The 112,818-nt window shown below is 41.1% G+C and overlaps 1 protein-coding gene across 1 annotated transcript; it reads right to left on the bottom strand.

Moving 5' to 3' along the window:
- Nucleotides 1-5,768: 5,768 nt before the first annotated feature.
- Nucleotides 5,769-76,828, bottom strand: LOC135254812 (mineralocorticoid receptor-like). The gene is made up of 9 exons (XM_064335334.1): nt 76,373-76,828; nt 72,540-74,321; nt 37,257-37,393; nt 24,867-24,983; nt 21,482-21,799; nt 19,559-19,703; nt 15,953-16,083; nt 7,877-8,034; nt 5,769-6,969 (listed from the first exon to the last, which is right to left on the bottom strand). The coding sequence occupies exons 2-9, from the start codon at nt 74,300-74,302 to the stop codon at nt 6,814-6,816; spliced, it is 2,925 nt and encodes a 974-aa protein (XP_064191404.1). The 5' UTR covers nt 74,303-74,321; nt 76,373-76,828; the 3' UTR covers nt 5,769-6,813.
- Nucleotides 76,829-112,818: the final 35,990 nt, after the last annotated feature.

The raw sequence follows: 112,818 nt of genomic DNA, 5'->3' as shown, positions 1-112,818 counted from the left end.
GGCGCACCTCTGATGCACTGACTGTACTTACAGTACTGACTGTACTGTACATACAGTTAATGTACACATTGACTGTGCACATTGACTGTACGTACTGACAACACTTTGACTGTACATACTGCATGCACAGACAGTTCGCACTATATGCATGGCCTGTCCACACTGGCTGTATGCCCTGACTATACACACTGAATGCATGCAACAACTGTACACACTGACTGTACACGTTGACTACACACTATGCACCAACTGTACATACTGACTGTACAAACTTACTACACACTGACTGTATGCAGCAACTGTATATACTAACTGTACGCTCTGACTGTTCACACTGGCCACACACTGACTGTATGCACTAACTGTACACACTGACTGGTTTCACCATCTATGCATACTGACTGTATGCAATAACTACACACTGACTGCATGCATTAATTGTACATACTGATTGTACACACTGACTACACACTGACTGTATGCAGCAACTGTATATACTAACTGTATGCTCTGACTGTTCACACTGGCCACACACTGACTGTATGCACTAACTGTACACACTGACTGTATGCAATAACTACACACTGACTGCATGCATTAATTGTGCATACTGATTGTACACACTGACTACACACTTGACTGCATGCATCAACTGTACACACTGACAGTGCACCTCTGCAGCACTGAGGCTGCGCTTCATCCAAGCTCAAATCTGCTGCTTGGCACCAAACGGGGGTTTGGTTCTCCGCCTGTGTATTTGTGTGCGAGTGTGCACGTATCTGTGTGTTTGCGTGCTCTGCGCAGATGATTAACCTGTGTGTGTGTTGTGTTGTGTGTGTTTGTGCGCACACATTTTTATGGGTCAAATGTGTGTCTGTGTGCTTGCATGCCTGCGTGTGTGTGTTTTTGTGAGAGAGAGAGAGAGAGAGAGAGACTGTACAGCAGTTGGCTCCTCTGTAAATGATTGGTTATCCCTCAGTGTGATGAACTGTCACTCCTACCAACTGCCAAGAGCTGCGTACACTTCCAGTGTAGTGTTACACATGGTGTTGAAGCCTCTATGAAGGAAATAAGAAATACTGAATAAGAAAATCAAGCTCTATGAGGAAAATAAAGGTGGTACTGTTGTTGCATTTACAGTACAGTACAGAAGAAATACCCAAATGGCCAAATGCAAAACACACTCACGCATGACCAGAAAATTGGAACAAACAGAGGGGGAAAAATGTCTCAAAATTGAAAAATCATTTGCTTCGCGAGTTGTTTTCGCTGCTGTGGAGACCTAGTTTTGTCAGAAAAGACGTATTTCCTTTTGTCAAACTGATCCAAAGCGCTCATTTTTTGAAAGCGAATAAGCCCTCCATTAGGCTGTAAGTCACAATTTTATCAGGCTCGAATGGCGACCCTTTTCTTTGAATCTGTTGTGTAACTACCTACTGTAATTTCATGTATGATTTCAATATTTTTTTCTGTTTGTTGATGATGGCGTCTTGCCCTGCCCTCTGTTTATGTCCTCTAATAGTTATTCCACCTTGTCACATGCCTCTCATTCCATAGAGACTGGCAGTCTACACGGCAGTTTTCACGCTGACCAAGGCACAAAGGTTCTTTTTACCCTTTTTTGATAGTCATGGCAACCTAATAAAGGCTGTTAAACATTCCAAAAAAGGAGTCCTCTTGGACTCTGTTACTTTCTGACATTTTGACAAAACCTGCTCCCGTCGAGCACCCTTTTCCTGAGCCCTGAAGCAAAGGAGTAACCCCGTGCTTCCGTCTCCAGCTTCCTCTTCAGGGAAGACGGGGAGCGAGGACGGAAGCGTTTTAGCGCGCCGCGGGGCGAGGACAGGTGAGCCAGGCCGGAGGGACGTGAGCAGCAGTGGCGGGGTCGGGCTGATCCCGCGGAGTCTCTTCTCGGGGGCCCCGCGGCGCAGCCTGAGCTCACTGGAGCCTTGCGCGAGATTAGGAGCGAGGCTTGGAAGAGGGCCGCAGATTTGAGAAAAGAGCAAAAAGCAGAGAGAGAGAGAGAGAGAGCGGTCTGTTCTCCCGTCTGGCATTCTGGAAAATTCTGTGCGCGGTGACTAAAGCTGAGGGTGAACGTCTTTTGGGGGGGGGGGGGGGGTTGTTCAGTGTAGAAATCGTGCCTTCTCTCTCTGTCTCTCTATCTCTCTGTATCTCTCTCTCTCTCCCTCTCTCTCCCTCTACCTCCCCCACTCGCTCTCTCTCTCCCCCCCTCCCTCCTTCCCTCTTTCTTTCCCTCTCCTGGCATCATGGTGCTGTTATTTATGTCTTTGCTTCTACTCACCGCCCCAGTCCTGGTTCTGTTGAGCCTGGAAAGTCCCCTTTGGGCCAAAGCCTCAGTCAGTCTCACTGACCCCCTGTCTCACTCTGCTGTCGGGGCACCACACCACCGAAACAAATCCCAGTGTTGCACTTCCTCACACACTAGATAATCCTGTCCCCCACAAATCTGATCTTCCTGTGCATTCTGTTTCATTCCATAACCTTCAATATATGCAAATATTCAACAAGGTATTTTTTTCTTTTAGAATACAGCTCTTCAGATTTTCCAGCAAATCAAAACAGCATAATTTCATATCATAATTTCAATCAGAGGCAGAAACTCTCTTAAAAACTTTCTTAAGGAAGCTTACAGGGAAGCTTAAGTCATACCTGCAGTCTACTGTGTCTCTACACTCATGTTACGTGGCAGTGTGAAAATTAATCATTTGCTTTTAAAATATAATCATTAAAACATTGGCCTGAGAGTGACCAAGCAGATATTTAATCGATGTCTTTAGATTGTGATACATCAGTGGTACAGCTGTCTATGAAGAATGTTAGTACACCCTGGCTTGTTATGACACATGAATATTCACCTATTTGAATACTTTTGCCCCATAACTGGCTATTAAAATGAACATATAAATATAGGAATGTGTGTTTTCAATTTAACACAGGATACTGTTCAATGAAAGCAGAATGAATTCACCCTGAAGCCCAAAATCACTCCTGTCATGGTCACATGTGTAATACGGTCGTCTGTCCGTCTGTCTCGGTCCGTCAGGCGAGGGAACAGGCGGTCGTGTTTTTCGGGTGTTGTATTTTCTGGGAGCGGGGATGTGTTATTTAGCGGTGGCATATTTAAACGAACACAAAATGTCCGCCGAGCTCTTGGTTCAGAAAGGCTTTGTGCAGAATGCGAGCAGGAGCCTCTGCCTGCCAGCTGCCTTGGCGTCAGAATCCCGCCGAATTGTCTCGGGGTTGGCGGTGCCGGGTAAGGAAGGAAAGTGCATTCGCTACATGATTTATTAGAATCCCCCCGATATTTCTGCAAACACTGTTAGGGCAATATCTGCTTCAAGATATACAGTAAGTTTTGCAGGAATTGTTAAGTTTTTTTTTTTAACTCAGGATGCTCTTGCACTGTAGAGATCAGCAGACACACACCATATTGTTCAAAGCACTGGAATAAAACAACTTTAAAAATGAAGAGGAAGAGTTCAGGCGTGTTAAGGAAACGTGCTCAGGTACTCTGGATTCAGAAACTGGGTAAAATTGCATCAGCTTCAATTTTTTTTCCTTTTACCAAACAGAAGATCACAACATCTCTCTTTCACCCACACGGTAAGCAGTTCGTAATACTTTCATCACACGGAGACAATGCGAGTTGCTTTTATTTTATTCTTATTCTCATGAAGTACTGAGAAATTCAGCTGGAGTTAATAATCATTGAAGTTACCATATTTATTTTATTATACAGAATCCAAGAACTGGTCGGAAAAGGGAGAGGATCAGCTGAATCTCAGCGGAATGCTGTCTTTGTGAAACAAAGTGGCATATTCTTCAGGACAGTCCTGGTGACGCACTGCAGAGAGGATGAACCGATGTCAGGGCAGAACAGGGGGAAGGGGGAAAAAAATGCATTATTTAAGAGTCTACATTCCAATTAAGAAGGGTTGAGTGATGTTCCACGGACAGCCCATGGAGGCTGAACTGACAGGAAGATGAGCTCTTCTGCTTTTTACATTCCCGTAGACTCCTCACAGAGTATTTAAGACTGGCCCATGGCGCCCTTCGCCAAAGCGGCTGCACGGTCACATCTGGTCCTCCGCAGTTCTCGAATTTGATCTTTGATTCGGATCTCTCTGCTTGCAGGCTGGATAACGTCTCGCTGCAGTTCAGTCGAGCTTAGATTCTTTAAAGATCCGTTTGGAATGAGCGTGGAAATCGCTTTCATTGCGGCGAAGGCATCGCGCCTGCCGCAGATGTGTTAACACACCGCGCCGGTGCCTTCTGGGAAAACCGAAAAGCCATTCTGGCAATCTGGAAATGTTGAGACAATCACATTGAAATGAAATTCAGAGTGTACAAAATAATACAAAAAGCCATTCGGCAACATTAACACAAATAAAAGTTACACTAACATTCAGGTAGTTTGGTGTCAGTCTCGATAGTTTGTACATTCATTCTCATTACCCAAACATGCCTGATGGCTTCTGCCACTTCCTGGCTTCACCTTCACAAATTCACCAACTAGCCGGAACATTGGTATTGGTGGGAGACAACGCAAACTGAAGTTATTTTAACAACACAGGTAAAGAGGAAACTCTTATATTACTCAACGTAATGACTCACTGTGGTATTTACAAGATACTGGAAAATGGCAAAACATATCAGTTAAAAAGGCACATGTCCCCTTCACTACACTGTAAACATCTCTTTCTGTGTGCATGCATAAACATTTCACTTTACAAAAAAGATAATTTTTTTTATTTTTATTCAAAGTACTTAAATATTTTTTTCCAGCAAAATAGAATTCTTTCAAAAATACTTTCCCAGTCTCGCTATGAACCACTAACATGTATTCTCATTTATATATATATATATAAAAAGGAAAATGAACAATAAAACCATCTTTACAGCTTATTTCATGTCCTTCACAATTTATACACACGGCAATATACAAAATAACAAGAAACTGAATCCATGAGATGTTAGGGACATGCTAATTTGTATACTGTCATCATTGGGTTTGCTCTCTCACTCGGACCTGGGCCCACAATATAAAGTGGCATAACCCCCCCCATTCCACACACACACCCAATACACACACTCGCATCATTTCTATACATAAACATCACATTAAAGCAATACTAATGTCTCAATAATCACATTTAATTTTCTGTGCAAATCTACTGGTTGGCAGTGGGACCAGTCTAATCCCGTTTTAAAGAAAAGGAAATGTCCTGTAAAAAGAGCTTTCTAAATAAAGCTCTGTATCGACACCCTCCCCCCTCCTCCAACTTCTGAATGAATCAAGATGGCCAAACAGTCTGGGGCTTTCCCATTGATCAGTGGCAGAGCTCCTCTATGACTCTATGGTCAGTGGAGTCAGGAAACATCATAATTATTGTTACTATTTTTTTCTGAATGGGTATAATCATTGGGTGGACACACTGTAACAGTAGTATTCAACCAAATGGACAAAAAACTGTAAAGGAATATTGTTTTGCAACAAAAAATTAATGTAAGATTCTGTTTTACAATATCTTTAAAAGTATTGTTTTAAAAGAGGCCATTTATCTGCATATATCTACAGATGTTAATTCATTAATGTAATGCAACATTACACGTGGAACAAATAATTTTAGGTTCTGCAGGTACTGATAATTTCAGCAAATGCTGAAAACGCAATATATGCACATTTGCTTGTCATATCTGCTTAGCTTTAAGAAACCCAGACTTCTTATAAAATGTTGTCAGAACAGGTTGTTTTTTGTTTTTGTTTTTTTGTTACAAATTTAAGCACTTTTATAAATGTTGCTTTCATTTTCGCTGGAACCTCGGTCTGCGTTTCTGTTTCACAAAGAGCTGATTTTGAATAAATGAGCGGTCGACTCCGCGACTCCAAACAGCTGAAACAAAGAGCTGTAGTAAGTACGCACATGGCATCACAAGAGATGAATCATAGCGCAATGAGACGTCCCATTGTAAGAAATGGACCAGGTTTGAATTTTGTAGTTCAGACAGAGCCGGCGTTTTGCATCTGTTGCTGCTTCTGTTGTCCTAGCTCGTGGTTATGGATGTTTGCGGCGTAGTGCGTTTGCAGCACGCACATTTGTGCATCTCTCGCTGTGAATGTTCTAATTAGAAGACACAGAAACTTTGCTCCCACCTCCCCCGTCCTCTGCTGCTGTCAGAATGTTCCGCTTCTTTTAAAATGATTTGCCTCGTATGGGTACATATTCCTAGGTTTTGCATATCGGTAAAAGCTCGCTTGTTGCACTTCGCTCGTAAATTAAGTGTGTGTGTGTGTGTGTGTGTGTTCCGTAATACTCTTGTAGCCCTTGGGAAATGCTCAGATGTTATTGTTGTTAGCTTTTCATCCTGTATTCTCTTGTTAAAGTGCCACAGACTGCTTCCTATTAAATCATTTCTGAACCACGGACTTTTGAGACTAATGTACTGCAAGAGCCAGCTTCACAATAGCACTTCATACTACAAGGCAGTTTCCAGGGTGACTTAATAGATGAATGTGTGTGTGTGTTTGTGTGTGTGTGTGTGTGTGCGCGCGCATTCATGTGTACGTTCGTGGGTGTGTGTGTGTGTTGTGATTGTTTGCGATTCATAGACCAAACAAACGTATGGCTTTTTATCCACTGAAACGTTTCCATGGTCTTTGGAGTCAGGGGCGCTCTCCTCCCAAATGCTTTTCCCAGTTGGCCGCCGGGGCGCGAGGGAGCCTTTTCCCAAGGCGTGGCCGGTCACCTGGTGTGTCACGTCAGGGTCCTCCTGCTGTGCCGCTCCGCCCCGTCACTGTTTGTGAAAGTAGAGCGTGTGGGTGAGACCCGACTCCACCTTTGGGATTTGATCGCTGATGATCTCCACCAGCATCTCAGGGAACTCCACCTTCAGGGCCTGGGACTCACGGAAGGTGTAGAAGCAGAAATCCAGAAGGTTCCCCACCAGCTGTAAACAAAAGGCACTGCCTTACAGGTCTGACTAAAGCAGCCGAAATGTAATAGCTTCAAGCTCTCTGGCCCTGCCCACTGTTCTGGCCCTGCCCACATCTATGGGGTACTTAAATATTTAAATTAGTGCATGTACTTGCATGCCTTGGACTCAGAGTGGTGTTACAGTACAAGTTCCCTTAATGTGTCCCACCCATACCTCCACCATTGATCCCAACATCTAACCACCATCCCATTTGCTATAAAGATCAAAATCATTTGACTGGCCCAAACAAGTCAGTGATTGCCAGATTGCCAGATGTAACTTCAACCATTCTATGGTTCATGAAACCTCACTGTCCCATCACTAGCTGTATTGTGATGCAAACTGATTATATTGCTTATTCTGAGCCAGAATATATATTATTTATCACTGCACAAAAAATACAACGGTCTAACTAATCATTAAAATAATACAATAAGGAGCTGAGACATCTATGTCATTACTCAGCCTTAAACACTTAAATTTTTTTATTTTTTATTTTTTATTTTTTTGCTTGTGAGAATACTGTAGTAAACGTTTCTGATTTTGGGTCAGGGACCCAGATAATGACTAGATCTGAAAGATCAAATTAAATTTAATTGAATAATTAATCCAAACAATTATGAGTAAAGTCTACTGAAATAATTACAGAGTAGAGGACAAAAACAAGCATTGTAGCTCGCCAGCAGTGAAATTTCATATGGACGGTTTCCTCAAACTAACTTTAAGCCAGAGTTTCCTGATAACTGATATCAGGAAATGCTGGCAGAAGTATTCTGGTTTTTCAAAATATCAATGACAAACTGGGTCTCAGACTGACTCCCAGCTGATGGCTGTCCCCCGTTGACCCTGAGAAAGCTCTCGATGAGGGGGCGTGCCTTACATCGTGCATGGCGTCCATCAGTTTGGTCAGCTGGAAGAACCGGTGCCAGGTCTGGCCCGAGGTGCTCGTGGCCTTCGCCACCGACCGCCGCAGCTCCTTGATGTAGTTCACCCTCATCTCCTCGAACGCCGCCTGGTTCTTCAAACCCTCCTTGGGAACTGCGAAGTCAGGAGCAATATTTCAGCGAGGGACGCCTAAATGGAGCGATCGGCCAGGTAGAGATACACATCTACTCATTAACGCGGCAATAACCGTAAAAACCACACCAAGGTGCGCTGGCACTTTTGCATTTGCATTTACATTCAGGCATTTAGCAGACTCCATTATCCAGAGCAACTTACACCACTGACTTTTTACATTTTTTTATTGCATACCATCTATTTATACTGAAACAATTCCCATTAATTGCCTTGTTCAAGGTGCCCCCTTCTGGGAATCAAACTCTGAATTAAAAACCCAGTTCCCGGTTATACTGCACTCCCACATTTGTCTGGCAACAGTTTGTGTGATTACATCATATATGTGCCTGGAAAAATAGCAGAAAAGGCTGAATGTGTAATCCATATTTTTTCACACAGAGAGTAGTCACTGTATGGAATAGCTTGCCAGGTCATATAGTAGAGGCCGAATCTCTGGGGGTTCTCAAAACCAAGCTTGATATGGTGATAGATACTGTACTATCTAGTTTGTAGGTAACTGACCACTACTGTACACTTTAGTAGCAAGCATGTTCTCTTTATTATGTTATGCTATGTTGTGAAAGTGGTGACTGTGCAAGATCTAAATGAAAGTTGAAGTCCAAGTATGATTTCACATAATTTAAATAAAATCATACAGAATATAACAGTTAGCCAAACTAGACAGATACAGTATATTTAGGCTTGTGACCTACAATTAGTTAAAAAGGTGCTATATGTCAGCTTTCTTCTTATTCCATATTAATACCTATTTGGAGAGAACCATGACTACATTCTACTCATGCTGAGTGGCGCAGATATCCTCCGTTTGAAAATTGTCCTTAGCAGTCATGGATGAACAGTGATATTTTGTTTACAAATCTAAACTCCTTCTACATGTCAAGATGCCACAAGATTGCGCTGCATAATTCATCTCCCTGTCTTTTTAGGATTCGAAAGAACTGCCACCTTCACCACGTAATGTTTTCTTTTTTACAAAACTTTTGTTATCTGGCCAAACACTCATGGGCAGCGGAGATGAGATCTGGTCAGCTGTGCGCTGGGACCTTCGGGACGAGGATCGAAATCAAACGCGTTGAGAAAAGTCGGTGTGGGAAACTCTATGGTCCCTGGCCACATTTAGTTTTTCAGGACAGATAGGGAGAGCTTCCAGAAAAGAACATGGTGTCACGGGCTTTATGGAGAGAGCGTTAAAGCTGAATTCAATTAAGGAGGACGACACCGCGCTCCTCGGGAGGGCCCCTGGAACTCAGGCACCAGGCGCAGTGAAACGGCGGTACGAGACGTCCTGAGGAGAGACCTCAATGCCCCCCCTCCCCCCCCCCCCACCGGGCCCTCTGAGGAGAACGACAGGCATGGACCTCAGCCAAAGTCTGAAATGACGTCCAGCGGCTGAATCATTTGCGAAGAAGCGTGCCCCTGTCTTTATCGGTTTCACCTCCGTAAATTAAGCATGACATCTTTTAGCATTTCGAGCTTAAATGTGTAATGTATGTCTTGATTAATGGCATCGTTGCAAGCTTTTGAGATTTTGTGGGTTGTGAGGATGTGTGTGTGTGGTGGGTGGGGGGTGGGGGGGTTCTGTGGGGGTAATTATAATTATAATAATTATAAAAGATATTCATGTTTACCGCAGAGAAATACAATGTCCACCATGCTATCATCAATGTTCTTCAAATGACAGTATGTATTTAGTACAGAGATGCAGTGACTTTAGTCTCTCACTAGTAAATGGGATGGAGTCAGATCTGCCAGCTGCCTGTTTATCACATCAGTTACAGCTGCTTTTACTCACGGCACCATGCAGTAGTTAAGGGTGGCAGCTGGCCACATCATAAATCTAATTAAACAAGAAATCACAAGCAATAATTGTAACGTGATGGAAACAGTTTTCAACATTCAAATTCAGTTCTTGTCTTTAAAAAAATATAGCTTCTCGTTTAACATTTGTAACTCGGTCATGTGCAAAAAAAGGTAATGGTGAGGTTATTACTGCAGCATTTTGTAAATTAAATATACCATGTGATTTGACCAGAGAATAATTTTCTGAGTAGAGTGGTAGGCTAAAAACTATACACTGGGCTTTCTGATGTTCCAGATTGTGAGGGAGCAGAGCTTTACACACCTGGAATCTAAATGCAAAATCAGGAGGAGTATGACATCACACACAGACCCTAAGGCTCTCATCAGTGCTGCATGCTGAACCATTGAAAAGCAACAGAGGGCTCCTGCAAGGTTATGGTCCCATAACGTCTAAATTGAAACAGTGTTATTCCACCTGTGTCAAGTACACCTGAAGACAGTGAACACCACTGTGCGGACTCCTATATAGTGAAAAGGGTACTGGTGTACAGACTCAGCCTGGCCAACGAGCTGAGTGTAGTACGGTAGAGTAGAGCCAAGTAGCCTGGAGTAATGTACAGCATACTGTACTATGGTTTAAGAGAACAAAACAGATTACTGTAAAGTAGTATAATAAACTGAGTGGAGTATAGTGGAAAAAAGTAAAGTGGAGTGGATCAGAGTACTGTGAAGAAAATTAGAGTAAAGTGGAGAAGAGTGAAGTGGATTGGAAAGGAGAGTAGTAGAGTGGAGTATAGAAATGTGGTCAATTCACACTAAATTAATATAACACCACAGAACTCATTAATTACATACAGGCAGCGGCAGTTGAACTGAAAAACTAATTTAAATTGATCATTGTCTCAACCTGTTGTCCTTGATTAACAAGCGTGCCAACAACCTGGCCAATTTGGCAAGTAACACACAATTTCTTCATATCATGTTTGGGAGGTTAAATGATAAAATCTATTTTAATCACTAAGTACACTTAACGAAAAAGATGACTCTGTTAACTACCGCATTAGCTTTCAGCATAACCAGCTATAACAAAACATATGCTTCAAGATTGTTTAAACTCTGCACATTGCAGATCCATGAATATTCACTGAGCGCGAGTGCAAAGAAGGAAGAGCTGTACTGTACATGTATCCACAGATGATGTTGATAAAATGTGTAAATTTTGCAATTTAATTAAAATAATTTTCTTATTTGCTAAATGCTTAATTCTTACTTGCTAAATGCTTAATTGAGGAGAGCTGGCTAAATTTGATGGTAGAGTACTTTATGAATTTATCATATTGATAATTAAGAAAATTGACTTAAAAAAGGTTGAGAATAATAATCACTTCAGCAGAAAGTTTTCCTCCTCACCAATTTTCAGCTCACCAACTGCCACTGCCTTCAAGTAATGAATAATAAATCAAAAGTTACACTCCACCTATACCAAATCTCAGGCGTGTATTTGTGTCCTGATTTTCATTTATTTATTTATTTGTAATTGAATTTGTTACAGAGCAGACTGAGTCAGACGTGATGTGACGTGTCTTTGCTCCATGATGAACCCTGACATTTCTGTTGTTAGGCTCCACCCCCCACTGACCTACATAGCACTTATTAGACACAGACTGGCACCGTGGAAAGTGGCACCACTATGCCCGGGTAATTGGAGTCATGGGAATGCGTTTCCCTGCAGGTAGCTGAGCGACAGGGGCAGCGTGACGTAGCGGTGCCCAGAAGGACGGCGGTTTGAATCTCTGGTGAGCCACTGGACCCTGTAGAAAGGCACCTGAACTTTTCACCGAATATCCAGCCAAATAAAATAGATAATGCGCATTGTAAAGAGTGTATTTCTAATCACTTACATTGGGGTATATGGTATAACAATAATCAAGACAGTAATAAAAGATATATTTAACCACGTGATTGTCTCTATGTTAACACACATTATACTGTCAATCAGCATGCGCATGTTAAAACTCCTGGTATATGAGTAACTGCCAAGACAAATTCCAGACAGATTCAACTGATGTGGTGATCAGGTTTTTGACTGATGGACTGGCTGGTTTAAATGACAATGACTCTGTCTTTCCTAATTTGTCATATTTCCTGTTTCTATGAAGTGTATTTGTGACAATGTATCTGTAAAAAATGCTATACAAACAAAACTGAATTTGACTTAATTGACCTGACAATGTAGTGTAGTTATTCATGTAAGCATGTTTACCAAGCTACTTGATAAGAAGTCTACACTATCGGATTTGGTTTGCATAATTGTCCTTAAGGCTGGCTTGGTAACTAACCACTCCTTCTTTCAAATGTAATAATATTTAACATGTTTGGTTAATCCAAGATTAGTTGTTCATGTAGCTGAATCATTTTTCAGGACAAAAGCAGAATCACATATAAAATGAGAGAGGCTGGAAGTTGCATACATCAAGATCATTAATTGTTCCTTTCAGCAAAGATGCTCTTCTCATGCCGGAAGGGATAACACAGTTTCTGATTCATATCTTCCCTCACCAAGAACCCTTGCATGACAGCACTTTGCGGCTTGACCCTTCCCATGCCAGTATGTATCTGTTAGCAAACCTGCATTACACCGATGCAGCACGAAGCAGAGCTGACCTTTCCTGACCTCAGCCCCCCCCCCGCACGCCAGAGTGAGCACTCGGCTGCCTCCCAAAGAAATCTCGCCGCCTAATCTCCAGTGCAAGACAGCCAGGCACTCTGTTTAAAAGTGGAGACACTGACACTGCAGGCATTTAATCTGCCCATGAGTGAGAGTGGGCTAATGCAAGGGACTGCCAGTGTCTAAGATCAACAGGACAAGGCTCTTGTGGCAGGAAAAGGATTGCAAGGTCAACACCTCTAAATGAGACCCATTAACACTGCACTGCAAAGTAGTGAAAATAAAATGATAAAAATCATTCAAAAAGTGCCAACCACTCATTTGTTATTCTTGAACATGCACAGTAATACTTCAGGGCAAATTTGCCCTTACTGAAATGGAAAGTGCTGCAAATATATTGCCCTGTGATATTGCAACACTTCACAGTAAATTAACGAATATACTGGACAAACAATTGCCATTTTCAGATATTGAAATAGTTATTTCAAAATAACTACCAGATATACAAATAGTATCATTATTCATTTCTTTAACGGTGCCTGTGTGTGTAGGTGTGAGAGTGGGTGTGTGTATGTGTGTGTGCGTGTACATGTTTGTGTGGATATGCGTGTTTATGTGCGTATGCGTGTGTGTGTGTGTGCGTGTATGTGGGTGTGTGATTGCGTGTGCATGTGCATGTTTATGTGCGTATGCATGTGTGTGTGTGTGTTTGCGTGTGTACATGCATTTGGTTTATTGGAGACCTCCTGGGAATGTGAGGTAGAGCGATGATGGGGACGCCATTCTGCACGTTTTTAAAGATGAGATTCAAATGCTAGGTCCTGAGTCACTAGTGGTAATTATGGCTCATAGCACTCATCAAAAGAGGGGGGTGTTAAAAGGAGCAGAGTCCTGGTCAAACTCCCAATCTGGCCACCTAATCATCCCCTTTAAGTTCATCACCTTTACTGGCTAATAAGTTCCTTGTTTTCCCTCTGTAAATCATCAGGGTAAATGAAATATGACCCGCATGGTTAATGGATAATAAATAAGCTAATACAATGTGTGAAGACAACACACTGAGCTGGAGATGAAAGTGTATTATACAGATTTTCTTACTTCATATAAGGGAAACTAAATTACCTAAAAATAAGGAGAATGTTTGAGGTGAAGAAAAGATATATCCGTACATACAGATAATGAACAGAGAAAAGAGCAGGGGTTTGGCTGCCTTCCCCTTACATTACATCAGGACTGTGGGGTATCGAGAGCAAAGTGCAGGCTCTCACTCTCTGAGCTCCTAAACTCAGGCATTTATAGCTGCGCAGCTCCTTGCTTTGGAGCAGGAGAATGAGACCTCAACAGGTCAATACTTCCAACACAGGCAAGGTCACTCCATAAAGGAGCCAGCTAGGGCAACCTGAAACATTAGCCAAGGTCGCACAGGAATGACAAAAATAGCTTTTGTGCACACACTGACTCGCGCTCACACACACACACACACACACACACACACACACATGCACAGAACACACACAAAGATAAACACAACCATTTTTAATGCAGTTGTTCATCATTCATTCATGTTAACAACTACATTAGTTAATGCCAGTTAATTAATGTGACCTTACGGTAAAGTGTTACCAAAGACTTTCCTTTTACAATTACGCACAAATGTTTAAGTAAAATCCCACTATCCCTTTTGCACAATGGAATCCTGAGCATGCCCAAGGGTGAGGGATGAGGTCACGTATAAAAAGCCCCAAGGCAGAGTTTCTCAGTCAGCAGGGTGTCATCCACTGTATTACTGACTGCTCTGGTCCATTGAGTGCCTGTACCTTTCCCGCATCAGCTACATTAACTGCGCAGTAACCCAGCGCAAACGCAGTGCAGCTCAGTTTGGTGGTTACGACCAGGCATTCCAAATGCGGCGGAAAGAAAAATGGGCGAATAAAGCTTTGTCAAAAAGAAACAATAATTGGCGTCGTGCTGTTCAAGGCCTATCACCTTGCGATTATGAGCACAGCAGTGCAAATTGGCGCCCGCTTGAAGTGTTTTCAAGCGAGTAATTCTGAAATAGAGCTTGTAGTAAAAAGAAAGTGAAACATTTGTCTCAAACTGTGTACATTACTACTTACAGTAGCTGCTCGAAATGGTAATATACATTTCACCAAAGTTTAAACAGGTAACCTTCAAAATATGGAAAATGATTGTGTTCAGAATCATTGTGAGCATTAGCAGTGCATCACGTACATAGGTTGGGATTAAAACTACATTGGACCTCTGACTAACAATTAAAAACAAGCGAGAAAGCAATTATTATTCCACAGTTTGGCATGTTCAACAATCATTAAGACTAAATGAAGCCAAAGTATATGCAAGGAAACAAAATGTAAGACTTGCTTTTAAACGTAGTTAAGGACCAATGTTGATTGAATACAGACCATACACACATACATACATAGGCATGCACACACAATCCCACACATACTTGGAGCATGCTGGGAAAGAGAAACCATGGCCTGATGGCTTTGATAAATATCTCTATAAATCACAGAAGGGATCCAAACAGATTGAGGCACAGGCCACCTCTCCCTTCTCTAAAAATCTCCCACTAAGGCCCATCTCAGAATCCTCTTCCTCTCTTCATTCGGCTTATTTCCTGCGCTACACCAGGTAACAGGCTCTTATGGCTGTTTGCCATCTTACACAAAAAAGTAATCATTCAGAGCTCGCTGATGCTCATTGGTCCAGTCACTCCAATCATCCAATCATTGCATAATCAAAAAACAGGAACACCATTTAGAACAGGATATGTTTTAGGACCTTTCTCACAGTGACATAAAACAGTTCTCAGTACGGTATATAGCACCATGTTCACAACAGTATATTTGTCTCCCTCTTTCCTGTCAAGGCAGTTCCTCAACGTAAGAACAAACTGCTTAAGCCTTTTCATTATTTTTGTTTCCTTCTCTGGGTCATTTGATCCTGTACAGCTGGTGACCATCGAGTGTCTTTATTTTCACAAGCACAAGTATCCACCCCACCACACGAAAACCAGTTATTATTTTCTGAGGGAGGTGTTACCTGCATCCAGGATCACTTCTTCCTCATTGCACATATTAGTGGCAAGGTGTGTCTTGGTCACAAGGATTTGAGAGATATGTTCTCATTCTTGAGTGTGCATGTGTGTGTGTGTGCACTTGAGTGTTTATATACTGCATGTGTATAAGCCTATACAGTACATGTCTGCCTGAATGTGTGTGCGTGTGTGTGTGTGTGTGCATGTGTGTGTCTATCCATGTGTGTGTGTGCATGTGTGCGTGTGTGTGCGTCTATGTGTGTGTGTGTGTGTGTGTGTGTGTGCCTGTGTGTGTGTGCGCGCGCGTGTGTGTGTGTGTGTGTCCACGATACACAGCGTTCACTCACTTGTGCTGAGGAGCAGCAGCACCTTCATGGACAGGAACTCCTCGTAGGTCAGCTGCAGGCGCACAAACTCCTGGCTCACCTGCCTCATGCCCACGCACAGCTCATACATGGCCGACTGCTTCATCCGCTGCCTGCAGGGGCGAGAGAGAGCGGTTAACTCCTTCCCTCAGCAGATTCTGCGTCGTACCTCAAAACTCAAACATCTTAAAGGCAAAGACATAACAGGACAGCAGCGGAGGAGAGTCAGTGGGAAGCTGTGTGTCATATACTGTATATGAAAACCTGTTGAACAGATGCTATGCGGGCAGGGGACTGTTGGATTTGGCCCCGTAGCTTGGGAATCCCCCTCAATAGCAACCACAGATAAATCAAACGCAAGCCTGCTCGGAAAGGCTCAAGCTTACATCTTATGCCACAAACCACATCAGAGCGGATGCTGCAGTGGAAGAGAATCTGACAGTCCACAAGCTTTGTGTCTCACTCTCAGACACACAGTACGCAGACTGTCTCACACTCAGACAGACAGTACGCAGACTGTCTCACACTCAGACAGACAGTATACACACAGTCTCACTCTCAGACACACAGTACACACACAGTCTCACTCTCAGACACACAGTACGCAGACTGTCTCACACTCAGACAGACAGTATACACACAGTCTCACTCTCAGACACACAGTACACAGGCTGTCTCACTCTCAGACACACAGTACACAGACTGTCTCACACTCAGACAGACAGTATACACACAGTCTCACTCTCAGACACAGTGCACAGACTGTCTTACAATCAGGCAGACAGTACACACACAGTCTCACTCTCAGACACACAGTACACAGGCTGTCTCACTCTCAGACACACAGTACGCAGACTGTCTCACACTCAGACAGACAGTACACACACAGTCTCACTCTCAGACACACATTACACAGGCTGTCTCACTCTCAGACACACAGTGCGCAGACTGTCTCACACTCAGACAGACAGTATACACACAGTCTCACTCTCAGACACACAGTACACAGGCTGTCTCACTCTCAGACACACAGTGCGCAGACTGTCTCACTCTCAGACACACAGTACACACACAGTCTCACTCTCAGACACACAGTGCGCAGACTGTCTTACAATCAGGCAGACAGTACACACACAGTCTCACTCTCAGACACACAGTGCACAGACTGTCTCACACTCAGACAGACAGTATACACACAGTCTCACTCTCAGACACACAGTGCGCAGACTGTCTCACAATCAGGCAGACAGTACACACACAGTCTCACTCTCAGACACACAGTACACAGGCTGTCTCACTCTCAGACACACAGTGCGCAGACTGTCTCACAATCAGGCAGACAGTACACACACAGACTCACACTCAGACACACAGTGCGCAGACTGGCTCACTCTCAGACACACAGTGCACACACAGTCTCACTCTCAGACACACAGTGCACACACAGTCTCACTCTCAGACACACAGTGCACACACAGTCTCACTCTCAGACACACAGTGCACACACAGTCTCACTCTCAGACACACAGTGCACACACAGTCTCACTCTCAGACACACGGTGCACAGACTGGCTCACTCTCAGACAGACAGAACACACACAGTCTCACTCTCAGACACACAGTGCACAGACTGGCTCACTCTCAGACAGACAGAACACACACAATCTCACTCTCAGACAGACAGAACACAGACTCACTCTGACGTGCATGCTGTATAGTGCCGCTGATTTACAGTTTCCTCCTGCTCTCTCCTTCTTCTCTTTACAAAGATTTTCCCTTTTCTATTTTAGAAAAAGTGTAAAGCATACTGGTTCTCTTAATTAAAAAAGGTTGGGTGTACCCAAGTCAAAAGACGCACCTGGTCTAATGTATAGTCGTTGAGCACTATGATGGGATATTTGATATTTGATGGGATAAGTGGGGCAGAAAAATCCATCTTTCTGCATCAGTTGCTAGCACCGCATGAGAGGCACAGTTGCAATTTGGATGGAGCTGCATTTTTAGGACAACTGTCATAACTGGAAAAGCACACAGATCAGCCACAAAAATTTGAGCAGCTCACAAACAAGAAACAAAAAAAAAAAAAACATTTAATGACACGATGACCTTAATTACTTAAGGAATTACTGAGAGGCGTGACACCAACCACACAAACAATAAACAAGGATTAAAAACTAAATTTAAAAAGGAGTGTTCAAGTTGTCATTGTCATCTACATTTCCCAGGAGCTACCCATAACCACCAGCATGAAACTTAATTGTTATTCTTTCCTTGTTGTTTTATACAATGCATACTTTACATACAGTGACTCTCTGCCCACTTGTGAGAGCTCAGTGATGACTCTGTGATTGAACATAAGAGCCTGGACCATAAGGATATATGATTAAGCAATGCTAATGAAGCAATGTATCATCAATGGGCGTAGTGGTGGAGCCAACAGGATATAACGGGGCCCCTGGACCCTGGGTTCTAGAGAGTCTTGGGGGCCCCTAGAGGTTGTGTGTGTGTGTGTGTGTGTGTGTGTGTGTGTGCGCATGCACGCAGGAGTCCCTTCTCATATTTTTTTCCCTGCACAAATAATTACAAGGTCCATTCCTGCATAGACAGACGAGAAAAAAGCTATAGCTGGCAGTATGCAATTAACCAAATACAATTACCGAAGCATGAATACTTGATAATTGATAGTACGATTATATACAATTGCATAGAATATTATGCAGTCAATTTAACTCTTGAATACATAGCTATGTTACCAAAATGATATACCAAATGATGAAAATGTCTAAACAGACTTTACATATGATCATCTTAAGCACAAATGAAGGTTTTTATATGAACATATGAGCAGCTTATTAAGAGTTTTCGAAATTGATACCATTCCCTATTCCCAAAATAATAGGGTAATAATAGGGTAAATCTAAATTCCAATGTAAAAACTCACTTTGGGACACTGCCTTGACTCATAATCACCAGACATACATTGCATAAGGCTCCCTTGACCTCACTTAATTAAAAACACGTATTGCATCTGTTGTGTTGCAGTACAGTTAAGTGACCTGCAGGGGCCAGTCTCTTCTTGTTCCCGTCACTTCCTCACGTGCTCAGCACAGACGTACAGTATGGCACGTGTTGGAAAGTGCTTACGCATAACACCGCACAGTGTTGTTGCACACCTCCCCAATGCTCTTCCTCTCCAAATACATTACAGCAGATCACTTGCCATTTCCTCCTCTTTCTGCTTTGATTGCACACACACACGCACATGCACACACGATTGAGGAACAATGCAAATGAGTGTGAGCACTTCCTTCCTTGGAAGAGGGTTCATTCAGGAACAATGAGCCTATTCTGATGATATGATCTTCCTTGTTGAGAAAACAACAATACTGTAAGCTTTACAGTATTCTCACTCAGTCAAAATTCTCCCATCAAAACAGACTGACACAGTGTCATTAACATTACTTTAAACTCAACAAAATTTAACGAATAAATATTGACCTATACCACTCTTCCTGCCCAACTGAGAGGAAATTATGTTTTCCACAAGAGGAAAAATAATCTAAAAAAAGGGTGTGGGTGGGCACTTACTCGTTGAAAACGAGGTCCGGGGCGAAGTAGAGCATCTGTCCATTGGTGTGTTTGTAGGATCTCCAGCTGAGGGCGAAGGATGACAGACACATCCAGGAGTACTGGATCAGGGTGATCTGATCCTCGATGGGTAGACCCCTGAAACCTGGAGGAGGATGGGAAGACGTGAAGGGGGGCGGTGAGAGACGAGCCGAGACTGAGAGGGGGATGGAGACGGTAAGGCGGGAAAGCGTTTGGTGGCATAGCAACATATACACACACGCACACGCACGTGCGCGCGCACACACCAAAACGTGCACACACACACGTACTGGACATCCACACAAACATACACTCACAAAAGTAAACACTCACACAAACACATACACACGCACAAACACACACACACACATGCAAACACACACGCACACATTATTTACACTGGCACATGGCCAGAGGCATTCTAATCTGAGTTTACCCTTTAAAGTTCAAACCGCAGCAGTAAGTCAAAAGGCCATGATTACATCACAGGCTCATCTACTACTCCTGCTCTATCCTTCTGCTTGACTATATCTTAGATACTGTTTCACGTCATACAGTGTTTCATGTGCAGTACATTTGGTCAGGGCAGGGAGGGCTGAGGTGTTTGTGGTAATTTAACAATGTATTTATGCCATTACACCATGGTCAACACAGCATCGATGTGTCATTGCCTTAGTTTAATACTGTACAGCCATGAGAACATTTATTTTGCCCCCTGTCAAAAAACCCTTGCTTTTTGGATAAGACAGATTTTAATAAACACAAGAAGATGGATGAAAACTTACAAAATACCAGAGAAACCATTAAAAATGCTGGAAAGTGAAAGTGACAGGTATTTCCAGGCCTGAATTAAAGCTACAGAGCTATATTAAAGGTACTTCCCCCCAATGTGGGTGAAAAAACTTTTTACACAATCAGCAGTTGAGGCTAAAGAAATTCTTTCAAAATTCATCTGTGTTTAATTTTCTTATCTTTGCTCAGAGCAGACTTGAAATGAATGCAGGCTGATGACATGGTGCTTTTCAAAGTCAGAAACATGTATTCTGGCCCACTGTTTGTCTAATAGCCTATTTATACACCTGAACCAGGCCTGCAACCACTAGAGAAGTATTGAACATAAAAACGTTGGTGAGCTGTCGTAGCATGCAACACATTCTTAACATTATTCTCCACACTTATTATGAGTTCTGAAATCGGGTGTTAACTAGTGATATTACTGTAGTTAAAAGTTAGGTTGAACCCCAACTTGATGGGGGAAAAAAGCAATGAAATTAGCTAAATTCATTTCTTTGATAGCCACCTCATTGCTAGCCACAGTAAATCCATCTGACATGCAGGATCACAGAGTAAAACACTGGCATTCACATGTTGTTACCATGGCAGCTGACATTAGGCCACTTAATATTTTTGATTGCATAGTGTAATTTGTTATGCCTATATTTTCCAATAACTTTCAATATTCATAAATAGATGTTAATATATTTACTAATGGTTTCATTTTTTAATGTGACACAAGTGCTTCTGAATGAATTAACCATTAAGTATGGTTACGCCTTGATATATAATATACATTAAATAGAATTTTATGGTATTTCATGAAGACCTTGGCTAAGGTTTTCAGACAGTACGGCTGTGTCAGAGAGATATTTCATGTGTAGTATGTACATGTGTAGCATGCAGCAGTTCAAGGATGTCAATGAAACATGTGACATCCACTACAGAACATGATGTAATCCCTGGAGAAGCGATACGCATATGACTCATTCCATTGGCTGTGGACCTTGGTCTTCAGCTCAACGGGCCACTCATATCTCTTGCTTTGAGGAGTGGCTGGCTCAAAACACAGCAGACCGACGCCATTACACATACACACGCCACAGCTACACGAATTGACCCGCTGACCTGGAAGTACTTTGGCCCACTTGACCGCCCGGATCATCTGCTTCCCGGCGAGCTGGTTGAGGCTGGAGAGGAGGTGGTCGGTGGTGTCGGGCTGGGTGTTGTCGTAGCCGGCGTACACCACCTCGGGCTCGATGAGCTCCAGGATGCTGCAGATGGACGGGGACAGGTAAGGCGTGACGCCGCCCATGCCGGCCACCAGGGCGCCGCCGGCACTCAGCTCCTTGTCCGACGCCAGGCACATCTGGCCGTCCTTGGCGCTCTGCAGAGAACCGTCATCGCTCAGGACTTTCAGCTTCCCCAGCTTCTTTGATTTCCGAGCTGCAAAGCGGAAGGACACAGATCAGCCAGTCAGCTGAGACCCAACTACCGTATAGCCCATTAAAAATGAAAAGAGGCAAATCTCATTTCAGGACAACTCTACCTCTCAAGAGCCAAAATGGTGATGATAGTGTGTCCAGCCTTTCATCTCATGAAATCAAAATACATTAAGGGGGGGGGGGGGGGAACTCACCACAACCACCACCAATGTAGTAATGGCAATAGAGGTAGAGACCCTTAGGGTGTTGAAGTCCAGGTTTGTTACAGTGCTGGATAATCTCTAGGCTTTAGGTTAATGGTGATGGGGTGTATTGTTTGTTCTGCTCATTATGTACTCTTATGTGTAGAACCCAGGGGGTTGATGCCAGGCTGCCATTTTCACCACAACGCTCAACATTCATTAGTTAAGGTGGAGAGGGAGGGATTATCAAGCTTATCAAGCCAATTATAATGGAGGGTGATCAGATGGGCAGGCTGAAAAAGCCAAGTTGGAAATATAGCCAGGAAACCAAAAAATGGTGCCTCTTACACAACAATGAACCATCACTACATTAAGATCTTGGTTTTCTATTTGATGCAGACGGACGATTATCCCCGACTGGCCTACCAGCATCCAGCAGTAACTTAGCTTTCCCAGTTCACCTCAAACCCTAATCCTAAACCTTCTTAATTTCAACTATCAGACAGGAGGAGCGCATTGGGTGGTATGGCTGCTGCCAAGACAGGCTGAAAATATTTCGTAATTTTACCTTTTTTTACCTTGGATCTAAATTGGAGTAATCTCGTGTAGGTGAGAATCAGTGCTAAAATTAAGTAGTCTAAAAACCATAATGTCAAAACTGATTAAAGTGGATTTCTATTGGGATGGCATGTATGCCATCCCGCCAAGTTATGGCTTGGTGGGGTGGCATACCTATACAGCATCAAGGGCCCAGTCCCACAATCAGTAATTCTTCCCATTGGACATTAAGCTGCATCAACCAATAACAACATCTCATCAAAATAACAAGATCAAAGTAGCAGGACACTCAGATATGCAATGACGGCGAAAGGACATTATTAAAACTTTGTGGTTTCCACCTTGGTTTTTTGTGGAAGCTAGCTTTCTTGCTAACTAATAATTTTAGTTAATTCATTTAAACAATGTCTTCTTCCACAAGGAAATTTCTGTTATTTGACACTTCTGTTATTTGATGTGACATGTAAACTTGGAATGACCACATTCTTTTCAGATGGAGAAGAAATCACCGGGCCAAGTTACATTAAATAATTTAGGAAATATTGGGTAGCATTGCTTTGGTATAGAGCTTGTTTAATTTGTACAAACCAAGATAGCCAATATTGTTTGTTACAACATGGCCTGAATTTAATAGCAATACTTTAAAAGGCAGGCCTAGATTTTGAAAGTTTTAATTAAAGACTTACAGATGGTGCTTTACGTGCGTGAGAAACTAGGCTTTTTTGTACAATGAAAATGTGTTTATGTTGAGATTCCACTTACCTCTCCTTTGAACTGTAAGATTACTTTTTTCAAAAATGTAAATAATGTGCTTATTGAAAATCCTCACAGTATGCTAAATACAGAAAAAAACAGATGTGGAATAAATTCCATTGCCAAATTGGTTTCCTTGGAGACAAATATGCTTAACGTTTCAGTCTTCACAGATTTGTAAAGTGTACGTCTATAGCAATCTACAGTTAAGCCACACATCTCCTTTGAGATTTGAAAAAAATGTTTTTTAAAACATATTTTTAAATATAAAGAGAATGACAAGAAATAACAATAAATTCAATAACTTAAACCTTAAAAATGATATCAACCAATGTTGATCAGACTCAGCGGTGGACTGCAAAATGCTGAGGTAATGGCAGGGTTAGTAACTAACTCCAATAACTGCTCACAAATAAAATTTTTGATTCTTATTGGTGTCTCAACTCGCTACTTGATACCAAGGGCTAGTTACCACTCAGTGTAAACACTGTCTGAAGAGCTCTGTTTTTAGAGGCATAATTGTTTTCCACCCACTGTATGCGAATGCGTTGTTTACTCCAGGGATCAATTTTATTAAATACCCTTGACGATACCCTTCAAATGGAAAAACCAGCGGCAATGAACCAACGTCTTTTTTATCTGCCTGACATCCATTGTTCAGCTGAGCTGAACCGGACGTCAACAGAAACTGGTAGAGCCCGGCAGAAATCGACTGGCACAGACTGAGGAAACTGTAACCTTGGGCACGGCGCACCCTCTGAGTTCCAGCCGCCAGCACTCAGGAGCTGATCAGGTATTCCGCGCAGGTGCGTCTGTCAGCGGGGCTCTCGCGGTCAACCTTCCCAGAGTCCCTCAGCAGAGATTCGACACAAAGCCCGCACTGCCGAGACCGGGATGCAAAGGCACACGCCTACGTGAGGCTTCACCTCTGCCTACTGTACCGTCTCAGGACAGCAAGCTTGCATCCATTACGCAGAAAATGTTGCTTTCATTGCCATCGCTGTTAGCCTCGGTTTTACTGTAACTTTTGTGTTCCACATCTTTGTTTTTGTGTGAATGGTTTCAATTGTACACTGTATTAAAAAAAAAAAATACTTGGGGAGAGGCAATGCCAAAAATAAGGCCAATAGAGTCAAATCCCATTTTGTCAGAGCTGTATGCAATTTTCTTTCTGTGTCTCATTTAGCTGATTTTCCAACAGTGAAAATAGCAGAACTGTGTATCACAACAGAAAGCATCCATTCCATATTCATTCTACAACTGGAGATCATTTTGATTTGGTTTTCACCAGAGGTAGACCTGATAGATCCAAGAACACATTTAAGCTATAGTGCACTGCAGGAGGACCAAAGGACACGCTGGCTTTTGCTTTCACCTTAAAATCAACAAACAAGAAACCAGACCCAAGAAACCAGGTGAAGCAAGCTGACTGTGCGACAGCCACTCTAATGGATCAATTAAGTGCTGAGTAACAACAAATATCTGCACACCCTGCGGCTCTCCAGGGCTAAGGTTGAGGGTATTTACTATTTTTGCCCCCCCTCAGGCAGGCAGTACGTGCGCCCGCTCCCGTACCTCCGAGATTCATCCCGGCCTGGAGACACTTGCGGACTCGACAAGCCGGACAGTTCTTCCTCCGGATTTTGTCAATGATGCAGTCGTTCCTCCCGGCACAAAGGTAGTTGTGCTGACCTGCAAGGAAACAGAAGGACATTCAGCTTTAAAGGAAACAAAGACGGTGGCATGACCCAATGTCCGCAGCGTAACAAAGCTGGAGAGCTGTCAGAATATGGAGGACACTGTACTGTATGAATGCCTATTAGCAACAGGCAACAGGCAATAGCAACTATCGGGGGTAGTGCACAATATTATCAATGGTGCATTTTTTTGAAGGAGTGCGTGGCCTCATGTATGCAGTAAGTGTAATATGAGCACTGGTTTGGCCATTTAAACTGTTCCATCATCTTCTGTTGGTAATTGCAGGCAATGACATCCCCACAGTTTTCATAAACAGAGATTCCATTGTGGTTTAGTATCTGCTGTACTTGCTCCCTTTAAGAAGAAAAGTCCTCCCTTTTCTTAAAGTGGGAGTCTCACCCTCGCTTGCTAAAGATCTCCAGTGGAGAGTGAGAGTGACACCTTAAGCATTAGGTAAAATAAAAAATAAAAGAGTAGTCATTTATTCATGTTTAAGCAGTCTGTGCATAGTGCCTTTAAGAAATCCCGACTCCTTCACTGAGTATCTTATAGTGCTACTAAAATGAGTCCCATGAACAACCTATAGAGGGCCTCCTGCTTTATCATTCACAAGTATAGGAAGCTCAGTGTTTTACTGCAGCAATGTATTGGCTCCACAATGAAAACAATTCTGACAGCACAGTAAAATGCTCTGTGTTAAATCAATTCTGATGTACTACATTTTCCTATGATTGGGTACATGTCATTCCTACTGGACTCGTATAAGCTCTGTTAGAGTTGAATTAACACTAAACATTTTATTGTGTAGCAGGATGTGTTGCTGTTCACTATCTTGACATGCTACTCAAAAGCTATCTATCCATGTAATTTATTTGAAATTTCGTATTTATTTTGAAACAGTCCCCACCACATCCATTTTCAGCTTCCTAGCAAAGAAACAGGAAACACAGCAACAGATTTATTTAATCCTTTTTTTTCTCTTTCAAGCATTGCCATGCACACAATATTCGACTATTTTATTACGTTGTTCTGCTTTCATCAAATTGATACAAACAACCTTAGATGCTCTTTAAAGCACATTTTGATTATTATTGAGCACAGCAATATATTTTAACCCACAATTGTAATACGAGACCTTCTCAACAACCTTAATGCTATGTTACGTAGTCATGACCCAAAAACAGAAGCTTAGGCTACCTGTTTATGCAGAATTGTCCTGTTTACAGTTTAGTTTAATGCGTTTTTTTTTTGTTGTGATTCTCAAGCCTGCCAATTTTACTGAATTTAATAAGTTCACCCATCAGTGGCAGACTCCTTTTTATGTAATTGTATTGTTTTTTCTAATATGATGCTGTCCCCTTAAGTGACTGCATTGTCTTTATTCTCTCCTCATTCGATCATTTTGAGGATAACTGCAGCTTTGACTGCGGCCCGGTTCATTTTGATTACAACAAAGAAGTTGCGCATCAGTTTTGACAAACGTTGTTTTTATTCACAAGTTGATTTAATGTCACCCGCGCAGGCACAATATTACAATATAATTATTAGCTTTCTCAAGCACAGTGTAGATTTATATGTAGATGATAAAGTCTTATCTTCAAAACCCTCATTATTTCAGATTTTTTTGTCCATCGTCCGTTTTTTCAGACCCTTATGAGCAGGCTCGTTTTGTTGTGTTCAGTGAGCATTAGTCGTCTCTCCTCTCAGATTGCATGTTATGATATAATAAATGATTATTCTTATTGTGCCCTTCAGAAACGGTTTTCAAATGGACGGGGGAAAAAAAGGCAGATGGATTAATTAACTTAATTAACAACAGAAGGCAAAAACAAAATTCCACTTGGGGACATCATTCTGACCCAAAAAAAGCTGCAAAACACGAGAGATTGCTGGTTTTTTTCCCATTTTTTAATAACGTGTGAATAGGAGTGTTAGACCCAATTATGAAAAAAAGAATCAGCTGCAGATGGGTGATGCATAATAAAAACAGCAAGCTTGACAGCGGAAAAAAGCAAGTGAAAGGAGACTGGAGAACAATAGGTTTCAAGGCTACTGTTTAATCCCCACCCCTCCACTCCACACACCTCCATTTCTTGGCCAAAGGCCATCACCAATTGGATGATTGATAGATGGTTTTGGCCTTGTGGCATTGCCAACGTGATAACCTGAGAATCCTTAAAGCAGCACCTGCACAAAAATGTTCACGGTATGGGCTTTTATTTCAGGCCTGCTATGTGTTCGCTTGCACAGCTCCGTAGGACAGAGAACCGCACGCCCACGCTCTCTCCGAGCCAAGACCGACCCCAGGACAGCGAGCCGAACGCCTACACCCTCTCGAAACTGGGAGTCCAGGGCTTCCTCAAACATTCTCTCTCTCTCTCTCTCTCTCTCTCTCTCTCGCTCGTTTGCTCTCTCTCTCTCTCTCTCTCTCTCACACTCTCTCTCTCTCACTCTCACTTTCTCTCACTCCCTTTCAGCTCTCTTCCTCTCTCCCTTGCTCTCTCTCTCTCTCTCTCTCTGTGCGTCTGTGTCTCACTAATGTCTCTCTCTCGCTCTGGGTCCCGCAGACCGCACATTTTTCACACGAGTCTCCCGCAGAACGGCGGCGAGCGAGAGCTCGGGCGTCGATGCTTCTCTCTCGGCGGTTCCCGAGCGCGGGAAACACGAGAGGGCCCGGCGGGCAGGACGGGCCGCACGCCGCGTCCGTCTGTCTGACGGGAGGCCGGGCCAGAGCCAAAGGGCCAGCAGGAGGAGCAGTCAGAGCTCAGACGCTATTTCGGTCTGAATCACATGGCTGTTACATAAGGCCATTTTTCCTGCTCTAAAAAACATTCAACTGTAACACAGGAAACAGGGTGCAGCACCGAGCGCAGAGCAGACCGAAGTCAACAGAGACGAAACCCACAGCAGAGCGCTCCCCCTCCTCCTCCTCGATCTGGTTAATCATTGTCAGAAACAACTGTACACTCACCCACCATCAAACTTCCAGCACAGTGACCAGGGTTTTCCCCAATGTTTCCAGAAAGCGATAAGAGCTCCCTTTTCCAGGGATTAATCATGAACCTTTCATATGGATTGAGAAACTGTGGAGATTTGTTTCTGGAATTAGTGTTTACCCCCCCCACGCCTCCAACTCCTGCTCTGTAAACAATTCTGTAGCAACACTGAAGGCCTTTTAAACTCGATTATGTAATGGTATTAAAATCATAATGGGGCCAACTAATATTTCAGTGTGTTTAGAAACTTACATATATTTTGATACTTCAGAATTACAATTCAGTAACAAATTGCTAAATATCATTCAGTGCAATCCAAGAGAAGAGTTCCTGAATGGACTGGCGACTCCTTTTAGCCAATGACATCACTCTCTGGAAACTGAGCACAGTCGGTTCTGGGGAACGTGAAGGATCTTGGATGTAGAGCTGATGAGACTTGTGAATTTTTGGTGTTCAGAATTCAGAGTGGGAGTGTCACGCCACCATGTCCAATGATTCAGTAAAATATGGCCTCATTCTGCACAGACTCCTGCAGCCTTTGCAGAATCATCAGTTCTCTCCTCTCTGACTAGTTACAACACCCCCCCCCCCCCCCCCATCCCCCATAGTGAGATCTGGGAGGCTGTGTTGGTCCTCTAAACAATGCAAATGAGCTACTGTCACTATTTTATAACACAGGAGGTAGAATTCACACGATTTTCTCCTGCCCACTAACTTTTTCAGAAGGAAGACCAGTTTGGAAATGAGGCACTGCATTATGGTACGGTTCTGTAATTAATTTGTCGCTCGTATTTCTGTGTCCTTGTTGTTAGAGCTGGATATAAAAATGAGCAGTGAGAATTGGGGAAACCAGACTGGGGTAAAACAGCCGAAGAAAGAGAAACCTTGGCTTCGCATTAAAGGAAACTGTGCTGTTTACAGATTCATGGGTTTTTATCGTTTTTTTATTTATGTTTTTTTCCTCCGAGGTTGTAAACACCTCACCCTAAATGCCTCTCTTCCTACCAGCTGCATCCGCGGATCCACTGATGTTCGCATACAGTTTTATGTAATCAACCATCAGACCAGGAACATAAATCACTTCAGCCGGTCCACTGTTTTCTGTGTATCAGGGTAAAATGTGGCGCCTCTTCTCCGTGTTAAATTGCTGAGGTGGAGATTTAATGGCTCTCGGCACCAGCTGTATTAATACGAAATAAACTTGTCAGGGGCCAGCTGTGTAGCGCTTGTGCGTTTGTGCGTGCGTGTGTGTGTGTATGATTGTGAGTCTGTGTGTGCGTGTGTGTCTGCGCATGTGAGCATTGCCTTCTGTAGTTACCATGCAGGAGTCAATACTCTTCGTCATTAGTAAATCATGATACAAAAATATATTTTTGTTGTTGAGATACAAAACTAAACCAACAGATCCAAGCCTTATGTAAATTCCTTTTGTTGAACAGTCTTTTTTCTATTGTTGATAGAAAATCCTTCAGCCAGCATACCCTATTTATACTTTATGTGGCTATATTTATCATTTATATTTTGTCTATTATCTAGTACGTAAAATTTTATTCATGGAGATAAATCATAATGCAATGCAACTAAATGCACTGACTCTGGAACAACCTCAGGTAAATCTTCCATTTAGTGGATGCAGGCTTATACTTAAAAGTCAAAGGTTATGTTATTTCACATCTGCGTCTATTAACAGATGAAAAATCAGCCTGTTACCAAAAGGCACTAAGGCAGCACTATAGAAGAGGGTTCAGTTGACCAATCTCTCAATGCCTGACTGCAAATCTCCATGGAGCTATACTTTGTGCACAAATGAGAACATTTGCAGAATTAAAAGTCAAAATAACCTTTCCGCAAATGAACTGTTATTTTAAAATTATCTACATGTATCAATGTACAGTCATTTCTGATTTCCTGTTGATGTTTTTAGCTTTAGAGAAGAATGAAAGCTCTATCCATATAACATTCTAACAATCTAATTTGCACTTACATCAAACGACTCCAAAAAAAACAACAGTTGCCAATTCTCATGAAGGTACAATGTCAGACACCTTTCACTGACACACAACAGCACGTAATTCCTGCTGAAAAATTCCTTCTCTCATTTCTGCTTATGCACAAAGGTACATCCTCTTAGTGTTCTCTCATTTTTCAGTGATGTCAAAGAGCACTTACCTAGGTGGCGCTACAGAGATCACTGGTAATTCAGAATTGGGCCTTTGGCATGAGTGACACAAGTCATTTCAGGCGAGGGAGACATAAGGATGCTGTTAACCTAGTGGTCGGTTTCACAACCACCATCCAGATGACTTATTTCAGTACCGACAACCAGGAGCCGCACAGCGAGGCTTCAGGCCTTTAGGCTGCTTTGTGGTAAGATCCCTTGAGCTCTGGGAGAGTGCACTTAAGTGAAATGGAGGCCACAGGGTTTTGGCCTAATGATATGGCCATAGAGTGGGGATGAATGGTTAAACTGGGAGAGGCAAGTTTCTGTGGCCACTTGTGTTGCTTATGAGCAGAGTTTCCATGCTCTTTGGATGTTGGACACAGGTGGCAGTTCATATGTGAACAGCTATACTATCTTCTTTCCTCATTCCACAAGACCACAGAGGCTACAATGCAATATAACATACAGTAACAATACTAAATAAATAATAATAATAATAATAATAATAATAATAACTAATAACCTATTTATATAGCACATTTCATGCAAGTTATTTGTAGCCCAAAGTGCTTCAGAAAACAGATGCAAAGTTGATAAAAAACATTAAAGCTACCAGTTTTTTACACAGTCTTGACTATATTCATTTATATTCCCAAAGGTTGTAGATTGACAAGAGAAAAGTGGCTGAAACATCTTAGGAGTGATAGCTTCTTTACGTATGTGATGTTCTGTTCTAGCACTCTTGATCGAGTTGGCTATTATTTTTATCTTTGCTTCACCGTATGTATGGATTGTAAGTAAAAAAGAAAGTCCTTCTGGATAAATGTGTCTGCTAAATGCTATGCAACATAAGGTAAATGTTAGCTCAATTGCATCGCCTGGCGAATGCTGAACAGTGGGCACTGATTCATCCCGCTGCTACATCGAGTTAGTAGTGATCAAACTCGATTTAGAAATGGCCTGCCCTGCGGGGTGAAGTGGCCACCCTGCTTCGGTCGAACCTAAAACAACTGGACAAGCTCCAAACAAACAGCAAGCTCCAAACTTCAGTTTTCATAGACTAAAAATGCTAATTCCAATTTATTCTCAGACTAACACGCATATACAGTATGGTTCATATGTCTTCCCTATGAGAAATGCTGTAGTTTAAAAATTCCAACATTAATTTCAGAAAGATAATTGAATATCACAAGTACTGAGTACTGATAACATAATGACTAGTTTAACTAGTTAAACACATTTTTGGATAGTCGTCACTCTTCTTAGAAATTGGTTGTTCATATTATTGATTTGAGTGACAAATCACTGGTTTTTTTCTCATTTCCTGGACAAGGTAACAGCACAACAGTGCAACTGTTATCAAAAGCACTGTGGTCTGTAATGTTATGCAACTCTGTGTAATGTTAGGCAATTCTGAAAAAAGGGTGTGAAGGACGCTTCCACAAAAGGGAACACGTGTCCTTCGCAAAGGTTTTACGGAAATGGATGATGTCATGGACCATGATGTCTTCAATAAGACTTTGCACACCCAGCATACGCTTGATTAAACTTGTTTGAGTCCCAAGAAGAGGGCATGGCCAATTCGATCACATGACCTGAGGGGCAAGGTAAATTAAGTGAGGATAAAACCAATGAGGTCTTTGCATTTCACTGAAATGGAGGAATTATGCATGTAGGATGACCAATATAAAATATATTCTAAAACAATGTATTTAATAAGTAATAATGCCTTTTGACAAGTTATGTTCTCAGTGTTGAAAAACCACAGAGCACTATTCAGTATAAGTTATTACATTTAATCATTTCTCTAAAATGAATGTTTCTATTTTTTAAACTACAGCAGGCTATTTCTCATATGGATGACATAATAAAGCATATTGCCCTGTCCAATGCTGCACAAGCTTTTCATGTTTTTGAGCTGCATTAGATATTTTATTAGGATGGGACCCTCCATTTTAAAGCAAATTAATTCATTGCTAACACCCATTGGCTGGACAAGCCAGGGTTTACACGAGGTGCACCAATTGTTCAACATGCGTCAGGTGATGCAGCACTAAATATTCTTACTTTACACTACACTGCATTGCATTTTAGTACATTTTATAGAATTCAGCAAATGCTCTTTTCCAGAGTGACTTACATGGCTTACATTGCTTGGCATACAAGCCATTTTTACAGCTGGATATTTACATAAGCGGATAAATCAAAAGTCTTAATTAACTTGCTCAAAAGTACAACAGTAGTGCGTTGTCTTGCTATCAAACCTATCACTTATATCTGTAAATTTCACACACTTTTTTTGTAACTGTTAAACTACCTTGTTACCTATTATCTCACCACCTCGCTGTTCTTCTGTTTTCTAGGTCAAATTTAATTTCAGTTTTGTTTAATCAGGGGTCTCTTGAGCTTAATGATTTACAGTACGTTGCATGAGAGATAGGGCAAGGAAACATATACCTGTGACATCAAATTACTATTCCAATGCAACTAACTTGCACAATATATGCTAGCACACATAAAAACAGTCACAGCCATGCAAAAAACAATGCTTTGAACAGGGATACTAGATTCTCCAGCTTCATTCATGTTTGTAACATGTTCCATAATTAAGGAGAATTATAACTGAAACTCTGTTATAATTATAACTTAAACTGTTTTCCATTTCTCTCAACCTGCACCCTGTAACTCATCTACTCGTCTACTTATGAGGTTCTGTGCACTGGACTAGGAGAAGCAGAGGAGGCTAGGGACTCCCTACAAGGGAACAATGAGCCTTGGCCAAGAAGTATAGATAGAAAAGGAAGCTTCACCTACTTTTCAGTACCTACTTTTCAGTAGTGAACTTTGGCGATACAGAGAAATCTAGCATCTGTGGATGAAAGAGCATGTCTGAGCTGCAAAAAGTTCAGCAACATATCTGCTGCCAAGCCATTTAAGGCTTTAAAAACAAGTAAAAGAATTTTAAAATCAATACCACAGCAAGTACAGAGTAATATGAGCTGCCTTCATTGTTTTAGTCAACAGTTTCACAGCAACATTTTGGACTGATTTTAGACACATGCTTTGAAAGGCCAGGAAAAAGTCCACTACCAATAATCTGGTCTACATGAAACAAATGTGCAAATTCATTCATTCACGAATGTGAACAAAACAATCTAACTGCAGCTATAATCTGAAAAACTAAAACAAAACAAACAAACAAAAATCACTTTCAGTCAGTAATGTTTCCAATATGGGACTGAAAGCATTCTGATTCCAAGATTAATCATAGGTTCATCACCACTTGTTTAACATTTAATTCTAAGGATCCTAGGTCACAAATGATATTTTCTTCTTGACACAATAATTAAAATAGTTGGTTTGGGCATCCAAACTTGTATGTTCTTCACATTTTAGGCATTTTTCAGTTTTTCTTATACTGAGAAATTTACAGTACACAGCTTCAATTGTTTAAAACAGGCCTACACTCCAGTTACATGGCTGACATTTACTAAAGGAAATCAGGTTAAGTACATTGCTCAATGGCGGTGTCCCACTTGAACCTACAACCTCGGAACAGCTAGACTGAAATATATAGTTGTGTGTCCTCCATATAGCTATGGAAACAAACACTTTGTTTTTGAATACTGCCAAGGGAGATCATACACAGAGAAAAGAGAACTGAAATTTGATTCCTGTTGGAATACTACTTTCCCTAGGTGATACACAGGGTAAAGTAACGACCTTGGTAGTAACCAAGATAGTACCTAATGCAAGGGCAATGTTAAATCTGGAGAAGTTCAAGGATGTCCAGTAGGGGCACAGATTGAGAAATATCTCCTGAAAATGGTATAGGTCATCCAAGGAGGGCAATGCTACAATAATAGAGGCACTGACCCATAGTAGAGGCAGTTAATCACATTATATGTAGGTTGTGACTTTCTCACAAACAGACCTCTTTCTCCTTCCCTACAATCGGTTACATATACAGTACCCTCATAACCCCTACTCAGAACCCCCAGATAGTCAGTGCAAGTCAGCGGACATGCATGGTTGAATCCAGAAGAACGCAAAGTTAAAGAGTTAAAAGAGTGTGTTTTTTTTTCTTTGTGATTTGTCTGAGTCAGTATATTCCCAGGCCTTCCTGCTTTGGAGGACACAGAAATAGCTCTTTCCCCTGAGAGGACAACGCCAACAGAAATTAAGCAATGGCTGTTTTAATTCCCACCTGTATCCTTGGCTGTGTCCTGCAGTCTCCTCTCATATATCATAGACTGAACTGTTCTCTTTTTCAACCGTAGAGAAAGAGAGTGGGAAGCAGACTGTCAACCAATGCCCCTCTGTGCTGACTCATTGTTTTAAAACCAAAACCTCTCTATCTCTCCCTTTTTCTTTTCACCTTTTTATCCTCTCTCTCTCTCTCTCTCTCTCTCTCTCTCTCTCACACACACACACACACCACGGGTATACTGTACAGCATACAGTGCCATCCAAAATGATTCACGTCCTGGATAAAGATGAGAAAAGAAAACAAAATAAATAAATAATACAAATAATGAGCTCATGCTAAAAAAATTATGTCATTTTACAGTAATACAATTGTTCAGAGAAACATATTTTGTTTAAAATGTAATTTTTAACAAAAAGAGATCTGCACAACTTGGTTGCATCTTGGAGACACAGAGTCTCCAAATCTACCATCAGATGCGATGCCAGTAGGCTTTTTAGAAGGGTTGCCAGAAAAAAAAGCCTCTATTGAATCAACAAAAATAAGCATCTGGAGTTTGCTCAATGGCACAGGAACTTCAATTGGAACCGGGTGTTACGGTCAGAGGAGACCAAAATGAAGCTTTTGGCCACACACACCAGTGGTGGCTTTGGCATCAGAGGAAGGGCACATATGTTGAAAAGGACTTCATACCTACAATGAAAAATGGTGGAGGACAGTTCAGATTTTGGGTTCATTTTCCATCTAATTGGCCCTGGGGCTCTTGCTAAGGTCAATGGAATCATGAACCCCAGCAAGCACCTAGACATTTTGGCCAAGAACCTCATTCCCCCTGCCAGGAAGTTAAAACTTGGCCAAAAATTGATATTTCAGCAATACGTTGATTCCAAGAACACCGCAGAATCAACCAAGAAACGGTTAACTGACCACAAAATTACTGTTTTCCAACAGCTGAACCTGATCAAGATTTTGTCGTTTAAATAGAAGAGGACAGTCGACAAGCACTGACCAAAGGATCTGAATGATCGTGGAGGAGTGGTCAATGAGCCCCCCCTTCCCCTCCCCCACATATATGTTGACAAATCTAAAACATGATAAACGATGACTCAGTAGTGTTATCATTTGTGAAAGGAGGATGCCAAAAGTACTAAAAGCAGGGGCACAAAAAACTGGAAAAAAGACATTTTACTTGATGAGCACAACCTTTTTGCAGAAAGCAATACTCTACCTTGGGATGATTAATTAGATGATTAATATTTTAGCTTAACTTGCATTGTTTGTATTTTTGCTTCTGCGGGATGTCTAATCTACAGTTTGGTAGAAAGACAAAATAAAGGCTTGCTCAATCTCTATTATTTTTTCTCTTTTCAGCAGTGACGAGAGTAGGCCTGCAACACAGCGCCGACCTGCTGGAAGGTTAAAGTATTCATTGGCCACGTACTGGCCAGGGGGTGATTATACGTTTTTACAGTGCAAGATGCGTCAGCTGGACAGGGCACGCAGAACTGATGGTCCTTTCCTGAAATAGTCAGTTCAAGGAGAAAAAAAATAAACACCACAGAAGGCACTGATCTTCCCAAACCAGGGCAAAGGAAAATGTAGATCAGTTTAAAGGAAAAGGAAAGTTTAAAGGAAAGCTTAAAAACTTTGCACTGAAACAACTGCCTCTAACAGTAAATAAGAAAAAGTGGCACCAATCCTTTTCAAATACATCCGGAAGCAGTTTTAGAGTTAAAATTATATTTGAAGTCATAAAATGACAGTATAATATAAAACACAAGTCAGTCCATCTGTTCCTGTTTCTGTGTGAGAATAAATGTATATAGTCCACATTTGAGTCCACTCATTTTGGGATAATGAAAGGTGACAGCTGCTTGCGCCTTTTCTGTCATTGTTTTTATTTCACACAGAAGCTGAAACAACCCTCACATTGCACTCTCTGCATCTCTGATTGAAGGTTATTACCCAATGGCCAACCAAGGTTCTATAATGTATGGACTGAAGACCATACACTATGGAATCTTGTATGGTCTTTAGTCCATACACTACAGAATCATGACAGAAGACTATCCTCTGGACTCAATATTTGTTCTTAAGGTTCAATAATAAATACATGGGCATTTATTTTGGCAAATTAATACTGACTACCAATCTGTGCATGTGAAACATCTGTTTGTAGATCCATTTTAAGTATGTATGTTGGTTGAATCCCATGCTGTGTATTTTGCAGACCAGCACACATGGTTGGTCTGGCCATCCACTTTTAGAGTAGCTTAATTTCCAAATCCAGGTTTTTCCCACCATGTGACAATCATGCCATGCGATTCCACCCACAGGACTGCAATCAAGTATCATCAGTCTGTTTGTTATTCCTGTTCAAGCAAACTTTCATTCACTCCTACTGATAACAGAGGGCATGTCAATACTAGATTTGTGGAACCGCCATTCAAGTGAAAACCATTCAACAAATACACTGTGGAATGATAAGGCTAGTATGTGCTGTCACTCTCTCCAATTTGAACGCGTGTTTCCGGCTATTTGGTGGGTGGATTGGGGAGGGGGAGCTATGTTCTTCACCTCTTCACTTCCCTTGAGGCCAGTGGTTCTGGAAAAATTTAAATCGGCAAAAACTCCTAATCTCTCTCCTAATCTCAGTTTGTGCTTCCACACGAGGCAGCCTCTGCCCTTAGGAGTCTTTTTAAAAAAACATTTTTTGGCGAATTTTACATATGCAACAGGCACCAATGCAACAGACACACCTTGTTTCATCTCTGCTCCCTTTGCTCAGAACCACTGCTTCAGTCTTTGCATAGGTAGATATATTCATACATTTTGGCATGGAGAGAATGACAGGTGTGGAAAAACTGGCAGTGAAAAAAAAACCCCATTAATACTGCACATACCTTCCACTGCTCTTTTGAAGAAGACCTTACAGCTGCCGCAGGTCACGACCCCGTAGTGACAACCCGACGCCTCGTCCCCACAAACCAAGCACACTTTGGCCGACGAGGAGCCGATGGGTGTGTGCCTCAGGGACGCGCTGAAACACAAAAACAGGGACGTGAGTTACACTTTCTAACACGTAAAACACCCAAGGGAGGACAAAACAGCGACTAAAGGAACAGCGTTTCTCTCAGTGTGTCCCAGCAGCTTAGAGTTAAGGAGAGTGGTGCCGCAAGTTTGTTATATTTTGAGTGTCTAACTGTATGGTGGAGCACTACAGTGTGACCGTGCAGCTGCGTGCTGAGGAGAAAACCTGGCTGATTATGCTGTGTTTAGAATAGAAATGTTCTCGAGTGACAGTGGAAAATAGTCAAACACCTTTCATAGAATATCCATGCTTGAATAGAAGTAAACTGATATGCGCAAATGACTGGTAACACAGTGTGAGATGTAGCACAAACTGAGATGCAACACATAACACAATTTTGAGTGATAGCAGAGATAAGAGATATACACAGTTTGAGACCACAACACAGAGAGAGATTGCACACACTGAGATAACAGTATGAGAATGATTGTAGAGTACGAGAGACAACATAGAAAGATTTTACACACTCTGAGACAACACATGGTGAGAGAGATTATAGAGTATGATAGACAGCATAGAGAGAGAGATTTCACTCTGAGATAACACAGTATGAGAGCGATTGTGAAGTGTGAGAGATGGTGTACAGAAAGAGAGATTCCACACTGAGATAACACAGTATGAGAGAGATTGCAAAGTGTGAGAGATGGCATATGGATAGAGATTACACAAGATAACACATGTTGAGAGAGATTGCAGAGTGAGAGGGACAGTGCAGAGAGATGACACTCTGTGAGAGAGATTGTAAGGTGTGAGAGATGGCGTACAGAAAGAGAGATCACACTCTGAGATAACACATAGTGAGAGAGGTTGCAGAGTGTGAGAGACAGTGCAGAAGGATAACACAGTGTGAAATATGTGCACAGTGCGAGAGATGCAGTGCAGTTTGACAGGCAGCTCGGCAGTAAAGATAATGCAGTCTGAGAGATGGATGCAGAGTGAGAGACGCAGAGTGATAGCGATCACAGTGAATCATTGTTACTGCAGTGGTGAGGGAAGTGTGCTGCAATGTGGAGGCTGGTTCCTGTTTTTTTTTCTTTTTCTCTTTTTTTTTTGTCCTTAGCCTTGTACATATGTGACCTTCTGCCCCAGGTTGCAGGTTGCAGCCTTTCCACCGCCCCCCCCCCCCCACCTCACACAACAAAATTCACCCCCTCCCCCCAAACCCCTCACACACAAGTAACATAGAAAAGCATAACAGTGAAGCTCAAGAAGAAGATGATGAAGAAGAAGCAGAAGAAGAAATAGAGCTACAACAATTCATAATATCAACAACAATATCAGAAAAATGAAAATAAAAAATAAAATAAATACATAGAAAAAAAACACAAAAGGAGAAAATCTAAACAAACCCGCTCTCCAGTTTCCTTCCTCACCCTTATCACTCCCAGCATTATTTCAGCGAGGCTGGTTCCTATTGAGTGCTGAGAACCTGAGAGTGGAGTGTACAGGTAATGTGCGCCATGTGTTCATTCACTGCAAACATCTCTGTGAGTGGGTGTGTCCTCTCTGGGGCCCCGCCCACTTCCACCCCACCCCCCGAGCCATTTGGCTCCGCGAAGGCCTCTAGATTATGCATCAGATACACCTTATTCTGTGACCACACCAGGAGCATCCTGTTGGTTTTACTGTGTTTCCATCAATTATTAAATGCAAAAATAAAAAAAAGCTTTCATTGCTTTAACAGCAAGGGAGAGAATGTGAGAGATATCCTTTTGTGTGGCATATCCTCCAGCTGAATCACAAACACTAGAAAATGAGCCTTGTTGCTTTATAGCTTCTGATTCAGCAGAAAGTAGCCAAAACCGACACATTTTCAGTGTGAGTGCGCACAAGTATAACCTTTACAATGCCGCAGGATGACCTCCTCAAAAGATATACCGTGCATACTAAAGTATTACTTTCATTATATGAATAAATAGGAGGAACTCTGAAACTGGGAGCCACATTTTGCATAGACCCAGAGGTGGAAAATCCAGGAAAGCAAAACTCCTCCCCGGTATTTTGTTCCAATCACCTGGATTTGCTAATTAGCACAATTCATCAGCCAGGATGTAGAACTAATCAGTGGAATCAGTTCATGGATGGAAGAAACACATCACTGGACTTTCACTTTCTGACCCCTGGGTTTTCCACCGCTGCACAGAGGGGACCTGCCTAAAAAAACAGCACAAGGCTGGACTGTACAGCAGAGGATCGGTCAGCTCTCACTGAATCCACATCACTTTACCATGGGAGGTAGAGCATTTGGAAGACAAAGTCCTCGGTGCAGACAGCTAGACTAATCTCACATGGTAGGTGTGGCACAGAGCAGCCTCTCTGGAAGCTCCCAGGGACGCGCGGCTTAGACGCACATGTGCCCTCATTTACTGAACTGCCAAGACCTACCGCCTGCCTCTCTTTTCACATTAAAGTTATTATTAACGGCGGGGAACCGGTGTTGTTGCAGTAGGTTTCAGCACGAAGCTTCATTTAAATACAGTATTAAAATCTGCAGGTTATGTAGAATTTCCATAGTTTTTCTTCAGAAAGAAAACTTACTTGCCATCTCTATAATTTGCTTGCGTATTTTTGGTATTCAGCATTAACACTAAAACAGTTTAATCTGCGGATAAACAGTTTTTTTAGGGCTGAAAAGGGAGTTGAAACTGCAACATTTGGCTCATTTCTCTCCCTCTGTTTCCTTCCTTTAGGGTCATTGGAGATACTCAGTTTGTCTCATTAGAGCACAAGCCATCCAGTCAATACCACAGGCTGATGATCTGCTTAGGATTCTGTCTCTAACTCGTCCTAAACAGGCTGTCTCCTCTCGAAGGCACATTCTCACATAATGTGAGCTAACAGCAGTTTGGACGTACCGGCCGGCGGGGCCCCAGATGCAGCCCCGATGGGTCCTCGCAACGCGCACTCCGACTCGGCCTGTCAGGGCCTGTTGTTGGGCAGAGACCTTGGATCAGCGTGTGACCTAATCCATTGCCCTGCCACGTGCTCTTTTTTTCTCTGGAAAGGAGCTGTTGTTTATGCCACCTGGGGTCATATCGATTGTATATTACACCCTGCCTGCGCGCGGTCGCCACTGTTTCAAACGCTCGCTCGAGACAAGGTGACTTTCTGAAGGAGGTCCTTACAAATCCACTTGGCAATAAACTTGAGAGTCATAGTAATGAATGCGGCTGCTCATTTCAATGGGGTGAAAAATATTGTCTTCCATTGTCTCTTTTCCATTACAATTACAAACTTTAATCATTGAGGGCTTGTTACTTGCAGTATAAGGAATAAAATAAAATGCATAAGATAAATAAAATAATGTTTCAGATTTCAGAAAGACATATCGGTCCATTAGAAACAGAGCGAATCAGGGCCTGTTTCACCATTCCATAGTTTGACCTTATCTCTTAAAGGCATAGATCACTTCCTGGAGTTTTAAAAAAAATATGTAATTACAGTTTTATTGTGTTTCCAGTTGTCCAAGGTATCTTGTTTGATCAAAGAAGGATCTTTCAGACACTTACATGAGATTCTGATGACCAGCTAGCTTTACGATAGCTGAAAAAGAGGTACTCAGGGGATGAATGTAGGAAAATGCACTTCAAGTACCTCTAAACAGCTTGAGTCGGTGCATTATGTTTCCAGAGTCTGTACAAATGAGCACATTCATCTCATAGTATTTATTCTCCATTACAGATATAAGTATCAGTTCAGTTTTCATATCTTGCTTGTGGAGTACTTCTGGCCTTCTCAGTTCTGAAGAGGTGCAAGCTTTTCATTCCCAAGGACCCATGTGGTAATGTTGATATTGGAAGCCATGCAACAATTTCCTTGAGCACAGTGGTCTCAGGTTGCATGCACCAGAGGAAATAGCTCCAGCTGAATATAAGATTTAACACCATTTTGGAAGAATAATTGGGTAATTTATGAATGTACAAGAAGGCACCTAATACATGTACAGGGTGGCATGCATACAGTAGGCTAATTGTAGTCTCTAAATTGCCTCTAAATGAGTGTCTCTAAATGAGTGTGTGAGTGAACGGTGTGTGGGCCCGGCGATGGATCGCCAAACTGGCCAGGGTGTATTCCTAACTCTCGCCCACTGCATGCTGGGATACACTCCAGCCCACACTGCTTTTCAGTTACCTGAAGGGGTCTTTTTGGATCAGATTGGACACCACTACTTTACGAGTTAAAGGCAAAGGAAAAAACTGATCCTAGATCAGCATTCCTACTCTGAGATGCTTCGTGACTGTGGGCCCGGTTCTAATAAGAACTGGCTCCTCTTTCATAGTGAAGTCTGACAGCTATGTGGAACCCCTAGTTATTGCATTATAGAGAGGCTCGTATGGCTTTGATAAATGTTGTGACCATTTTAATTCTGCCATTATGAATAAAAGTTAGATTCTTTCCCCTTGGATGCTGTTAAAGACAGCTTGGTCTTAACCCAAAAAGAACCACACTGTACTGTCAGTAGGGCCATGAGTTTTCCCTGAACATGTGACCAGGAAAACATTTAACATGTACGTAGGCCTTGTCCTCATGGCGTCACTATAACCACTCTAATTGGACTAATCAGCAGTAAACAGTCACAGGCACATGACCAATTAGACAATTAAGGACCAATCGATGAACTTGTCACCGCAAGGGTGTAAGCCTCATTGATTCAGAGGACTAAGGAACCACAATGTCCTGGATACAGTGACGTGGAATAACTGACAATGCAAACGGCCACGTGCTGACAAACCGTACGCGTACCGAATCCTTAAACTCGCCCGTGCAGCCAGTAGGCTACCTGTGAAATCAATCCTGGTTCTCCGACCCGCTCCCGGCCTCCTCGCGTTTGCATGCACGCCGGTCTTTCCGAACGGGAGCGCCCGAGGGGGCGCGGAACGGCGCGCGATCGAAGGGGCGTTTCCTCGCGCGCGTCGCTCCGGGCCGGGGCTTCGCTGTTTACGCGCGCTCGCGTCCCGGGGAGTCATGCTGGAACACAGCGGAACAAAATCCGCAGCGCTTCAGAACGCAGCGGAGCAGAGACGAAAGCGAAAAAAAAAGCAGCTCGCAAACGTGTCGGTACAAATTTGAGTTTCAGATTTCCGCACCACTTCTTTAGTCGAGATATTCCAAGTCTATGTGGGGAAACAGAGACTTGGACAGTTACAGACAGGCGAAAAAAAGACTTGTCAGTGGTCACAAACAGAAACAAACGCAGCTCCAATGAGAAGGTGTAGGCTCCCTGAGCTGGTAATTTGAAGGTGTTTAGGATGAAGGGAACTGTGGTTGTAGAATTGGCCCTCACAGTCACCCACTGTGAACCCTTTGGGGTATAGATTTTATCTGATGGAAGTTCTGAACTGTTGTAAACACCACAATTCAAGGCAATTCAATCCTACAGCTTTGTTCTCCACTTGTGTTAAAAAAACAGACATTTCTTTTTGGCTCAAACACTCAAACACATAAAATAACAGAGAAAGGCAAACATTACAACAAATAACAGAAAAATAACAGCCATTAAATGTTCAATGTCACTGTAGTTACGTGTAATTGTTTAGGTACTGCAAACCCTCTGGATACTCACATTCATGTTGGCCTTTAAAAATAAAACTGCAATGGGGGCAAAAAAAAAACAATTTTTCCTTACCTACGGAAACTAACAGGCTGGCTTGACAGCTGCAGTTTGCGTGAATTGCGCTAGGAGGGATGAATTCTATTGGCTGACATCATCCATGGCTGTGATGATCCAGCCTTGGATGATCAAGCAATTCCTTTCAGGTGAGTCATCCTCTGTGACTGCTGGCGTATTAAAAAGCCGAAGGGCCGCGCCGAACACGTGTCTTTACCGCGGGACAGATGTTCAGGCTCAGTGTGGCACATGGCTCATATTTAGCTCTTGGTCTATATTGGATGTTGCAGTGGGAGCATTTTCCACATTGTTCAGATTTTCTGCTTCACAGCTGTCTGAGCCATGCTGCATCAGCGCATACCGTAGTCTGTACAGTGGGGGGAGATGGTGATTCGTGGGTGGAAAAGTTGGAATACGGTGGCCCCGTCCACCCACAGCATCCACAAAAATTAATCGAAATTAAATTTTAAAAACTACGATGAGCCTGAGGTCAGCCTTCCAAAGTTATTTGTTAATAAGACCAAATTTACAGTAGGTTTTAAAGGATCAGGGTAACAGTTATTGAAAGGACAAGCACTGTGGTTACTGAATGTCTAAGACCAGGGTTACAGTTACTGAACATAGAGGACAAGGTTAGTGGTTACTAACAAAGAGCGCCAGGTTTGTGGTAACTAACATAGAGCAGAAGGGTGTTACTGAACAAAGAGGACCATATTTCTGGTTACTGAACAGAGAGGAGTAGGTTTATGGTTGCAGAGAATAGACACGTAGGTTTGAGGTTACTGAACATAGAGGACCAGGTTTGTCATTACTGAACACAGAGGACCAGGTGGGTGGTTACTGAACACAGAGGAGTAGGTGTGTCATTACTGAACACAGAGGACCAGGTGTGTGGTTACTGAACACAGAGGAGCAGATGTGTGGTTACTGAACACAGAAGACCAGGTGTGTGGTTACTGAACACAGAGGACCAGGTGGGTGGTTACTGAACACAGAGGAGTAGGTTTGTCATTACTGAACACAGAGGACCAGGTGTGTGGTTACTGAACACAGAGGACCAGGTTTGTGGTTCCTGAACACTGAGGAGCAGGGTTGCTGTTTTTGGCCCGGCTCAGTTCCCAGCCTCATTAAGTCAATCTGGTTCACAGCGGTGAACAAACATTGAGATGATGGGTCTGTGCCAGGGGTCAGAGGAAGGGTTGCCTGAACTCTGAGGAGATGTGGGAAAGCTCAGGGCGGAAAAGAGACCACAGGCCTCGCCATACGGAGTCAAGCGCTTGCAACACAGTCGGCTCCGCTTAAGCAAAAATAGCTGGCGAGAAAGACAGCGGAGCGGGGGCACGCGGTCCTCCAAGAACGATCGATACCACAGAGCGACCAAAGAGCCGTGTGATTCCGACTACAGAGCGGGGCCTGCGACTGACAGAGATGTGAAACTCGGAATCGGGAGAGAACAGCAGCAACAACAACAACAACAACAAAACAACTCCCACACAAATCGGCAACCAGTTGTCATTCGCCATGAATCTCAGTTTTTATAACAAAACCAATCCTCCTTCACGGTTCTGAAAGTACTCTGTGTTTTGCAAAAACGGCCGGCCGTGCTGCTTGCATGCCAGGGAACGTAGTAAAGCGACCCATGCTACAAGCACCAATGCAGGTGTGGGAAAAGAACAACAACTTTTCTGACCTACAGCATATAACCAAAAGTATCTGGACCCCCCCGACCATGGTCAGGGGCAGTTTTTCATGGTTTGGGCTAGACCCCTTAGTTCCAGTGAAGGAAAATCTTCTATGCTACAACATATAATCACATTCAAGACAATTCTGTGTTTCCCCAACAGTTTGGGGAAGGTCCTTTCCTGTTTCAGCATGACAATGCCCCTGGGCACACAACCAGGTCCATATAGAAATGGTTTTGCCAAGAATGGTGTGGAAGAACTTGTCTGCAGAGAGCCTTGACCTCAACCCCATCCAACACCTTTGGGAAAGTCAACTGCGAACCAGGCCTAATGGCCCAATCAGTGCCAGACCTAAACTAATGCTCTTCTGGCTGAATGAAAGCAAATCCCTGAGGCAATGATCCCACATCTAGTATAAAGCCTTCACAGAGGAGTGGAGGTTGTTAAAGCAGCAAAGGGACCAACTCCATGTTAATGCCCATAATTTTGGACGAAATTTTGGATGTGAGGTGTCCACAGACTTTTGGCTATTTAGTGTATCTGTCAAGACCATGCTGCTAACACTGCCATATATAAACAACATGCATGTGAGTGGGCCAGCTGAGAAAATGATTAAGTTAAATCACCTGAAATCACAGGTGCCTGCAGCACTGCACCAAGCGCTGAGCAGTTTCATTAAATTTTACTGCACCTGTTCAAGTGGGTTGAGCAGTTGATAACAGCAGAGCCAAAATAATAACCATCGCCGGTGCTGGGCGATGCAGGACAACAAGAGACTGAGGTAAACTTCAGTTATAAAGAACAGGCATAACTGGGACGAGGTACAGTTGTCTATAATATATACTAACTGCCAGACATCTAGAAGTTTTCCATTTTAATGCCCTTCAGACCAGGTTATATAGTGGTCATGAGAGTGTAAACATTATCCCGACAGCAACTCATATTCTTGCCACACAAGCCCCCCCCCCCTGGGCTGCACTTGCAGACCACCGTCCTTCAGCTCCAATAATGAAGGTGCCTCTCATTAGGGGTCGTCTAGAAAAGTGCCTGACTAAACAATAAATCACCCGCCTTTCACAGAGATTTAGATTACAGGCACTTCACTACAGGTACCTGCCTGCCCCATGAGGCCACAGATAGGGTTCTCTCAGAAGGATACAGGAAGGACATCCACAGCTTTCATATCATAGCCAGGGAAATATTACAAAGCATAGCATAAAGATCCACTGAAAGCCATAAAGTATCTATACAGTACACAGAGAGCCAATAATAGAATCAGTATCCAGGCCTAATTTATAATCGAGAGTACACACTCAGCTAAATAAATCTGCATGCGCTGTATCTGTGGAATGCAGCAATGCACACCACCTGCAGCACCTACAGTATGAGCTCAGTGTGCCGTGTTCATACTAAAAAAAATTGCTTATGAAGGAATAATGTGTGAAGACGTAAGAGAGCAGCAACACTGGGGACTGTGTGGATAGGTCTGCTGACTCTTCATATATTAATTCCCCTGTCCAGGTAAGGGTTCGATTCCCAGCACTGTCTGAATGAAGTGGGAAGGGGGAAGAACTTTAGGGGGGGAGGCTGTCCCCTCTCCTTTTTAAAAAACAATACTGTGCTACATCTGATTACTTTACGAAACCAAAAACAGTCGCTTTCATTGTGAAATAAATGTATGATTGCAAACTGATGGTTACTTCATTTGATAATGTAGTCTCGTTCTGTAGTCTCTGCTTTGAAACTCTTTAGATGATGCTCTTTGATGGATCCCGTGTTCTGAGTGTAAAAAGCTCCCAGAGAACGTAGAGGGGAAACTAATGTCACAGCACCCATTACTGAACCAGACAAAGCATTACTTCACAGCGGCCAATGAAGTATGCATCACAGTGCCCACCACAGTACCTATTACAGTGCCCATTCTAGTGCCAAACCAATAACCAACTAAAGCACCTACCAGTGCACAATGCACTGCCCAACAGCAATGGAAAAATTTGTGCTACCCACCACAGTACCCGAACACAAAGCAATGCACAGTGCCCACATAAATATGTTATGTTCATAGACCTTTGAGATCAGAGACAGTTATTAATAAACAGAAATAACAATGTTCATCTCCATATCCTGCTGAGATCTGGCAGAAAATAAAAGTTTTAAGTATTAAAATTTTTGTTGACATAGTACATGTATCTTGGATGACAAAAACACAATGCAGTGAAAATATTTTCCAAAATATTGTTTATTTTATTTTTTATTGAATGTCTCTTGTAGTGTGGGTTTCAGCATTAAGAATATTATGGGTCTTCAGATTGAAACCAAATACTCATGTCTCCTATAGGGGACAGAAATAAATTGCCATGTCTTGGGAGGATATCTGCTGTCCAAGGAGTGAAGCATTCTGAGGTGGGATGGTTCTGTATCTGGCGTAGATCTCACCACACTCATCCTGTACTGCTTTCCACAGGAGATACAGATAACTGAGATAAAGAACAAGGTCCCCTGCCAAGGGAACTATTCACACAAGTCACATTCTGTAGTGGGTGTCCATGTGTTTGAACACCACTATAGTTATTACTTTAAAACATTGGTCAGGTCCTGCTGGAACCTTGTGTTGCTTGTTCTGAGAGGAACAGTTCAGAAATATTATGCCAAAGCACTAAAAAAACCTTTGCACTTTTCAAGAATTTGTGTTTCATATAGTAAACACAATTTAGGTTGTTCTGCCAACAGAACAAGGGAACATAGGTGAAAAATAGAGGTAAATTTAGCCCTGATATCAGGAAGCATTTTTTGCATGGAGAACTGTCAATTTGTATAACAGTGTGCCAGGTTATATAACAGAAGCAAAACCGCTTGGGGTGCCTAAGACCAGACTTGACATAGTGCCAGATAATTTCCAGGCAGTAATCAAATTGATGAGCCCACATAGGCTGAATGGCCTGTTCTCTCCATCAAAAATGATTATATTTGTATGTTGTTATAGTAGTTTGCAAAAAACTTTCTCTTGCCAGAAAAATCCCATTTAGAAATGTGTGAAAGCCTGTGTAGCAAATTCAGACTCACCTTTCAGCGAGCTTGCTAAAACCTACCATGAGCACACTGTTTTCTATACATTCAAACCTCAAAGAAATAACAAAAGTATGGTTACGTCACCTTCTGAAGTAGCCTTTCCGGAATCTGGCCCTCGGGAGCAGTTCCATCTGGCCGGCTGACAATATTTGTGTTTGCTGTGTAAAAGACTTACTGGCTGATCATTTACTGAACCTCCACCATGTTTAGTCACCGCCTTCCTGGAACGAGTCAGATCAGGAAACGGAGATACTCTGAGCGAGACCCAGGGCCAGCTGGCTCCTGGACTCGTTTGTTGGGCACGAGGTTATTTCAACTGTTGAGAAACGGTTGGACATTGGATTTATTTCCAGGCAGAGGAAAAGGAGTTTTGTCACACACGCGGCTGAGGTTAAACAAACAGAGGGACGTGGAATACCAGGCACACAGGTTCATCGTAACTTCCTTCCTAATAACGCGAGTTCTGCGATACTGTAACTGCGTGAAAGAATAACTGCTATGGGGAAATCTGGGCAAACAGTTGGCATCATTACCCCAAACCTCAGAGTTAACGGTCTACATGCTAAATGCCTTAATCTGTATCAGCAGCATTTGTCTTTAAAAAAAAAAAAGGCAGACCAGCGTCTGGGCTGTCTAGGTAAATCTGTGTCACTAAAGCACAGGTCTTTTGCTTTTGGTGGCATAGGGTGAACTTGTGAACTTCCCCCCCCCCGAGTGGTTGAAGCCCCTCGTCGAAGGGGGCGGTCCCGCTGGGCAGAGGCAGGCTGGCCTGGATTTGGTGGCGACCTCCAGACCAGGCTTACAGTGGCTGGGGCAAACAGGAATGATAAACCCTTCAAGCGTGAGATTAACTTCAAAGGATCACTCAGAGTCCTCATGACCCATCTCTCTCTCTCTCTCTCTCTCTCTCTCCACATACTCTTTCCTTCACATCCACTGCCTTTATCAGGGTTAGTCAGGGTCTGAGAGATCCCCTTTATTAAAATATCAAAAATATCCGCTAAATCGTGCAATAAATGTCATCTGACATCGCACAGCTTCAGTATCTGTGCTTTAGCCTTCTGACCGGACCCCATCTAGCCTGGGTGTTTACTCTATAGAACAATAAACAATAGGGTTCAGGCCGGGACATTCTCCCTAAGTCCCTCCCCCCCCCCCCCCCAAGGCAGATGGATTTGGCTTTTTCCTGTAAGTACAGTAACCGTTTAAACAGGACGTGAGCGCATACATGCCTGTGCAGTTTAGCTTAGTGCACACATGTACAGTAAGACGCAGACGGAAGTCTGGAGAGAAGCCGCTCAGCTGGGATAATCTATGGTCAGAAAAATGCAAGATCCATGAGCTCCTCAACTTCCGTGTGTCCAACAGTTGCAAAACAAGAAGTTACATGAGGATACGCTAGGCTTCTTTAAATCCCATTTACACAAGCATTCCCAGTGCTGGACAGGACAGTGTACAAACCTGCATACAGATTTTCAAGCAGCAGATATCTACTACTAAGATCAATTGCTTCTTGGCAGAGAGTATTCTTTTTAAACTACCCTGGTTGTTATTATTATTATTATTATTATTATTATTATTATGTGTCAAACATTTCCCAAAATGTAACTGTACCCTGCCAGTTTCAGCTGGAATAGAAACCTGTGATTTAGCAGAGTAAATGTAAATAAAAGACTGCAGGAAAAAAAAGCAAGCAATGGAGAAAGAGAGAGGGGGGTGCATATCAACACCTTATTTTGGAACACTGCCAGCTGTGTTTATCATCGCAAAGACTGAAACCGCAACCATAAGCTAAGGCCCTTGAGAGAAAGCGGCAGCAAGAAGCCAGCAAGAGGATGTGAACAACCCCCCAAAGCCACCGCCTCCTCCATACCCCCCTCCCACACCGGTTAGCTTTCCTCTCAAGGGTTGGTTTAACATACTCCATGCAAAGGATGAAATATCACCCTGCTGCCCATCGAGGGCCAACCGACTGCCACTTAATCTCCCTCAGTACTTCCAAACTGCTACTCAACAGCACGGCAATACACCCGATTTGCGTGCGATGACGCTCGCAAGAGGTAACGTTTCTCTGGACACACAGCTGTGCAGTCAACTTTCTGTTTGGTCTGTTCTTTATTCTTTTCAGATTGTGAACTGAGCACGCTCATCTCTTCTTACAGGAAGTTAATGCGGAAGGTGACCTCAGTGACTTGCCAGTGGTATCTCTGCAGGGTTTGAAGAAAGACAACTCAACAGGCGAATGACAAAAACAGGTGAAAGCAGACTGTTATCTATGCTAAAAAACTTTCCAATATATAGCATATTTACAACCCAGTTTACAGCAGGATACAAATATATTTTGCAATCTTTTAACCTGTCTGTATTCTCTTAGGCAGAAAATTTTCAAAGCATTACTTGTGATTTTAAATTTATAAATGTCTACAAAACAGTAAGGATACAAATATATTTTGCAGGCTTTCAGTTTTATGTATCCTCCCAGGCAAGTAATTTTCAAAGCATTTTTATTTGTGAATTTAAATCAATTGAATGTCTACAAGATAATGAATCAATATGAACAGAATCACTTTCACTCTTTAATGTCTGTTCATGCTACTGTGGTTTTTCTAACTGGCCAATTACAATCTAATAAAAGCTGCCACATCACTCAACAAAACAGGAAAGTCAAAGGATATTCAGATTTCAAGAATGTACTTAATTACAGCAAAAGAACAAAGCTGAAGCACACCTGTTCAACAAATGTTGTTTTACATAAATTAAATCTAATAAAAACTTTATTAATAAAACTTATATATGCCAAACATGGGGCTGAGCATGTCAAATTCCCACCGTATTTTGAAATGGCAAACTGTCTGCTACCATACCCGCATTCATGCGCAAACCCCACTGTCAATTTTTTAAATAATGAAAGTGCATACATTATTTTTTTTAAATGCAATGGGCATAACAGTATGACATCATACAGTATCTAAGTGTATTCATTCAAAATTCCCTTTGTTGTGCCTATTTTCCATTTATTTTGAATATATCTCAAAATAGTGGCCTAAATGTGGTTTATTAGTCATATAAACACAATAAATTGTGTTTATATGACTAATAAAACACAGTCAGACAGACCTACCTATCTCAATGAAAATTAATAGAAGCAACGTCCTTCTGGCCCACTGACCAGGTAATCTATGGTACAAGTCAATGGTATGGCCTTTTGAAGTTGACAAAAATGTATACACTGTCAACTGATTTAAACAAGAATGAATCCACAGCCTCTCGGGAAACTTTTAAAGGTGTTCTTGTGGATTTGAACTGAATTGGGACCGAAATGGCAACTACAGGTTTTGTGCAGTGCAATAGAAGTACTATACCTTACCTATGGGTTTATCCGACCCACCCTGCTGGCAAAATGCTTCCCTCTCTGTATGATGTCATGGCCAATTAGGAATGGATGCATGCCACAGTTGGAATTGGCTAAAACTGTATTTGTTACAAATGTTTCTCTGGGGCACATCTCTAAAATAAACCCCAGAACCACAAATCCCTGATATGTGATCTTTAAATCTGGTCCAGTTTCATCTGTGTGACCTGCATTTGAATGCTTGCGGTCAATTCTGTCAGCAAATGGCTTATAAAAATGTGTGGAATGGGGGAAAAGTAGTAGTAGAAGTCCAGTTCAGGGGATAAATCACTCACTTACTGAACTCAACTCTTAATTTTGATTTTTTACCAGCATTTATCAGCTAACCTCAGTCACTCATGCATGTGCACATACATACACACAAATTCACACTCACACACGCACATGCAGATATACACACATAAAATGCACTTTACGCACACGCACATACCCATACATACACGCACCTATACACATGCATATACACAAACAAATACAAACGCACACATAATCACACACGCATACTCTCATGAACAGAAATACACGCACACGCGCATGTGAAAACATTCACACACACACACACACATACACACACACACACACACACACTCTCATCCATGAATAAATCACACCTTCTGTTCACATAGAGGCCCCGCTGATTCATCTGTGCATCCAGCTCACCATGGTCACTGTGATTCAGTATCAAAACAGAGGTGACCTGACCCAAATGAATAGACTATGCCCATGTACAAATCTCTAGCTCAGCCAATGACCTCCATCTTCTGCAGCTGATCAATCTCTATATCTTGATTTCTGTCATATCACACTTTTGATTAGTCAAAATTGGCAGCTTCTGAGGTTAGGAAGCATTCAGATCAATGTTAGAAAAATGTGAAAGCCCTGCAAATTTCTTTTTCATTCTCCATCTGAAAAATATTTGAATTAAAACTTTTTATGGTAGTGTATTCTAGAAGTGGTCTCATTGTAATTTCTGGCATCTTGATTGTATTTTACAGTGTAAAAATGACAAACTTCTCATACAGTAAGACATACTGTACATGAATGGGAATAAAGATATTGTGTGTTTGTTTGCATATGGACATTGACATGTCATGAATGTATTGTTTCACACTTATTTCAATGGGCAATTTGACCACAACCATACTTGTTTTTTTAGCAGGTATACTTTTAGTCAATGGTCCCAAAATCCAGTCATTCCATGGACTTCCAGTAAAGCTCAGAAATAAAGGTACAGTGGAGGTACTTTCACTGTTCTTCAAGGAATTAATTTCCAAAAATACAGTGAAAGAACAATAATGTTCCCTTTACAACCAAAGAAGGTACAAATTAAGTATATATTTCTGGCTACAGGTTACCATTCCAGTGACAAGTGTTTGCACCTTTGTAGACACTTTCTCATGCCTTTTTTCCATGAGTGTACTGTATGGGTTAGGAAGAAGAGAAATGATTAGAGAAATCTCAATGGGGACTTTTTGTGAAACCACTTTTGTAAAATCTAGGGAAAGGGGTTTTGGATGACTTCATTTTTTTGCCAGTTGTTCCAGCCTCTAGTGAGATTTAAAACACTGTACACTACGATGCTACTGTAAATTGCTAACAAAAGAAAAGGATTTTTCAGTTGTCTGTAAGAATACCCACTTATGGATTCAATTTTATTCTTTTGTGTCTCACACCATTGTTGAAGCTTCATGTAGAGCACTCCATTGCTAATGACCAGCTTTATCACTGGAAATTACAGACATAATTATGAAATACAACAATACTGAAGACACAGTGGGAGGCATCCAAACTCTATGACACAAAGGAGCTATCATCAGCAGTGAACAGGGTAACATAACACCCTCTGCCGCTCCACTTCCATCAGCTGCCCACATACTGTATACTGGAGAGGCCCATTTGAATATTAAAATAACATAAACGGAGCTTCAGCTTACTTGACTAACATTTTGAATTAAACAGAAAATAATTTTTCGCGATACTCGAAGGCTCTCTCTGTTGACGTTCGTTTCCCAAAGTCAGAGTGATTTCTGACTGGCTTATTGGATATCCACCACAGAACTCCCGCCAACACATCTGCCCCAAAGCTATTGGCAGTAGTTGACTTTGGTATGATTCTGATAAGTAAAAACAAAAAGACTCGTGCCTATCATAAAACTGTTGATTTAAGAGCTCTGTGGAATGGAGCAGGGTACAGTTTTCCATGAGGGCGAGTGATCGGGAACGGGGACCTGCTAGGAGCTGGTCAGGAAGCACTATGTGTGAATGCGCCAGCAGTAGTGTCATCGTGGATCTGACACATTAGGAATCCACACTGCGGTAATGACAGCATTAAAGTCAACAGCCTGGACTTACAGGCAAATAAGACTTTGGCGCCGTGCACTGTCTCAGTTGGCTTTATACACTGCTATGGGGAATTGAGCAGTTCACAAGACTGGCTTGAGCGAGAAGAAAGAAATGTGTTGACGCGGCGCTACTTTTACAGTACCCTGTCTTTTCATTCTGCCGTTCCTCTGGTCTCTCTTCTCTCAAGATCTTCTAGACCAGGTCGGATCGTACAATCCCAGCCCCTGCCTATAGGCCCTGAACTGGTCAACAAAAACCTGTACACTGCTACGTTGTGCTGTGCTATGCTAACTATAGTCCAAGCATCCCTCTGACCAAGTCGATGGCGGTTTTGTCCTCTTGCCGTTCTTAAAATCACCCTGAATTCTCAAGTTCGGCACGTAAACAACCATTAACGACTCTATTCAGCTGTCCTCATTCTGACTTCTTCCCAGGCTATCTTCACCTTTTAAAAAATATTGATCTAACAGACCTGCAAAACTGCTTCTGTCCCACTATCAATTCAGAGAATTTCCAACAGAGTATGACCCTAAAAAAGGAACTAACTGTTGACAGCTAAGTGCAACTTCTCCAATTAACAGCTGGTTTCACTTTGGTATTGGAAAACATTTTTGGAGTTAAAACGAGAACATATACAGGTAGAAAGATCTGAGGACTTGATTTATAACAACAATTATTTCCTCATCTGCCTATTTCGTTCTGCTACTCATACCTCATTTATGCCTTCCATTTTCTTTCTTCTTATCTTCTGGAATAGCGCACATGATTTTTCTCTTAATGACTGCTTGTTTTCCAGTACAGTAATTGCGCCTGGGATTTTTTTTAGCTGTTTAAAATGGCTTGCAGATTAAATGTATTTTGGTCCCTCATTTTATTTGAATGTCATTTATTAGTTTCAGTATTTTGATTGCTTGCGATTTTGCAAGCATTGTAAATTACCCCGGACCAAGAGGGGTTTTATCAGAAGTACGCTTTCACATTCACATATCAATTTATCAAAATGAATCATGCTACTTTTTTGTAGTTCAGATGATATATTTTGTTAATTTAAATGACATCTGAACAAGAAACATATTTAGCCACTTCAGTACAATAACTTAAAATATGAAACATGCATATCTACATTAAAGCACATTAAGCAGGAAAAACAGTGTACAGATTATCGTTCTCTTTACATCCTCAGAACATTATGAACATTAATGAAAAGGTTGACCAGAAGGATTCCATAAGCTTTAGAGTTTCCCAATACGTCAGAAGTTCACATTCATTTTCCAAAGCTTTATTTTTCCAGTGAAGATACTGTCAAATGAAAATAAGTCAGAGCACCAGATGGCTAAAAGTTGTGGCCTGTCATTAATCAACTTCACTCCTCAGTTGGCATATCAAGGCTATGATGATATATTCTACAACACTTAGGCTAAATAAAATAAAACATACAAAAAGGAACAGAGCTCTGCTTCTACCGAGATGGTTTCTCCTGGAATACATACGCTTGAATGAAAATTCTGTACCGGCATTTCTGGGCTTTTGATAAAGCCAGGGAGACTGAGCTGTCTGAGGCTTTAATGTTTTGATTAAATTTGCTTCAAGGACAGAAAGAGAAAACCGAAAATAAAAAAGTAATATTTGTTAAATTGGACCAGTGGTTTAACTGCACAGCCAATGAAACTGAAATAGTACCAAGTAACACTTATCTGATGGTAGCCAATCATTGAAATTCAAGGCATACTGAGTGTGGAGCTCAGTATCTTTTCCTGTATAATAACTTATGTAGGTCATGCAAGTAAAAAGGGAATCACAGTTAATCTGTGAGGAAAGTATGCTGATAAGATTTCTCAATCAGTTAAAAAAGCTGGCTCTTTGCAGTGGCACAGCATTGGTTCTACATATTGTAGGTATTGCCTGCCTTTTACCTGTTTTGTATATTAATCATCATTCAACTGGTCTTGAATGCCAGTTAGTATTCATGACCAGTGCCAAAAAAGCATATGCAAATATATAATTAAAAAAATACACTTTTTATACACTTTTGGGTTTAAAAATGCAATGCCATTTTTTGGTCATCACAAAATTAACACTTTTACATGGCTGCCAGTTTATTGTCTCAATATAAGATTAAAAATGAAAGCAAAACTTATTGGCACAAAAAACTGGCATAGTTTCAAAACAATTACAATGCACATTCCCTTCAAATTGAGTAACAAGTAAAAGCAAGTTTTGTGCTCCCTCGATAATTTGGTGTTGTCAAATAAATAAAAAATCACCCTACTGAGCCATGGCTGTACTGTATCTGCAAAAAAAAAAAAAACTTCACTGGTTTAAAAAATGCACATTATCATTTATCATTTTTAACAACCGCTGTGTTTTCATTCAGCTCGTATCTGAGAAGTTACCAGAAATATCCAAAGCTACTTTTATGAAGGGTTTTCCTCTGCATGGCAACAAGCTCAGACAAGAGATGCTCTTTCTTACCAAGCAATTTAATTAACCTTTACTAGGCACCTGTAAACAGCCTCCTCTCACCCCAGAGCAATCCGCTTCCACTTCTTTCACATTATGAGATCAGTTGTGTCAACCCTTAACCTTGATATTGAGCAGACAGGAATATATAGAATCATCCACATCTTATTCAATTAAAGATTAAAGATTTGCTGACTGGAAGCAGTGATCAGGATTAGGTTTGTTCAATGCTCCCCCCCCCCCCCCATGGTAACAGTTCTGACACTTCAGAACACTGCGGTGAACTGGCTGCTTTGGAGACGAGAGGGACATCACTCTTTATGAGGCACGGCACAGCAGGTCATTGGGTTCATGCTGCTATGGAGTGCTCTTTAGTGCAGCCAGAAGGCTAAGCTAAAGAAAGCTCACCGGCAGTAATTGGATTATCGAGTAATCTGAAAACAAACGGACAAAGATGGCAGCTGCAGGCTGCATGCCGACCACTTTTAATAAATTAACAAATAAATTACGGACAAATCAAAGGCCACAGTCATACGTTTTCGAAACTCGTAGGGACGTGTTTGCGGTAATTTGCTTTCCTTGTGCAATCCTTAGAGTGAGTCTTTGCAGGCAGAACCACTGAATACTATTTTTAAGACCATGAATCAGTTTCACTCTGACACGTTTGTACAGCAAGGCTTTACAGTATGTCAGTCTGTTTATCACGTGCTAACTGGATTTTGTCATTAAATGCAAGTTAATGGCTTGATGGATTTACCCTCCATAATCACCAATAGGTTCAATTTACAACAGGCTGCTTAATCAGCATAATCCAGAACTACTGTCATAGGCAATTAATTCAATTTCATTTCCTGTATCTGTAAACTGTCATTCCCCACATTTTAGTCAAGACACAGGTTAAACTCTTATTTTCTAGAGGCTACAGTTCCCCAATCCTAATATATTATAAAGCTATGTTATTATTACAATGTTATTGACAGCAGACAGAGAAGCACACTGAGAGGAGAAAAAGGTCCTGTGGCATTATGATTCACCACTGACCAATTATGAAACTCAAGAGGAGGCTCCGCCCACTGACCCCTGTGAGGTCAGAACAACACCTCTCAGGAAAGGCCAGTTCACACCACTCATTCCTGATTAGTCTGTCATCTTCTCCAACACAGCCTCAACAGAAACAAAGAAAAATACTACTGAAGAGGGCACAGGTGGCATGTTTCATTTCCTGAGAATATGTCTTCCTATCTGTAATCTGTAAAGAAGAACAATCTTTCTTATCATCTGTACCAGTGTGGGGGAGTAGTATGAGTAGTATGAGATTATATGCAGTGTCACATGGTACAGGAGTACAGGATATGACTCACTTCAATAAGACAGACTTTACTGTGCCACTGTTTAAGTTCACAGTTCACATAAGTCCCGGCCTCCTTGCACCACACACACATGCACATTAACATACAAGCACACACACACACACAGATTCATACACACACGCACACACACATTCACAAGCATACACACCAGGACAGATAATTAATTCAGTAGCCACAATGTGCTCTCATACAGTAGCTCATGCATCTTTGCAGATTTGTCTACTTGGTCATGAGCATTGAATGGATTCCCAGCAGGTTACAAGTCACTGAATAATGTTACATAAATGAAACCAAAATGATCATGCATCAGGAAGCTGGGGACAATGTGTAAGACTCTGACTATGATGGAAAGCCAGTCTCTTCATATAGCAGGCATGTACCGTACTGTGGGATAACGGGTAAACAATGCCAAATTTACAGTCCCCCACCCCCTTGGCCGGGGCCAAGTAATTAAGGAGGAGGAGGAAGAGCTCCCCCTATTGAGTCTGGTTCCTCCCAATGTTTCTTCCTATTTCTTCCACCTAGGGACTTTTTCCCTGCCCCTGTTTATCTTAGCCTTGGTTCTGTTGGAGTGTTAGGCTTGGGTACGCGGTGAAATGTTTTTGTAAAATGAGCTTTAAAAATAAAATTGACTCTGTTTGGTTTACAGTTATATTGCTTTACTTTTATTATTTTCGGATGAGCACCATGGTACAGAGGTAACCTCAGAGCACACACTAACCTCACAAACAACGAAGATTCATACTATACACACTTCCATGTGTACTTCAGTCTCATATCGATCCAAAAATAAACATTTGATGTTTTTTTTTTCTTTGTTTCTTATAGCTTTTAAAATTGGGTAAGCATGTTTCCTTGCTGACATTACGAGGACACTGTGTTTCATTTGGTGTTTGTGTAAATACTACCAATACTCAGGCCAAATCACCGATACCCCATCCATCCAGACCAGCACCACATCATTGGTGTGCCCATCTGAACAGAATGATCAAAGAAATTGATCAGCATTTTTCATCAAAAGTGATTGCAGATTTACTTAAATTAGTTTGCCGTTTCTTGTGAGGTCTGCTCTTAAGTGAATGTCAGTGCCACCATTTATTTTGAAGGTAAAAAAACAAAAAAATAACATTCAAAATCAGCTCCAGCTGGAGAGAGTTCAGCGTGTAGCAGCAGAAAGGAAGCCAAACAGTCACAGTTCCGACACCTTTCCCTCTACACTGTGCTCCTGCTAATTTCTGTTGAAACAGGGAAAAGGGTGGGACTCTAGGCAAGCCCGCCCACAAAATGCATGTGGCCAATGACTGCCAGCGCTGGCTCGTGTGATGTTAGAACAAAGAAGAAGGACCCCAGTGAGCAAAATCCAGAATCCAGACATCCAATGGGGTGGAAATCAAGGCTGAGAGACAAATATCGACTAGGTCAGTGGTAACTAACCCTGTTCCTGGAGATCTAACATCCTGTAGGTTTTCATTTCAACCCCAATTTGGCATACCTGGTTTTACTAATTAGCTTAATAAGGTCTCCAGCTGTTAAATGAGGTGTGCTTTGTTGGGATTGGAATGAAAACCTACAGGATGGCACAACAGGGTTGGTTACCACTGGACTAGGTTAACCCCAATATAGCTCAGGATATAGTTTGGATGTAGCCAGGCTGTGTCCTACGTTCACTTTCACTTTTCAACTAAATTTTGCCAGGTTTTCACCTGAATGCTTGAAAGTGTTTCACTGAATTCTCACGACAAAAATGTCCCCTGGAAAGAAAGACAAGTGCAGCCCCAATTTTACCACAGGATTTGCCCTTGCACTCCCTTTCTAATGGAAGGATGCCTTGGGCTTTAGGACACCCATGAAAGGTGCCACAGTGTTGTGCTTTGTTGACCTCGGGCAGGAATATGGGAAACTGAACCTCCTCTGTATATTGTGGGAGGAGCCCTGAAACCTAACAACAGATACTCAGCTCTATATTCATTTAATGGTCTCTCATCAGTTCTATGGGAGCCAAAGCACTCAAATTTGACACTTCTGTAAATTTATTTAAGAGCCACAGGCATATATAACTTGAACTGCAAAACTGTACCAGAAAATCCTGTTTAACAACCTGTTCGCATGCAGTTAAGGAAGGACAGAAAGAATGGGAGGACAGAAATAATGTACTGTAGGAGCTGAAGCCTCCCTTTCTCCCCACCCCAAGTAAGATCGGCTCTTTGTATTGACCACTTTCCAGCTAGTTACGATTCAGGCCTACCATCGGTTCAACTGTCAAATTTTTTTCTTTCTTTCTTTTTTTTTTTTGCTCATTTTGCAAATTGACATGTCAGCAGTGCACCAGCAGGGAGCTCAGGCGAGGCACCCGAGATGGGGATCAACGCAAATGGCTTGGAGAACGCAAAATGGCTGGAGAAGAATCCTGCCGCATGCAGATAGCCGTAGTCAAGTCGGGTCATGCGGTTCATGTGGTTGCCCCGATGAGCAAAATTCTGGTGGGCCAACAGTGGTTCAGTGGGCGCTCGCTCGCTCGCTGGGGTTTTAGCTGTCTGTGTTACCTGGCTCCTGCCACAGCTGCCTTGGTGGTCTGTTTCCTCTAAAGGCGCCTTTAAAGACCTCTGGAAACCAAACTACAGTCATTAGAAAAAAACCTCACTTTTAAGGTGGTTATTTTCTATATGCATGTTTATTTTTCCTGTATCTCTGACAGCTGAATGAAATTTTTTTTCACCCGCGGACAGAACTGTTCTGGGCCAAACCATTCCAGAATTTTGTTGGGTTTGGCTAAAAAGGTTTGATGTTTCAGTTTTGCATTTTCTTGACTAGTTTTCAATGCGTTACATTTCAATGGAAGGGCAGACATAGATAGTATGCTGTCCTAGATCAAGAAAGAGCCCCTCCAAATGTGATTTTATAGAGTAATCAAGCTTTTGCTTCACTACCAAACATGACAGTCAAATGTAATTTGGCTTTATCCTTCATTAGAGTGTGACCAGTATACAGCAACCCATGCTTTCTGTGATAAATGGCCTGGATACAACCAACATCTGTCCTTAGCTTTCATATTTTTAATTACTTGCAAACACATTTTGGGGAGTTTAATTACCATGAAAACTGTGTTTGCACAGGAAAAAGTTGAAGACAATACTGATTGAGTCAAGATCAACATACAGTTAGGGTAGCTATCAAAATCGAGACCTTTTACCGACTTAAAATGCAGTGTATAGACGACTAGGCAATTCATAGACTAATTTCCTACTTGACATAAGAGTCGATACAATGATCCAATGCAGTTTGTAGAGTGCCCTTTTCTAGCTAACACAGAAAGCAAGAACCTGCTGGTCTACCATTGGCACCAGATGTTGGACGGCCAATATTTTAAAAATCAGGCTACTGCAGCCTGCTAGTGGCAGGAGATTCACCAATTATTATGCATATTTATTGCATTAACTACTTCACCCCCGTGAATAGTTTTGTGGTTAAAATGTGTTTGAAATGCCATCTAGGCATTCAGGTGAAAACCCGGCTACATTTGGTTGAAAAGGGAAAGTTTTTTAGTTGACATAGCCAGGCTATATCCAGGTAAAACCTGAGCTATATTCAGGGTAACCTAATCCGTTTACGTCAAAACATCTTTCAACCTAGATTTCCACCCCTCTAGACATCTAGAATCTGGCTTTTGCTCACTGGGACCTTGACTGTGTGCTGGCAGGTAGGTGTAGTGCCAATCAGCAATATGCTCATGACTTACAACTTTGCTGATGGTGGTTCGCTATTGGTCAACTAGTGGGCTACTACTGTTTGTTAGTGGCAGGCAAACTAACCATCCCTTTAAGATGCATATATAAAAATAGCAATGCTACATTGCATTCATTTAACACCATTCAGAATAACACAGTGCTCTACAGTGAAGGGAGGGTAATGTCACCTCAACAACCCACCTGGGTGATGCAAGGCAGCCATCCTGCCAGAACACTGCCAGAAAAAATGCATAATAACATACACATCCAGAAATTAGTATTAAGTCTGAGTCAGAGGAATTTTTTTGCATTTGCTGTACATGTTTTAAAGCACACAAACCATTTGTACAAGTAATTTAGGTTCATTTCCTTGTTCAAGGGTCTAGAGAATTGAAACTGAAACCTCTGTTTCATAAGACCAGTTCCCCCCAACACACACACACCCCCATATCAACATGGCAAGTATGTACGTGTGTACATGCATCCCGTTCCCCCGCCCCCCCAGCTCTGTTCGGGCTGGACTGGACGCAAGGGAAAAGGAAGCTGAAAACAGGTGAACGAAAAACAACAAACAAACGTGTTGTGACAGAACAGCATCCCCTTGAAAGAGCAAAGCCCTCTGGGTAAAGCCATAAAAAGTAGCTGTGTGTGAAGAGCTCAGCGCAGCGCACACAGGGCTACGTGAGTCTGCCTGATGGATCTGGCGCTGCTGCTCTTCCACACGCACGCTGAAGCCGTTTTCTGCGCAGTTTAATTTAAACGTGTTTTGCCAGCACGGAGGAGAAGAGGAACGAAGTTAATGCACCAGGCATCCCGAGAACTGGCTATAGCAAAAAAGCTTCCTACTTCTGAGAGAAACAGCATCTGCATAAACAAAAACAAAAAAAAAAAACTGTTTGGATCAGTTAAGTTCTTGTGAACGAAACACTCACAAATTCCAGGAAAGGTCTAAATAAATAAATATGGGATTCGTATTACCTTCCGTATTGGAAAAAAGTGGAAAAAAACTGAACAAAACGTTGGCTTTGAGATAGCAGCAGTGGCAGACTGGTTCTGCGCCAAAGGTAGAGTCACTATCAATAGATAATACAATTATATTCAATTATTCAAAATAATCCAATAGTCATGAAAGTGAACATGAACTGCCAGGCAGTCTAGCAAAGGGCAAAAATAAAGGCTAGCGCTGGAAGTAGGAGGCTAGCAATGTACTGGCTGTCTCAGTCAGATAACAAATTCTCATTTTGGGGAGGATGGGGATAGCACCACCAGAAATGAACAGATGGTATCAGCGACATCTCTGGCTGTGTACCTGAATGCCCTTATCGACAGCTTGTATAATGTGCATTTTATGGTGGGAATGTGCATTTTATGGTCGAATGACACTTTTCCGTGCATTCTTGCCTCATTTTCTGGCTCGAGTAAAGAATGCAAAGTATTACTCCAGCCATCCATGAAAAATACTAAATTCTCACTCCAGATGTGTGTTCTGTTGACGCCTTAAGCACATATCAAATGAGTATTTAAATTTGGGAGTTTTCCAAACGGTTTTTACATAGATCTGCATCAGATGCATGACACAGTTGTCTCAGTTTTCAAAATGAAATTTTTAAGCCTGATGAATATTGTCATGCATAAAAAAAGATGCCCTAGAAACATGAAATGGCATCGGAGATCTGGAAATGTGTGAAATTTTAGCACAAAACTATTGCGTTTTGAAGGACATCATTATTCTGAAGTGATTCCAGAGAGCTCTACTTCCTAGCCCCGCCCCCTGGGGGAGTGACAGGAAAGGTAACTGGTAAAAAATAAGCTGTCCAGACCGGAGCAGCCTTGGCAGCTGTGGTGGTGACAGGTGCACAGAGGCTAAGGGTGAGAAGCAATCTCAGAGCGGTCCTCCAGCTGAGTACTGAGGGACCCGGAACGTGCCCACAAAACATCCGGAACACGCCGGGCCAAGCCCCCAGACAAGCCTGCGAGTTCCATCAGCAGGGAGACATCGAATCCCCCCTCCCACCACTGGGCTGTAATGTCACATATTCTCACGCAGCTGACATAATTGTTGCTATGCCACCTCAAACACCGTTGTCGCATCTTGTCCGTCTGTGCGCTACACCGATGGCTTAATGCAAGTTGAGCTCGGCACAGCATTGCACCATCCAGCCCTCAATCAGCCTCAGAACGAAATCACTCTAAAGCTTCCCGTCAAACAAGTACAGTCAAAAAGGTCTTTCTCTTATGACCCACTGTACCGCAGACATTTTAACTGGCACAAAAATTATTATTTTTTTATTTTCTGCAGCAATGATTTATATTCCTGTTTTATGGCCTTTGTCCAATCTCTGAGCAGGCCCATGCGATACAGCATGTGTGCTTTTTCTGTGGGCTGCCATGAGGCATCTCCTCTTCTTACTTTCCTCAGCTACAGGGTCATTGTGTTATTCTACTGCATATCCCGAAGGCAACACAAGACCTGTGTGAAACCCCGGTATAGACCGCAACAAGTAAACAGGATTTTCAGCAGCTGTATAACAGTAATCCAGGATCAGTCAATGCACAGAAACTTCCTGTTGCACTTGTTTCCAGTACACTTTGTTTGTAGCAATTTCGGTAAAATACTGTATACCGCATAATTCTATACAATCCACAGTTGGTTCGTAGTGATTTTTTCAGTGGACTTTACTGAATTCCAGTTACCCAGAATCCGATTGGTACACAATTTAAAAGTTGAAACGTAGTTTCATAGTGGCCCTACATACATTTTCACTGACAAATTATATGCCATTTACAATTTCCAATGGCAGCTAAGATCCACACCTTTCCAATATGCACTCCTGCAATGTTTATAGACCTGCATATAAACTATAAACGACTGTAACTCTAGCAAGTACGTAATGGTATGTAACCCACAACAAGCTAAATGTCACAATTCTTTGCATATTCAGAACCTTTCATACATGCAAATATTCACCCACCTGATACAGACTGTTTCATATCAAATACTCCTAGTCTGCCAGATCTAACTGATTCAGGTAGCATCTTGCATGATTTTTTAAAAAAAAGAAATAATCTGTAAATACAATAAAACCAGTCTCACAATAAACACTACAGAATCAATATTTGTGCACAAAGACGCAAAATAAACTTGAACTATCCTTTGTTCAGTCATGATCGCCGCAAAAAAATATGTTAATTCCGTATTCCCATAATAACAACAAAAACAACAACAACAATAGCTAAATGAAGTAGGCTGTAACTTTGAAAACCGAGTTGCTCTGGTTTACTAGAAAAGAATTCCGAAGTGGCAGCAGATCTTTTTCTCAGGATCAAACATAGCAATCTGTTGAAATTCAGTATGTACAAATATACTGCATAGCTTGTATTGTAAACCCAGGGGGTATTTCACAAAGCAGGATTACTGAGTTAGCCACATAACTGCAACGAGTAAAACCTGGAACAGCTCTTTTTACTACAGTCCATGTTCCAGAATGGGGAGGGTACCGGGTTTTACTCAGTGCAGTTATCCAGCTAACTCAGCAATCCTGCTTTGTGATACAGGCCCCAGCAGAAAGGAGTCAGTGGCATGTATGCACAGTCGATGGCATGTAAATGCCCTGCCAAACTTCCACGCTGTGTGGCAAATAGTGAGCCAAAATGGACTGAATCACCAGTTTTGTTACTGCCAAATGCCTCGGTCCGTTTGTTTTATGAATAAACCATACGATGTGGGAAATACTTCAAATGATAAATAACAGGTACAAACTATTTTTTTGGAACAATGCTGAAGAAATGTGTTACTGTGCTTCGGGTAATTCTTTGGAGGAAATCGAAATCCCATTTGTAACACCAGTTTAAAAAAAAAACCCTGCAGGATATCTAACACATATGGCATAGTTTAAAACGGTTTAATACGGACGGGTAATCGCGGACGTGCTAATGTGGTGTGTTCAGGAGCTCTAAGGGCAGGGTAGGAATGGCCACTCATGTCCAGACAGGTTCCAAGAGCTGCGATAAGGGGGAACACCCCCCAGTGAAGAGAATAGAGAGGAGAGTCGTGGGGACACGCATTGCTTCCTTTGCTCCGTTGAAGTGACCCCACCACACATGGAGCACAGAAATACCAGGTCCGGCCCCAGATATAGGCTTAAGGGAAAATTAAGGAGTGTGGTTTTTTTTTTCAGAAGGAAGGAGGAAACTTTAGCACTTGGGCATGCCCACAACTTTTTCAAGCGGCGTTTCAGGAAGGAGTTCAAATGAGGACAGGCTTCTTCTTTTTAGCCGTGCATTCATGGGAAGATTTGCAGCACCCTGTCAGAAATGGACATGCATGTGTGGGAGTGATTATGTTTGTGTATACATTAGAGAGAGAGAGAGAGTGTGTGTGTTTGTGTGTGTGTGTGCATGCGTGCGTGCGTGCGTGAGCGAGAGTGTGAGTTGTGTGTGTACGTGCCTGCATGAATACGTGTGCGTGCGACGGAGGAGGAGTGGGAGGAGGTTGACTGGAGGTGAGTGCCAGCGAAACAAAACAAAATTCTGTCTCTAACATACAAAAGATATAAAGTGAAAGGTTTACGGGCCTAAGAATTATTGTTATTACATGCTGTGTACGTTGTACGTACAGGAAGAGGAAAGGCACCCAACAGTCAGAGGTACGGTTACCTGCAACGGTCGGTAACTACCACACACAGCAGCTAATCTCTCAGTTATTTTCATTTTCCCATGGTACATCTGAGATACAGGAAGGCCAGTCCACATTAATCCTTAAACCTAGTCCCAGAAAAAGCACTCTCATATGCCTACATAATAAAAACAATATTCAATATATTATTGTAATAAACATTGTATTAAAAAAATATATAACATACAGTATGCCACATGTCTATTTTTTTAGTCTTTAAAATAAAGATAAAAAATATGTACATGTTTTTAATCTTTATTTTAAACATTATAAAACAGTGTGCCATGTCTCCATTGCCTCATTCATAAGTATTTGTGATCATAAAACCAGAAATTAAATTAAACAAAAGTCTGCACAATTTATCTAGAATTTGAAAAGTGTAAATTTGTCCCACTCAATAACAGAAATAGAGCATTTGTGGATCCACTTCACTCTTAAAAGTGCTCCTCAGACAAGTTATTCCTAAAGGCTTTAGATTTTAATCATTATCAACAGCAATGCAGCATGGGAACTAGTTTGCATATGTTTCCTATAATAAAGCTGATAAGAAAAAGGTTAACAAGGCCTATTAAACTGACTCGACCGAGCACAACTTTCATTAAAGCTGGGAACCTTACTCTGACAAACTGTTTCGTGTGGAAGAATGCGCAAAAGATGTACTGGCAATTCTAATTTACCTGAAGAATGTAATGGAAATTATTTTTTGAGTCCTGACAAGCAGGTTTAACATGCCTTACAGGTGGAGTGTCCAAAGCAAACTCTTAAACCTACTGCACGTGTGAAAGAGATACTATGAGATGTAAATCATATGCAGCGGGAAACCCTGGCTAAAGCTTTCACTCACGCTACACAAGCAAACCAACAGTGTGGGTCTTGAAGCAACTCGGCCAGGCTCAGCGATTGCAGCAGACACTCTCCTACCCTGATCGCACATCAACAGGGGCGGTCACTTCAACCCGACCTGCTTCACACCACCAATCAGCACTTTTGCACCTGGTTCTGTTGACAGATTTGAATAGAATAGGGTGGTACGCAGCATGTCTGACGGTTATTGGATCATACCTGGATGTGAACACAAACAATGTTCGACCATTCACGTTCACTCAATTTCATACCGTACAATCGTTTCTAATTTATATTATAAAAAATTATAATCTGAAATTAAAAGAATTGTCTAAAAAATAATGTATGCTTTTCCACGCCGATTTGTAATGCCCAATCATATTCACCACTCATTCCCACAAAATCTCTGCCATAGAGACAGGCAAGCACAAATAATAATGCATCTACCACATCTGGTCACACTTGCACACTCCGACTGCAAGTCGGACACGAGTTGGAGGAAGACACTTCATTCATCTTAGCAGGGGGACTGTGGGTGTGATTATTCCATCGACACATCATAAACCCCATCATGCCTGCATTACAGCTAACTGTGCAACAAACAACACTGAAATGGTCCAGGTTTGATGCCAGACTTTGGGGCCTGTCCGTGCATTAGAACAGTGCCTTAGCAGGATCAGCCACCCCGCAGCCCAAAATGAAAATAATGCTGATCCGCATTGCAAGTTTTTAAACAAATTCAAGTAGGTCCAGGCCTGAAGCAAACCAAGACTAAACTCAAAACAAAACCTTCGAGAGACCACCAGCATTGCAAATCGCATGCAAACTGAACTTGACCAAACCAAACGGGCGAGCGACTAGCACGGCTCGGCGTGCTCTCGGTGCTTTGCACGCGATGCTACACGACGCACGGGGAGAACGCGTGGCGGTTCGGATTTAATTGGGCATTTGTATCCAGTGGCGTAGGGCTTAATCAAATCAACGCCCTCCATTAATTCAGTATAAGAACATACAATTAAGCGCCTATTAGCGATCCAGCAGGAATATGCGCGTTCGTCCCAGTGCAGAACATTGCGTTGGCAGGGGTCCAGTTACAAGTGTTCTTTCCCGTTGAACTGATCCTCCCCTGTTGTCTTGTCAGCTGTTGAGCCTTAGCTACACAGGGCAGGTAAACACACTTTAGAAGCCCGCGAACCTCTGAATGAGCAAACAGTTTTCACGTTAACACGTTATCCACCCCTTATTGATTCTTTGCATTGGACTGTGATTGGTCCATGCAACATTGGTTCCCCCCCCTCATCTTTATGTTAGGGTACCACTGCTACGGGCAGTTTCCTTTGCACTGGGTGGTTGATTTTGACTTGAATCCAATAGGCCAATATGGCTATCATCATTTGAGAATAATGTCTCTATCGCAGTATGATCAGCAACATTTGCTTAATTCTCATTTTTATCGTTGTGTAACCATCTTGTCTTTTGCATTTCGTCCTTTTTACACTGCTTTTTACAGCACCTTGCTAATCAGCAATGCCTCGCTTCAATTCAAACTTGCAGCCTCCAGGTCAGAAGTCCCTTTTCAAACAGGATTCAATTATAAACATTTACTACAAAGTTTAGTAAAAATGAAACAGTTTGCCATTAACAGTTTCAAAGTAAACAGAGAGAATCAACCAGTTTCAGGGCTCTTTGGTCTTTAATGGATAGCCTAAATAGAATCTGAGAGTGAATACAAAGCATTCCTCCATGACCAACTTTGACTTTGCTCTCCCGTGCAGAATCCCTGAGTAAATAGGGTATTGGATGATTTTACACACACAAGTAATTTAGAACGTAAAAGTAGGTCATTGATAATGTTTCCTCATTTGTTATTGCTTGGCTGAAATGACATTTATCTGCGTCTGCGTGGAACAACAGTAGTTAAAAGTAATTCGTTTCCTCTTCGCATAATGTTTAACCAGTGTACATTTAATAAACAATATACTTTGTCCACATAGTGGAGGAATGTGCCTCCACACATTTTTTAAGTATACATTCAGTCTCAGTAGATTTTTTTTTTTTTTTTTTTTTGCATTTAAATGAGTTTAAAAGCTCTCAAAGCGGAGCCAGCTCACACTGTGTAATCCAGATTCCTCTGCTGTACAGCCTTTTTTAATTAAAAATGTTACCCCCGCCTACAGGCCCACCAAAGACAGACACACATAGCTGGGATTTCACTCTGGGGGTTAGCGGGAGCCAAAGATTTGAGCTTTTACTCTTATGTAATGTATTGTATCAGACGATGGTTTTAGTATAAACGCAGGGCTCGGATATCACAGTGAAAACGTCCACAGCAGCACATTGGCAGAACGATCCTAAGAGAATGGGTTTGACCTCTGCGGTTATGAAGTCCCCTAGTTCTGTGGACACTGCTCAATGTCAAACCCGATGTCAAATCTGTGTGGCGCCCTGCCACTCCACCCACGGCCCTGTCATCCCGTCTGACACTATGATAAGCTGGATCTTATTAAGACAAGGGTGGCTGGGATTCCACAGATATCCCTGGACCATATGGCATTACAGTAGGACTGTAGTGCCATTTCGCTGTCTGGTTAGTGGGTTTTTTCCACTCTGTCGGATACACATTTCCTTTTTTCCTATCTTATCAGACACACATAGCTTGCTGTAAGCCAATTATTGATCTAGACACAGCAAACCCATGCAACCATTATATAAAACAATTGAATCTATCTGTGAAATACCCTCAAGGTAAAGTTTTTATTTATTTATTTTTATTCCAGCAGAGTAGAGACTGAGCAAAAGGGAAATTGATTTCTGTTATCCTGGACGCAGTGCTTTTTTCCTCAGGGTCAAATGAGGTCAATAATACAGAATAGGGTTCAAATGGGAGGGTGACAACTGTTACTAAGCTGTAGGTTGACCTCTGCGCTTAATTTACTCTCAAAAGATCCAGTCGTCTGGTAATTACTGCTTCTGCTTCACCAATAGAAAAGGGCAGATTCTTTTCATGAGTACAAATTCTAGACAGAGATTACCCAGATACACCCTTGACCACACGCATCCATTCAGAAGGAGAAGGGCGTGTCCCAGATGCAGAAGACCAGGGCCAAAAAAGAATGAGCATTTGAAGTAAATGAGCACCTTTAGAAATAATTTCATTTTATATTCATGGTGTATTCTCAATTTAAACTTTTCCTGCAATAATTTCATTGTCTGCAGACAAATTTATTGCCGCAGTGAAAGGACCATCTGTTGGAAGCATCTGCATTTTCTGCTGAAGTTCTGTAAGTGCACCAAAAATCTGTAATAAAACATAGAAGCATGTGACCATACTGAGCTTTCTGATGTCAATCACTTGTTCTCCAACCTGATCTGGCCCATCCCTAAGCTTGATTAAGAGTGATGTGGGGGGAAAAATCCCATTCTTTACAGGCAGGCGGTGTGAAAATCAATCAAACACAAAGAAGTGAAAATCATCAACTAAATGCTTTCACTGTTCCCATAATTGTTCAACTAAATCTACTAATTTGCCAGCAGTGTGGCCCAATTAATTGGCCATGCAGCTAATTGGGCTGCAGTGTGGTGTTGTGTGTTTATAAACAGGAAGCTGCTGGCTTTGAAACACCATTGGAGTAATACTTATGTACTAGTGGCTACAAACAGAAATAGCAACTGATAAAACTTTGGTAAAGGTTTGTTAAATCGGTAAGTGTGTACATGGATAAAGTTTAAAATGTGTGTCTGGTAAATGGATTAAGTGCAAGAGTTTGTGGAGTTTTGTGTACACTAGCATATGAGTATACGGTGAGAGAAAGTGACTTTTGGCCAGAGGTTTGAAAGTTTAACTGGAGGCACAAAATAGTTAACCCAAATTGCTTCAGACAAATGGTTTCTGCCAATCACAGCAAGATCAATTCTTGAAATTAAATGAATGAAGGAGCCTAGTCACAGTGTGGTGAGTGGATGCACTGCCCACAAGCAGCAATCTTGGGTCAGGGTTTAGGATAAGAATTGGCAGGATAATCCTTCATTTTGGAATGAGAGTGGCAGGGGTTGAGTTGGGGGTGGGGGGAGGGAGGGGCAGACATAACCAAAGCCAGCTCAAGCGGGGATCCTCATAGGCCATTGCCAAGCAACACCAAGAGTGGTTTAGGAAGACTGTAGGGCCGTGTCAACCACAAGGTCATTACCACTGTCCTTGGCCCAGTTCATCTTACGCAACTGAACTAACAATGCTATTGTGGCTGACAGTGTGGGTAATTGTGGAGGTTGTAGTGGTGAGTTGGGGGAAAAAAATCATTAACTGGAAAGCACTGAGTCACATTGGGCTAGAACACTGAAATTGGTTATCCTGGAATAGCACTGCGATGCACAACCCAGAAAAAGATCACTGTGTTTACGGATCTTATGTAAGCTTATGTTAGGGAAACAAAATTCATGGTTTTGTTAGGTTTTCTGCATATTTTGGACATATTTTGGACAAAAATTAAAGTTTGCTCAATATACGTATAAGTATTAGACGTATTAGTAATTTCCAGGAGCAGAAAATATATATTTTTTATAACAACTAGGCCATCTAAATGCCCCCTAAAAAAGTCTTGCAGCCTGGTCTCTTTTAAACACATTTTTTTAATGGCATGCTGGCCCATTTACAGAAAATAGCAGCTTAATCCAACCATTTGGCAACAAAAGCATGGAACCTACTATTAATAATTAATATATATTGCTTCAAACCTGACGGACCCCTTCATAAAAGATATTTCCATTACACAAGGTTGTTGTCGGGTGTCTTGATGATAATGGGATAAATTGGGTTTTGAGCATACATGTTCCCTTGATAAGAGATAGACTTTGGCTCCTAGTTACACTACGGTGAATGTCAGTGTTTACAGACGATATCAGGGTCACATGTTTCTGTTGTAATGGCACAATCGTCGTTTCTCAGTGTGTGTTCTCTGCATCCCTGTTCAGGCTTGTCAGGTCTTTGCCCCCCCCCCCCCCCCCCCGCCCCTCACTGGATTTCTCTTCACTGTTTCCGACAATGCAGGCTTAATGATAGAAGCTTATAAGCACCTTGACTATAAGGCATTTTCATTGAACTGTCACGACGCATATCTATAAATGCTCCAGTCCATAACTCTGCAACATGATCTTTAAATAAACAAATGAAACATATTCATGATGGAGGGAGATAACATGAACTGAATGGATTTAAACCAACTTCAGGCAAAATGAATGTAGCCTAAGGTGAAGGCTTGAAAAAATAACATTTAAAAAAATCTAACTTGTGCGGTTTGACACAAAACAAACGGAAATATAACATTTATTTCCGTCAAACTCAAACTCACTCTGTTTCTCGATCAATAATAATAAAGGGCGATGAAAGCCCAGAAGTTGTTATTCGCTTGTCTGTCTCCTGAAAAACACCAATAACAAATTTGGCACTGAATCTGTAATTTTCCTCATAAGAATGGATTTATCACCTTCAGCTTCTAATACACCGCTGACGCATGAGCAACTAATAAATCTAAATGATTACAGTTGTTATTTTTTCAAACCCTACAGCAGATATATGTAGGCATGCACGTTTCTAAAACATTAATTCTACTTTTCAGTGGATTCTTTCTGCTCCCCCGAGATGAGTGGCAGCTTGCGGCACATTAATACTTCCCATAAAGTGCCCTTAAGTCTTCATTTAGGGAAAAATATCTCCAGTATCTCCGCAATATTATTGATGATGATGATGATGCTAATAACAAAAAAGTAACTTACAGGGTCAGTCCTCATAATGTCACCTCACAGTACAACTCACAGTACTCAAAATGTCGCCTCTAGTAGTAAGTCCTCGCAGTGTTGCTTCCACACACAATACATACAATGCCAATGTTCAAATGTAGCACGTGTTTCTTACCTTTCTGTAATGTAGTTCTGACCCGCATAACCTCCTCCTCTGGACGACAGAGGGCCCTGGGACAGGTCCGGGTGAGGCTTCCAGGCCTCCACTTGATGCGTAACGGGAGAAATTAGATTCAACAAGGGGTTCGTCTGGTCCTTCACGTCGTGCCGCGAAAACGACATCATTCCCTGCGCTCCGATCTGGTAATGAAACGAGTGGCCGCTCGAGTTGACGCCGACGATGGCCGACGCCGGCACGCCGCTGTTCTCGTGGTAGTAGCAGCCATCGTTCAGCTCCTGCTTAATCCCCTTCGGCAGCGCGGCGTTGGGAAACACACCGGGGTCATAGTTACCATTCAGGGAAGAGACGGGAGGTCCCAATATCCCAGAGAGGCTGTACTCATCTATGTTATCCCTCAGGGACAAGTAAGTGGTCTCCGTGGCAGGGAAGAGGCTCACAGAGTGCTGTTGCTGGTCGTAGGGAAGATTCAGGCAGGCTCCGCCGTGGTTTGGCTCGCTTTTTATTTGCACGGAGAAGGCCGTGGCAGAGGAGCGTCTCTGCTCAGAGGCCAGACACATGCTCCTGCCCTCGGGGTCGGGTTCGTTCTTGATGTACTTCACCGAGCCCGTCTGGTCCAGGCCCACGCTGTACGTCTCCCCGTCCTCGCTCTCCACCTTGGGGAACTCGAAGCCTTTGAACTCCCGGCCCCTCTCGCCGGGGCTGAGGCTGTCGCTCTGGACCAGGCCGAGGCCCAGGGCGCTGTCGGGGCTGCAGACGGGGAACCCCGACGAGCTCGGGGGGCTGGACACCGCCGCCGCGTTGGCGGCACCGGGGCTGGAGCGCAGCGGCGGGTGCGCGTTGCCGCCGTTGCCGTTAGCGCCGTGAGCGGGGCTCAGCGCCGAAGACCGCAGGTTGGCGCTGCAGGAGGGCGGCGACCTCACGCTGCTCATGCTCCGCGGACTGGAGATGGGCGACCGCAGGACGTTGAGCGGGCTCGCCAGCGGGGAGCCGACGCCGCTGGTGTTCGACGGGCTGCACGTGGTGGGGAGCCGGGGCTGAATTCGGGAGAGGACGGGCCCGGGGAGGGCCTGCTGGATGGGGCTGCCCACAGACGTGCGGGGGGTCCCGAAACAGGAGGGGCTGGCGATGGAGGACACTAGGCTGGTCGGGCTGGAGAGGGAGCTGTGCGAGTTGTGGGGGCTGCAGCAGACGGCCGGTGCCAGAGAGCCAGACCCCTGCGCGACTCCCGAGGAACCATCCACCGGATTCTTCAGGAGATTGGGCACCATGGGACAGGACAGTGGTGGAGGCGTCAATTTGGGACTGCCGGCCGACCCGGGCAGGCCGACCTCCAGGTGCGGCCCGGCGCCGGTGTACAGTTTCTGGGGAGCGCAGTGCCCCTCGTGGGCCCGCTGCTGGCCATAGCCGTAGTCCACATCTCTGACGTCATCCATGTACAGTCCCATGGACTCCGCCACCGTTTTGGAAAGCTCTTTAGAGTCCGGTTCCAACTTGACGGAAGTGCCGGAACGCGGGGGGGCGAGCAGTCGAGCGCGTTTCGCGCAGGGCGGGGGCGCCTCGACCTTGTCTCCATCGTTCTCCTTGAAGCTGTCCGTTACATTGTGCCCGGAGTTGACGTTTAAACCCTCTATTAAAATGTCACAGTTGGTCTGATTCCCGTCCACCCCTGAACAACCGTAATCCCTGTTGGGCGCGTGAGGCCACCTGTGTTCTGTGTCTTTGCCTTCAAAGAAGCTTTGGTATCTCTGTCTTTCCATGACTGGACCATTGATACTCCTGGATGATGGGGGGGGGGGGGGGAAGCAAAGCAAAAGAGCATTTAGAATGTGTTCCTTGAATAATTTATCACTCATTATTGCTGCTGTGACGTCCATACACATCTGAACAAAGCAATGAATTGAAAACGACGTGCATCTGTTTGATTAGCCCTTAAAAGCATCAGAATATGATGTATTTCCTAATGTGCTGATAAATATATTTTGTGCATTGTTCATGAGGAGAGATATACATTTGTGATATATCCAGAATATAGGCTCAAACAAGTTAGGCTAACATACTTTATATGTTAATGTGTTCTAAAAAAATCTGAATTGGTACATTTATTTTCTTAAATTAATTTGCATTCTGTACAATAGTTATGCTCTGAGTGCAATGGGCAAACATACACAAGTCCTCAATTACATATTTGAAACCAATTGTTAAAGGTCTTAATAATATCCAGTGACAATAACTAGGAAGCACAGCCAGGTACTGAGACAGAGCAGAGGTGAGATATGATCTGTCTAACAGGGGGATGGGGCCAGTGGGACAGAAATTTTCACTCATGCCAAGTAACACCACTGAGTGCCACTTTGAAGTTGATTTTGGCAGTGCTATCCAATGCCTTTCCCAATGGATGTGTTTTTGCTATTATAAAAAAACATAACGGCACAAATGCATAAGTTAAGGATTGCATTTCTGGTAATGTGTCTCATTGACTGGTCATTTTATTTGCTTATCTTTAACATTGAAAACTATTTTATATTGTGGAAAATTCAACATAATGTGCTACTAGTTTCATTATATTAGATAACACTTCGTCCCACCCAATTCTCCCCAGGGAAGTATTTATTTATTGATTTATTGATTTATTTATTTATTATAGGTGCTGCTTTAAAATTACATCACGTGGCTCTGTGGAGTTCTCTTCTAAGTTACACCCACCTCTTCTTTCCAGTCATTGGACAAAATGAGAGGCGCTGCGTGAAAACTTCCATCATGCTACCTACCGATTGGTTCGACTGGTTCGACTACTGTCTTTCGCGCATTTATTGGTACTGCAGTCAAAACATTGCTAGTACGTCGCCTAAAATTATAAGATCTATAAGGCTACAGAGAATAAGGGAAAGTAGGGGGAAATGCTTAGATGAAAGCAGTATGCCGATTTCTGTTCTCCGTAGGAAGTACTTCAAAGGAAAATGACATGTTAATTTTAACAACTCAGCAGATTTCGTCAAATATGAATTTGCACCCATACTTTGCAAGGACATGGTCAACACGAAATAGACAAATATACTTTATTATGCGATTTTTTGATGTATCTTTTTATTATTGATCACTGCAAGTGCTAGAAATAGTTTAAACGCAGAATTGCAAGCTTGCGTATATTACCAGCCTACACGGTACTGATATTAGTGACCACACCAGAACCGCGAATTAATGTAGACTAAGTCCTTGTAATAAGTAGGATATAAACAAAATCCTTAAGTTTCTGCAGACTTTTTTACGGTTCCGTTTAAAACTTTCTAATGAGAGGTTGACAGAAACTATTAAATGGGGTGACAGGGGTTAAGGTTGCTTCTCCAACTAAGGTAGGTTACTATTCATAATTTGATAAATATTAACTAACTAGGCTATAAAATATATCGTTATATTAGTCAAGTCAGATTTTATTAGGTAAATAAACCGGGGTTAGAGGAAATACATGTAGGCTTGTTTACACGGTGAAAGTTATTAATAGTTTGAGCATCCTTTTCAAAACTTAATGAAACATTAATTTTTGTTGCTATTCGTATTGAGAAGATTATATAGCACGCTGAACTTTATTAAACTGATGTTATTATTGAAATTATTCAGTAGGCTAGCCTATATGGTTTTATAGACCGTACTATATCAGTTGTGGTTTCATAGGATATCTGAACCGTGCGTTTTACGAGGTCTCGGGAAATTCAAAGTGAATATTTTTACTTTGACTAAATCTTTTGAACTTGAAAAAAAACAAACAAATATTCTATAAAGTGTAACTGATTTTAGTCGACTACATATAACCGAACAGTGTGAGTCCTTACCTGAATTACGACATCCAATTTAGTCAGGTGACAGTGTTGCTGGGCAGCAATAATCCAGAAATGAAAAGAATAGACGATAATAAACAGAAAAAGATTTTTTCCTTACAATATTCCCAGTGTGCTGACAACCATTTACTCCTGCCATACATCCACTAGTTCCAGTTCTGACAGCTTAAAGCGCAAAAGTGTATGGCTGCATTTCTCAGTCGTAATCCTGTACAGCACAGTGGCGTTTTAGTCGATTGACACCGACGACTCAACAGTATGGTCTAGTTTTTTTTTTTGTTGTTGTTTTTTTTTACATTCACTTCATATTACGGCTGATTTCCGATTATGTTGCTTCCCGACAGAAGACTGGTAATAACAGCGAAGCAGTCAGACAGACTTGCAGTGAGACGTCATTCCGTGCACATGGATCCTCCTACTGCAACGAGTGCATTACAAACTCAAGGGATGGGAGGGCGCGGGTTGGGAGGGGGTAGACTCTACGGCTGCTGCACAGAGGTTCGCTACTGCAAACCTTTGGAAGTAGGACAGGGCATTCTAATTAAGCAGGTGTTCCGTTCAAGCTAAATAAACGGAGGAAAGAAGATGGTAAAAAGAATTAAACTTGTAGAGAATGCCATTTTGTTGCAATGTACCATGGCCGATTAGGTTTTGTAGCTGTAAAGATTAAACTGTTAGCTATGTGATAAAATGCACACATAGATCAATGTCAGACCACGTGTGAAGGTATATGCTTGTATTATTTATCACCGTGGAACTGAAAATAATATCTTTCTAATTATCATTCCAGCGACATATTCTGATACTGCAATGCAGTTTGAGTTACCATCAGGTTGAATGTATCTTCCATTTTAATTAATCGTAAGTTTGCTTATGTGGTCTTACTTTTCGGGAGTGCTGACTTGCATTGTAATATGCCCTCTGTGTGATGTGGTATGGTGTGGTAGGCTATAACGCGCGTCTTCACATCAATGCTTATGTCATAGCTTACTAATTATGCCACATTTATAGGGTATATGAAGATTTCTGTTGTTTTAAGCTAATTAATCTGAAAACAGCAATGAAACAGTAGGCTACTCCTGTAAATCTATAGAATTATAAAACATACAAATGAATAAGGACATATAAGTTACGGATGGCAAATTGCACATTTCATTTAAAGACGACGTTGAATGTATAAACAAAATGTCTGGAAATGTCCTACCACAATCCACTACAGTAATTCATAATCATTGCCATGTATTTTTGAAGTTTATAACGAACTCCCAGTCACATACTTGACACAAAAACCGAAGTCGTATTCATGTCGCATCATATTCAGAAACATTGTTCGATATGCCTGCATTTCCGGATCTAGCACGTTTCTCGCATGGTCTTGTTAGAAAAATTTCCGTTTGCATAGCATTGAACATTTGCAATGTCTACAACTGGCAGTCGAGGGACGGTGAAATATCGTCCCACCAGGTGGTGCTATATTGCTGAAACTGCGGTGTACTGTAAGGGCTGAGAGGCTGATTTATGTTGCAGGGTGACACCGTAACGTAATGTCACTACAATTCTTGTTTTCATAAGTCTCAGTAATGTCCTGCTCAGAGATATTACACAGTACTGCGCTGTCTTTGGAAAGAAAATGTGTTTGGTTACAGTCTTTTCTCTAGATACTGCTTGAGAAATAGAAAGCAATTTATGTCCTGAGTGTTTTCTGTGGCCAGTTCCAAATATCATAGAAAATGGTTATTCATTCTGCCTGAATTGTCCTTTACCCTAGACACACACATTTAAGGTTATTTTGCTTTGTTTCCAAAAATGTGGATTTGTACGTTTCAGAGATAAAACCGTTTGGATACAGAAGTAAGTGATTCTCGCGTAAAGGCTGTAGTCAAGGTTAATGAAAGCTTAATTAAAATGAATTTTAAAAAATCTAAATGGGAGTTCACATTTCTGCTGCAATGAAGAATCCATTAAACTTTAACATTAGTCAAAACTCCTTTGATTCCATTGCCTTTTTTTATTAATCATAGATAAAAATAAAAAAACAACTGTCTTCTAATGTGTATGGCATGATATGCATGCAGTGAATAGATACCCTATGTGTCTGTGTGGCTGCTGGGCACAGAGGAAGCCTGCTTCAGAATGTTTTATTTCACTTTATTCAAATGAAATATCTGGCAGTGACAGGCAACAGTAGCTTAAAGGAAAATAGACAGGCAAGACAGCAGGCTGGTTCGCTGCCTGATTTCCATGGGTAAATTTATCCTCCCGTATTACCTATATGCAAAAGACAATGTATAATGAATACTGTACGTGTTCTGTCTGCCTATAGCCATGTGCTTTGAATGTCCTATTTCTCCCTCAGAATGATTTAAATGCAACAATTCAAGAGGGTTAAAGTCCTTGTTAGCCTTGCTGTCTCTCTCTCCGCCCACTCACTGTCTGTTTCGATGCCGCAGCGGCGTGATTCACTCAATGCTGTTTCCTGTTCATTTGTAAGTAATCACACTCTTTAGGTGTAAAACAAATTGTTTTTTTTTCCAATTCCCATTAGGACCCATTCGGTATTGCAGAAGCTGAATATAACTTTAGCATAGAGAAGAGCGGGTGGCTGGGTGGAGGTGGGGGCAGGTAAAAAAGGTCTCCCAGACCTTCAGCCCACCCCCCCCCCCCCACAACCCCCCCAAACGCTGCTTAAAAGAGCATGAAATTCTCTCCTGAGGAGATGGTAACGGCAGCTCTGAGCTTCTGTTAGGCAGTTATCTCTCATATATCTGACAGGCAAAATCCCTGCTCATCCCTTTGAACAGGGCTCTGAGGCCTTTTTAACTGTAATTACTGGGATGGGAATGTGTTATTTTCAACACGGCCCTTAATGTAATGTTAAAATACAATTCTTGAGAACACAGCAGCTTTGTGTTCGTTCTAAGTTATTTCAACGGGCGGATTTTGTTGTGCTTTCCTGAGGGAATTAAATGTATTTGTGAAGGTATCAGAACATTTTCTCAGCCATGAGGCAGGTGCCAGAAGGTTGGCAGGTTTAGTCAAACAGCGGTAGATGCACCTGTTCTCCAGTCGGTGCTAGCTCTGCTGTAGCACAGTGTGGTTTGTAGACTATGAAATGCTCACTGGTTCACAAGCAAGTGCATCAGAAGTGCTAACACGTCAGCAATTGCACTCATTTTATGGGTGCAGTGGTGACTACAGAAGCGCAACTGGCTATTCCAAATTGCAGTGTCCTTATCCAAATGGTGTCCTTATCCAGATATATGATAAATGTACTCTAAGATACATAGACACATTAGTCATTTCAGCACTTTGGACAGCTCTACATGCAGTTGAACAAGAGCATCATATATATATGTGTGTATATAGTATATATATATATATATATATATATATATATATTATATATATATATATATATATATATGATATTGTTGTATATATATATATATATATATGTATATATATAGATAGTTTTGTTTGGCTCTGTCTTATAACACCATGTATGTACACACAGTTTATAATCATCAGAAAAAAATGAGCATTTTTTAAAGGTAAAATCTTTTCCTTTTTATCCAGATAACAAGCACTTCCTGGTAAAATATTATAATTTTCAAGGAATCTTCAATAATTCTGCATAAATAATTGTTGCATAAATTAATGTTAAAAGCAAAATCAAAGTTAAAAATCTTTGGCGATAAAGACTCATCAAAACACTTACAGGTGATCTGAATTAATTATTTAAATCCACTTATATAACCATGCCTTCAATTTCAGGATACTGAAGAAGAAAAACGTTTCCCAATAAAAAATAAGTAAAGGAAAGTTTTTCATTGTGAAATTCCTACTTTTAATGAACAGCTTTTTCTAAACTAGACATCATTATGAACCCAACCCTGAGGTTTCATTTCCACATCACAATCCATACTGTAGGTAAGTTTCAATAATGTAAAACTGCTTTATATATATATTTGATTACTTTACAGTATGGCTTTTCATGTGTATATTGTTTATTTCTCATCCTTGGAACAAAGGAGGTTGCCTGTGCAAAAGATCAGAGGACTGACAGCTCCTTACCCTGCTGCATGTCCTCAGCTTTCCCTGTTTCTCTGTGACTTTGCTTTCTTCGTATGGGTAAAGGCAGAGGCTGCCCCTGTTGATTTCCACCCTTTCTGTCCATGGTTCTACTCTGTCGGTCTAACACACCAGATTGCTAACGACAATGCAGTATGGTCACGCATGTTGCCGCTCATGTGTGATGCAGCACGGTTTTCAAAGAATTTCCCATTTACTTATATGGTGAGAGTCAAAATGGGACTGGACATGACTGTACCAGGAAGTCATCGGTTCTGATTCGGGGCGGTTGGGCTGCTTTTGCATTGTTGAATACCCACCATCTTTATTAATGTACAGTGTGGGAACTGTAGTGTGCTGATCTGTACAGGACAAGATAGACAAAATAACATTAAAGAATGTACATATGGCATTCTCTTGGAGACACAGCAGTGACCGGCTTCTCCTTTCTGGCATTGGCGCGTGTCCATTGGGTCGTTTTTATCTACAGTATGTTACGGCAGTGGGTTCCGCCTCCTCACTCGAAACCGAGCCAATTTCCTGCCCTGACAGCGTGCAGTCGTGACCTCTCCTGCTCCCGGACGCTCGGCCCAGAGATCCTGTAAAACTCTCATTTCCTGCTCGGATCGTGGCCCGCGGAGCTCGGTGGCGGTCTTTACGTATCTTTCCCTTGGCTGCCCACCGGAGATTCTGACCGGAGAGATTCATCCCAAAAGCTTGCCAGAGGGAAGCCGAAAGAAGGACGACCAAGAGTTGACAGTTCAACATCAAAAGTGCCATTCCTAAAAGTGCCATTCCTCCTATTAAACAATGGTGCCCGCATCAGTTCCTAGAGCATGGATTCCTTCCGCATTGGCAAGTAACCTCAAAATAAGGTGCAGAGTAACACATTACGGCTTCATTCAGACAGCAGCCAAAAATGGCCCAAATGATTTATTTTTTCCGATGTGACACAATTTGATGTTTTAAGAGCAGCGTGAACAGCTGAAACCCACACGGAACTCACATATTTTCAGTTCTGATTTGTGCTAGGTTTCTATGTGGAAATAAATTGATGTGTAACCCCGCAGCCTGCATGCAACTCTCCTGTGGATGCTTAAATTGAAATTGTTCCCTGCTCAGGTGCATTTAGTGCACCAGAGTACGCCGAGTGGGTGGGGCATGCCCTCCATCAAAGACAGGATCAACTGGAGGAACACCGACAAAATGATTTATACATCACACGACAGGTTAATGCTCTCGTAATTCTGCATTGGCAGTACTTTTGGGTCGCTTTCAAAAAATGAGTAAGGACAGTCCGTCTAAAAGATCGGACCAAAATCAGGATTCAGCATCAAGGTCTGCAGCCTGAACGTAGCCTGAGATGAATCACGTTGGACATAAAACATCGGCGAATGCATATTCATAAGGGACACGGTGTGTAAAATGTAGCCGGAATATTAATCTGCGCATTATCGCGCTCCCCTTAATTAAAGAATTATGTGACGTTGGGTGAAATGGTATCTAATCGTTTTTCACTGAACCCAGCAGTATATTTTCCAGCACACATGGTGCAGAGGGAAGTGTGAACGCTCAGGAACCTCTCTTAGCTCTACGTTTAGCGACAGCGCCGTGTGTTTACCGTTTCTGCCCTGTTGCGTGGAGCTGTGTTGCATCAGCACCACAGGAAAATATTTTCTTGTTCGTTTGCCACGTCGGAGCAACTTGTCTCGTACGGAAGCAGGAAACCATGCTTCTCAGAACTAACTGCCACCCTGACTGATCCTATGAGCTATATTTGTCTCCAAGACAACACAAAATAAGTAGTTATAATAGATTAAAACAATTCAACAAGCATGAAGTTCAGACTCAGTCAGGGCCAATTCCATCTACTGCAAAATGTTAAGCCACAGGGATAATAATAATAATAATAATAATACATATTATTATTATTATTATTATTATTATTATTATTATTTTAAGTATGGGCTACTTTTTGGGAGAACTTACATGTTTTGTTCTGTCTGCTAAGACTTAAAAATGGTCACATTTGGCTGAATGTTTGCAGCACTGTGTCATATCTCACACTAGCTCAAGTCCTTGAAGTCAAGCAGAGATAATGTTTACACATGTTTCAGTTCATCCATGGCTGACACACTCCCCCTCCCCACACACACACACCCTCCCCCTCCCCCCCGCCCCACATACACACACACACACACACACCCACACCACATGCACACACACACTACTCCCCTCCCCCCCGCCCCACATACACGCACACACACACATGCACAGACACAGACACACACACACATGCACATGCTTGTCCTGAGCTGAACTTGTCCAAGCTGTGGTGCAGAGACTGTCAGACAAATTGGGTCAGTCAGTCTGTGATGTAACAGAGAGGCAGGAGCCTGCTGATTGGCTGAGGCAGTGGGGGCAGGGGGATTAGGGTAAAACCCCATGCAGATTCTGAGAACGTACACTTTTCAGTTGTGTACAAGAGGCACCTCTTCGTTGAAAATGATAACACAATCTGACCTGCTTTAACTGGTTTGCTGACGAACCCTGTGACCGTAGCCATGCGAGTATTCCTCACTGAGGAGCAGTGCGTATGCCACAGTAGAGAATCCCCCCACCCTACCCGACCCCCACTTGCCCTAAGCAAACAGAAGTTTATCTAGAGCAGGGGCTTTAAAGTCAGAGTTGGGACCCAGAACTGGGTCAAGAGCTGCCATTCAAAGGGTCGTGTTAGGATAATCCTGCACTTTGTCAAATCCATTCATCTGTGTAAAGAAAGGCACTCTCCACATGGAGCATTTATAATGAAATTAGTGCTATTACAATCTCGGGCTTCCGACAAACACGATTACATGCGCATCATCATTATACTGCAAAATGTTGCGACATTCTTCCTTTAATATTCCCACAAGCCCAAATTTAGCTCTGGGGTGCAAATCCTGATTAACACTGATCCTGGAATAAAGCATCTTAATATGATTTAATATTTCCAAAACATGAAAGTCTTTAAAATGAACTTATAGCATATATCACTTCTGCTGAATTCTATATTCTGCTGAATTCTGTATTCTGAATCATATGTAAATTTCCAGTGGTTAATATTTGTGTGAGCAGTTTACTGCTTATTGATGTAAGCAATGTATGAGTAATTATGTTACTCATCCACTGTTCACACGAGGAAAAAAACACCCAAAAATGAGAATTGGTGTGTTGATATCCAAAATTGACTCAAGCTCCCATTTTATTGCTATTTCTCGTTGATGACATATTTGACAGGAATTCATTTAGCTGAGTGGTTGGAATCCCAAATCAGAAGACCAGTAAAATATCTTAATTCAAAAATGTTTGATTTAAAGCTTATGAATTCATGATGAATTATGCAATAAGTTGTACATACAAGACAGAAGTACAGACAATATTTTATTTCATGGTATCTACATGCACGTTTAACCATTTTCCAGAAATGGCTGTTTGTGTGTCGAGTCCCCCCCATTTTCAGCAGTGTAAAATTAAAAACCGTTAACAGCAACTGTGTTGCAAAACAGCCAAGTTCTGTTAGTAGAATTACATCTTTACTTCAACCAGAGTGGACTCCCCCCGCGCACAGTTAGCAGTCACGCTGTGCTAGAAGCTCAAGTGCTTTCACACTTATTGAGACTAGGGATCCACTTTCAGCTGCAAAATCAAGCGGACTTGAACATTTATTATTCTGAGGGAATGGTCGGTATTTTTAGTTTCCGTGCATGGGGATTTGACTGGGACCAGCGATAGCCAGAGCAGAGAGGATCTGGACCACTACAGGCAGCCTGTCGACATCAGGCGGGGCCTTTCCTCTGATTGGCTCGTCCTGAGGTGTCTCCTCCCATGTTGTCCCCTCTGCCTTACCCATTGTGGGTTACTGATGGTTCCACACAGACTCTCATTCAGGGGTACTCAAATCTGGCCCTCGGGGTCAATAGTAGTGCTGGTTTTCATTCCTCCCCTCAAATCAAAGACTAATTTAAACCTCATACACCAGGTGAGTGTAATCTCTGGCCAATCAGTGGCGTTGGACAAGGAACTATCAGGCAAATAGAAAACCAGCAGTACTACTGACCTTTATCTCAATTGTTTCTTGTATCTTGGACCTTGTACCTCTTTTTATGTCCTTTTTCTTTGTGTTTCTTTGTCATTTGACTTTGTGCTTTGCAAAGCACCCTGTAACAGTTCGATTGCAAGCTTGCCAGGTTAAGAAAACAAAAAATAAAAGATTTAGTTGTTGACACGCAGAATCGTTCCTGAGCACAGGAATGCATTCCCTGCTTGTAGGCCAAGCTGTGTCGCCACATGGCTTGTGAAGAGGGACGGCTATGATCGTTTGCACGAAAAAGTTGATGTTACACATCGAGCGCTGACGTGAGTGCGATGATTAATTTGACAGGGAACATTCTCAGACATGTCAGTGGTAATTAATAAGGGCCGTTGCATAACGAGCCATACTGCGTGTCAGGGTGGGTGGCATCTTATTGGCCCCTGCTCGGAATCACACCTATGAGTCCAGACCGTCTTTGACCGAGTGAGCGTTTTTAACCCAGCGCTACTTGGGCTAGCGCCTGGCTGCGTCGTTTCGCCGGTTTCGAATCGTAGCGTTTTTGTCAAACGAGCTGCCGAGATTTGATTGAAGCTAAGGCATCACGCTCTTGATTGCAAAGTTAACGTACATTTTCTAACAAGTAAGTTTTGCGCCATTATTTTTTACCGATGTGTAATTGAATGAATTAAATTGTTAGTCTTTCAGCTTGGTTACTTTAACACAAATATTTCCTTTGGCTTCTGTAAAAAGAAAATCATGTGGGTGTCTTCAAAAAATAAAAATAACGCTGGCTTGAATCGGGAAGTTTCACCGAGAAATGAATAGGCTTCTGCTGCATTTGTCCATTTACCCCAGCGATTACCAATGAAGGCCTTCATTTTTTCATAATAAGGTGGGCTGAATGTCTGGCAAAAGGGGTGAAACATTCTTGTTGAATATTTCTCTCTCTGACAGTCACACCAGCTTATATTTTCATTCATTTAGCTGAGTGGTTGAACATGATTAATCTTGCAGATTGCAAGCAATTGTTGTTGTAATAATTGGAAATGGTACATTTGTTGTAATTATACGGAAAACTACTACACTAATGAAATGACACAGTAGTGGATATCTGACTGATAAGAACTTTGTTTACATATGCACACACACGCCCACACGCACGCACAAATGAACACACACACTTCTGTAAATGTTATGACTGCTTAAGCAAAATTTTACAGTAATTATTTCAAAAAGATAAACAAACCGTTCCAGGGAAATAAAAGTAATCCTTGACCCAGACAGTTTAAAACCACCAACCTCATTTTGAGTATGGAGGTCCATGTGCTCTGTGTCCAACTCATAATACAAACATTCAACTACTGTGCTCTAGTGAGCTAAGTCAGAGCTTATTAGGATGTACAGCTGCCATTAGGGGATGGAAGATTCTAGAAACCACAATGGACTGGAGCTGCCAATGTTTGAGCAGTCAGTAGTTTCATTCAGTATATGCACATTGTCATGAACATTAATTAACTGCTCGTTTGAGAGCTTTAGGAAATTCATAGGGTACCATCAGCAGACAGTATTCCACATGACAGCATTGATTTAATTACATCTTTGTTAGGTTCAGCTTTAGCTTTGTCAGTAGAACCCTATAATTTTAAGTTATTAAAACCATACTGTCCATCCAATATATAAACTAAAACAGTATGGTTGAGTCTTAAATGCTGCTGCTTTATTTACCAAATGATCCCAAATGATTCTCGAGGAGCAAAGAACTGCCCCACAGCAGATAATATCTGCCCCTTGCATCCCTTACCACAGAGAACAAGAACACTAACTAACCAAAACATTACGTGGACTGTTACTTTATATTGCTGCACTGCTTGATTGCTCACAAAAATTATTCCACTTTCAATACGATAATATAGTGTAATGTTGTTGTAGTATGCAGTGCTGGGTAGTAACAGATTACGTGAATGAATGAATGAAGTAACTGTAATTTATCCAGGATGCTTTTTAATTTATACATAATCTTATTGCAGGTCCTTTTCTAAATATTTCCTGATCACACACACACACACACACACACACACACACACATACATAGATACGCACATGCATACATGTAATGTAATTTGTAATGAGCACAAGATCACATTTTCCAAGTAATCTGCCCAACAATGACAACATATGATGTCATATGATTAAATTATACAATTATATAATTACATGTAATGCATAACTTTGCATGAATGCTTCTGTAGTACAAACCATACAGAGCTATCAACAATACACTAAGGCATAGCAATATAATAAACAATATTGACAAAGCTTGTTTTACAACAACTTGTTTAACAGTATGTTAAATAAGAGACAGGGATTAAAAATAAAAGACAGCACTTTACACTTCAGTAAACATTGAGGTTATCTGCTTAATGGTGCGGTGAATGACTGCATCACACACAGAGCAGCTGAGGACATAATTCTAGGTCAGAAAACCAAAAATGAGCACAGCTGTGTTTGAAGGAGCCTGTCTTTGGTGCTGTCATGTTTTAGCGACTTAAATATTTGAGGGAGCCTTAAATAAAGCCCTCTCGGAATAAAAATATCTCTTGAAGATGCAAGAGGGATTCATCTACTGCTTAGAACAAAATAAACACACCATGTGCATCGGTGAGAAAAGCAATCAAGACTTTCTAGGTTTAAAAAAGAAATGCTTTTCTGTATCCAATACGTTCCTTTGCACAACTTTCCTTGGCATAAATGTAGAAAAATAACAAAAAGCAACAGCATTTGAAGCAAATGCAGCTATGTTGCCCAGAAAGGTGTTCCCAGGAAATTATTTTTGTATCAGTGGCATGCACATACATGCTCACATAGCTGGCAATGAAATGTGAGTGCTCATACCCTACATACTTACCAGCAAATAAAAAAATATAAAAAATTTTTAATTCATTTTCATTTTATGATGAACAACAGATTGTACACTTACATCTACTTTTTAGATGTAAGTGTACAATAATTCCTCACTGTAATGTGCAAACAGTTTATTTTCATCATATTAACATTATTATACAATTGGCCGGTAGAGATGAGGATTCTGGGGGGTTTCTTATTAAAGCTGTGCACCGGAGAATCTGGTTCAAAGCAACTGGGAACCCCAATGACTGCACGTGTACCAGAGCAGAATGAATGAGAAACATTGTGAAACATCACCCTGACAGCACCTCTGAAAACACCACACACATGCGCGCAGACACACACACACACACACACACACACAACACTCACCACACACACACACACACACACACTCAGACACACACAAACACTCACTCACATTAACACTCACACACACACACACACTCAGACACACACAAACACTCACTCACATTAACACTCACTCACACACACACACACACGCACACACGCACACACACACACTCAGACACACACAAACATTCACTCACATTAACACTCACACACACATGCACGCACACACGCACACACACGCACACACACTCGACACACCAGCTAAATAATAAATTATCTGTTGTTATATAAGAATAATTATGATAATCTGTGACTTACTTAATGTTGCATAACCCGGCATCCAAAACACATTCCCAACTTTTTCATTATTCATACAGTAACTGTGCACTCCATCTGGAACGTGGCAGACGCGCCTGCTTCCCTGCCATTTCTGTGGAGCAAAACTGCCTGTGTGAAATTACAGGAACTATGTTATCTGGCCAAAGTGTAAATCAGTCTGGCAAATGCAGTCATTTTCTTCAGTTTCCCCAGCTGTTGCCCATTACTTTCCCTTTAAAACGTACAGTTTTGCGGTGATAATAAAAATAAAACTTAATTTCATATAGCATTTTTTTTTTGTGTGTCTGTGTGTGTAGACTTCCCACACTGTGGTTAACGATGTCATGGGGATGAGAAGAAAAAAAGCAGGGAAAAAACAGGGTGAAAACAAGCAGTCGCAAAGGAGTAAACACGATAAATGTCAGGCGAATATACAATTTGTGTCTGCAGAGCGTGCAACAATAAACGAAAACAATTGCTACTTTAAAATGTAGAGTTTGAAGTTCACGTTAGATATTAGATAGATTCAGTATTTCAGATCAGGTTGGGTTGATATTCCGCTGTATAAAGCCAACGAGTGAGGCAAAAGGTTCCTATTACCCTCTGGATGAGTCTGAGATGGTGTGTGAGTGTGTGTGTGACTGTGTGTGTGTGCAGATGGAGAGAGGGAGCCTGGGTTTAGCAGATCACAAATGGACAATCGAATATACATGGAAACAGGAGGGTATGAGAATATTTGATGAAAACAGAAAGTGCAACCCACCTGGACTCATTATTTGCTTACTACATTACTACATTATGAATTTTCATTTTTACGTTTTACATGTGTGCTCTATATACAGTATAATACAATTTCTAATAGTAATCTGAAAGGTGCAATAATTTGAATATTTGCCAACATATTGTGACCAGGTTGCAGTGTCATTAATCTTCATAATGCATCTTATTTCTATATAAAGAAATATAGGTTATAGACAGTTTGGCAACAGTGGTTTGTAGACAATGATGGCTTATCAGATGTAATCTGGATTCAGTAAATTGACTTTAAAGATGGGGTTAACACTATCTTTGTTTCGCTCTACTGTCTCTGCTGCAGGGTTCTGAACACGCTGGGGCTTTTTGGTGATTTGCATGCAGATGAGCCAGTCAGCAATAGTCTAGAGCAGGCAGAAGTGTGGAGAACTTTTTGAGTGGCAGCTAGAGACTTTGCAATAACAGAGTTGGCCCTGCTTTTTCGGTCGGTCAGCCAGTAATTAGTCCGCTGGCTCAAAAAGTAAATGACATCAACCTTTGCTTTTACTACCACTTTGATAATTACCATTTACGATTGGTTTGGATTACATTTTATTGCAGCACACCGGTTCAGTTTGTCAGCTGGTGGCACATGACCTGTTTGAGAGGAGTCAAACTTTGGGATGTAGGATATCAGCCATTTCTGGTATGATCTAAATGTCACCATAAATGTATAATTCACCCTGTATAAATATGTCAATTTATATAATTTATTTATGACTTGAGAACAATGGATTGCAGCTGACCTTGGAGGACTGTTAGAAATTACAGTATAAGAACAGCATCAACAATAATAATAGCAAAAAGAAAAAAAATGAATGGTTATATAAACAAAAATTTTAATAATGATGACATTGGTGAATATTGTTATAACAGCTTGGAGGAAGATAAGAGCTGAGCCAAAGGCTCATGAATAAAAAAAACACAGTTGAACAGTACAACACAATATAAAATTGGGCAAAAAAAACAGCCTTCTAAAACTTCCAGTAAAAAATATGACAATCCATAAAGATTCTAATTAACAGCAGATTCACTGAATTCAAGTCTGGCCAGCCAAGAATGTGGACTGCTGTTTCCTCAGAATATTGATGTGCGGCTGATAACAGTGTAAATTGACTTTGTGAATGCCAGTATGGTGGAGTGAGGAGAAAAAGAGAAACATCAAGGTCCGATTGTGCTGCCTTGGCAGACAACATTTGGATTCAATTAAGCAGAGCCCATATTCCAAAAATGCTACTACTACTACTACTACTACTACTAATAATAATAATAATAATAATAATCAATTATTGTTGTTTTTTGTTGTTGTTGTTGTTGTTATTATTATTATTATTATTATTGGCAATATTATCACCCAGGGAGAGAGGTATTCAGTTGGCTGAGATGACCATGTTGCACCGGTCATTCCGGGAAACCTACGTTCAGCTTGTTCAAGCTACACGTGAAGTGGCTTCCTCTGTCATCCTCAAGTGCCTCTGCAGAGAGGCAGCAGTCCTCTCAGAGAGAAGAATGCCACAGACTGCTCCACTCTGCTGCATGAGTCCATTGTCCTCAGGTTTGCTTTGCGCTGATCCTCCAGACAAACAACATCTGAGAACTAAAAAAAAAAGCCAAAAAATCTAACCGGATTCAATGTGGGGGCCCTGCAGCAATGCCAGATTGCAGTGAGAACCACTTCTTAAAACTGGGAAACCCGCCTGCAAAGTAAAACCGTTCTGAAAAGGTCTCATTAACCTTCATCATTACGGTATTCCCTTCAGAGGGACACAGACTGCAGCTCCCGTTACTGGGCAGCTGAGATGCAGTGAAAAGGCCGGGTTGTTAATATTTAACCTGTCTCTGCTGCGTGTCTGTGTTACAAGCCTGCAGTGCCAGACTGCACCTTCTGTTCAACCCAGAGCCTTCGGCCTCTAAACAACTCGAGATTCGCACGGCTGATTTTTAATAAAAGATTTGGGTTTTTCGGGTGAGTTTGATTCAACGCCTGCAAGAAGATATGTTTATCGTAAGAGGGTGCATTGTGTGTGAGATGAGGCACAGATGCAGCATTTGACTTTTATTTTCTATTTTCCTCTGGAATTTTTTGGGTGTGTTTTTCAGTCACTTTTTAAATTCAGTATATAAACAAGGACTGGGTGCAAAAGCAAACAGAAGCATTAATTCATAAAATAAAATAAAATAACTAAATGATTTAACCCAAACATCATTAAAAGTGCATCATTTTCAACTCTCAACTAAACAGAATGTCTGTTAGCAAATATGAAAATATTGGAAATATAGAATAAGCAACCTGTTTTTGAGTGAATAGTATAAAAGCCAGCTTTTATATGAACATTTTTAACCAATACAAAGTTATTAGTTAGATATCTATAAAAGATCCATCTGTAGGGAGAATATTCTGAGATTTGATATAAGCTACTTTTCACTACAAGTGTATTTTACTCAAATATGAAAACTGCTTAACAAAGTGTGTCCAATTACAGGACTATGAGTGCACTTGAGTCTAAAAGTATGATTGGAGAAAGGACTTGTGCAGCAATGAACAGATCAGACTAAAAAATATATTTATTTTTTTTCTTGACAAGAACATGTGATATTGATCTAGTTTAAAGTGAAATGTGTCATCAAAAATAGATGAGTAATAGGCATTCCTCTCTACCCAGGATTCATTGATACATGCACAGATACATCCCCACAAGATTATTTGCAATTTTACATGCAGGCCAAACTAAGAAAAAAAGACACCCATTGCCCTTTAATTGGTCTTATATTTCCTGTTTTGGATTGTGTTTTTGTAATCAATTTGACTATACTGCAAGTAACTTATTAAGTTGTAAAACGTTGTAAATCTTCTTTTAATTGTTAAATGAAATGAATACCACATGCTAAATTGAACCGGAACCTTAGATTTCTATGACAAGGTTGAATTCATTCATATAACCAGCAGTTTTCTATATTTAGCCTCTGTTGGTCTCTGTTGTCATTTGCAATTACCTCAGTATTACTGTGACCAACTTGCAGCAAAAAATATTCTGGTATTCAGAGTAATCCAACAAGCTTGCCCCGGTGAGAATGAAGTACACTGAAGGACTCTTTGCATCATTAAAATTGCATTAATTTATTTGTTACAGCACCTTAGAGGAAAGACTTTGTGATCATGTGACAGCATGGTTAAGGAAGAATAAGGACAAAATCCCAAAACAACAAACACTTTCTGTGAAATGGAAATGAGCCATAAGATCGCTTCCTCTCTTCAATTTGTTTACAGAATGCGGAACAATACGCAAGGGTAATTATCCACAATGTGACCTGAATACGATAAACTCAATTAATGAAGAGATGAATTATTTAATATGAAGAAAAAAGAGGACGGTAAGAAAATAATGTTAAATATAGCACTGAGATCTTTGAAGACAATATCGCAAATATGCTGTATTGAATTGCATTCCATTAATATTAATATTTAAAGAGCGTGTGCAGATGCACACCTCAGCACCAATGTTTATTATATTAACAAATTCATCTTAACAAGCTTGTGCAAAACTGGTAGTCCAGTTTGCAATAATAGTTTCAAGTAATCTAAGAAAAACATACATATTCATTTGGATGTCAGTTTAGCATTTGTTTTATTCAAACAATAAAGCATTGTGATTTACAACACCAGAACAAATTAACATTTTCAAAAATTCAACTAAGTTTAAATATTGTCAGAATTCACAATGGAATAAAAGTGGCGAACATCTTTAAATAACCCAACGTTAAAAAAATGCCAAAGCGAGAGAGCCTACTTTCATTATCTCTCTTCCCGAGGCCCCTCGGTTTTCTAGAGTTTTCTTCGAGCTCTCCATGGTGCGGATGCTCATGCCAGAAAAAACAAATGCCGCTCCAGTAAAAAAAAATGCCTTTGATCCATTAAAAGCTCGCATTTCTCACAGGCTGGCTGAAAAAGCGAAAGAAGAAGGGGCGGAAAAAAACGCTGGAAAAGAACTGTGGTGAGCCATGGCCGGCGTTCTTTGCCGCGGCAACGCAGCTCTTGTTCGCGGCCGTGGTGATCCGTGTCACTATTATCACCATTGTTTGAGTTGGAAAGGCTTATCTTTCTCTGGAGTCAGAGCCAAATAATCATTTCAAAGTAAGAAATATGTTGCAACTGTTCAACGTTCTATGGAAAAAAGAATATTCAACAGGTTCAGACTAGGTATTCAAAGCTGAAATAGTCTAGATGATTGATGACATGTATCAGATAGCTTGTCTTTTCGTGAAGATAAAAATATCATTGTTGTGATAAGCACATCATTATGCAATGACTCCAAATAGGCTACATTTTCCAAGGTTGTTTATTTTTCATTTGAACACACGAAAGTGAAAAAATTAAATAAGTCAAAATGTACTAATGTCCTTTATTTCAATAATCCTTACTGGTACTATGCATGTTTCTGAAATTCACCATAAACTGAAACGGAATTCTTCTCGGGAATCACTTGCCTATGGAGCGCACACATGGTCAAAGCCAGCCTTTAGGAGCCACAGTCTGTACAGTATGTGCACTGCCATCCTCTTAAAGCAGGGGAAGGCATCAAGCATTTCCACTCAAGCTGTTCCCTCCATGTGGTAATAAAGCGATCGCAGAATGGGAAGCCGCAGATAATGGGCACTGTCGTTGCGCCGAAGTGATTCAAAAACGTGGCGCACTCGCAGTGTCTCAGTCTGTAGGAATCTGTGGGCCGACATGACTGACAGGTAGCCCGCAGAGCGGAAAGATTTCCCAGATTAGCAGGAGATTGAATGGGGAAGAAAAATGTGAAAATGTTGGTGTTTGGGCAATATATATATATATATATATACAACCTTATATATACAAAAAAAAAAAAAAAAAAAATATATATATATATATATACATACACTTATATATACAAAAAAATATATATATATATATATATATATATATATATATATACACACACACACACACACACATATATATATTTTTTTTTTTGTGTGTGCAAGAACTGTATGTCACTGGCTGGAAATTACAGCACCCTCCAAAGTAATTCACACCTTTGAAAAGAAGAGCAAAAAAGACGGTAAAATAAATAACACAGGTAATGAGCTGCAGCGGACTCTGTGTATCCACAATTTGCTCTTTGTGCGCCATTTTACCAACATTATGCATCTGATGAAGGCACACTCAAAAGCATGGTGTTCATTCACACTTAGAAAAATGAAGAAATATTTTTATAAGCAGTTATTCCTCATGATATTTGGATGTGCATTTTTAATTCTGGAGGCAGTTATAAGAAACTGTTTTCCTTCTACTGTAGCCTACTAGAAGCTTTGTAGTATTTGCAATGTATTACAATTGTATGAATTGCATTACAGTATGTTTTTAGTCATTATTGTTTATTTTAATTATGTTCACAGAAGGAGCAGGAAACTCTGTTTGGCTTTCATGAGTGTTCACTGAAACTGCGTAACCTAATCACTTATTTCCTGTTAACCTTTATTCTTGTGAGCCGTAGTTTTGACAGCCAAAGGCATTTTCAGGAACCTGAACCCCATGTTTGGCAAGCAACGACTGTGTGTTAAAAAAGACAATGAGAGAAAATTGAAAAGTGACCACAAAAAGTGACCCCCCCCATAACCATATATACTCAGTGTCCTCTGTGGTGTTATTTTTGCAAAGGAAGCCAGCTCTTATTTTTAGGAAATAAAGTAATAAGTTAATTCCCATATTCATGAAGTTCTACACCCTAGTATTTAGTGGGATTTATTTCATGCAGCATTTTGTTTGTCTTTATCAGTTGTTTGAATCATGGTGGATGGCAGAGTATTTCTGAATAGAACAGAGGGACTACTGAGCTGCATGTTTGAGTGACATTTTATGTTTGGCCTGTTCCAGTGAACTCTGCATGCTGAATCGGGTCTGTTCCTTTCTGGCCTTTTTTGGTTCTGAGCTCTTGAACAGTGAAAAGTTGGCATTTACTGCAGTGCTCATACAGTATAGCTAATGAATCATCTCTGAGCATCTCATTCTTTAAAATGGAGAACAGCCTCATGGGGTCAGACAGTCTGGTTTGAACTCAGCTTGTACTTCAATACCCACCGGCACCCTGTAATGTCATACAATGTTTCTGGAGCCAAAGCAATTTCAGTTTCTCATAACCAGGTGTCATTGGTCTCAGTCTTAACTTTTGATAAGTGTAAATTAAAGACATTAAAGCCAATCCTGGCTTGCCACTGTAGAGGTTGTTATAAAGATGTACCCTTCACAGTCTGCTGCCTGTCGATGGTCATCACAGACATCCTGTGAATGATGACTTCATCAGGGAGTTGGCTGAGAAGAGAATAGATGGTTAGGCTGTCAGAGAATCTGATATTTATATCTTAGAGTATCATCAAGGCAAAACTGCATGGGAGAACTTAGCAATTCCCTATTTTTCAGAACAAACTCTAGCCGGTTTTTATCTTACTGTCAGGCAGTTAATGGCCAAAAATTTATCATGCTCTATACTGGGAACTGTAGTGCTACGATTTCTCTCAAATGTTTTGTTACTGCAGACAATCCTATTAAAGTAATTCAATTCTCTAACATGCTGGAAAATACTGAGACAATGGCTTAGAATTCACAATTCAAATGAATCATTAACATAAGATTCAAAATTCTCTTTGTAGTACCCTTTTGCTATGCAATAGGTCAGACAACTGAAGATCACAATAAAACTTGCGTGATGTAATACAAACCTTTAATAAAACTTCCTATCTCAAAACTACTCCATCTGCATATGGAAGTAAGGTAATGTGACCAACCCAATGTATTACAGTATTCAGTATATGTCAAGAAATTAAGGACTGAAGGAATAAAAATTTGTGTTGAACCTTATTTTAATAAGTGTACATACATTTTTCACCTCACAAGAAAATCGAGAGAATAGCAGAGAAAATTAACTGCACAGGGCACTTTAAAAGGTGCTTGTAATAGTTTAAAATTCATTGACATTAACTTTGAGTAGAATGTACTGTAGATGATTTATATGAACTTGCAGAAATGAAATATACTACAATATATAATCAAGATAGTGTCAACACTTCAGAATAAATGAGGCAGTGTAGACATTATTCCCACTTTCAAATATTGCAATATATGTTAAAATATACTGCTGTGTAATATATTTATCTTTTGTTTTTCAAAAAGCCCATATATTTAAGTATTTTTCATCTCTGTATGGAAGGAGTTCCTGACCCCCCACTCCCCAACAGTCCCATTATCTTTCATATTTTTTTCTTTCGACCGTTCCCATTTCTTAGTCTTACAGCATTTTCGATATTTATGCGCAATTGTAATTTTTATAAGATAAATTTGTCAATATCTAGAGAAGCCATAAGATTTATGCTTGACTGCCATATAAGTGCCATTTTCGGTGCCCTGCTTAGCAGACTGTGAAATGAGTTCCTTTAGTTAAAATGTGAATTAAGTAGGTGTGACTAATGCTCTAAGACTTGCATATATTTCTAATGATGAGGTTTTCGGGTTTCCTGATGCAGCGCTTGTTTCTTTCGCATAACACATAACACTGTTACAGGTGCGTTGGGAGCCAGAGACATAGGAGAGAAGCAGACTGCAGTTTTGTATCTTCCTTGAATCCTTCCAGATTGTTCACCTCCACTGGAACGCTCCTCGAATCAGCAGTTACATTCAGGGCAACCTAACATGCAGTCCAAAAAATTGTAACTCATAAATAGTTTATGAGCGCAATACTAAACTGCCACAGAGCTGTAGTTGTAATGCTTTCAAGTCTGTGGAGCTGTGGATTGAAAGGAATACAGGAAGGAATACTGGGGGGGCAGAGAGTATAATGGTTAGGGGCCTGGGCATTGGGCGGCAGTGTAGTATAATGGGTAAGGTGCTGCTCTTGTAACTTGAAGGTCACAACTGTGATACATGGGTTGATTCCTGGGTACCCTTGAGCATAGCTCTTAACCGGCATTGCTTTAGTATTCATCCAGCTGCACAAATGTAAAAAGTTGAGTAAGTCACTCTGGATAAGGGTGTCTGCTAAATTCTTGTGATGTAATACATTCGACTCAAAGGCTGTAGGTTTGTTTCCTAGCTGGGGTTCTGTTATAACCTTGAGCATGGTATCCAACCTGAACTACTTAGAATCCATCCATCCGTCTTCCAAACTGCTTATTCCTGGTCAGGGTCGTGGGCAGGCTGAAGCCTATCCCAGCTTTGGGTGAGAGGCAGGAATACCACCTGGACAGGTTGCCAATCCATCGCAGACTTTAGTAAAACACCCAGCTGTATAAATTGCATGTAAAAATGTAATGTGTGTAAATAATTTTGGATAATAGGGTCTGCTAAAGTCTGAAATATAATGTAATGTAAATGTAGAAAGAAACCAAACATTACTCAGCGATAACTAGGACCAATAAATGTTAACATCCAGCCAAAGCAGCTGTGTCCAGAGCACCAGCCCTGGCAGTAACTTAGAGCTGCATTCAAAGGGCAAGCATTACAGCACAGTACTAACTACTGACAGAACCAGCATAATAAAATACTAACAGCCTGCCTTTGTGGTGTGTGTGTGCGTGTGTGTGTGTGTGCTTGGGTGTGCTTGTGTGTGTGTGTGTGTGTGTGTGCTTGTGCATGTATGTGGCGGCATAGTAGGTGAAATGTAAGGGAAAATATCAGAAAAATAAACAGTCTAGCAGTTCACTTCCCATAAGACTTTGGGGGGCCAGTCACATAACCAGTTGGAGTGAGTCCTATCTTTGAGAGGTTTTAACAATTGTTAAGAATACAATTATTTACAGTTTCGTATCAAAATTAGTCTCATGAACTCTAAAGCTTAGATAATGAAGCCACTGTTTGAAATTTAAAATTGCAGTTGTAACTGAGTAATATAAAAAGTTATGATCACATCATTACCATCTTTTCATTATTCAGTAATCCAAAGAGGTGCTAGGGATTGAGTCGCCCTTCAGGTTAGTTGCATATCAACATTTTGTTCAACAGTTCGTTCTTTCATCCGAAAGTACACACTTGCCTGAGACCAATCGCACCAATTTCTGGTCTTGCTCAGCCTCCTCAGCTGCAAAGTATCTTATCTTGTATAACTTCAATCCTCTTTCAGCCAAGGTGCCTTAATACAAGGATTAAAAAGGATTGCACACCCGCATAATGTCGCATTACACGCGATATCCCATCAGCCATTATAAACGATGTGAAAAGATATAACCTTAATTAATCATAAAGATTGCCATGGTTTGGCTGCTCTTCTGAATTTGATGCATTGGCTCATTCATAACACGTGTATTCATATTGTAAATCTCCTTAATTGTTCCCATTAAAAGTCCAGATGAGGACATGCTGAGACCTGCAATTATGAGAGACTGAAGGTCATCCATAGTGCACCAGAGTAAACACAGGTTCAGTGAGCTGCACTCAACATTCAAAGTACCCCTCCCGGTGTATTTTAAAACCTTAAAAAATATTCTATATTCAAAAATTATGGTTTTCAATAAACTACTGAAAATGGCTCAATAGCATCCTTACAACTTTACCCTCATTGAGAATGCCAGAATCTATGAATATGCAAATTGGCAATGCCTGCTGCTGTGGTCTCGGGATACAGTATATAGTAGGCACACCATCCGGATTTAAAATCAGTTTCTTCACGAAACCCATCTGAGCTATTTGTTCATGTTATCTCACATTTCTATAGAGTTTGGCTCTTAGTGATTTGTCATTGTGATTTACATACATTTACAAAATGTATCCTTCCTTCATGCCTTCCCTCCGTACTTACGCATGAGATATGCATTATATTTTCTGTCTTCCTGTCAATGACTTGTTCTTGAAGCAGTTGAAGGTGGAACTGCAATGTATAAGGAAGTTTAGGGCAATGTAAGACATCACAGCCATTGAAAATTTGAAAAAACAGGTTCAACGTAAAATTAGCTTATAACAGGCCAGAATGGAAATAGCTCTTAGCCATTTTCAACAACTTATTCAGTGTTTTTGTTTACATATAGGACTTCAGTAAATGGTAAAATAATAAACGGACTGCATTTATATAGCGCTTTTATCCAAAGCGCTTTACAATTGATGCCTCTCATTCACCAGAGCAGTTAGGGGTTAGGTGTCTTGCTCAGGGACACTTCGACAAGCCCAGAGCGGGGATCGAACCAGCAACCCTCCGACTGCCAGACAACCACTCTTACCTCCTGAGCTATGTCGCCCCTATGTCGCCTTCAGTGTAGCATACTGGCTCGGGAACCAGGCATGTTCCGTAAAGACAGGTTTTATTTTATTTTAAGAAGGACACTGCCATTGAGCCCATGAGCAAGGTAATTAACCTGAATGCATTCAGCACTGTAGGTGTATAAATGGATACATGTAAAAATGCAAAACAAAATAAAATAAAAGCTGTGTAAGTCGCTCTGCATAAGAGTGTCTGCTACAGTAAATGCCTGCAATGGAATATGCTCTGTACAGGCTATGGCATCAGAAGAGCCTGCAAAGAAACAAAAACATGCTGGGTATTATTGTATTGCCCCTGGCTGTAGCAACAGCTTTAACATGAGGAACAAAGATCTCAAGTTTCATAAACTTCTAAGAAATCTGTTTTTGTTCATATGTGTCTATTTCAGGATGTAACAGCATGCTTTATGCTTTTACGTGAAAGTTGTGTAACAGGGTACAGAGGTGTAGACCAAAGGGCAGACACTAAAAAAGACAAAACAAAACAAAATACAGGAAGCAGGATAAACGATGAAGAGGCTTTTTTTCTTTCTTTTCTTTTTCAAAAGACTGGAACTTGTGAAGCAAAAAAGAGACAAAAGACAAGAGACTCCAAGACTGAAGCAACTTAAGCAACTGAAGCAACTTAAATACACAACCAAACAAGTGATAAGTGAAAACAATAATCACATTATTGATATAAGAACAGGCACAAGATTAGTCCTTTGCTCTCCTCTGGTGGTGAAGAGGAACTGTAGCAAGTTAGCTAAATGTGTCTTTATTGCATTATCGTTCTGTGTTGGCATTAGTTAACTTACTGTACATTCAGTGAACTAATGCCAAATGGTGCAATTTCAGGTTTTTAGAATAAAGGTAGCTAGCTCACTACTTTTTGAACAGGCCCAACATGCAGTTATAGAGGAAGAGGTGTTTGGCCATTTTTTTTAATCAATGGAAAGGGCGGCTTTCATTTAGTGTATTTTGCATCAGTGATAATAACAAAAGTTATCTGTGTGTTAAATGATGAGAAGCATGAAAATGTATACTTGCTTATGTTAATTCTGGGCTCATCCACTGTTTGGTTGACTGATCGGTTATGACTCTTTGAGGCTATATCATATTAGTTTTTATGGGGTTATTTATGTATGTCTATTGAAATGTTATGTGTTTGATAGCACAGAAGCTTTAAATAAGAAAAAATTGTCACATTGCGTATTGCCTTACATCTATTTGGCAAACAAACAACTTACCATGTAGGAACATTCATGCATTTGATCATTCACGGATGTGCAGTGGAGGCTGAGAAGACTGTCGCTGGATAGGGTACAATGGCATGAAAGAAGAACAGCAAGAACTGCTTCTTTGAAAGGGTCTGCTCAATTAGTTATTCTGATAACACTTTGCAATAAGGTTCCATTAACTGAGAAGAGCTAATGCATTCACTAACCTGAACAAAGAATGAACTGATCTATTAGCAAGGCGTCCGTTAACATGAACAAATCATTTATTTGCATTTCATCAAATCACGTACCATTCTCTTCCATGTTAACTCAATGTTATAGGAGTATGATGTGTTCCCTTTTGGTCATCACAAGTAATGTTTCATATACGGAGAGGACCTGCCTAATGCTGTATCTCCTAAAACAAACAGATTGGTCACTAATGTAACACATGCATGAATAAAGCACTATTTACACATAAGAAACCTACTGGCTCAACCTTTAGCTTGTATTCCACCTTTGCTAATGGGTTAGTTAACATTAATAGATTAGTTCATTATTTGTTCAGGTTAATTAATGGAGCCTCACTGTTAAATGCTACCATTATCCTTTCAATTTGTCACCAAGCCAGTCCACTTGTATTGAAATATCAAAATTAACTTCGCTAATGTACAATCACTGGGCAGATCTTTAAACACGTTGCACCAATGCGTTTCAGCTTTCTAGCCATCGTTAGGGTATGTTAAAATGTGTAAAGCCAATATGTATTTAGACTAGCTTACAATTACTAACAATCAATAGGTGTGAGGCAATCTGTGATAATTTGTGTATTGCTATTATTCAATCTGTCATCAAAGTTTATATAATAATGCAAAATATTCCTGAAAGGTTGTAATTTGTCCTAAAATTCAGCTGAAAAGTTTTATATCTTTGATTTATAGCTACCTATCAAAGTAGTAAAAGTGTCACACCAACATCCATAAATCTACTCTCAGTTATATTGATACACAGTCCTGCCAACAAAACAGTTTTCGAGTGATATTTTTGTAGATGACACACTAGAGAAATTCAGTTATTTTATTTTTCATCTCAAAAAATATACACGGGCAAATGTCAAACTTTAGTAGAAAAATCAACAACTGCAATTAATTTTAGCATCTAGGTATTCAAAAATGGTAGACAGTAATGAATGACAAAATTAGCAAATATGTTTTCAGATGTTCTTTTCTTTCTGATCACTGAAGTGAAAGATACAACCGGACTCTTCAGACTGGACAGCACACAGCAGGGTTAATGAAGCCTAAAATTATTCTCCGGAAACTTCCACAAAACTTTCTGCAAAACTTGGACTTTTCTGTGGAAAATATTAGCTTGCTCAAAGCTGAAGCACTGCCTCAGAAGAAAAAAAGCAACTACTTCTGTGTATTCAGTCCCAAAACAAATGAAACAACATGCATGAGACCAGTCGTGTTTGGGAAGTCAGGGAAATGACCTCACCTTGGGCCCTTGGGTTTGGTAATGTGGACCCCCTGGCTGCTCAGGGCCCACTTCCTTATGATGAGTGAAATCAATGAGCAGAGGGAAGTTGTACTTCCTGTCAGAAACCTGAATATGGCCACGAGGCAGAAGACCAGCCTGAAATAAACATGGGCTGTCACTGGGTTTCCTCTCAAAAAAATGGCAGTGGTCTGTCATACTGTTAATGTAACTAACGACAAATTGGGTTCTTATTATGGTTCCATACCCTGAAATTGCACTCACATGGCACAAAATGAAGGCAAATAAAGTCTCAATATTATTACATTACAGGCATTTAGCAGACGCTCTTATCCAGAGCGACTTACACAACTTTTTTTTTTTACATAGCATTTTACATTGTATCCATTTATACAGCTGGATATATATACTGAAGCAATGCAGGTTAAGTACCTTGCTCAAGGGTACAATGACAGTGTCCTTACCCGGGAATCAAACCGGCAACCTTTCGGTTACAAGCCCAGTTCCTTACCCACTGTGCCAAACTCCGCCCTGCGGGGGTTTGCTCACATAGTATACATGTTTGTACTATTCCAAACCGACCAGCAGCTGGAACAATAACATGTCGGTTCACAGCAAAACTCTCAGGGTTAGATAAACTAACAATGGGGATCATACTAAGTCTGTTAGACTTAAAGGTATTCTGTCAGAGTTTATTTTACACGGAACATGTTCTGTGTTCTGGGAAATTAGCGGATAACGGAAGGGGCAGTGAATCCATGGAAGTGTTGTCATGGCAGTTACGGAAGTCACTTTCCTTGTGTAGGACAAGCCACATGCAGGGTGCTCTGTGTGGTGTATGCTTTAGCACAATGGTGTTGCGAAAAATAAGGGCTAGACTAAACATACAGTGTACAATTTTAAAATGCACAACTTTAAGGCATCTTTTTGTTTCCTATTTTTTTATTTTTCACAGATAGAGGTTGCAGCAATGAGCCAAGAACCTCAAATCTGATTTGTATGCTTGGCTCATTGCTGCAACCTCTATCAAGTAAAAAGTCAACCAGCCACAGCTTCGTTTCATGTTTAAGACAAGGTCATGGGAAGTAAAGACCTGCTGTTTGAGGTATGACAGTGTTTGTGATGGGTCATCAGGCTGAAATGGGTGACAGTACTTGAGCCAATGCCTTTTTAGTTTAGACTGAGGACATGGCTGACATATAAAAATGTCCTAAAATGGACATCGTAGGGGTGCACAAGTTACATTTCTGTATATGTATTTCACAGTATGTGGTTTATATTGCATAATTATGATGGGATGTCATTTTCCAGTGGAATGTTGGTGGCAGGTGAAGATGCATGCTGAAGTGTTTACATTCAGCTCCAATGCTGACAGTATCTCACCCAGATAACCTCCAAGTTGTCTCAAATCAAATTGACTCAAATCAAAATAGATTTTGGATAATTCCAGTCCATGTCCCATCTTTAGTGCTTTGACCACAATTTTGAATGGCAAAACACATATGATTACTTTTAAGAAATCAGATGTTTAATAAAACGATAACGGTAAATGGGGCCCACAGATGCATGCACAGGAAAACATTTAAATACACGCACACACACACACTCACGCACATACACACACATACAAACACAAAGTGATGTTCCAGTTGTTTCAATAATTGTTGTTAACTGACTAGAATAGTTAGAAGTTAGAAATGCGTTCAAGTTATTCTTTAAGGTTCTATAAGGTTTTGGTGAGTGCAGGAGTTGGTCACTACACATTTCCACTACAGTTTGGAGTTAAAGCGGACTGTTTCCATGGCACCCTGGAGAAGAGTGTAGGGAGCTGGTTCCTGCTTCCTTAAATAGCACACTGGATTGTGGAAGCAGATAAACGGAAACCTGGCGAATCTCCAGGAGCCTCGGCGACGCCCAGGATGCGAAGACTCTACGGTCGGGGGCGGGGCTTCTGGGATGGAACGAGCCCAAAGCCCTGGGCAGCACATCTCCGATTAGCAGTTCCCACCACACTTTAGCGCTAATTGTTTTCATCTTAGTGCTATCCATTCCCTCCTCGGATTGAGCTAGAGGTCAAGCAGAGGCAGGGATGGTGTGGGTTATTTCAAACTGATAAGCCCTGCTTAGCTGAGTCAAAGAAAGTTTCATGTCCACGTGTGTTATGGTCTCATCGCAACAGTGCATTGGGGAAACCGTGTGTGGAATTTCTTTTAAGTGGCAACCCTGATCTGCTCCTAAATAACATATTTACTGATGTCTGTGAATAATAAATAATGGTGTTAGTAATGTTGTATTAAATATTTATAGCAAAGCTGTGTTATTAAGTTCTACTCATAAGCACACCTTAGATTGTGTCTAGGCCGTAGTGTACTCTGAAAAGTTCAGGTCATTTGTCCTTGAGGATGGCACATATAAATGTGTTTAGAGTGTCTATTATGAAAGTTACAATTGTGATAATCCAGCAAATCCAAACAAAGCAGTTACGCTAGCACAGACACACTTAACATAGTTTGATACAACAGTGTATTGCAAACACCTGTATGAAGCAGTGAAAGATATTATCCCCCTTTAAGAAATTAAATTAAGTTTGATTTTACAGATTGGCTCAGATGTCATAATAATCTTCATAAAAATAACTATGAGATAGAAGTTAGGAGTTTATCAGTGAAAATGTCGAAGACCATTCCCTCTAAAATCAATTTGCCACAGAAAGGCTTCAAATATGGTCAGCACCTAACCAGCAATGGATGATTGATAGTTTAGTATCCCTTTCATTGTTAACACAAAGACAAAACAATGGCAGCTAATGGTACCAAAGACATAATTAATAAATGCTGAGATTCTGGGAAGCTCCTTCTGAAGTTCTGCTATATTTTAAGAACCATCAACAAGAAAGCAAGAGGCACTAATGAAGGAAAACACAGAGAAATGGAGGATCAAGAAATTAGTTTTACTGGGACACAGTGGCCTGTCCAGGCTTTATCCCTTTAATAATGGATGTGAATCATTAATTATAGACCCTGTCAACATATATAACCTGCGATAATAAATTTAATTCCATCCTGGCAAATCAGATTTTCTTCATGGAAAGTTAAAGTCTGAAAGAGTGTCTCTTGATGACTGGGTGATTTATGGTGGAGAGAAAGCCATAATTTCCCTTAAATATGATGTGGTGAATTACTAAGTAAACAAGAATTTTACTGTTTTAAAGACTTAGCCATCCTTTTGAAAGTTATTTACTGCTTTTATTTATTTATTTATTTTTTGAATGGAAAAGCTCCACAAAGTCCAAATGCCTGCTGGCATACATCTCCTTGAAACCAACATAATTGAATAAGCTTGATTTTATATGTTATAGCAATTCCAAATTCCATAAATGTTCAGTAAAAATAAATCATGTTTTCTTCTCCTACAGTCGAGCAGTGGTCAAGCCTATCTCAGCTTAGTCAATTCAATCAGTTGCCTTCACAGTGAAAGATGTTTTAAGTGACCTAAGCCTGATATTTAAAAGAAGGAAAATGCAGGAATGACCCTTTTCTGCTTGAACACAACTATGCATTAATGTTCAAATGTGTTCCTTAAGAACATTGTGTGTTCCACAGGACTTGAAAGTACTCCATCAGAGTTGATTTTCACAGGGCATTTTGCTGTTTGGCGTAAGCAGTGAAACAATAAATGAACAAAATGACACAATGTGATAAATACAATGAAATTTGTCACAAAAGATTTCCTTAATGAAATGTACTTGTCTGTTTTTTATGTCTGATTAAACCTCTGGGAAGATTTAATTTTGTCTTACACTGCTTTGTCTTACCCTGAATAAAGAAGGTAAGAGCAGAGATTCCGACCAAGTCCCTCCTGGGATTTTATGATAGCTGCAGACATCACAGTAATTTACCTCCCAGCAGTGCACGCTGTAACAGTTCTGCTTTGAAGAGGCTCAACTTTGATGTGGAAAATCATGGGAGCCAACACTGGTAATCAATCAAGCACCGGGGCGGAAAGCAAGCAGCGGTCTACAAAAACGACGGTGTTTTATTTAAATGTATTCAAATGTGGCAAATGCTGTAATCCCTGCATTAAGAAGAGTTTTTTTTTTTAATGTTTGGATGATGTAAGTATCGAAGACAGAGATAGTAAGATTTCATGTAGTATTTATTAGGTACTTATTTATTAAAAATCAGAGTCAAAATAAAGTATAACATACAAATATAAATAGAAAGCAATGGTGACAAATCAGGATTCTCTATGGAAGGCTTTGGCACACAGAAATGGATTACATTAAGGATCAAGTGAATGAGTCAGTAATTTTTAAAATAAATCAGTTCTACCTGCTCCTCACTGATAGTCTTAATTTGCTAACCACATTGAAAGCAAAACATTTATTACATTTCAAGCATTTGGTTAAATCTGTGGGGAGGTGTGTCCAACTAAAGCTCAATGTATTCTCGAAATGGAATAAGACCCTGACAGCGCCAATGGCAACTGTAGCCAGCAGCTCCAGGGGGAGCACATAATTATGGCACGATCGACCATGACATCGCCCAGCGAGTGAGTGGGTCTGAGAAGCGCACCCCGCTTCACTGTGCAAGAGCGCCTCCTCTGGTCAGCGGCATCACTGCAGTCTGCCAGCACCAGCTGTGTGAGCAATGTGGCTCTCCGGTGCAATGACTGTGCGGCTCAGCTTTTAGACAGCAGAGTGAAAAGTGGAGACAGCCGGTAAGGGAAATTTTGTAGGATGTCTGTGCCAGTCTGCTTTCTTCCAAATTGATGGTGGACATTGCAGCTGAGAGACAGGCCTGGAAATATGACTGGGCTGTTCTAGAAAGAGGGTGGGGGGGGGGATTGTAGGGTGGTCCAGATTGGTCTGACAGAATGTCTATCAATGTTGCATTGGTGGAGTTACGAGTGCAGTACAAACTGCTCTCTATCATTTATTCAAAATATTTCTCGCATGGATCATTTTGGAGCAATATGGCTTACATTCAGTTGATTGCAAAGCTTTTTTTTAGATGAAATATAGAGATATAAATATTATTCTTCACTTTATCTGGCCAATGTTCTTTGAAAAATAGATATACATTTTGAGTGGAGGAGACTGAATGAAACAGGCAGGAGAGCACAAGTTATGTAAAATATTATCGTGGAATGACTCAAGGTGAACATTCTGACCTGTGCACAGACTTATGAATAGTTTCTAGAGACTATGTGCAGCACAAATAAATGCATTATAAACATGTGTCATGAATGCAATCAGCAGTCTTACTTACTGTTTAAGGCACATGGTTCGCTGTCTGCATGAGGATTGAGCCTACTTCGTATAGACACCCGTCAATCAAATGCATGGAGGGGGTCAGTAAATGCATGTAGCATAATTTTAGGGAACTGGGCGTGCAAAACTGCAAGGTTATGGGTTCAATTTCTTTGACAGCCACTTCTGCTGCACCCTTCTGCCCAACCTTCACTAAAAATGTCCAGCTCCATGAATAGACGGCATGTACGAGAATGTGAGCAGTGCAAGTTGCGGTTGACAAGAGTACATATGTGATGTAATCACATAACTTGTGGTTACTTAGTAAAATGTAAATGAAAACCTGACACGTTCAACTCTATCAGGGTAAATAATGTCCCTATTGGACTGTTACCGGTGAATTACAGGTGAAGTGTGTTCCAAGTAACAAAATGACATAATAATAAATTAAAACCCAGTGTGGAATGTGTGACAGGTACCAGGTACTGAAATTGTCTTAGGAGCCAACACTAATGGATGCTTTCAATCTCAGGTAATTTTTTCATTGCAAAATTTAATTTGAGGTGTTTTCACAATCATGTTAATATTTAGCTAATGAATGCATTAACACAGAATCAGAGTGAGATTTCCCAGATCATTATATCAAGAGCGAATTACAGAAGGTTTAACATCAAGACAACAATAAATGCATCGCATGGGAGCAATAAGGGTAAGAGGAACCTGTGGCAACACTGGACAATGCAGGTCATGCTGTAGGTAGGGAACATTCAACGGAACAGAACACAGTGATCAAGCTTTAATTTGAAAAACAGTGCTAAAATGCAACAGCAATAGTTTTAGCATACACGCTGTTCCTCACAATTATCTTTATGAGCAAAATACCAGCGTGATGTTGTTCATACCTAAAAATAAGCATAAAAGGAATCAGTAAGTACAACAGTAATTTAGACTCTTTAAAACATGCCAAAAAAGCTCAGTTATTGTCATGGTGTTGGTACAGCCTGGTTCATACCCTGAAAGATATAAAGCTGAGGCCAGTGGGTGGGTGGGAGTAATGGCAGTTTTCAGTTCACAATGATGAACACTATAAAAAAATAGTTATGAACAGGAGCTCTTGTTTCTCAGTGTTTTCCATCATTCCATTGTGCTTCCACTCTTCATTTCAGAGATCTGGAAAGACAGAATGGTGACAGAGTGTGTGTCAGTGTACGTGCGTATGCTTGTGTGTGTGTGTGTGTGCCTATATCTGTGTATTAGACCGTGTGCGTGTCTCTGTGTCTGCATCTCTCTAGTCTGTGTCTCTGTGCATGTGTATGTGAATGTGTGTGCCTATGTATGCATGCGTGTGTGTGTGTGTGTGTGTGTGTGTGCATGTGCACGAATGAGTGTGTGTCCACGTATTGTGTGTGTTAGTACCCTAAGCCCTGCAGACAGCAGAGGGACAGTGTCGCCTCCATCATTATAAAACGAGTGATATATAATCTCCTCCCGCTGCACTGCTCCTCATTTTTCACATGGAGAGACATCTCAGAATTAAGGAGAGTGAACTCACAAACATGAATCACCCTATAGCAGTCAAATCCTTAAACTCCAGACTAATTAAATAATCATGCCATTTCACTTACAATCGCTTATAAAGAAGTGTGAATATGTATGTGTGTGTGAGAGAGAGAGAGAGAGAGAGAGAGAAAGAGAGGGTATAGAGAAAGCTCCATAGCTCTATAATGTTTACATGATTTGATTAATATGTCCCAAACATTATGGTATGCTGAAATGGGGGGCTGGGGGGGTGGGTTATGTATAAAAAGTGCTGTACTTTTTTAGGGGAGACTTGCTTTGAGTTTTTCAAAGAAATCCACAGGGGTATTTTTTCTGTGCTTCTTTTTTTTCATCTTTTGTCCTCCAAACATCATTCTTAGAAGTTGGTTGCATTTTCTGCTTTTCTCGACCCAAGTAATTCCAAACACATTCAATGATGTTGAGGTCTGGACTCTGGGGTGGCCATTCCATTGTTCTGAGAACACCAGCAGCTTGATCTTCTTAGCGGCGTTCTTGGGATCATTATCATGCAGTAGAATGAATTTGCTCCCAATCAAATATTGCAAGCCAGACCTTACGCCAAACATCAGTGCCCAACCTCACTAGTGCTCTTTTGGGTGAATGGAAGCGAATCCCTGCAGCCATGTTCCAAAATCTACTGGAAAAAATTCCCAGAAGAGTGGAAGCTGTTACAGCAGCAACATATGGGTGTAATGTTCAGGTATTCACATGTTCAGGGCGACATAGCTCAGGAGGTAAGACCGATTGTCTGGCAGTCGGAGGGTTGCTGGTTCAAACCCCGCCCTAGGCATGTCGAGTGTCTTGAGCAAGACCCTAACCCTAACCAAACTGCTCTGGCGAATGAGAGGCATCAATTGTAAAGCGCTTTGGATAAAAGCGCTATATAAATGCAGTCCATTTACCATATCTTTGGAATTGTAGTACATATACAGTATACTGTACATATATATATATTATAACTATTTGATCATCTAACTGTAAAATCAATTTATTTTAATGGTACACTAAAACTCAAAAGAATATTTGTGCTTTTCTTTTGAAAAGAAAAAGGCAAAGGGCCATTAACGAGAGAAAACGTTCTTATAAATTCTGAGTGAAAGAAGGAACTCTCAGAGCATTGCAGAACTGCCATCATAATATGAACACGGACTGATTTATTCTAACTGTCTACAGATGACAGAACAGAATTGTGGCACCTGGAGCCATTTTTGGAGTTTTGAATGTTACAGTCTGCAACAGTATCTCCAAATGGTCTGTATCCACGGATGGTCTGGAGTTAGTTTTTCAACAGGAAATCCAATAGAGTAGCAGTGGCATCAGTAATGAAGAACAATCCGTTTCACACAAACATGTTCAGAACAATTAAACTTATTTGCATATTACTTGTGAACAAATCATGCCACAAGTTTTCTGTACAATATCTTTTTTTAAATGCCTTATTTTATTTCATCATTTGACAAAAGGCCTATAAAAAGGATATAATTAATCAGAAATGTCATTTTTGAATGAATAGTGTGCAATAGTCTTTCATACACCTATGTGAATACAGTAAGGATAGGCCCACAAAAGGCTATGTGAAAAAACATTCATCTTTAAAACAAAAAGGAACAATTACCATTCTACCATGTACATTGATAGGGTAGCTTACATATATATAATAAACAACGTACAGTGTGTATTGTTTCAGTTTCTTTTTCAAAAAGACACTAGTACTCTATTAACAAGAAATAATACATTGGCAGTTACTATGGTCAGCTGTGTGGAAACAATCCAACATTTTATTTCATGTGTGTGTGTGTGGGGGGGGGTGGGGGGGGTTATTCTACAAGTACATGCAGCTAGTATTTTACTGTAAGAAAACCTCCATTCTGTGATAGGCAGAACATGAAAGAGTGTGGACAGCCTCGCTGAGTACGTGTGCAGTGTTGCAACATTGATCTTATTACAGCTTAATATCCCTTAAAGGGCTGTCGTTGAAGTTTTAACTATGTACTGCCCTGTGATGTACTACAGCAGAGCATACTGTTCAGTGACAACACCAAATTAGGAGGAACTCCATATTAGTAACTTCTGCCATCTAGTGGTGAAAAAAGGGCGCTGTAGTTATCCTGGGAGTCCCTTAATCGATCAAGAGTGAGTGTGAGTGATTCATTGACTGGTTGAAGGATGTTTCTGTTTTCAAAACTCATTAAAACCCATTAACCCCAGCTAAAAATTGCCTGAACTTGAGGTTGGAGGCCATCTTGAAAAGCAGTGATCCCGTATGATTGCGCAAGGACATTTCAGCCATGCCAGCTGCGACATTAGGGCCATCAGGGTATTGCCAGCCTCACCATCTTGCAGCGCAGGCACACAGTCAAACAGGACATCCTGTTTTGGAATCCTGTTTTGAGCACCACCCCTGCTGGGTCTCCTTGATATGTTAGCAGCAGGATTTTACCGCAAACTGGCTGAGAGACTTAATAACAGTAAAGAAAAAACAGTAAAAATGGTGCTGCATGTAGCCAATTTATTGAGAATATCAAAATACTTTATGAGGGGAGCTTCACAGCCACCTCCAGACATTGGCAATGCAAAAGAATGCCTGTCTGAGACAAAACAGCAATATCTCTCCACTAAGCTTGCTATAGTCATTATTAAATAAACATCCCACCATTTTCGAGGACATTAGAGGAAGTATCACTAATTTTTTTAAAAATGGAACTAACTTTTGATTTTGAAATAATTTTCAATTACTTTGAAACCGAACAAGATTTCATGTTGTCATTCATAGTATACAATTCTTCATGCAAAAATCTAGTGAATAAATTGAAAGAAATAAAGTGGAACAAAGTGACAACTGCATTCAATGGATGAGAGAACTGTCCTCATTGGTACTATGAGACTATAGCTGAGGCAGGTGAACTAATGATGCAGTGACACATAGCTGGTCAAGCTAGTTGTCCATTCCATTTTGGTCCCCTAAAATGGAGGAACTATGTATAAAAAGGGCTGTAATTCTCAATATAAAATATAACATAATATAAAAATGCAATGTAGTATGTAATATAAAAAGGTACAGTACTGTGCAAAAGTCTTAGGCACCCTAGATTTTTAAATATAATATATAGTGTATATTTGGTCTTAGATGTTCATTTTTGTTTCTGATAGTGTTCAGTAAAAGAGCAAATTTGAGATTTCTAAACATTAATTTTCCAAAAAATGAAATTTTACAGATACATTTTTGTATTTTGTTAAATAAAGTAATATACTACTTTTCAGATAAAAACTTGATCAAGGGTCTCTGGGATTACCTGGAGAGCCCGAAGCAAGCTGATTTTCTTGTAAAACTGCAGGACAGTGTACCAAAGAGAACTGATGTAGTGAATGCGAAGGGTGGTCACACCATACATTGATTTTATTTAGTTTTTAACTATTTACGGCTCTTTATATATATTTTTTTTTCTATATTTATAACCTTTCATTTCATTATTTTTGAAAGCATCTTAGCTGTACAGCATTTTTTTTTACAGGTGCCTAAGACTTTTGCACAGTACTGTATATATTTATGTTTTTCATGTGTACATGTATGGAAACAATATGTGCATGGTGTATGAAATATATATAATCAACAAAATGCCTGTACATACAACTATTCAATTTACTATATGCCCACCTGTGGCCCATGCCAAACACTGTTTCGCTCTATTGCCTGGCAGCACTGAAAGTGTATGTTGGCACTGGTCTGTCAGACAGTGGGCTGGTCCTAAAGATCGAGAGACAGGTTTCCTAGCAACCACAGAAACTACTGTTTTAGGCAGTAGATGGGCAAACTGTCTAAGTAATCCAATTTGGTCAAACTGCAGTCTGGATTGTATTTGTCTGCAATTAAGGAACACATATTTCTCACTTAACCATACTGCTTACGTGGACTATAAGAAAGTTAAAGCGTAAAACGTATTTCTGTGTTACCCTTTATGCCATGAATATATATATATATATATATATATATATATATATATATATATATATATATATAATATTATATACAATACTAAATAATATATATATGTATATAATATATATATATATATTAACACTGAATATTTGTAATACACTGAAATTATTAATTTGACAAGAAGCACCTTCTCAGACTCCACCAAAGCTCTCCTGACT

Source organism: Anguilla rostrata, chromosome 5 (assembly GCF_018555375.3).
Source record: "Anguilla rostrata isolate EN2019 chromosome 5, ASM1855537v3, whole genome shotgun sequence".
NCBI lineage: Eukaryota > Metazoa > Chordata > Actinopteri > Anguilliformes > Anguillidae > Anguilla > Anguilla rostrata.
The sequence above is the reverse complement of the archived record's forward strand: the minus strand, read 5'-3'. Positions and strand labels throughout refer to the sequence as shown.

Bases quoted from the DNA above. Each gene is read 5' to 3' on its own strand.
- LOC135254812 (XM_064335334.1), bottom strand. From the start codon at position 74,302: ATGGAAAGACAGAGATACCAAAGCTTCTTTGAAGGCAAAGACACAGAA. The intron at 16,084-19,558 runs GTAAGTGCCCAC...TCGCCCCTGCAG, and splicing joins CCGGACCTCGTTTTCAACGA to GCAGCGGATGAAGCAGTCGG. The intron at 8,035-15,952 runs GTGAGTGAACGC...CTGACTTCGCAG, and splicing joins GCTGCTGCTCCTCAGCACAA to TTCCCAAGGAGGGTTTGAAG.